Here is a 127,858-nt window from a genome sequence, read left to right as displayed (position 1 = left end):
ATTAAAAACATCATACAGTCATTGCATATAAAGGAGGTGATGAGGGGTATCACAAGACAGAAAACAGAGCACTGCAAGCCACATTTTCTGGTGCACATCTGGGAAGGTGTGGTATGGGAATTCTGGGAAATCTCTACTCTGGATTCCCTGCTAATTAACAAGAGCTACCTGAAACCAATGAGTGACTACAATTCTTTAATTGCATTACATGTGCCTTCACAAACTTCTGTTTATAGCTTTCAGAACATTGTAAATTGAAGTCTTCACCAGTTGCAATGTAAGGTTCATATTGAATTGTATACTTAATCTTTTTTTATTTTGCTTTATCATTTGCTCTGGTTTGAAATGGCTGAGAGGTGACATGATGGTCAATTAAGACCTGGGACTTGATTAACCAAATGTTTCATTGACTTCAAATGCTTCAAGATATTAAACGAGCTTTAGTGGCAATTTTAGTCATGAATGAAAGTAGCCAGCCTGTGTTTACGAGACCCAAAAGATGACCCCTTAATAGGATTCCAGAGAAAATAATAGTGGAGGAATCCTAGACATGGTACCAGGCTAACATATTTTCCTTGCTTTGGCTCTGGAATGTTTATGAGTGAGTTGAAGTTGGAAGGTGGATAAACATGTTCAAACCAGGGATCATGGGACTCGGACATTGCCTGGGCAGATGGTTATGTGGACAGTTCAAATCATAGCAAAGTAATGATTGGATTAAAACACAATCTCTATCACAAGACTGGAAAGAGTGTAAAACATAACACCAAGCATTTAAGGTGTAAAGGGATTTGACTGGGTGCTTGAAACCATCCTTTGGACAAACTTCTCAAGAAGAGATTGAGAAGAGACTAGAAACATTGTATTGACTGAAAAGAATACATAGAACATAGCCAAGAGGGGTAGTCCCACAGAAATAGTCTTTCTAAGCAGAATATAATGGTATTATTGTAGTGCTTTAACACTGCTGCTCAGCTATTCGCATAATTCATGTCTTACTTATACTGAATAAAACCTAACCACCAATCCAGATGTCACTTCAAACAATTTTAAACAGGATTGTGAAGGGGTTAATTGAATCTGACCCACAAATTCTAACAGTACTTCATTTTCTTTTTATCCCTGCCATTTCAAACATCAATGTTGCATTTTCAATTTTTTTTTACTACAAATCACCTCTCATCTGCCATCCCCTCTCCTAATTGCTTTACCCCTACCCCTTCTGTTTGCTGCATCTAAGTCTGCCATTTCCTAGCTCCTGCCACATTTTAATTCCATATTCATTTTCTGTGACCTCTCCAGCAGTCTGCAATCTTTTTCCCTCAGGCCCACTCTAAAAGATGCAAAAAAAAGATTCAAAGTGAAGTTTGAGTGTCTTCATGGTACAGGCTGTTATTAACAGACTCTGGGCAGAATCATATAGGAATCTGAGCAGTGTAGGCTACAGCAAGTTGGATGGTAAAATCAAGCAACAAGTACAGTGAGGCCCATCTCAACAACGAGATCATCTCGCTCTATCTTTTATGCTTTTCATATGCAGCAGGGTGAAATTCTCGCTAGGTAACAGTGAAATGCCATCTGGCAGGGGTAATGCAGGTTAAATACCTTGTTGACGCCACAACATACATTAATATTCAGAATCCTAACTTACCAAACAAGCCAGACATTGGGAAAAATTGGCAAAGGAACCAGAATGAGCACCTCTGAACCACCGCCAGGTTGGACACTGGGCACTGAACACTTGCCCAAAATATCGATTCTCCTGCTCCTTTGCCCCACCATTGGGAGACTAGGCGTTCAGTTGTATAAGCCCCAGGCTCTGGAATTCCCTCCACTAACCTCTCACATTTCTACCTCATAAAACGTCTGTACCTAAGCCAATCCAGGTCAGTGAACACAATGGTGGTGAGTGAGCAAAGCTTAATGTAAGCTTGAATATGAATGGATGCCACCTGACCTGCTATGCTTTTCTAGCACCACACTCTCAACTGGGCAACAACATCTCAGGACATAATCCACTGGCCTTTGCCACATGCACCTTTTGTCCATGGATGTTGACATCTGGCATCTGCTAATCCAACATGACCATCCTGACTCTTCTACTGTTCACTGGTGTTGCTCTGGAAGCACAGACTTCCACTGCAGGGCACACCGTCAACTGGTATTGAAAGTCTTCAGTGAAACTCTTTGTACATAGGCACTACAGCTCGCATCGTGGACCAGTGCTTCTCAGGTCTGCCCACTTGGTCTGAAAGCATTAACTCACTTAGAAACTTCATGTGTGTTCATAGCAACCCTGCCTTGCCATGCCAGTTAGCACCGTCACAAAATCAGGCCTTGTTGGTAAGTAACTCAGTTTAGAGGATGTTGCGATAAGGCAATGTGCTACATCAATCTCATACCTGCTCCACATGCCAGTAGCTTACTTAGCAAATGCACTGCATGCAAGTTAAGAAGACAACAACGTCTTAGGAGCGTGGTCCTCAATGAAGTTCTCGCTGGCAGCCATCAGTCAGGAGGTCCCAACTTTGTAAGTCTAGGTCAGCCTCCCATACAAGTACAGAGAATCTTTCTCTTCTTTGCCATGATCTGACACTGTCAGTCAACAAACAGGACAGCTTCAGAATGCCAGTGCTTGGCTGGGTACACAGTAGCCTTTTAAATTTGGTGCAGGATGCCAGCATTTCAGCAGGTATCTGTTGAGTGGCGGGTTGTTGTGGGAAAGGCACATGGTTAGATAGGGTGGAAAATCAGATGTAAGAGACCCCATGAGGATGGGGTAGGTAATTAATGCATGAACTTAGCAAAATAACAGCACCCATGAAAAACGCTAGGCCTCATGACAAAAAGCCCTCCAGAAGATTGATACAACTTAGACTTAGTCCAAAAAAAAGCTTCAACCTTCTGATTTTAAAATAGTATTTTGCTGCACTATTGCTGAATATTGTAGCCAGTGCTAAGTAGCTTGTGCTGTACCAAATGCTGAAAGTAGGTCAAAGCAACTTGGTGCTGGCCCCATTATAAGGCTAACCTCTAATCACAGTGCAGTCACTCTATGCAGCACTAGCCATAGCCTGGGCAGACTGGCTCCACAGTATTTCCACTGACTTGACACAAACACAGCAAATGCACCAATTGCCTCCTCCCTGAAAATGGTTACAGCATATTCACTGGTTGAGAAATCTACTGAAATTAGTTTTCAAATTCTTCCATAATCTGCTTTAAGATCTCTGTATTACTGCAAGTCTGCAACCTGTGCATCTTCAATTTCCTTTGCCCCACCATTGGGAGACTAGGCCTTCCAGAGCCTGGGGAGATAAGCCCCAGGCTCTGGAATTCCCTCCACTAAACTCTCACCTTTCTACCTCATAAAATGTCTGTACCTAGACCAATCCAGGTCAGTGGGTATAGGGGTAGTGGGTGAGCAGAGCTTAATGAAAGCTTGAATATGATTGGCAGATAATTCAGACTTTATGGAAGATAGGAGGCTGATCAGGCAGCCATTGGTACAATCAATATTGTAAACATTTCTTTCATTTAAGTGGACACCCTTTGGTCAACGATACTTTGGCATGCCTTCTCCATTGAGGTAATCTTTTCTTTATTTGCTCCTGTCTGTGGTTATCCCTCTGACTCAGAAAATCAGGGAATAATTAGGATAATGTCGTTAATACTTTGGAAGATGTGGACTTGAAGTGGTGACTGGCTTACCCTCATTCATTGGTGTGACAACGTTAGCCCTTAACCACACTTGCATTACAAACAGACACCAATGGACCTATTTAGTTCTCTTCTTCACCAAAAACTCTTGGTGAGATCTGAGTTGATTGGTACATTTGTGATGTAGATCAATGCTGATTTGCACTCAGGACTTTAACTCGATCAATCTTCCTATTATATTTGGGAGACAATGATGGCTTCTTGTGTCCAGTAATCGAAAATTGGTTCCACTCAGTTACTTATGTACAGGGTTTAGCCTCACTAAGACCTTATAAGTCGATAGAATAAACCAGTTAGTGCGCTAGCATTTCCCACCAGAGATTTGGATTCAAACTATAAAAAGGTAAATTTAGAGCTAATATCAGGAAATACTGCTTCACATAGTGAGTGTTCAGTATTATGTATATTTCAATGACCAGTGGAGTGCCACAAGGATCAGTGCTGGGTCCTCTATTTTTGTCATTTACATAAATGATTTGGATGTGAGCATAAGAGGTACAGTTAGTAAGTTTGCAGATGACACCAAAATTGGAGGTGTAGTGGACAGCAAAGAGGGTTACCTCAGAGTACAACAGGATCTGGACCAGATGGGCCAGTGGGTTGAGAAGTGGCAGATGGAGCTTAATTCAGATAAATGCGAGGTGCTGCATTTTGGGAAAGCAAATCTTAGCAGGACTTATACACTTAATGGTAAGGTCCTAGGGAGTGTTGCTGAACAAAGAGACCTTGGAGTGTAGGTTCATAGTTCCTTGAAAGTGGAGTCGCAGGTAGATAGGATAGTGAAGAAGGCGTTTGGTATGCTTTCCTTTATTTGTCAGAGTATTGAGTACAGGAGTTGGGAGATCATGTTGTGGCTGTACAGGACATTGGTTAGGCCACTGTTGGAATATTGCATGCAATTCTGGTCTCCTTCCTATCGGAAAGATGTTGTGAAACCTGAAAGGGTTCAGAAAAGATTTACAAGGATGCTGCCAGGGTTGGAGGATTTGAGCTACAGGAAGAGGCTGAACAGGCTGGGGCTGTTTTCCCTGGAGCGTCGGAGGCTGAGGGGTGACCTTACAGAGGTTTACAAAATTATGAGGGGCATGGATAGGATAAATAGACAAAGTCTTTTCCCTGAGGTTGGAGAGTCCACAACTAGAGGGCATAGGTTTAGGGTGAGAGGGGAAAGATATAAAAGAGACCTAAGGGGCAACATTTTCACGGAGAGGGTGGTACGTGTATGGAATGAGCTGCCAGAGGATGTGGTGGAGGCTGATACAATTGCAACATTTAAGAGGCATTTAGATGGGTATATGAATAGGAAGGGTTTGGAGGGATATGGGCTGGATGCTGGCAGGTGGGACTAGATTGGTTGGGATATCTGTTTGGCATAGACAGGTTGGACCGAAGGGTCTGTTTCCATACTGTACATCTCTACGACAATATATAATATTCAATGGACTCCCAGTTACAACAGTGAAATCAAAAACCCTGGAATTCCTTAGATTTCTTACAGTGTGGAAACAGGCCCTTCGGCCCAACAAGTCACACCGACCCTCCGAACAGCAACCTACCCAGACCCATTCCCCTACATTTACTCCTTCACCTAACACTATGGGCAATTTAGCCTGGTCTATTCACCTAACCTACACATTTTTGGACAGTGGGAGGAAACTGGAGCACCCGGAGGAAACCCACGCAGACACGGGGAGAATGTGCAAACTCCACACAGACAGTTGCCTGAGGCGGGAAATGAACCTGGGTCTCTGGCGCTGTGAGGCAGCAGTGCTAACCACTGAGCCACCGTGCCACCCACTAACAAAAAGAGTTCAAATATTCTTGCTCAAACAGATGCAGTAGTAGGAAGCTTTATATACTTAATGGTAAGGTCCTAGTGTGGGGCCTTGCTGGATCTTGACTCCCCATCATAATTAACTTGTAATACCCGCTGTAAATTTTACGCTCTACGTCTCTATCTTTCACAGTCTGTATCTGTATTTCTTTACATTTCTTTCTGCGTATGTCTTTCTCTCATAGTGTAACTCTCAATTTTCCTATGTGTGCATGTTATTTCAGTTCTATTCTCATATCTCTTTCTGTCTCTTTCTTCATATTTTTGTCTTCTTGTTCTCTCTCTGTCTGTACTTCTGTCCATTTTGTTTCATGTGGATAAGTACAATGTGACATGGAAGGATGAACAGCAAGGATTATACACCAATTCGCAGAGTAAAACAAATACAGAAATTGTTAAATATGGGAATATAGTTGGTAAAGAAAAAGGCATATGGTATTCTAGGTTTCTAAACAGCTGTGACAATTGTTCCAGTATTCTCCGGAAATGAAATCTGCTGGAGGAGAGAAATTACAGAGGAAATTTAACAAAGGTATCTCATAACCTGAGAGATTTGGTGAAAAGGGCAATCTATTTCCCTGGCTGAAGAGGCAGTGCTGATAAGGACTACATTTTAAAATTGTCACAAAGGGACTGTCATTAGAAATGGGAAAAATGTCTGTAGGAAGAGAGTATTAGATTGAATGGCTTTGCTGTAAACAGTGTTTTACTGGGTAATTGGATAAAATTGGATAAATAACTGAAGCCATTGACTGAGACAGTGCCGTAGAAAATGGAATTTACATCAATGGAATTTATTTGGATCACTCTAGTTCAGTTCTGACAAGGATATGATGTCCTCCTTTTGTGTATTTAATACCCATATTTCTTGGAGACAGGTAGATACATTGTTTGAGAGGTACCCACTTAGAAGTGGCAGGGAAAGTGGCGGGTAGGTCAAATAATCAGGGGAGTTGCTCCCTTCCCTCCACCTGGAGGATTAAGTTCTGGATGGGATGGCTCCTCGTCAGTCTTCCTGACCTATAGCTAATTAAGATCCTTAAGTGGTCAATTAATGATCAGTTAAGGGCTTCATTCTGTACTAGTGCAATTAACTGTGGTCCATATAGATAAACAAAGTAACCATCTTCTCAACTGCTACAATGGGGTGGCCTGTCTTCTGGGTTGAGGACAACCTAATTTGCCTCAGTCTGTGATTGTGGTGGCAGGGGGGGATGGGGATCGGATGGTTGCTGAATGCCATTCCCTGCCCTTACCTCCAAATCTAAATACCCCTCCGCGTACTTTCCTCCCACAAAGTGAGTTACCTTCTGCCGCATCTGGTCTTCAGCACTGTTCAGTGATACAAAGTGGTGCTGGTCCTCACAGGGCCTGCCACCTCCCAAAGCATTAATTTAAAGAAAGAGAAGATCTCAGGTATTGTATCATATTCAAAAGCATCTCAGTGTATGCACTGCTCCTGAGAAGGATTTCCTGAACCCTTTCTGCTTAAGTGTTGTTCTGCTCACTTTAGAAAATTTGACTCTTCAATCAGAAATGGAAGATGTCCCAGGTACATCCTGGCTACAAACATTAGGACAATTCCAAACCAGTTGATATCAATCTATTGTCAATCAAAGTGATGAAGTCTTGTTGACAGTTCTATCAAGTGACACCTTCTGAACAATAACCTGCTCACCAATACACAGTCTGGGTTCTGTCAGTATCATTCAGCTCCAGACCTCATTATGTTCTTCGTCCAAACACAGACAAAATAAGTAAATCTCAGAGCAATGTGAGTGTGGCTGCCTTTGACATCAGGCAGCATTTGACTTGAGTCAGACGTCAATTAACTCAGCTTCAGGATGCAACTTCAGAAGTTCTTCAGGTCAGTGTCTTCGACTCAAACAACTTTAGCTGCCTCAACGACCCGATTATAAAGCTGGAATTAATGATGTTCATTGATTTAACTTGTTTGGATTGAAATAAAATGCTTAAGTTGGTGAAGGTACATGCAACAAGACCTGGACAACAATCATGCTTACTCTGACAAGCGCCAACCCATGACCATCTCCATCCAAGAGAAAGTCTAATCACCACTGCTTGAGTTTCAACAACATGACAATTGCTGAATTTATTACTATCTGATTCCTAGATGTGACCATTGACCAGAAAATTAACTGGACCAGCTACATGCAAAAAGTGAATACAAGAGGTTAGAGGCTGAGTGTTCTACAACAATTAACTTATCTCCTAACTCTCCAATGACATCCCATCACTGATAAGACATAAGTCCAGAATGACATGGAACCACCCAGCCGCCTGGAAGACTGCAGCTCCAACACAGAAAAAACTTGACTCCATTCACAAAAAAGAAGCAATCTGCTGGATTGGCAATCCATCTACCACATTACACATTCATAGCCTCCACCACTGGCACTCATGGGCTGTACTGATTGTACAAGATGCACTGCATCACCTCCTCAAGGATTCTTTGACAGTACCTCTCAAAGTTCTGTGCCTGCCTGGAAGAACAAAGATGCATGGAAACACCACCTGTTACATGTTTTCCTTCAAGTTATGCACCATCCTGACTTGTAAATATATGCTGGTTTTGCAAGTGAAATGTATGTCCCAGAAAGAGACCTTGGAGTGCAGGTTCACAGTTCCTTGAAAGTAGAGTCGCAGGTAGATAGGATAGTGAAGAAGGCGTTTGGGATGCTTTCCTTAATTGGTCAGAGCATTGAGTATAGAATTGGAAGGTCATGTTGTGACTGTACAGGACATTGGTTAGGCCATTTGGAATATTATGTGCAATTCTGGTCTCCTTCCGGTCAAAAGAATGTTGTGAAACTTGAAAGCGTTCAGAAAAGATTTACAAGGGTATTGCCAGGGTTGGAGGATTTGAGTTATAGGGAGAGACTGAAAGGGCTGGGACTGTTTTCACTGGAGCACCAGAGGCTGAGGGGTGACCTTATAAAAGTTTATAAAATTATGAGGGGCATGGATAGGATAAATATACAAGGTCTTTTGCCTGGGTGGGGGAGTCCAGAGCTAGAGGGCATAGGTTTAGGGTGAGGGGGAAAGATATAAAAGAGACCTTAACAGAGGGTGGTGCATGTATAGAATGAGCTGGCAGAGGAACTGGTGGAGGCTGGTACAATTACAGCATTTAAGAAGCATCTGGATGGGTATGTAAATAGAAAGGGTTTAGAGGGATATGGACCAAAAGCTGGAAAATGGGACGATATTTATTTAGGATATCTAATTGGCATGGACAGGTTGGACTGAAGTGTCTGTTTCTGTGCTGTACATCTCTATGACTCTAAATTAATAGAAACTCTTATAAGACTAAGATATGTCTTGGAAAAGATGTGCAGACATTCTTATATAATTTTTGAATGGCTGCTGACTTTATGTAGTTGTGAGAAAAGCAATTTTAATGTGTTTTATTCAGTACATCTTCAAATAAAAAGGTTTAAATAGTATATCTGAGACAGAGATTACCCAAGTCACTCAGCTCAGCTGACTGTTCTTGTGAAATAAATGACAGATTTCAAGGATTACATTTATGAGAGTTGATGGAGTAAAATTCTCTTCAATATTTAGACCATTTGAGAATAATGATGTTTGTGAATGATTGTAATGTTGACAGTTTAATGACATAACATATGTAAATATGCAGTTTTGTGCATTTACTAGTTCACTAGTGTTTAGTGAATTTGACCATTGGTTGATAGCCTTCCCTCAACCTCTGCACTATGGTTGTAACACACTTTCGCATCATTTTATCAACTCAAGGGTTTTATATATTTGATATTTGCACTTTAATTTCTGAGAGAAAAATCAAGGAGGTCCCCTCAGTTGAAACAAAAAATTGAAGGCTCTGTTAGGAAATGTTGGATAATGACGTGTTTCCAAAGCTTACTTAGGATTTGGGGAGTATTGACAGCCTATTCTTGAGTTAGATCAATGTACAGAAGATGTCAACATTATTTTCATGTCAGTCACATTGTGATGATCCACTTCCCTAATTTTTCTGAGTCCATAATGTTCTTTTCCTATATAATCCATGTTAGAAGTCTCCTGACTCTAATTCCATTTACAGCTGAATATCCCCAGCTGCTCCTTTTAAAGCAGCAATTAAGAGCAGAATGATTGGTGATCCTGCACTTCACGTGTGTGTCTGTTTTCTGGACACTGTGCAGCTCCTCCTGCATCAGCTGCTGTTGGGATGAATTCAAAGGGAAACGTGTTCTCATTCTGCAAGAGGCAGGACTTCCTCTTGTATATCAGAGATACTGTAAAAGACAACGTATGCATCTGGTGCATAGGAGTCGACTGTACGGGAAGGACAGCGGTGACAGTAACTCATGGCCGACAGGATTCTTTGCTTTGAAAAATGATGGTGTAAAGTTTTTGTTTTAAAAGCACTTAAGGAGAAGTTGAATCCAGGACTTCTGTTTTATCCTATGTCCAGTACGGCCATAGTTACAAATCTACAACCATGGCTAAACGAGAAAGTATTGTGAGCCGAATGAAGAGGTTGCTGAGAAGCCGAAAGTCCAGACATGGCTTGAGTCAGGGCCCAGGTGACTTACCTTCTTCGCCCAAAGATTTCTGTAAGTGTCTCGCTGCTGTGAGCTCTTTCACAAATGGCTTTTAATCTGTTGATTTACATCTCCATAGCAACCATGCCTAATGACAGTGAATCCTTCTGTGGTGCAAACCTTGTGGTTTCAACAAGTAATGTGAAGAATCAGCTGATTAAGGATTTGGGGGAGGTGTGTTTTGTGGGTTATGAAGCTAGGACGTAATATGTAATCTACAACAAATACGAGCAGCAGACTTAAATTTTAAAAGTAGAGGAAATTCTCCAGTGTGTTAGGCTTCAGGGGATAGGATTTGGGTCTGTGACTTGCTAGATTAGAGTTCTTCATCTCTTCCAGGCTATTAAGAACATTTGCCAGTGGGTCACCTTTGTAGGATGTGGATCATAGATAGTGATAAAGCAATGTTAAATCTGAAACTTTGTTTAGTATGATGAAAAGTGTTAGGTGTTGTCAAGGAAACCTGCCCACCAACTGTTAGATATTAAAGCTCAGACTTGTTTAGCTATTACATTGCTTGCCACCTATCTTTTGTAATGAACATTCCAAGGCAGTTTATTAAGCTGAAACAGTACTGCATAGGTTTATTCAGAGACTAAACATGACTTCAAGTTACAACATTTCTGTCTTTTATTTTAAGTTTACTGCCATGTTTGGAAATGAACTTAAATGCTTTTTATTGAAAACATGTGGGTTTTAAGCAACAACATTTTAAATTATCCATGGGGCATTTCACATTGGTGGAAGATGAGAATAAGAATTATGAGCAAGTGAAGATGGATTCTGGTTCACATCTATCTTTAAGAGAATGACACATGAAAATAGGTCACATTTTGAATCCAAATGAGTAAGTGTAGGCAGCTTATTTTATTTGCTTTCATAAATATTGTGTAAAATTATGATACAAAATAAATTCTGAGCATGTAGTATCATTCTGAAGATGGTTTTGGTCCAGTTTTTCTCTTTTTGTACCATTCAATGACTTTAAATGTTTCTTACATCCTGTCCGTTTAACTGTGCTTCTATTGTCTTTAGGTTATCTTATCTGCCAGAACAGGAACCCCAGAATTTCATAAAATGATTTCTTATTAAATGGCTTGCACTTAGATTATGTAACATGCAAGAGTGAAATTTCAGGTACAGAAAGGAAAGGCACATTAATTAAAATACTGTCAAATAAACCTCTGGGAGGATTCTTCTTGCTCTTGATATATTTGGCTTTCCTTTTTTGGCAGTTAAAGCACAAAGGATAAAAATGCGAAGCATTATACCATCTTAAGATTCTAGATGTTATATATATTAACCCAGATACTGAGTGTGTGCCTTTACCATGAATGGACCTGACCCAATATTTATCAGGAAAGGCCCAAATTGAATTTTTGCAAAATAAAACTCACCCATTATTTTGAATAAGCTACAGCCACAGGTCACTGGAAAGGTTCTACTGTAGCATACATTACTAAACACTAGAAAGTCCAGTGAGAATTAAGCTCTCAAAGGACCTTTGCTTGCTATAAAAATGAAATATGTACTGGACTGAAGGATATCTAATTGTCCACACAGCGTACCAAATAAAAGTAGATACTGTACACATCATCTTTCATCTGCCATAAAGTTAAACTCATCCAGAATCCTGTATGTTTCCAAACTCACAGCAAATCTCTTTCACTTATCACCCCTTAGTTGACTCACCTACACTGAGGTGTTACTTAAAATGGGATTAGTTTTAAACTTTTCATCCTTGTTTTCAAATCCTTTGATGACCTTGGTCTGCCCTATTCCTGTAACCTTCTCCAACTCCATAATCCCCTAAAACACACATAGGCTACAGTCCTCCAATATTGGTTCCTTTAATATTCATCCCATTGTTCCACTGGCAACCATGTCTTCAGCAATTTGCTCCTTTGAAAACCTCTCCAGCTCTACCTTCTTTGAGACTTTATTTGTCCTTCTCCTATGTCATTGATCAAACTTTTGATCATCTGTTTTATCTCCCCCAATGAGACATGGTGTTAGATTTTGCTTGATAATAAAGGCCCTTCACACGATTGGGATGTTTTACTGTGCACATGTTCCTATGTAAATATAAGTTGCAGTCGTTGGAGGTGCCACACAGGAAAATGGCGCTATATGAAGCTAAGTCCACCTTCTTGTAAAAGTACAGGTGTCTACTTGCATGTAGAGAAAATCAATGACGTTGCCCAATTCCCTAGCACCTAGTTACAAAACAAGTTTTAAAGAAGTACCACAATAAGGAACTGCATGTAACCATCTTCAGCCTTGTGCTCATATTCCTGTAGGACTCATGAAGAATGGAAAGACATCTTTGGGGAGATTGATTCCAACTGAGAATGCCTATTTCAAGTACAGTATTGTGAACAATCATCAACTTTTTGAACATTCCCTTGCATTGTACCCAAGTTGTATTACATCTTTTTTGTTGATCAGTGATGGATCATATGATTGACTGCTGATGTAGCCAGACAAGGTGTCTTTTTACTATTCGATAGAGTCAGTGGTGGTGGATACAAAATATACCTCTGGTCTTGTTTATTCTCCTTATGTAAATTGGACATCATGGATTATTGTGCAATTAATTTATCATGGCAGCTTCCTGGATAATGGCCTCTGATTTGCATAGCAGCATTTCTGTGGTCAGACACCATTCATGGCCTGTAAACCATCCTCTTTCATTTCTTCTCATCCTGACTTTGTTGATCCTGCAAAATTGGTGTAAGAAGTCAAGGGCTCAATTTTGCAACTTTGACCTCCTGAAAACAAAGTTCCAAAGGTGCCATGAAATTTACCTTTACTTTTCAAGATGAAGGAGGAAAATGGTCCCTTTCTTGATTAACTTGATAAAGTGAACATGCATATTGCATTTATCAGTAGAAGTTATTACCTCTTCCCAGCATGACTGATCCCACTATTCTCTTCCACCTCATATGTGCATCAAGGTTTCTCTTAAATGTGGTCTTGCTAGCTCCTTTAACCAGTCTATGTGTCCATAGATGCCAAATTGTTGGGTTGTGGTCTGGTTTGTGCTGTATGCAAATCAAAAATGGGACTCTTGAACTATAAATTCAATGAAATATAATTATTTGATTATAAAACAATTGGAAATGAAGTGTAAAAAAAAAGTTTAAAGTGGGGTTGTTAGGTTTTAGGTTGCATAAAGAAATGTGTGATTGGATTGTTTGTAATGGGATTGTTGAATTAAACGTGCAGATAACCTGAAATGGAATTGTTCACCTAATATTGCATTAGAATTAAACTGTTGGACTACAAATTAATCTGAAGTGGGATTGAGTATTTTATCATTGAAATCCAATTATTTATGGAACAGTAGATTGATACAGCAGAGATGGAGGCCATTTGGCTTATTGCGTCTGTGTTAGGTCTTCGAAAGAGCTAACCAATTATTCCATTCCCCTGTTCTTTCTCTTTAATTCAGCAATGTATTTTCCAGTTCCTTTTTGAAAGTTATTATTGTCTTTGCTTCAACTATCCTCTCAAACATTGCAATTATGATTATTGTAACTCACCACATGTTGCCTCTGGTTCTTCTGCCAATCACCTTAAACCTTTGTCTTGTAATTACTGATACCTCACCCCTTGGAAAAAGTGCCTCTTTTTAAAAAAAATATTATTATTCATGAGATGTGGCTGTTGTTGGCAAGGAAAGTATTTATTGCCTTAGTATCCGAGCAGTAACCTTTGAGTTCCAAAAACACCTTCCTAGTTTGACATTATACCTCTCACGGCATTTTCTATTTCCTGTTTCTTAAACAGTTTCTCATAACATTGCTTTCTATATTCTGGATTCCAGAATTTTTGCAATAGGCTTAATTCTTTTGGAATCTAAAATGCCCCCTTTTGTTTCACTCTAGTTCCCACGATGTCAAGCAACAATCAAGGATGGCCAGAAGAGTTTGGATTTCATATCAGCGGGAATGGCCCATGCTACATCCTTTCTGTGCAAGAGGGCAGTAGTGCCCATGTTGCAGGTCTGCAGCCTGGAGATCAGATTCTGGAAATTGAGGGACAGGATGTGTCATCCCTGAGCAGTGACACTATAATCAATTTAGCCAGACATTGTAAAACTGTTCCTCCTAGTATTGGTGTGGTGTCTCGTATTGAGCAGATAGACCTCCTGCCTGCAGCAGATGGAAGATTTGGTTTTAACCTGAGTGGTGACAGTCCTTTGCAGATTGAGGATTGTCTCCCAGATTCGCCTGCAGCCGAACTTGGACTCAAGAGTGGTGACTATATTATGGAGGTTAATGGGATCCCAGTGAAAAACTATGAAGTTGCAGCTGCAATGATAAAGGCCAATCATGGGAAACCATTGAAACTGGGAATCCTATGTTTGGGGAAGAGACAAAAACGGATCAGCAGCAGTATTCGCGAATATGTTCAAAATGCTGATGCGATACATCAGGAGAGGAAGTCTCAAGCTTTGGAATTTAATAAAAAGGTAGGAGACTACCAGCCAAGCAGAAAGGACATGTTTGTGGGAACAGGTGATTGCAAAGTTTCTGGAGCTTTGGGATCTGTGGATAAATAGGACTCACCTACCCAGTGAAAGAAAATGCTTTAGTTCAGTCTTGAAAACATCAAAGAGGCTTTCCTTTACTGCTTGTCCATATTTAAATTGTAAACACCTCATGTAGGCTTACATTTAAGCTTTTTGCTGCAATTACAAACTTTGAAACAAACATTTTTCCCTGGGTTCTGTTTTCCATGTGTGTAAAATAGCACTGGGGAAGGATACAAAAGCTGCTCATGAGAGTAGGCTCTTGAATGTGTGGTATTTACAATAAGATATTGTAAACAAAAAACAGTTCCTTTCATTGACAGCATTGTAATGAATCAACTACCTCTGAGTCATCTGAAGTCAGTTTGAGTCATTGAGGTTTATTGATTTTGTGTCTGGCCCTTAAAACAGCAACTAGCTCCACATGTTTAATGGGATTTGGAGTTGTTCATCCTCCCAAGAAATAATTTGTCAGGCTCATTATTATTATCTCATTGGCCAATTAAAGTAAATACTTTTCCTCAAACAGTCCTCTTAAATATCGTTGACAGGGTAAAATGTGAGAAAAAGTTTCAGCAAGTGATGTTATTGAAATTCTTGAAGTCACCTATATAAATACCATGACTTGGAGATACCAGTGTTGGACTGGGGTGTTACAAAGTTTAAAAGCACACAACACCAGGTTATAGTCCAACTGGTTTAATTGGAAGCACTAGCTTTCGAAACACTGCTCTGTCATCGGATGGTTGACGAAGAAACAGCGCTCTGAAAGCCATTGCTTCCAATTAAACCTGTTGGACTATAACCTGGTGCTGTGTGATTTTTAACTGTATAAATACCAGATTTCTTAACTTTATTCGACTGATACTTACTCTTGAGGGACATAAATTCAAACAAAACCAAACCGTTAGATTTAGAAATAAACTGAATTTTAAAGCTGGGCACGTGGGTAGAAAGGTGAAATGGAGACTTGCCAACTCCTCCATAACTTACTTCCAAAGCACTGTTTTGAAGAAGTCATACCAGCCTCAAAACATTAACTTTGTTTCCCACTCCACTGATGCTACCAGACTTACTGAGCTTGTTTGACATCCTCTGTGTTATTCCAAGTACAACTTTGGGTCAAAAACTTATGTATTCCAGAGGCTAAAAGCTGAATCTGATAGGTGACAGATCTGGTCCCCAGACCCTTTTTGCTTCTCCTGTCTCCACAAGAACTTTTTCCAAAACTGGTTCCTCTTCCTGAATGTCTTCCCACACAATGACCCATTGCAGTTGAATCCCAATGACAGCATATAAAGGTGGTTTTTGTAGGTTTTGTATGAGTATATTCCTCCTCGCTCAATAGAACAAGTTAAATTCAAGGATAATCACTTCCTCACAGCTCCAATGTGGTCAAATAACCTGGGTGATTGAAAACAAAAGTGGAAACTGAAATCGAAACCCTTTGACTGATAAATTTGGAGACGTTTGAGCACTGGAGACACTTGTTTCATTACTCTGGGCATTACAACTGCAACAGAGTTGCTATTGTGTTGAATTTGTGGGGAATGAGCATCACTTGTTGCAGATTTGTTAGTCACAGCGTCAGAGACCAGTTCACACAAACCTGACAATCTATGCTCCCAACAGTATTTTATTCCCGCTTTTATTTGCATCCCCTGCAATCTCTTATTTGTTTGTTGGCCAACATGACTTGTTCAGAAATGATAACCAGACATTAACCAGGACTGGGGAAATGACCACTTCCTCTGTATGCTAGGTCAGATGTTTGGAACTGACTAAAGTTTGCTGGGGCCTGGGGTCAATTCTGATATAATTCAGTATACTCTATATCTCTACATCCAGTGTAGCACTCTGATATTGCTACACCTCTCACTTTCAAACTCTGATATACTCTGCACCATCACCTCCCAAACTATTTTCAAATTCAATCCCATTTTAACACTTGAAAATTAATTCCACCCAGACTTAAAGAAACAAAAATATGGCTCATTGGTTCGCACTGCTGCCTCATAGTGCCAGGGACTTAGGTTCGATTCCAGCCTTTGGGCGACTGTCTGTGTGGAGTTTGCATATTCTCCCCTTGTCTGCGTGGGTTTCCTCCGGGTGCTTCAGTTTCCTTCTACAGTCCAAAGATGTACAGGTTAGGTGAACTGGCCATGCCAAATTGCCCAGGGATGTTCAGGGATGTGTAGATTAGGTGTATTAGTCAGGCGTAAATATGGAGGGAATGGGTCTGGGGTGGGTCATTCTTTGGAGGGACGGTGTGGACTTGTTGGGCCGAAAGTCTTGTTTCCACACTGTAGAGACTCTATGATTCTTCAGAAACAGCAACAAATCACACTAACATTCTGTATATAAAGTTTAAATATATAATGTATTATATAAATACACAAATCCGTGTATTTGAAGTGTTCTGTAATAACTATTGTGTTCACCAGGCCTAATGAGACACAATCACAACCTGCAAGTCTTTTTTACACCAGTTATGTCACTGTAGGTTTTGAAAGGCATTCATCTGACTGCAGACATAATCAGGAAAAATCTGCATTCTCCAGAAATCAGTAAATTGACCAGTTGGGTATGTCATATCAGTAAAAGACAGCAAATGGAAGTCTGATTGGAGCTTGATTTCAACTTTAAATGCAAAATGTCATCCTATTTTGCACTTTGCCTTGCAATTAATTATTTTATTTTGAAGATTAATTAGCATACACTCAAAGAAGCCTTTGATATCTGCCTTATATTAATATATTGTAGGAATCTAAATGTGCCATTTGTGTCTACATCTGTTTTCATCCAACTCTGAACTTAACAACTTGTGCATTGAATTCAGTTTCAGTGATGACGCTATATCCAAATAGATGGTGTTGTCATGAGATCCCCTCAATGCCCAGCTCTGGCTAACATCAATCTCAGTTTCCATGAGGTGCACATCTTCAATGGAATGACCACTAACCTCCAACTCTTTGCACATTTCTGATATGTAGATGAAATGTTTGTGATATTTGAATCAAGAGCCACATCAGTGCATTTCTTACTCCATCTAATGCTAAAATCTACCATTGAAATGAAGCAATCTTCCCAGCTCCCTTTCTTTGATGAATTAGTTGATAAGCTCAACAATTAGTTCTTAACTACTACCTATTGAAAGGGTCTGTTCACTGGGCAATATGGGTGCGTCAAATCAGTAAAACACATCACTGGGTAGTTTACATGTCAATATACTTACTACAGTCTCACGTGGACAAGATCAATCGTATTTGAAAGCTAATGAATAGGATTCTAGCCACCTATTTTCTATGTAAGCTTGATGGGGGGGGGATAGGTTTTATATACCCCATCATACATACTAATGGATACCCTGATCAAATCAGCACTCGCTGTAGAATTGTAACCCATGTATTGGAAACTGCTGACCCATAATCTTCACCGTAATAAACTAATGTGTCATAGATAATCAGAGGGTTACTTAGGATGGACAGTGAGACCCTTTTTCCTCTGGTGATGGCTATCACAAGGGAACATAGCTTTAAACTGAAGAGCGATAGATATAAGACAGATGTCAGAGGTAATTTCTGAGTAGTAGTAGGGGCATGGAACGCCCTGCCTGCAACAGTAGTAGACTCGCCGAATTTTAAGGGTATTTAAATAGTCTTTGGATAAACATGTGGATAAAAATGGAATAATGTAGAATAGATTGGCTTCAGATTGGTTCCACAGATCGATGCAACATTGAGGGCCGAAAGGCCTGTACTGCGCTGTAGTGTTCTATGCTCTATGTCTAACTGGAACGTTCCATAATAAACCCCACTGTAATGCTCTGTGATCCATTCCATATTGCAACACTATGATGTATCTCACACCAACAAATTGCTTCTGACTCTAATATCCTTTACTTTTTATAACTTATTTTTGCATTAGAGTCATAGAGTCATAGAGATGTACAGCACGGAAACACACCCTTCAGTCCAACTCATCCATGCTGACCAGATATCCCAAAGTACTTAATCAATTTTTAAAAACAAGATTGGTTAGGCATGGTTTTGGGTGGTTTTTTAATGGAGATAGTGCAGGTCTTGCCCACAGCTGCAGGTCAGTTAGAATCCTACTTTCTTTCATGAAAACCCGCTGAAGAAACAATCAGGCACTTAACTGGGCAGCACCAGGTTTCAAATAAAGGTCCTGAGATCAAACCCACAGCAAATAGCTTCCCTTTCAAATAGGCATAGAAAAACTCCTTTGTTGCAATTGAAAATCAGAAGTGGGTCTTCCTGCCCACTAATTGTCACAACTTGCCATAGGAGTGCTCGAAAAAAGTACACTTCTCTTTCTTTTTCACCTCTGGCAAAGAAGGAGAGTGTCAGTTTGGTGACAGGGTGAATGTGAAATAAGATAGAATCTGATATCTTTGAAGCCATTTCCTTGCATCTAGATGTTTCTCACTGCTCCTATGTTGCTCTTAGCTCTGCCAGCTTGCTAACCAAAATTTCTGTTTTGAATGCAGATTGAAGCTATGCTTGGGGAACAGCCTGAAGTGAAAGAGAAGCTATACACCCTCCTAAAGCAGTATGCAGCTGAACGCAAGGTTGATTACTTGGCCTATGCACTCCCTATGATATTGTGTAGCGAAGAGCAGCAGCAGCTCATTGATGACATCAGGTAGGACCTACAGAGGGAACATAACAGAACAGGAGTCTACTCAAATCAAACTAGTTTCTTACAACATTATTATACTGCAACATAGGTACACAAAACTCGAAGTTAACTCAGACCTCAAAACAAAAGCATCCTCTGTGCCCTGTCCATCCATTGGTGTTTCCACTGAATCTCACAATGAGCAATGGAAAGCCAAATTGATCAATTCCCATAGCCAAGGTTACACTATACTTCTATGCTGGACTAAACTTGCCCCACCAGGCCCACTTGTCACATATCAACTCACTAGCTGACAAGCAGAGCGAAGAATAAAGATCAGTGAAAAGGAGGAGAAAATTGCAAAGATTTTTAAAAAGGCACAAGTATCTGGCTAAGAACCATTGGAGGCTGGTCACTTCTTAGGTTGGTGCAGCACTCATTGAACTCCCACTCCACCACCTGAAATTAACCCACTATCCTCAAACTGAAATTAACATGTGAACCCTCACACTTTGTAATTACTTTGTCATCCCCTGTACTCCAATCAATGCAACACAGTTGCCCTCTGGAATTAATGTACTCTTCCATTTCTTTTACTTTCCTTTACCTTTTTATTCCTCTATTTTTTTTCATTCTTTATACTCCTATCTCTGTGTAAGAAAGGGTTTGTTTTTCTGAAGCTCAATATTTGTATTATGTTTATTCATCTGTATTCTTTCAGACTGCTTCTGACTGTTCTGTCTCTTTGTATTGCTTCTGCTGTCTCTCTCTTTCCTCTGATTATTTTAGTTCTCAGTTGTCAATTTGTCTTTCTTCATTTCTTTTTTCTTGCCTTCTATTTATCTTTGTTTCTCTCTCTCTCCCTGTTCTACAGTAAGTGACAAAAAACAAATCTCAGTTCTGACCTCATTGGATCTCAGGCTATCTGTCTTTCTCCACACTGTCCAACTTCATTTTCTGGGACACTGCAGATTTATATCCAACTTGTGAACTAGATTTTCTTTTCTATTTTTCATTGTGCTATCTTTGGAAAAAATCCTCAGGCTCATCCTGTGGATCAGTGTCCGCTCCTCCCACTTGCTTGGCCAATATTCAGCTTTCTTCATCTCTCTATTTTATGAATCTTATTTAATTTCTTTTGGATTTCCTAACATTTCCTTACCTAATTTACGCAGAAATAGGTCATTGGAAGATTAGGAAGAGAAGGGTGTTAGTCAGTCTGTTCATACTGAACAGAGTGAGCTACTTACATATTTAGAATATTACTAATGGTTGCAGATGTGTGCAGAGCATGAAACACTGTTATCTTGTGTGATGTGCTTCCTCAGGTAAGTGAAATTATTGAGTTCTAACCTTCCTCCTTCTCCCCACGTCAGATGCCGATATGCAACCTTTAGCTTTTGTTGCCAATCTGAGGTCCCCTACCAACTGAAGTTAATGCTTTGCTCAGCTGATTTCCATTCTGGTGAGCTCAGGGTTGCAATTGATTCAATACTTCTTAGTGAAGCTTAACGTTTACAACAGTTGAGCTTAAAACATCCTCTGTAATATTCTTACACTGCCCCACAGACTATTCACTATTAGTTGATTAAACACTTGCTCTGTCGTTTGATCAAGTTTCCAATGGCTGTTAATTGATCACTCCACTGCCATTACTGGCCAGTCCTGTACTATAATTAATATAGCCCTAATCCTGAGAGCAGAGCCACCATCTTCAGCAAATATCCCGTTGATATTAGTTCCACAATGGCTTCCTTCAGAGAGGTCTGCTTGGGTTGTAAAAGAAAGGAAAAGCTAATCAGTTAAGGAGTACCCTTTCAGAGAGTGAGTTTGATTAGTACACTGGTATTGCTATCTACCTTGGAGGTGGATTCACCTGGGAGTTTTCTCCCTCAATACAGGAAACCCTTGAACCATTCCATTTAATCTGAGCAGTTTCTCAGTTGAACTAATTATCAAAAGCTGTACACTTTGCCAGACAAATTGATAGAGGAATATGATATTCAGCGGGGACCTTCTGCTTTCTCAGTTTGATCTCTCAGATATACTGCCTGTACTTATAAGATCAAGCTAATTCAACTGCTAGACACATTCCAACACAGCTCGTTCTCTAACCAGCACTCTGTGAGCCAACGTGCTACTTACTGTTCCTGTGAAAACTGGGTCTGCGAGAGAGAGAGAGAGAGAGAGAGAGAGAGAGACAGAGAGAGAAAATCACCAAGTGTGGCAGCAGAGCTAGTTTGTGTTCTGATGCTCAGTGAGAAGGAACTGGGCACTCTATCCAGCAGACCGGTGAGACACAACTGACCTGTACTTTGAAGCTTCCTCCCCTCTGGCCGTGTGGTGCACTTATTGGGATGAAATGTTTGCCCGACTGCTGTGCAAGGTGTGTGCTGCATACTGAAGACTTTTGAGAAATGGGGAAAGACAGAAATTTGTCACGGCACTTTCGGTATGAATCTTAAGTTCTTATAGTATTCAAGCCTCAGCTGGGTTCTCCTTTAAAATATGGATGGATGTAGAAATAAATTGTCAAAAATGATAATGAAGCATAGATTAATTGTAATTAATTTTAGTGTCTCATGTGCAGTGAAATAGATTTTAAAAATGCTTAAAGATTATATTAGACGCTGCTTATAGGAAGGACTATAGAAGCTGTATTCCTTCATTTTAAAGATTTATATTAACAGAGCAGTCTGATGAAAAGTTATGGTTGAATAACTCCCTATTTTGCTTTTTTAAATTCGGAGGCTTTTGTTGATTTTCAACATATGACTCTGGTTTTGAGCTGTCTATTAGCAGCAAGACCTATGAGCATTGATTTATGTTAAAGAATGCATCATTGGAATATTATTTCTGACGCCTCTTTCTTGGAAATCCACAAACTTATTGCAAATATTAGTTTGTTAATTTAGTCACTGGTTATTCAAGCCCCTCTTATTCAGTTAGACAAATGGGGAAAGCGACTTGTTCATCATCTGGTGTGTATTTTAACCCTTATTTTACTGGGCTGCTGTACAGGAGCCCAATATATCACAACTAAACTTTGCCTGGCCTAACCAGTGTCCAATAGGATTTGGCCAGATGAGTACAGATGAGTTCACTATTCTTGCCACACATTCAAAACATAGCAAAGGATAGGTCGAACCCTGAGTCAAATCTTCCAAGGGAGAATTGCTGATATTTTAAATTATTTTGTTTGATGTGGGCATTGCTGGCTGGCCAGCATTTATTGCTCATCCATAGTTGCCCAGGAGAAGGTGGTGGTGAGCTGCCTTCTTGAACTACTGCAGTCCACCTGCTGTAGATTGACCCACAACGCCATTAGGGAGGCAATTCCAGGGCATTGACCCAGTGACAGTGAGGAACGGTGATATATTTCCAAGTCAGGATTTGGAAGGATACTTGCAGATGATGGTGTTCCCAAATATCTGCTGCCCTTATCCTTCGAGATAGAAATGTTTGCGGGGTTTGGAAAGTACTGTCTGAGGATCTTTGGTGATTTTCTGAAGTGCATCTTGTAGATAGTACACACTGCTGCTACTGAACGTCAGTGGTGAATGGAGTGGATGCTTGTGGATATAATACCAATCATGCAGCAGATTTATCCTGGATGGCGTCAAGGTTCGGGTGTTATTGGCAAATGGGGAGTATTCCATCACACTCCTGACTTATGCCTTGAAGATGATGGATTGGCTTTGGGGGATCAGGAGGTAAGTTAATTGCTGCAGTAATCCTAGCCTCTGACCTGCTCTTGTAGCCACTATGTTTATGTGGCAAGTCCAGTTGAGTTTCTGGTCAATGGTAACCCTGAGATGTTGGTAGTGGGGGATTCAGTGAAGGTAACACCATTGAATGTCAAGGAACCACGGTTAGATTATCTCTAATTAGTGATGATCATTGCCTGGCATTTGTGTGACATGAATGTTACTTGCCACTTGTCAGTCTAAGCCTGAATATTGTTCAGATCTTGTTGCACTTGAACATGAACTGCTTCAGTATCTGAAATGTTGTGAATGGTGCTGAGCATTATGCAATCATTGGCAAATATCCGCACTTTTGACCTTATGAAGGAGGGAAGGTCATTGATGGAACAAGTTGAAGATGGTTGGGCCTAGAATACTACCCTGAGGAACTCCTGGAGCTGAGATGACTGACCTCCAACAACCACGACTGTCTTCTTATGTGCCAGATAAGACTCTAACCGCAGTGGGTTTGTCCCCTGATACCCATTGATTCCAGTTTTGCTAGGGCTCCATGATGCCACACTTGGTCAAATGCAGCCTTGATGTCAAAGGCTGTCACTTTCACCTCACCTCTGGAATTCAGTTCTTTTGTCCATATTTGGACCAAGCCTATAATGAGGTCCAGAGCTGAGTTCCCCTGGCGGAACCCAAAATGGGCATCACTGAGCAGATTAAAGCTGAGCAGGTGCTGCTTGACAGCACTGTTGATGACACCTTCCATCACTTTACTGATGATCAAGAGGAGACTGACGGGGCAGTAATTTGCCAGATACAATTTGTCCTGTCTTTTATTTACAGGACATACCTGGTTAATTAACCACATTGTCGGGTAGATGCCAGTGTTGTAACTGTACTGAAACGGCTTGGCTTGGGGAGCAGAATGTTCTGGAGCACAAGTCTCCAGTACAATTGCCAGAATGTTGTCAGGGCCTGTAGCCTTTGTATTCTAGTGCCTCCAATCATTTCTTGATGTTACATGGAGTGAATTGAATTGGCTGAAGACTGGTATCTGTAATACTGGGCACCACTGGAGGAGGCTGAGATGGATCATCCACTTGGCACTTCTGCCTGAAGATTGCTGTGAAAGCTTCAGCTTTATCTTTTGCAATGATATGCTGGGCTCCTCCATCATTGAAGATGGGGATATTTGTGGAGCTTGTTCCTCCAGTCAGTTGTTTCCACCACCATTCAAGATCGGATGTGGCAGGACTATAGAGCTTAGGTCTGATCCATTGGTTGTGAGATTGCTTAACTCTGTCCATCACTTGCTGCTTGTGCTGTTTGGTATGCAAGTATTCCTGTTTGGTAGCTTCACCAGGTTGACACCTCATTTTTAGATATGCCTGGTACGATTCCTGGCATGCCCTCTTGCACTCTCCATTGAACCCAGGTTGATCTCCTAGCTTGATGGTAATGATTGAGTGGGGGATATGCTGGATCATGAGGTTGCAGATTATGCTGATATACTATTCTGGTGCTGTTGATGGCTCACAGTGCCTCATGCATGTCCAATTCCTAAATTGAGGGACAGTAGTTTTCCCTGTGACAGTAGCTTTCACCTAGGAATATTTTTAGGTGCAGTACGTCGGTACATAACACTCAGTTGTAGTCTAGCAACTAAATTATTTCAACTACATTTTCAGTTCCTTCAATGTAGGCCTCATTTACCACATACCTTAAATGTAGCTTCGCCTCATTAATGTTAAGGATTGCTTGTTCTGTTGGATTTTCTACTTCTGATGTGGCAATGGATTGTGCCAGTCAATCAATCATTCATGCCCTACAAGGCACACAAGTTTGTCAAAATTATAATAAAATTATAGGCAAATGTCCCAGGGAAACTTCCTATTGTACCATAATATTTTGGTAAAAATTTTATATGCATGAGAACAGAGTTACCCACTGAAATCAATGGTAATGATCTCAGTAAATTTACCTCCCACCTTTAGTGCTTTAAGGGTTAATCACATAACATGTTAATGATAAATGCAATGTGGATCATTATCAAGTGTGGGATATGAGGGGCTTTATTTGGGTTAGTTCCAGTGGTGTAATTTATAGCTTTAATTCTTATCCTTCTGGTTGATTGAAATGTTGGAAGTGATCAGCTAATTAAGGGCAGGTTATAATGTTAATGAACTGGGGATTTAAATGAAATTAACAGAGAAGCTTGTTGAAATTTGTCCAATTTAGTAATATCAGATTGCTCATTTCTGTAAATTTAAGAAGATATTCCATTACAATAGGCAAAAATTTGGGAGCTTGGTGTGTTATGCTCACAATTCTCCACTCTTCCTTCTGGCTTAAAGTGTTTCTGATTTAAATTCATGTTTGGTGTCCTAGCAGTGGAAGAGGACTGTGCTGTTGATTTTTCAAAAATATAAAGAAGGTCACATTTCAAGGAAAATAAGAATCTAAATGAATTGAAGGAACAAAAGGATCTGAAAATACAAATGTACAAATCACAAAGTTGCAATGCAGCTACTTTACCTCTGCTATACTTGCCTGGAATGGTTTGTGACTATAATGCAATAGTCTTACTGTACATCTAACCTTTGCCATTCCTGTCACACCCTTATTTGATAGGAAGAGTAGCAGAAGCTTTACTGAGCTTTTCATAGAATTATATGAATTTAAATAAAGTACACAGCATAGAAATAGGCTATTTAGCCAAATCATTCCTTCTTCTCAATGCTTGTACTCAATTCAGGTGTCCGCTCACCCTTCCTCAGCTGACTCTATGACGTTGACCCTTTATCATCATCTTCCTTAGATTCTTACCTATTCTCCTGTTAAATACTTTCACAATCCCAGCTGATGTTCTTACGGGGTAAGTCAGATACCAAGTTGAACCTGACTCGATTGGTCAGGCTTTGGTTTTAACAAGGTAGTCTTTCACTAAAACATAAGCATGCAATGTTGCAGATTTTGTTTTAAAAATAAAATAAGTTTATTAAGCAAAATAAATTAAGATAAGATTGAATAAACCAAACTATTTATTTATCACACAAGTTCAAAGATTTTTTTTAACAGGCAGTGCAAGTATAATTCCATTAATTTAAAAACGCTCCTTTACAAGTTCCAAAAAAACCCCAACATTTCTTTGTATGTATCCAAAAGTGTTCGTTGAACAAAACTCTCACTGGAGGTAGAAAATGTTTTCCTTGTATGAGAAGGTTTAAGCTGTGGAAAGCAGTGACTTTAAATCATAGAGTGGAAATGCTGTTAGGTTATGATAGCACCAGAAAGAAGTGAAGTTTAAATTACTCAGCTTCAAGTAAAATCTTCAGGGGTTTATCTCAGAGCTCTTAAGGAGAGTGGAATCGAGGGTTATGGAGATAAGACAGGAACAGAATACTGATTGAAGATGATCAGCCATGATCATAATGAATGGTAGTGCTGGCTCAAAGGGCAGAATGGCCTACTCCTGAACCTATTGTCTATTGCCTATTATCCCAACATTTCTGGTTTGGGACTATCACTACCTCATTGCTCTCTTTCCCCCTTAATATTCTCCCCTTATCAAGAACACTGGTCCATATAGCCATCTTCATCCAAGGATGTCGGGTAAACTGAAATAAAAATCTCTCCCTCTGAGATATGGACTTTTTCCCCTAAGCTTAAAGAAAACTTACTTTAGACATTTCTAATAGAAATTAGAGCACAATAGTCAACCTTGCTAGGTTGTTAAAAATCCTAAAGTAAACATGAACCAATTGGGCTGATAAAGTAGCTCTCTTAAAACATTAAAAAAATCACCATGACTACAGAAATACACATTAATTATTAACTTTAGATACACAGAAAAAGAAACAAATGCTACTAACTCAAAAGCCAAAAGCCAAATTTAATAAATAAATTGCATAGCTTGTGTCATTTACGTGTGTATATTTAATATCACAGTACATCTAACACTTCTTTGGCACTGAGTTAAATCTTCTCAGCACTCCTTAATTAAGTTTCACCCAAATTTGATCTAATATAAATACTGTCTAGTTTTTATGCCTTTCCTAGTATCAATATATCTCTGTTTTTCAAGTTTGAAGAAAGTCAAGATTTTGACTTCAGCAAAACATCTGCTGTTGTGTCCTATCCCTTGAGAAATAAATATCAGTCCATTTTTTCTTTTATTGATGATTTTATTAATCTGCATTGCAACTTAGTGATTTGTATGTTAGTATTTTCATATCCCTTTGTTCCATTTAGATTCTTTATTTTGTTGTGGTTCTGTTCGCTGAGCTGGGAATTTGTGTTGCAGACATTTCATCCCCTGTCTAGGTGACATCCTCAGTGTTTGGGAGCCTCCTGTGAAGCGCTTCTGTGATCTTTCCTCTGGCATTTGTAGTGGTTTGAATCTACCGCTTCCGGTTGTCAGTTCCAGCTGTCCGTTGCAGTATATTGGGTCCAGGTCGATGTGCTTATGATTGAATCTGTGGATGAGTGCCATGCCTTTAGGAATTCCCTGGCTGTTCTCTGTTTGGCTTGCCCTATAATAGTAGTGTTGTCCTAGTCAAACTCATGTTGCTTATCATCTGCGTGTGTGGCTACTAAGGACAGCTGGTCGTGTCGTTTCGTGGCTAGTTGGTGTTCATGGATGCGGATCGTTAGCTGTCTTCCTGTTTGTCCTATGTAGTGTTTTGTGCAGTCCTTGCATGGGATTTTGTACACTACGTTGGTTTTGCTCATGCTGGGTATCGGTCCGTGGTCCTGGTGAGTTGTCTGAGCGTGGCTGTTGATTTGTGTGCTGTTATGAGTCCTAGTGGTCGTAGTAGTCTGGCTGTCCGTTCAGAAATGTTCTTGGGAAAGACAACAGAATGAGGACATGCCACAACCCAAAGGACTAGCCACTTTATCATACATCAAGAACATTTCTGAACTGCACAAAACATTACGTAGGACAAACAGGAAGACAGCTAACGATCCACATCCATGAACACCAACTAGCCACGAAACGACACGACCAGCTGTCCTTAGTAGCCACACACGCAGATGATAAGCAACATGAGTTTGACTAGGACAACACTACTATTATAGGATAAGCCAAACAGAGAATAGCCAGGGAATTCCTAGAGGCATGGCACTCATCCACTGATTCAATCAATAAGCACATCGACCTGGACCCAATATACCGACCACTGCAATGGACAGCTGGAACTGACAACCGGAAGCGGCAGATTCAAACCATTACAAATGCCGAAGAAAAGATCACAGAAGCGCTTCACAGGAGGCTCTCAAGCACTGAGGATGTCACCTAGATAGGGACGAAACGTCTGCAACACAAATTCCCAGCTCGGTGAACAGAATCACAACAACGAGCACCGGAGCTACAAATCTTCTCACAAAGTTTGAAGATTCTTATTTTCCTTGATATGTGACCTCCTTTATGTTTATCAAAAATTTACCTACTGAAATATGTTTGCTAATTATCTGCCAATTCAGTCAGTTTATTAATGTCTTCTAATTAATTGCAGCTCCGTCAATGTTGATCATTCAACAATATTCACAAAGCTAGATATAAGTGAGTTGCATTTAATCAGCTACCCATGGATTTGTGAAAGGTAAGTGGGCCTGTAAATCAAGACACACTGCTATTGACAATGTGTGTGCTGCCCACTCACCTGTCCGTGCCATGATTCTAATAGTTATCCACTCACTGAAGACCTTAATTAGGAAATTAATTTCTATTCCTCAGTTTTTCTCTCTGTCCTTTCACCGCTTTCCCTAACCCAGCATATTCTCTACAATTTTGCCAGTGCTACCAGCTTGACCTTCGCAAGATCTTGAACTTACCTGGATTTGGGGAACTTGTAGTTCCCCTTTTTCCTGGGTTTCCTGAAATCCTGTATTACTGGCCACCAATTCTGGAGTAGCATGGAGCTACTAGCCTCTGACTGGCCTACAGTTTTGAGGCACTTTTCCTTCTGGAAATAGATGGAAGTCCCACTTCATTCTAATTTAAAAAAACCCATTGCCCATAAGTTTAATTCAGGATGAACTGGCCAAACATAGAGAGGGTGTTTACCCTGACATTTACTGAGGTTTGGTCAGCCGACCCCAATATATAATTCAGTCCTAATCCCAAAGACTACATTATTAATAAAAATTCAGAACACAATGATACCGGTACTGATCCTTGTGAGTCCCCACCTTTCAGACTCTGAATAGCTACCTTTATTCTTGCTTAATCTTATAGCCAGGATTTCCTGATGAAGGGCTTATGCCCGAAACGTCGAATTTCCTGTTCCTTGGATGCTGCCTAACCTGCTGTGCTTTAACCAGCAACACATTTTCAGCTGTGATCTCCAGCATCTGCAGACCTCATTTTTTACCCGATAATCTTATAGCCAACCAACTATTCATTCTGCTGCTTCCCTCTTGACTCCATATACTCTGACATGATTCTTTAGTACATTGTGTAATACCTTTAAAGAAAGTCTTTTGAAAACTGGATTAATTGTATCTTGTGCTTTCATTTGCCTACATTTTTGTGTTAGCTTTTCAATGAATTCTAGGAGGTTGGTCAAACAAGACTTATCAATTTGAAATCCATCCTGACTATTGATTTAGTATCTTTGCAGTTTCTCAACTTGCTCTGTTATTTTCTTATTTATTGGGTATTCCATTATTTTTTCAATCTCTGATGTCCAGGGAGTTATCAACCAATTAGCTTTATATTGATAAACTACCTTCTCGTACTCAGGAATGATGCTCTTTTCTGACGAACTCGTAAATCTGTGTAATAATATCTCAGCAATCTCTCCTTTAGATTTCTAAGATGCACCATTATTTGAACCAAGAGTTTTATCATCTCTTGAGACTGATTATTTAAAATATATCCTCTTCTGATTAAACATAATATAACTGCATTTAAAGTTATATTTAGGATGGCATATCCACCTGAACTGTCTTCCTGGCAAAACAGTAAAGCAAAGTAATTACTGTGTCTAAAATTTCTACCATTTGCTGCCTGTGATTTTATCCTGGGTGCCCTTTTTAAATTTATGCACATATAGAATTTTTTCCTGTTTTATATTCCTTCTTAATATTAATTTCATCATTCTTCTGTCATTCTAATTTGTTTTGATTTCTACTCTTCCTGCATTCTCCCTGGTCACGCTCACCTCAGTGGTCCATATATTTAGTCTCCGCTTGGGTTACTGTCGCCTAGACACTCTGCTGCTTTTACTTCTTTTACCTGCTCTGGTTTATTGAGTGAGTAGTAAATCCCCCCTTGTTGAGCTTTTCACATTTTGAGTTAGAAATTAGTTCTACACACATGGCAAAAGCTCCATTCCCTTAATACCTATACATAGTTCTTCTGGCCAATTAATTCTGGGGTAATTGAAATCCTCCATGATTTTTTAAACTCATTTTTCTAATTAGTTTTCCTAGTTCTTTCTTCACCTTCCTTTTGTTATGAGGTATCTTTAGAATATCCCTTAATTATCTTTTGTAACTATACACATGGATTCTTTTTCTGTCTTTTTGATGGGTGTGTCACTTTTATCTCCAATAAATATAGTTTGTTCACTTTCCCTTTTTTTTCTCACTTTTTTTTACTTTTCTAATTATGTTATACCCTATGATGTTTAATTTGCAGATGGACATTTCTGCAGTCAGAGCTCAGATGTCCCTATGGTATTTGGTTCCTTGCAATGTACTTATTCAACCCTTATGTATCTGTTTCATTCTGGACACTATAGGCAGTTTAATTTATTTTATTAGCTTTTAATAATCATTTTATTTTTAACTATTGACATACTAGCCTGTTTGATAACCTTATATATTCTTTGACCATTTATTCCTCCCCCAGTTTAATCTATCCTATGTCTTTTTTTCCACTTTTATTTACATTTTGGCTTATTTCAGCTCTTGCATCTGTGTTACCAGTTTAAGGTCTTTGCTACTTCCCTATTTAAGAACTTGGAACAGGAGTAAGCTATTTGGCCTATCAAGCCTGCTCTGCCATTTAATCTATTCATAGTGATCAATCACTTCAATGTCTTTTACCCACACTATATGTATAATCCCTTAGGCCACCAATAAACAAAAAATTGTCAGTCTCTCCTTTAATGTTACTCAAATACTTCTACAGCCTCTGGGCTAGAGAATTCCAAAGATTCACCATCCTCTGAGTAAAAGCATTCCTCATCTTGGTCCTGAATGACATCACATTATTTTTACATTGTGCCTTCTGGTTCTAGATTCAGCAACCAGGGAGACATTTTACCTGCATCCACTATGGTTATCCATTTGAGTATATTATTAATTTCATTGTGATCACCTCTTTTTCTTCAAATTTGTTTGCTCAGTCTTGCTTCATACAAAGGTACCGCAATCCTAGGATCACATCTGGTAAACCTCTATTGCTCATTGTCTACAGCATTAATAGCTTTCCTGATATAAGGAAACCAGTACTCTAGTGCTGTAGGTGTAGTCTATTCAAACTCTTATGTAATTGAAGCAAGATTTCACTACTCATGTCCTCAAATTCTCTTGCAATAAAGGCTAACAGTCCATTAGCCTTTCTAATTGCGCTTACACCTGCATTTTAGTTTAATTGACCTATTGACAAGGACTCCCAATACCCTTTGCAATTTCTACACTTTCCTCTCTCCATTTAAGAAATATTATGCACAACCATTTCTCCTTCCAAAGTGGATAACTTCATATCTTTCTACATTACATTCCAGTTACCATGTTCTTGCCCCCTCATCAAACGTGTCCAAATCCTCGTGAAAAACTTTCATATCTTCTTCTCAATACAAAGTCATACTTAGCTCTGTATCTTCTCTAAATTAGAAGAATTACATTTGGACCCACTGATAAATATTGTGAATAGCTTGGGCCCAAGTACTGATCCTGTGGAACCCCACTAGTCATGTCTGCCAATGTGAGAATGATCTATTTATTCACACTTTGTTTTCTGTCAGTTACTCAATCCTTAATCATGCCAGTATATTATCTCTATTCTTTAATTTTGTTAACCAACCTCTTGTGCCAGAGTTTAGCAAAAGCCTTCTAAAAATCCAAATATGCTACATACATTCCATATATCAATTTTATTAGTTAACATCCTCAAAAAACTCCATGTTTGTGAAACATAATTTTCCATCTCCAAATCTATTCTGATTATGCCTAATCAATTTGTTTCAATCAAAGTGTCCTTTTATCAGATCCTTGATGTTAAATTCTAGCGTTTTCCTTACTACTAATGTAAGGCTGATTGTGTCTGTAGTTCCTTGTTTTTTTTTTCTCTTGCTCCTTTCTTAAATCATGGGGTGAAATTCCAATCTGCAGAAATCATTCCAGATTCTGTGGAAGTTTGGAAGATGACTACCAACGATTGAGTATAACCATTTCCTTCAATATTCTAGGATGTAGAATATCATGCCCCAGGGACTAAACAACTTTCAACTCCATAACTTTATCCAAACAAGCTTCTTATCATTGCTCATATCGTTCAACTCCCTATTCTCCCTAGTTACTTAGATCACTAGTTCTGGGAGATTTTTTTGTACTTCCTTCAGTGAAAACTGACGCAAAGTAATAATTGAGCTTCTTTGTCATTTCTCCATTCATCATCACAAATTCTTCTGACTCTAATTTTAATGTGCCAACATTTATCTTTTCTATATATTTCCTTTTTATGCAGCTGTAGAAACTTTTACTGCCCATTTTTATGTAATTTTATGGATTGTATTTGTATTTAATTTTTTTCATCATCAGTTTCTTGGTCCTCCTTTGCTATATTCTCAAATACTCCCAATCCTGAGATTTGTTACTATTTCTGACCCTTTTAAAAGCCTTCCTTTTAATCTTATACAATCCTCAACTTACTTTGTCATCCATTGTTGACTGGTTCTTTTTGAGTTTTTGCAGCTTGAAGGAACCTATTTACTGTAAACTAAGTAATAGTTCTTTTAAAGGCTGTACATTGCCTATGTGCATTTTTGTTGTTTCATATCTGTTCCCAATCCAACTCTGCCAATCTGTGTGTTAGGCTTCCATAATTTTGCTTATTCTGATTTAATGCCATTGCTTCAGATTGAACGACTTTACTTGCAGACATAATGTGGCATTCGATTATGTTGTGATCATTCATTCTGAAAGGGTCTATGACAACAAATGATTGAAAAAGCCCTTTTTCATTACATAAAATTGAATCATTAGTTGGCGCCTCAATGTGTCGCTTTCGTAAACCATTCCTGAGACACTCAGAAATATATAGTCAATAGGTTTGGAGTAGGCAATTTGGCTCATTGAGCCTTCTGTGCCATTCAGTATGATCATGGCTAATCATACACCTCAGTAACCTGTTCCCACTTTCTCCCCATACCCTTTGACCCCTTTAGTCCTAAGGGGTATATCATAGAATCCGCACAGTGTGGAAGCAGGCTATTTGGTCCATTGAGCCCACACCAACCCTCCGAAGAGTACCCCAACCAGGCCCCCCTGCACTAATACCCTGCATTCCTCATGGCTAATCCACCTAACCTGTTCATCTTTGGATTATGGGAGGAAACCAGAACACTTGGAGCAAACCCACATGGAAATGTAGAGAATGTGCAAACTCCACACAGACAGTTACCTGAGGCTGGAATCGAAGCCAGGTCTCTGGTGCTGTGAGGCAACAGTACTAACCACTGAGTCACTGTGCCACCCTGTATCCATTGCTTTTTCAAAAATATTCAATGTTTTGGCCTCAAGCACTTTCTGTGGCTGAGAATTCCATGGGTTCACCGTTCTCTGGGTGAAGACATTACTCTTTACCTTAGTCCTAAAAGTGCTACACTGTATCCTTAGACTGTAACCCCTGGGTCTGCACTCTCCAATCATCAGGAATGCCCTCCTGCATTATCCCTGTATTGTAGTGTTAGAATTTTGTAGCTATTGCTGAGATACCTCACATTCTTCTAAACTCCAGTGAATATAGTTCTAACTAATCCAATCTCTATTTGTACGTCAGTCTCTGGAATCAGTCTGGTAAACCTTTGTTGCACTCTCTCCATAACCAAAATATCCTTCTTTATGTAAAGAGACCAAAACTGCACACTGGTGTGGTCTCACTAAGACCATTGGCTTCCACAGCTTTGGTGCTCAATTTGTTTACCCAGATTGAAGTCGCTCATGATCACTGTGTTGCACATGCTTCAAGCTTTTTTCATCTTCTGATGTATACACGACTGGACCACCATTGCTATTTGGTGACCTATTAATAACTTCTCCCAATGTTTGCTGCCTCTTGCTGTTTCTTAGTTCCATTCAAATAAATTCCACACATTGTTCTTCTAAACTGAGGTTCTGTCTTTCCTAATAAACTGATCCCATCTTGTTTTAGTAGTGCAACTCCACATCCTTTATCTTCTTGTCTGTCCTTCCTAATTGGTGAATATTCAGTTCCCAGTCCTGGTCACCATGCAGCCATGTTTCTGTAACGTCAGTTCAATCATAACCATTTACCTCTATTTATGCTTTTACATCACCTGTCTTGTTAGGATTGCTGCGTGTACTTGTGTAGCGTGATCTTAACTTTATCTTGTTGATATTATTCTGCATGTGAGGTATACTCTGCTTGGATTTATTTCTCCTGTCTTCTAGTCTCCCTCTTAGTTTTTCTATTTTCAGTTACCAGCTTAGCTCCCTTTCATGATATCCTTCACTCTGGTACAAGGAGGCAGCACACCAACCTGTGGAAATTCCTGTCTTACCCCCTAACTATGGAATCTCTGATCACTAGTGACCTTCCATTCTTCTCTTTCCCATCACTGAGACATCTTTCGCACATGAACCTGTCTGTGACTGCATTTAGCTGAGAAACCATCACCTTCAATAGTCTCTAAAATTGAATACAGGTTGACAAGCATGAAAGACTCGGGGTCCTGCACTATCTGCCTTGCTGGTGATTATCCATTCCCTTTCTGTCTGTACACTTTTAACCTGCATTTCTAACCACCTGCCTGTATGTACTATCCACATAGTCCTCTGCCTCAGGGATAAATGACAGCAATTCTAGCCACAGTTCAAGTTCCTAAACTCAGATCTCAAACTGGTGCAGCTGGTGATATTTCTGGCAGATGGGACACAAGGTATGTTCATGACTGTACATGTACCACAGGACCATCCATAACTCTGAAAGGTGTTTTCAGCTTTTGCTTTACTTGTTAGAAAAACTTATGTGCAATTTCTTTGCTGAAAGAACATTTGACGAGGACTCATTTACTGAGGTGGTATGGGCTGAGGTTAGAAACAGGAGAGGAGAGGTCCCACTGCTGGGAGTTTTTTATAGGCCTCCGCAATGTTCCAGGGATGTGGAGGAGAGGATTGGCAAATCGATTCTGGGCAGGAGTAAAAGAAACAGGGTGGTCAAAATTGGGGACTTTAACTTTCCCAACATTGGCTGGAAATGCTATAACTCGAGTGTGTTGGATCGATCAGTTTTTGTCCAATGTGTGCAGGAAGGTTTCCTGATACAGTATATCGAGGGGCCGACAAAAGGGGAGGCCACACTGGATCTGGTACTTGGTAGTGAACCAGGCCTGGTGTTTGATTTAGTGATAGGTGAGCACTTTGGAGAGAGTGACCATAATTCAGTTACGTTTAGTTGAGCGATGGAAAGGAATAGGTACATGCTACAGGGTAAGAGTTATCGAGGGGGGAAGGGCAATTATAATGCGATTAGGCAAGACTTAAGAGGCATAGAATGAGGCAGCAAAATGCAAGGGATGGGGTCAATCGAAATGTGGAGCTGGTTTAAGGAACAGATACTGAGTATTCTTGACAGGTACCTCCCTGTGGGGCAGGGAGGAAGTGATAAGGTAAGGGAACCGTGCTTTACTAAAGAAATTGTATCTCTTGTTAAGTGGAAGAGGGAAGCTTATGTGACGTTGAGGCAAGATGGTTCAGATAAGGTGATGGAGAGTTACAGAGTAGCTTGGAAGGATTTAAAGAGAGAGTTAAGAAGAGCAAGGAGGGGACATGAGCAGCCTTTATCAGGTAAAATAAAGGAGAACCCTAAAGGATTGTGAGGAGTAAAAGGATGATTAGGGTAGGAAAAGGGCCTGTCAAAGACATACGTGGGAAGTTGTGTGTAGACCCTGTGGAGATTGGAGAGGTGTTAAATGAATATTTCTCGTCTGTTTTTACTCAGGAAGAGGAGAATACTTTAAGGGAGAAGACTGAGATACGGGCTATTAGACTTGAAAGGATTGAGGTTAATAAGGAGGAGGTGTTATCAATTCTGGAAGGTGTGAAAATAGATAAGTCCCCTCGGCTGGATGGGATTTTTCCGAGAATTCTCTGGGAAGCTAGGGAGGAGATGGTCGAGCCTAAGGCCTTGATCTTTGAGTTGTCATTGTCTACAGGGTTAGTACCAGAGGACTAGAGGATTGCAAATGTTGTACCCTTGTTCAAGAAGGGCAGTAAAGATGACCCAGGTAATAGACCAGTGAGCCTTACGTCTGTTGCAGGAAAAGTTTTGGAAAGGATTATAAGGATAGGATTTATAATCATCTAGCAAGCAGCAATTTGATTGGAAATAGTCAACATGGATTCATCAAGGGCAGGTCGGGTCTCACAAACCGCACTGAGTTTTTTGAGAAGGTGACCAAGCATATGGGTGAGAGTAGGGCAGTTGACGTGGTGTACATGGACTTCAGTAAAATCTTTGATAAGGTTCCACATGGTAGGCTATTGGAGAAAATGAAGAGGCATGGGATTGAAGGTGATTTAACAGTTTGGATTAGAAACTGGCTTTCTGTAAAAAGCCAACAAGTCGTGGTTGATGAAAAGTATTCAACCTGGATTCCGGTTACCACAAGGGTCTGTTTTGGGACAATTGCTGTTTGTCATTTTTATAAACAACTTGGATGCAGGCATAGGTGGATGGGTTAATGAGTTTGCAGATGATAGTAAAGTCGTTGGAGTGGAGGACAGTATGGAAGACTGTTGCAGGTTGCAGGGAGACTTGGATAAACTGCAGAATTGGGCTGAGAGGTGGCAAATGGAGCTCAATGCAGTCAAAAGATGTGCAGGTCAGGTGAATTGGCCATGCTAAATTGCCCATAGTATTGGGTGCATTAGTCAGAGGGAAATGTGTCTGGGTGGGTGTGGATTTGTTGGGCCAAAAGGCCTGTTTCCACACTGTAGGGAATCTAATCTAATCTAAATGTGAGGTGATTCACTTTGGGAAGAATAACAGGAAGGCAGAATACTGGGTCAATGGAAAGATTCTTGGTTGTGTGGATGTACAAGTGGATCTTGGTGTCCATGTACATAGATCCCTGAAAGTTGCCACCCAGGTTGATAGTGCTGTTAAGAAGTCCTACAGTGTGTTAGGTTTTATTGGTAGAGGGATTGAGTTCTGGAGCCGTGATGTCATGCTGCAACTGTGCAAAGCATTAATTCAGCCTCACTTGGAATATTGTGTGCAGTTCTGGTCGCCTCATTACAGGAAGGATGTGGAAGCATTGGAAAAGGTGCACAGGAGATCTACTAGGATGTTGCCTGGTTCGGACCATAGGTCTTATGAGGAAAGGCTGAGGGACTTGGGTCTGTTCTCATTGGAGAGAAAAAGGCTAAGAGGGGTTTTAATAGAGAAATACAAGATGATCAGAGGATTAGATAAGGTGGACAGTGAGAGTCTTTTTCCTAGGATGATGGCATCTGCTTGTGAGGGGGGCATAGCTGCAAATTGAGGGGTGACAGATTTAAGACAGATGTCAGAGAGTGGTAAAGGCATGGAATGCTCTGTCTGCCAATGTAGTTAACTCAGCCACATTAGGGGCATTTAAACAGTCCTTGGATAAGCACATGGATGATGATGGGATAGTGTAGGGGGATGGGCTTAGATAAGATTAGATTACTTACAGTGTGGAAACAGGCCCTTCGGCCCAACAAGTCCACACCGACCCGCAGAAGCGCAACCCACCCATACCCCTACATTTACCCCTTACCTAACACTACGGGCAATTTAGCATGGCCAATTCACCTGACGCGCACATCTTTGGACTGTGGGAGGAAACTGGAGCACCCGGAGGAAACCCACGCAGACACGGGGAGAACGTGCAAACTCCACACAGTCAGTCGCCTGAGTCGGGAATTGAACCCGGGTCTCAGGCGCTGTGAGACAGCAGTGCTAACCACTGTGCCACCCATAAGTTCACAGGTTGGTGCAACATCGAGGGCCGAAGGGCCTGTTCTGCTCTGTATTGTTCTATGTTCTATATTCTATTTAACTTGGCTTGCATTAACTTTATTTTACTTTTAGTTTTACTTAATTATTTTATTTTGGCTTGATTTGATTTTATCTGCCTTTGCAAGTGTTCCTTCCTGAAATCCGAGTAACTGATGTTTCTTGTGCTCTGATATTTCATTGTTCTGAAGAAGGGTCACTAGGACCCGAAACATTAACTCTGATTTCTCTCCACTGATGCTGTGAGACTTGCTGAGCTTTTCCAGTAATTGTTTTTGTTCCTTCATTGTTATATTTACTGACTAATGTGGAAGCAGAGTGTTGCTGGGTCTGGTCCTTCAGAATTAAATAGATAAGGTGGAGTATGTCACAAGTGGGGAACATTTGGCAATTTGTAATTAAGGTTTTGATTAGTTATGGAGAAGCAAAAGGGGCAACCATGAATAAAATTACTTAAAACTAGAGGAGAGCTAATTTTAATAAGTTTCAGAGGCATCTGACTGGATAAGTTAGAGTCAAGGACTGACAGGCAGAAATATAGAAGAGAAATGGGTGGCCTTTAAAAAGGAAATCGTTTGGTTGTAGTCTATTTATGTTTCCATGAGGAAAAAAAAGGAAACTAAAGTTAAAGTTCCGTGAATACCTGAGGACCTGGAGATTAAGATGATACAGATTAAGGTAGCCTCTGATAATGCCACCTTAATAATACAAAGTGAATCAGGGGTGGAAATCATAAGTTAGAGGAGAAATGGACAAGAAACTAACAATGCAACAATACAAGAATAAATTAGCAGCTAATGCAAAAGAGAACCCAAAATAGAGGAAAAGAATTATCAGAGTTTTGATGGAGCTGATAAGGAGCTAACATGGAGAAATATGTGGAGGCAGAAGATGTAACTGAGATGCTATATTTTGTTATCAATGTACATCAGGGAAGAAGATGTAACAAAAATTACAGTAACTGGGTTTGCTAGGAGATTAAAAACAGGAAAAGCAGTTGGGAACTTTGCTGCATTCTAGGTTGCTAAAGGAAGCAAAGATAGAAATCACAGAGATACTGTAACCACAATTTCCAAACCCTGTTTGGTTATAGGATGGTGCCATACAACTTTGGATGTGAACATAGAAAGCATGGTTAGATGATGCCAAACTAGCTGGTGTCCCAGATAGTGAAGAAGATAATCACAGAGTACAATGGAACCTTGATCAGATGGGCCCAGAGACAGAGGAGTGGCAGATGGAGTTTAATTTAGATAAATATGAGTATTGCATTTTTGTAAGGTAAATCAGGGCAGGACTTATACAGTTAATGGTAGAGCCTTAGAGAATGTTCCCAAACAAAAACGCCCTAGCTATGTAGGTGCATATTTTTTTGAAAGTGGAACTGCAAGTAGACAGGATGGTGAAGAAGGCATTTGGCACACTTGCCTTAATTGCTCATAACATTGAGTATCGGAGTTGGGATATATGTTGTGGCTGTACAGGGCATTGGTGAAGCCACTTTTAGAATACTGCACACAATTCTGGTCACCCTTCTATAGGAATGTTGTTAGACTTGAAAGGGTGCAGAAATGATTTACAAGGATGTTGCCAGGAATGAAAGGTTTGAACTATAGGGAGAGGCTGAATAGGCTGAGGCTGTTTTCAGTAGAGGGTTGCAGACTGATGGGTGACCTTATAGAGATTTATAAAATCATGAGGGTTTTGGATAGGATGAACAGCCAAGGTCTTTTTCCTAGAGGGGGGGGATTCAAAAACTAGAGGGCATAGGTTTAAGGTAAGGAGGAAAGATTTAAAAGGGACGTAGTGATGACTTTTTCACACAGAGGCTGGTGCATTTATGGAATGAGCTACCAGAGGAAGTGGTGGAGGCTAGTACAATTACAACATTTAAAAGGCACTCTGAATGGGTATATGAATAGAAAGGGTTTAGAGGGATATGGGCCAAATGCTGGAAAATGGGACTATGTCAGTTTGGGATGTCTGGTTGGCATGGATGAGTTGGACTAAAGGTTCTGTTACCATGCTGTTTGACTCTGACTTTAAAAAAGAATTCTAAAAGCCCTTTCCTTTCCTTCTTATTCTTTTCTTTCTTCCTTTGTGTGTATGTGAAGTGACAATTATCCCCCGATTTGATTGCTTGGAAACAATATTTCTATTTTAACCGTAAGGAGTTTGCTGGGAGTCATTTTAAAATGGATTTCACAAATATACAGTTTTAGGGGAAGCACATTCCTGCAATTTCAAAACGAACATAGATTTTTTTTAAAAAATCTCAGCTTATGAATGGACAAGAAGAGCAATAAAATAATTAAATTCCCCTCTCAACCTGTTCGTGACACTCCTACAAAAATATTTAGGATAAAGAAAGCCGGGTGAGATAGTGCAACCTTTGAAGGCGCCAATGAGAAGCTGGTGTTGAACAATCTGAAAATGATGCAGTTCAATAGTGTGATTTGTATATTTTAAAACCCCTAATGGGCCTAATGCTTTTCCTGGGTATCATTTTGCCCTTAATATAATTACAAAATGCCTTTCCATTTTTCTTTTATTTTACCCACCACTGATTTTTCATGCCTCTCTTCACTTTCCTAACTTCCTTTTTCTCAGCAACCCTCTGTACTTTCTTTATATTTCTAGGGCTTTCAGTATTTTTAGCCCTCAATGTCTACCTTAAGCTTTTGTGAAGAAGAGTTACACTTGAAACATTGACTTCTCCATCTCCGGATTCCACCTGGCTTGCTGTGTTCTTCCAGCCTCCTGTCTGTCTACCTTGGATTCTAGCATCTGTAGTTTTTTTTGTTTCTTTCCTTTTTTCCTGCCATCCAACTGTCTCTGTTCATCAACACCCAGTTTTCTCTGAATTTGTTGTCCCATCCTTTACTGGAATATGTTGGCCCTGCACTTGCACTATTTCGTTTTTGAAAGACTCCCACTGTTCTTGAGATTTTCCTACAAGTAGCTACTTTCAGTCCAGTCAAAGTACATCCTGCATTGTCATGCTAAAACTCACCTTCAAATTCAAAATCTGTGCTCTGGCCCATCTTTGTCCTTTTTATGACTACTACAAATTGTAATGAATTATGATCACTATCACTGAAATGGCCTTCCATACAAAACTTCTACCATTTGACTGGTTCATTTCCTAAAATTAGGTCTAGTACCATCCTTCCTCTTGTAATATTTTCTATGTGCTGGCTTAAAAACTCTCCTGCATATACTTTTAAAATTCCACCCTGTCTAAGCCTTTTACACTTTGTCTCTCCCAGTTAAGTTGAAATCCTCGACCATTAGTACTCTATTAATTTTACACTTCTGTGACTTGCTTAAATATCTGACCTTCTATCTCTATCTGACTGTTTGTTTGGGGTCTAATATACATTCACAACAATGTGATTTCCCTTTTTGATTTTAAGTTCTACCCACGTGGCCTCAATTGAGGAGCCATTCCTTCTTATTGTAGTAGTTGATTCCTTGATGATTATCGCAATACCACCTCCTGTTCAACACCCTTCCTTTGGCTTGCCAGAAAATTCTACACCCTGGGAGTCCTGTCCCTCCCTCAGCCATGTCTTCGTGATAACATCAATATTATAATCCCCATGTGCTAATCAGCATTCTCAATTCGTTTACTTTACTCTCAAGACTCCTTGATTGACATACATGTCATCAAGCCTTGCTATGCATTCTCATGCCTTGACTTTGTCTTCTTCTATATTTGTCTGTGCGTCACCCTCTATTGTATCTCCACTCTGTCTCCCATCTCCCTGTCAAGTTAGTTTAAACACCCACCAACAATGCTAGCAAACAGATACATGCATATGTCCAGGAATTTAAAGAGCTCCCTCTGGCATCAATTTTCCAGCCGTGCACTCAGCTGCTACCTTCTGCCTATTTTGTTTTCACTCACTAGCATGTGGCACTGAGTATTCCAGAAATAAGAACCCTCAAGTCCTACTTTTCATTCTGCTACTTAGCTCCCTAAATTCCTATTGCCCAACCTCTTTCTATCTTTCATCCCTCTTTGTCATTGATACTAGTGTGAACCATAATCTCTGACTGCTTGCGCTTCCTCTTCTGAATGCCCTGGAGAAGTTTACTTACACCCTTGGCTCTGGCCCCAGGGAGACAATAGACTATCCTAGAGTTACAGGAAATGCAGTACCCCTCACTAGTGAGTCTCTTACCACTATTGCTCTTCCTCACTTTCTGCCTCCCTCTTATGTAGTTGGGTTCTGGCTGCACTCCCCACAGCAACCATCATTCTCACCATTTTCCAACACAAAACTGTTCATGAGTGAGATGCAATCTGGAGCTTTTCTGGCTATCTGCTTTCTTCCCTTTTTCTGACTGGTCATCACTCATTCTGTTCCTCAATGCATTTCTTGAAGCTAAAATAATACTCCTATCCACGTAACTACTAGCTTTACATTACCCTGATGTTGTTTCGCTTCTAGGAGAAAGTGAGGTCTGCAGATGCTGGAGATCAGAGCTGAAAATGTGTTGCTGGAAAAGCACAGCAGGTCAGGCAGCATCCAAGGAACAGGAAATTCGATGTTTCGGACATAAGCCCTTCTTCAGGAATGAAGAATTCTTCAGCCCTTCTTCTTCCTCATTCCTAAAGAAGGGCTTATGTCCGAAACATTGAATCTCCTGTTCCTTGGATGCTGCCTGACCTGCTGCACTTTTCCAGCAACACATTTTCAGTTGTTTCGCTTCTACTCAAGCTCGCCAAACTAGTCGCACTTCCTGTGTTTATAGCCACTCAGGTACCCTGGAGCATTTAAAACTTTCTGTACCCTCAGGGTGTGCAATGCACAGGACCTTATTGAGAAGCTGTTTATCAAAAACCTGAGAATAATCTTGAGGAGTCATTGGTTCCAGCTGAGAAACAGGAAGTTGAACAGCCATATTAGATATAATTACATGGAAACTGATGAATCTTTTGAAATGGTCTCACACTGAGACTGATAACATCACTAATCTTAAAAGGGCATTGAACAGATATTTGAAGACAGTTTCAATATGTAGTGAATACAGGTCACTTTCTGAACTCTGGTATTGGCCATTTTACATTTCTATCCCGAGTATAGAGGGATGGCTTCCTGCCAGCAGCTACTATTTCAATTAATGTGGGTGTTCCCCTAACCTACTGTTTTCTGTGCTCTAAGAATAATACAGACAGCCACCCTCCAGAGTCCCTGTTATAGTCATTAAATATGAAAAAGCAATATTGAAAAGCATCCTCCCTTTAATAGTAGCACAGTTTGCTCTTGCATGAACCCTATCTTACTTGCTCAATTTAATAAGGAAATAATGCACTCAGGTACTCAACTCCCTTTTTCAAGGGCAGTGCATTTCCTGGTCCAAGCAGGAGAGGAAAGGCTTGTGGTGTAGTGTGTTTGATCCTCCATGCTTTTCTATATAACCTTCAATTTATTCCATAAAGGATAATTATGCAGCTCTTTATAATTTGGCACAGTTTCAGCTGCCTTTGCTTTGTGTTTGTTCCACATTTTCAGGTCTCTGTGGGAAAATAAATGCTAAATTCTGTTTTCACCTTGTCAATTTGAGCTGCTGATTTCTAAATTAATGATTCTTCATAGCATCATAAAGATCTTTATTTCAATGCAAACAAGTAGAGTTCTGTGAATCCTCTTGATTTAGAATCACACAAGGAAATACTTTACTCACTGAACCTTTCTGATAGAGACTAGTTTCTCTTTCCTGAAGCCTTCCTACAACAACAATCCCTTCTTGAACATGCATTCCAGATGTCGTTCCCAATATTTGATGGGAATTATTTCGGGCAAAGAGTGAAAACAGGGATAAATGCCTTGGCCAATCAGGATTGACTTCGGAAAGCACCCTTTTTTCCTGCGCTATGAATTGTTTGAAATTTGGCATTCTTGCTTTTGTCCTGATGAGTGCAAAATGAAAAGTTGTGTCAATCTGTCTATCCTTTTAGTAACTATTGGTGAAGTCTTCACTAAATGTTTAAGTGAGTCTCTGACATTTTCCTGAAGTTTGCTTCCGAAATCCAGCAGCAATGAGCATGACTAATGACTATCACTTTGACTTTGATTTAAATCACTAAGTCTAAGTTCAAACAAATGGTTGCTGTTAGGAGAGGATGTTAATTGCAACAGTGTGCAGCCTGTTTAATAAGCATGAAAAGTGACAGTTTTTTAATAAGCCTCTGAGCAATCATTTCTAGTATAGACTTCAACTCTTTCAACAAAATGGCATCTTGCTTAGCCAGCTTTTCAGCTTGAGACCCCACCTCGGTTACCTCAGGGTCCTTAGTGTCCGTGTTGCAAAGTTCTCTATGGTTTTGATTAATCTGAGATAGGACCTAGGATGTAGTTGTATCTGAATACGTCATTAGCCTAATTTATATTAGTATCTCACAAGTTTTTTGTCATTGAGTAAATCACTCTATAATTCTTAATCATGTCCAGTTTTGTTCGCCAAGGCTGGCCTACCAATGTACCAAGCATCTTGCTGTGCATGCCCATCATCATTCTCTTGAGCATTTTGGTTTGAACCTCTGATCTGAGCCTCTGCAGTAGATCTCATTTGTGGCCTTGCCCACTGATATATCAGCATGCAAAGCATCCTTTCCTCTTGGTCCAGCTGCCCCTCCTCACAACTGTTGACTTGTCACATGCTGCTCCTTTAAGACAGGGTCAGTATGTCACCTGGTGGCTACAATTGTCATGGCAAGTGATAGTGTTTTTCACAAAAGGTGTAGCTGCCACCCTTTATGATGAGACTGCAGCAATCAGCAAGGAGGTATGTTTCTGGAAGCATAAAGGAGTAGGGTTAGAGGAAGGAAAGGAGGAGGGGAGCACATGAAAACAAGAGATTCACGATCATAACTATCTGCAGCTGTCTCCTCATGGGTGAGGATACATTTCAGTTTGGGAAGGGGCATATGACAGGCTGTGCATGCCATCATGTTCAACTGATTGGACCGAAGGGTCTGTTTCCATGCTGTATGACTTTGACTCTATCTAGAACATACTTGATGTCAGGTGTAGCTACTTGTCACAGCTGGCCTTATGATGCAGAGCACTGTCTCCTCCAGGGGGCAAAGGTGATCAGGTATGCCTGCTGCTATCACTTCTGTTTGGTGCCTTGTGTTTATGTTACCATCCTGCCCTGTAAAAGAGATAAAAATGTCAGCAAGTATTGCAGAATGTTTAGAAGATAAGCTTGCTGTGGCTGAATAGTTGAAAGAATTTTGAGATACGTAAAAGTTAGGCGTGAGGCTGGTAGCATTAATGCGTAAATAAGCTGAATGACGTATCTCAAAGTTAAACATATGTCCTGATTGCGAGAAATTTTGAATGGGGATTTAATGCATTTTACAAACAAAAGGATGGGGGTAGGAGAAATCATGTGAAGATGGATTCACTACTCTTGATCAGCTATGTGAGGTCACTGATCTTCTTGTAGCACCCCAGGCAGGAACTCTGGGCCAGACAACAGGAATTGATCACCTGAAGAAACATGGTGTCTCCCCTGTCCAGTATTGAACTATTGTCAGCCACACCCCATCAGAAAACTCAGAATTCCTTTCTTCTGCTCTGTTTTTGCACTCTTCTTTCTTTCTGTCCCTATTGAGAAAGTAGACAGTTTCTGTGTAATGAGTATCGCTCATCTAGAAAGGATGCAAAGTGCCTTTTAATGAGTGCAGGGTAGCTTCGTGTCATGCTGGATCATGTTGAGTATGTAGCATGCCCCACAGTGTTGCACAGGATATATGTGCACTGTATTAATTATCCAGTCGTCAGTAGTATAGTGGTTAGTATCCCCACCTGTAAGGCGGGAGACCCTGGTTCAAAAAGTGATTCCCTAGTGGTCTAGTGGTTAGGATTTGGTGCTTTCACCACCCCTGCCCGCATTCGATTCCAAGTCAGGGAACAGTCACTTTCACCACAATTGGCATGGTGGCTCAGTGGTTAGCACTGCTGCCTCAAAGCACCAGGGTCCCAGGTTTGATTCCAGCCTTGGGCAACTGTCTGTGTGGAGTTTGCACATTCTTCCCGTGTCTGCACGTGGGTTTCCTTAGGGTGCTCCAGTTTCCTCCCACAGTCCAAAGATGTGCAGACCAGGTGAATTACCATGCTAAATTGCCCATAGTGTTAGGTGCATTAGTCAGAGGGGGAGGGTTGCTCTTCGGAGGGTCAGTGTGGACTTGTTGGGCCAAAGGGCCTGTTTCCACACTGTAGAATCCACACAATGTAATGTTAATACTGAAAAGGGCTGGGTGCAGCACAATCACACATTATGATCCCTGTGCCTGGAAAAGAGCCTAAATGAATTTCCGCCCCCTTGTGTTTAATCTCTTTGCATGTAGCTTTAAATTTGTGAAGGATCTTCTCACAGTTTAGCAACAGTGTTGGCTGCACTCTTTGAGTAGAAGCGACTCCATGGTGTCAGACAATAACTCTCTGCACTGGGAGCCTTTGATAACTGGCAGTTACTAGGATTGTGAATGGAAATGAGGTGGACTTTTCTACATGCACCCACCAATTATCTACAAGCTCCAAGAAGAAATGGAATTGGATTTTAATAGAATAGGCAATTGTGAAAGCAGCAAGTAATGGAAATAAGTGGATGTAATCTTCAAATAAAACAAAGAACTGTAAATGTTGAAGATCTGAAACAACAACAGAAATTGCTGGAGAAACCCAGCAGGTCTGACCGTACCTGTGGACAGGAAGCAGAGTTAACGCTTCAAGTTCAGTGATGCTCCTTCTGAACTGGTACAATCTTACCTGTTCTTCTGTATCTTCATTTGATTTTACAAAGGTTTAGTACTGTCTCATCTCAGCAAGTATTTGCTTTCTTTCTCTCTGATACAATTAACAATCATGAGGGGCATGGATAGTTTGAATAGCCAAGGTTTTTTTCCTGGGGTGGGAAATGTAAAACTAGATGGCATAGGTTTAAGTGGGAAGGGAAAGATTTAAAAAAGGACTGAGGGGTAACTTTTTCGCGCAGAGGGTGGTGCGTGTAAGGAATGAGCTGCCAGAAGTGGGAGAGCTGGGTACAATTACATTTAAAAGGCCTCTGGATAGGTATATGAATAGGCTTAGAGAGATATGGGCCAAATGCTGGCAAATGGGACTAGGTCAGATTGGGATGTCTGGTCAGCACAGATGAGATGGACGGAAGTATCTGTTTCCTTGCTGTATAACTCTATGACTCTGAATATGTAAGTGTGTTGAAGGCCTGGATCTAATTAAGTCAAAGAAGTTCACATTGAAGAAAAAAACAGATTCTGCAGGATGGGTGCAAGCACTGTGGAGGATAGTGACAAGTCTTTATAGAATGCTGGCCTCTATCCTTTTAGGTCAGACATGAGTGATGCATCTGATCGTGGACAGGATCTAGTTAAGCTCAATTTGTCACCCTGATATATATTTAGAAGGATAGAGTATATCTTTTTGACAGTTTTCCCAACTCCCTTTCTCCTACATAGTTACAACTGAGTGACATATTCCACATGGACAGAAAAACTGTTAATTCCAATAGATTGGAGATTCTTTCAATTCCACATCAATGTTAAAAGGAAATCATGTACTTTGAAGGAAGTGTGAAAAGTGAAACATTTTCATTAATATAGTATCTTTTATGACTGTGAGATGTCACAGATGCTTTACAGTAATTTTGAAACCCTGTTGCTGTTGTAACGTAGGAAACGACCAATCTGTGCACAGCTTGGTCACATGAAGAGGTGATTAGCTTTTTAGTGAAATTGGTTAAGGGATAAATATTGGTTATGACATAGGGAGAACTCCACTGCTCTTTCAAATAGTGCTATTGGATCTTTACATCCAGCTGAGAGAGCAGATGGGACCATGGGTCTATCATATCCAAAGGATGGAATTAAATAAATATTTAATATTGGTGTTTTGTGAACGATGGTGAATGTAGGTGTCCCATTGAAATCAACCACACAAATGTTACAGATAACTGTGGGACCCAGATTTTCCAATGGCTTGACCGTCGTTATTCCAGTCTAGTTGGGAGTTGTGTTTGGGGGCTCTGTAGAATCCCAATCTTACATATCAAAGGAATTGCCTGTGAGTTTAGTGATACCTTTGGGCAATTCCTTTATGCCTGGAACTCTCTGAAAGTCTCCAATGAAGTGAGAGAATTTGAAGAATTTTGATGAAATTAAGTGAAACAGTTAACTATTGATGGAATTTAGAAGGTTAAAGATAATATAATTGAAGTTTTTAAGGTATTAAAGAGATCTGATAGAGATAAACTATTTCTGTTGGTTAAGGAAACTGAAGCTAGAGGAAAATGCTTTAAAATTACAGAAATATTTTTCAGTACTGAAGTTAATTCTACAAATAATCAGTGACAGAAACATAGAAAATAGGAACAGGAGTAGGCCATTTGGCTTTTTGATTCTGCTCTGCCAAACACTATGGTCATGACTAACCGTCCAATTCAGTTCCTACTTTCTCCCCATACCCTTTCATCATTTTAGCCCTAAGAACTATAAGCCCTAATATCTAACTCCTCCTTGAACCATCTCAATGTTTTGACCTCCATAGCAGAGAATTCCACAGGCTCACTACTCCTTGTGAAAATATTTCTCCATATCTCAGTCCTAAATGAGATACCTTGTATCCTTAATCGTTGACTCTTGGTTCTGGACTTCTTGGTCATTGGGAATATTTTTCCTGTGTTTACCCTGTCAAGAGATTTGGAACTCCCCAAAAAGTAGCATTCATGCTAGGTTAATGTTTTGAATTTTATATCTGAGGTTCATAGATTTATTAATTAAAGACATTGGGGGATTTGGAACAGAAACAAATATATTGAATTAAGTTGTAGACCATCCATAAGTTTATTGAATGGCAGAATGGGCTCATGGGAAAAATGTTCTGCTGCTGTTCTATGTTCCTGAAAGTGTATGTTTCCTAGGTACTTTCAGACTGAAAGCATTTTTTGAGCTGCTTTTGAAAGATCAATGATTTCTCAAAACATTCAAGAAAGGACCCTGCCTGGTAGCTGACAACCGAACCTCAGTCACCTCAATTGGTGACAAAAATTCCAGCTAACTGGTTGGATTGCCACTGAAGAAGAGGGTGAATTAGAACTTAGTGGCTTTATGTCAACTAAATACCCTTGAACGTTGTTGTCTTGCTAAGCTCTTTACACTTAGTTGAGGATTAATAGGTAACCACATCTGCTACATGTCTGCAAAGTATCATGTTGGCTTTGTAATAGTACATGCTATTTTAATGCTTGTTCCTTTGTTTTCTTGTCACCCAAGATGAAGCTAATACCAAGGTGAAGCTGGAAGTAGCCCCACTACAAACACTTGACAAATATGCCTTGTTTGTAAAGGTTTTCTAACAAATAAACTTTGAGGCAGAATATAAAGGGCTGTCTTTACCTCCATCACAGGTCTAGTGATTTGAAGACTGCACCCATATGGCAATCAACACACCATTGATACAGCCAAGCATTTTTATCACTCTTTGGAGTGTGCTGCTGGTATGTGATCACTGTAAGAGGATACAAAAATGTGTCCTAAGTATTGGGAAGCTGGTATGAAGTATTCATTCTTCAGCAATCTCAGGAGCTGCAGATCTTCCGTCCATCCATAGTCTCATTGAATGGCTCTTGGAGAGGTTGGGGAGGGGCACTGGGAGGTACCTTTTAGAGCAAAAGGTAAATAGCCAAATTTGTAAATAGTCAGCCTATAGTAGTAATGTTAGCAGTCTAGCTTCAGCAGTCTCTCTCTGTCTCCCCATTTCCTACTCCAGACAATCTCTTCCAAGGCTCATCATTATCATAAGGGTATCTACTCAAGACCTGGTTGAGGACAGAGGCACTACAGAAGTATAACTGATGACATCTCACCACAAAGGTCACAGTACAGCGAACCTCTGACTTGCTTAAAGTGGAAGTCAGTTGCCTTGAGCAAATGAGGTAGTGAGGTTAGGGCACCCTTCAATATTGCCTGGCAAAGGTGCTTGGTGTTTTGCTGCACCCTGTACAATGCAGCCATGCAGAGAACACTGAAAATGGTATCAGTGAGTGTTGGAGAATGCCTGCCTGGTATTCTCAGAAGGAAAGAATCATCCTGAATAATTCTTACTATCTGCAGCCAATGATGTACATGCTCAGGATTCTCGCAATGACCTCCTCCAGCTTCAGCTGCGAACTATGCTTGCAGTATTGCAATTGTCCCTGTGCCAATTCCTATCGAACCGTGCCAACAGTCAATAGCCTCACTGTCCTGCCCCACACAGTGAAGTAGCTTCCTAATAGATGGATGTAGACTTGTTACATTCAGAGCTTTAAATTCACAACAATACTTCTCAGGCCAGTTAACAGCATTTACATGCCCACGGTTAATGTGGTGTGATACAAAACAAATTGCTGGAGGAAGTTGGCAGGTCTGTGAAGAGAAAGCAGAGTTAACACTCAAGTACAGTGACCCTTCTTCAGAACTTTTTCAATGTGGTGTGATGTTTTCCCTGGCTGGATTTAGAACTAGGGCACATGAGGAGCAGGCTATTCAGGACTGAGAGGAGGAAATTTTTCTTCTCAGAAATGAGAACGAACAGTTCAGTCACATTAATGCATACCTTCATTACATTAAACATTGTTCATGTGACTGTAACAGCATAATAATCACTCAGGTTTCTCTCTCTGTGTAACTAAAATTGTTTCAAAGTCTGTTTTTTCTTGCTCCTAGGTGCCTCTATTCCTGTGCTTTCAGTAAATGCAATTTGCTCATTCTCCTGCTCTGACAAATGGGATGCATATGCCAATACCCGTTCAGTACTGGAGCCTGTGATGTTCCCTCCCATGATTGTCCTACCTGCATCCATAGAGGAGTAGACTTGGTCTTGGGCAGAACACATCATGTGCCACTCTGTCAGGGTTCAGTGGAGAGGGGCTGTTGCTGGTGCTGAGGGCAGGGGCTGTGAAGTGGAGCTTGTTCGTTGCACTGCCACTGTCCCTTTCTCCCTCTTCCCACTTCGGGCTAACCAAGAGTGGGAAAGCATTAAAGTATCTTTGATCAAGGCTTTGAAAAGTGGCAGCTAAAGTGTGCAAGCCATTATTGTGGCTTCAGCATCTGTGCCCAGCTGCCTTTAAATGCAGACCCTTCACAGTTGTCCCTTTCTCCAGTACTGCTTCCTGCTCATGTGTAATATGGTCGACACTGTGTTCAACCACATCTAGCTGTGAATCTGAATCCAATGATTTGTGTCCTTCGATGCTGTGGAATGTGAGCATGCGACCCTTGATGATGCTTCTCCTCCTCTAGGGACTTCTCCCTCCCTGGCAGAATACCACGTTCGGTTCCAAGACAAAGTATGGCCCTCTGTGGGTGCAGGTAGGACAACCATTGGAGGGAACTCCACAGGGTAAAAAGTGAGGTCTGCAGATGCTGGAGATCAGAGCTGAAAATGTGTTGCTGGTTAAAGCACAGCAGGTCAGGCAGCATCCAAGGAACAGGAAATTCGACGTTTCAGGCCAGAGCCCTTCATCAGGAAAGTCCTTCCTGATGAAGGGCTCTGGCTCGAAACGTCAAATTTCCTGTTCCTTAGATGCTGCCTGACCTGCTGTGCTTTAACCAGCAACACATTTTCAGCAGGAAACTCCACAGGCACTAGTACTGAAAGGATATTGCCATCTCTATCCTATATATGTCTCCAGCATTTGCAGGATATGAAAATTGCAATTTATTTTTAGTTTATCCATGAGATGTGGGTGTTGCTGGCCAGACCAGCATTTATTGTCCATCCCTAATTGCCCAGAGGGTTGTTAAGAGTCACTCACATTGCTGTGGGTCTGGAGTCACATGTAGGCCAGACCAGGCAAAGATGGCAGATTTCCTTCCCTAAAGGACATTAGTAAACCAGTTAAGTTTTTTGAACAATTAACAACAGTTTCACGGTCATCATTAAGCTCTTAATTCCAGATTTTTGTCGAATTCAAATTATATTTCTTGGAACTCGAACCTGGGTACTCAGACCATTATTTCAGATTAATAGTCCAGTGATTATACCATGAGGCTATTGCCCCCTCCGATCTTGCCTAGATCTCGGGAATAGGGCTCCAAGTCACCAAGATCATAACCATTAATATTGATGACATTGTGTACACTCATTGAATGCAGTCCAATGTTTCCTCTCCTAGGCTGGCAGCTCCAGCAGTTCAGGCAGTACCAGAGCTCAGTCCTGGGTGCCACTGTGGCTTCAAGAGTGAGCGTGAAGGAGAGTGGTAGCTGTCTCAGAAAGAAAAGCCCATAGACTTTTGGCCAGGAGGACTTGGGGACTTGCAGGGGTGGAGGACTGGGTTTTGCAGGGAATGTGGCAAAGAAACAAGGGGAGGTAATGTTTTTGTGGTGGCAGTGGGGTGTGCCCTCACTGTACACAGGGCAAGCTCCAAATGTTGTCCCCTGCTTTCCTTCCCACATTTCTCATCTAAGTAACCAAACAATGGCTTCCAACTCAGCATCACAGTCAATGGGCTAGCTATCAAATCTAATCGAGTTTTAATTATTTATTTAAATATCCCAAATAGGTTGCTGTTTCAGTACCCACCCATTTGGCAAATTATAGAGAACCACTTGGAATGGTCCAGAGGATGGTTGTATTCCGATGTATTTTACATGGCCTGGCTGCTGAGAGTACATGCACTAGGAGCTGTAAAACCCAATCCATTGATTCATGATAAATGGTAGTGTCATATATAATGTAAGGCTTCAGGACTTACTCTAACCCTCCATCAGCAATGACCTGAACTGTCAACCCATTGGTATCCACAACTTGCTCTCCCATTCTAGTCAAATTGACAATGTTTTCAGAACCATTTGCAAGCTCTCTTCCTCTCCCATAGCTGTGTGCACTCACCCTGCAATGAGGGAAGGCATTGAGGGATTAAGTGATGACTGAGCACAGCAGGAAGAAATTTGAGACAGTTGTTTGTGAGGAGAAAAGAAATGAGAGGGCACCAGGTTATGGGTAATTGTGAATGAATGTCTGTTGAGATGGAGATTTCAGAAGAGGTCATTAGAGAGTGTTATATCAATTGGAAGATTGTTGAGGAAGTGTGAGAATGATACTGGCTAACTCTTATTGGACATCAGGAAATTATTAGACCATTCAGGCACTGGATGCAGTTCTCTGCATCATAGTCCAACTGTTTACAACCTAAACAGCCTCACAACAAGCCAGTTTACTGAGTCTGGTTGTCTAGCTGACCAACTCTTGGAACTGTCCAAAAAGGCAACTTTGACCTTTTCCCTACATCAACTCAAGGACTGTGGTGTTATCTTTTGAATCCTTTTCCATGGGGAAACTGAACCAAAATAGCTAAATTTAATAAACAACCCCCAAATGAAGTAATTATCACTTTTTCTAACTTTACTACTAGTTGAATTAGAATCAATGCAAATTAAACCAGAATTAACAAATTATAATCAGTAGTAACTATAAATCATACATGGACTAGCAGATGTAAACAAGATTTTCTCATAAGATTACAAGCAATTGTATCACTCCCTGTACATATGTGGCACTACATGTTATTTCTTAGTCTTTCCAACTAAATCTTGACATGTCAGATCTTTCACTTTTCCCACTCAATGAATTTGGTGCTCAAGTCTCCTGCCAACAGTTGTTGCACTCCTGAGTTCCCCAAAGATGGTCAGCATCACACAAATGGCATACACCTACAGAACCTCCTTAGCTAGGTTCATGGTGGTCTTGATAGAAATAGATTCTCCAATGACTCCTTTATCTGACCCTTTAATAAATCTCATTCAATCGTCTGGTCAGTTCTTGCTAAACTGAAGCATGTTAGTTAAATTGCCTAATTCACAATCCCTGCTGAAACCCTGCCTTCAACTTCCTGTATCTTTTAATGGTACGATACACAGCCCCCTGTAAATATGCCTCCTCCATTCCCCTTCTCCTGTAGCTTCATTGTCTCTGGTCACACAGTGTCCATACCTTAAGTTTATTTTGGTTGATTCTGCTTCTAGGTCAGTGGTTGTCACATCATAAGGATCAGCAATTCTTGTTATCTTAATTACAATTGATCCTTTTGCAATTGACGCACACTGTTAAGTCCCTTTCAAACATTCTTAAAAATTACTGATTTACTAGATATTTTAATGAAATTAAAAGATTTCTTTATTTATTGGTTTTGGGTCAATGTTTACCCATTTTTCCTGACATTGTCTTCCTTTTTCCTGCTTTTCGCTGATTAAATCACATCATACACTGCTACCAATGCCTTTTAAGTAGCATACCTTTTTTGCTTCACTAAATGCACTAGCTTCTCTTCCCTCACAATTTTTTCACCCAGAGGTGGGCTGTTAATTAGTTTGTTCTGGAAAAGAGTAATCACAAGTCCTGTTCCAAATAAAATTGTTCCTGTTATTCCTCCAGGGACTAAGGTGATAAGATTTTGCCTGTTGTTCACGTAAACAAGGCTCAGTGACCTGCTTTATGAATTGATGGGTCAACATTAAAAAGATTGTTACAATGGTGGCATAAATGACATAAGTTGTCACTATTGTGTTTACTTTCATTGTAATTGGAGTGACTGTACATTTTGGTGGATCTAGTGCGACCAGCTTCCAGAAAGTAACAAATCTCACTGATGGCTACTCTGCTGATGTGTAGGTAGCGACTGCAGCCGTGAAATAGCTTTGATGACATGGGATGAAACAGTTCCTGGATTCCCTCCAGTCACATGAGCTGCAAGTTCTACCACCTTCCTTCTCTTTGGCAGAAATGCTGTTCCCAACTTCTGTCAGGACTCGGAACAGTCATGGGCAGAGCCCAGTGGTAAGATCATGGTGAAGCAGTAGAAGTGCTGCAATTTTGAGGAAAAGCTGAGGGACTTGAGGCTATTGTCACTAGAGAGAAAAAAGTTCAGAGGTGACTTAATAGAGGTATACTAGATGATCAGATAATTAGATCGGGTGGACAGTGAGAGCCTTTTCCTGCGAATGGTGATGGCTAGCATGAGGGGACATAGCTTTAAATTGAGGGGTGATAGATATAGGACAGATGTCAGAGGTAGGTTTTTTACTCAGAGAATAGTAAGGGCATGGAACGCCCTGCCTGCAACAGTAGTGGACTCGCTAACATTAAGGGCATTTAAATGGTCATTGGATAGACATATGGATGATAATGCAATAGTGTAGGTTAGCTGGGCTTTAGATTGGTTTCACAGGTCAGCGCAACATTGAGTGCCAAAGGCCCTGTACTGCTCTGTTATGTTCTATGTTCTATGGTCTAATTGGCTGTGACTTTTGTAAGAGAGCTGAATAGCACGAAACAGCAATGTGGAAGTTCGTTAATCGCCTTTTCAAAGACAATTAGATGGCCAACAAGGGCTAATCTTGCCAGCCATTCTCACAGGATTTAAGAAAAAACACACCTTTAGTTACTTGATTCAAGTTCAGCATTATTAAGTTAGAAACAATAACATGCAATAATCACAGATCAGACACTTGCATAGCAATCAGCATGGAAGCTCTTTGATCACCACTTCATGCAGGTGCTCAGAGAATATGCTGCAAACAGCCACTGGGGCATTTGTCAGAAGGGCTTGGCTAATTTGCCATGCAGTCATTGGGCTTGAACGATCGGGCTTTAAAAATCGTAGAATTTCCAGTCCCACAAAATCAATTTAACAAGTGCAACTGAGTTTTCCCGTCCAGTTTCACTGCATGTCCTTCCTTTTTGTGGGGTCTTAGTCACTAAGTAAAAAATGAGGTCTGCAGATGCTGGAGATCACAGCTGCAAATGTGTTGCTGGTCAAAGCACAGCAGGTTAGGCAGCATCTCAGGAATAGAGAATTCGACGTTTCGAGCATAAGCCCTTCATCAGGGCCACATCAGGAATGAGTCTTTGTATTTCCAGACCATCTGTTGCATTTAGCTTTTGGCTTCTCAGCTGGTGAAATGCTTGTGTAAAAACGTCTATTCATCTCGACCAGCAGAAGCTAAATGCATCATTATGTTGTGTGCGTAGATTGCCCTGCAGTCAGTTTTGCTTAGAAGCTGCTCTCTTATGCCTTAAAACCATCACGGGGTGAAATCATCATCAAGTGGTGGCAGACTTTAGACAGGAAGGGTCTCTAATTAGGGGTTGTCATGCATTCAAACTGATCTCTTTTTACCTCCACCAGAATGAAGCTATGTTGGAAGGTCCATTGTTCATCTTCCTACCCACCAAGTGAAGACCTTAAATGGTCAATTAAAGACCACTTGAGAGCATCAGACCACTTGAGAGGTCTCAGGATTATCCAACCTTTAGGTGTTCCTGTTGTCATAAGGTATCACCAATAGCTGCACTCCTGCAGGTTTGTCACCTTGGGGATGGGCGCCCTGGATCAAAGGTGCTCAGTGTCTGTCTGAGGGACTGGACACTGGAAGACAGGTGACTCAAGGTATCTCCTGGGACCCACTCTTGCCTTTTCTTCTGAAGCACTTGGCCCCTGTTCCCTGTCAATTGGAATCTGAGAACCCCACTCTTCCATTTCATTTATCTTTGATCTGGGCCTTGTATGATCTGGGGTTGCTGGAGGTATCAATCTACCTACAGTCCCAATCTCCTCTGCAGTGATGCAGTGCACAAGAGCTGTTGACCTCTGTCTTCATTCTAGGAAAAGACTGTCTGCTGGTCTGACCGCAGCTTGATTGGCTTATGAATTTGTGGGCTTTCTCTCAAAGAGGCCAAATGTGTCTCTCACTGACCGATCAACTGGCTCATGAGACCCATAGTGCCTCAACAAAGTTCCATCTATCCTTTCAGACAATGCTTGGAACAGCTTAAAGAGGCAGGCTGGCTTGAGGGCTGTGATTCCAGTAAATTTGTACAATGTGTAGATCCTCATACGAAAACATATTTGACTAGCACAGAGACCATTTGTGCCCTTGGCATTGTAAGTTTCAAACCTCAGCTGCCTCTACTGTAGAAAATACTCAGCCAGGGCAGCTAAAGCAATCTCAATCTAGCCTTTTTACTCTGAATTTATTAAACTGCCAATCTGAGTGCTAAACCAGTATTAATACACCGCCAATGCAGGTGCCTTGTGTATTAGAATAGCTGCCTGTGTAAGTGAGTAAATAAAATGTCAACTTTGCAAGATTGTCAGCTTAAACCAAAAGCCTGGCACTACCCACGGTTTCAGAAAATAGATCCTCACGTGGGCAAGGTAAATGACTGCAGATGAAGCAATGTTAACCGGAGGAGGTGATTAGCTCAATCCTCCCTGACTGTTTGTTCACACCTGCTCAGAGTCAGTCAGCTGTGCCTTGTGCTGAAGGCTTGATGTGTCCTTTCTCTCTTGTCTATCATGTTTGTCAGGATTTTTATTCCAAAGAAGCACCGGCAGCGGTTCGATGAGGTGGTTTCACAGAGTCTTATCAGCAAGATTCGCAGCAGCAAGAACAGGATTGACAGCAGCAGCCGGCTACGTAGAAGCAGGAGCGAAGACCACCAGGAACGCCTGCTTGTCTCCACCCGTGCCAGCTCAACTCCTCGGAATCCGGAGGAACCAGGGCAGAGCATCCGAAAGACAGGCTCTATCTTAGGAGGAAGCGTGAGGGCAGGAACCTCCCGCAGGTAAGGAGACAGATTGCCTCTTTCAAACTTGCAGTCAGTCACATATTGTAATATGGATGCTCAGAGCTCTGTACTGACACTATAACTATGACTGTCATGAAAAACAACCCTTGTAATCACACATTAGTTAGATTTCATTAAATTGTTAAGGTAGCAACAGCTGTATCTTTACTGTGCTTTATCTGAACTTAAAAGTCTTTATAGGATGAGGCTTTATTATGCCCCTTGAAGACTGCTAGTGTCTTTACGTCTCTCAGATGTACGAATAACATATTTTGTTTGAGTTGGTACATGTTTGTGCAGTATGTTTTGAGCTGTTATCCAATGTTTCCATTGATGTGCGCTCAACTTCAATTTTCTTTCTTGACTTATCCTTGTTTTGAATTGTTTTTGTATCATGTTTACATTTGTACATCATCATGTCATTAACATAGCCTTATGACATGCCATGCTTGCATCTGTGAACTTTAGAGTCTTTTTTTTCTCTTTTTGTTGTGCTTTATCTATATTGGTTCCCTGTTGTTGTATTATGCTTATAATGGGAAACTGTGGTAGTGACTGGATTGGTGCTCTCTCGCATTGCGAGTGTGTCTTGAGCTCCCTTGTGAATGGGTTGGTGCTCTTTCTATGAATTACTTCCAATGTATTTACATCCTTCTTTAAGCAAATGAACAACACTGCAAAATATTCCAGATGTGATCTCATCAGTGCCCTGTATAAGTGAAGCATAACATCCTTATGTTTGTATTCAATTCTCCTTATGATAAATAATAGCATTTTATTAGCTTTCCTAATTACTTACTTTATCTACATGTTAATATTTGTGATTCATGCAGTAGGAGCACTAGGATTTCTCCTCATTTAGATAATATGCTTCACTTTTATTCCTCCTGCCAAAATTTTAACATTTCCACGCATTATATTGTAATTGCCAGATCTTTACCCAGTCTACCTATATCTTTTTGGAACCGCCCTATGTCCTTTTCACAACTTGCTTTCAGGCATGTCTTGCAACAGCAGCAAATTTAGTGACCATACCTTCCACCCTTTCATCCAAGTCATTGATACAAATTGTAAACATTTAAGGGCCCTGCACCAATTCCTTTGGTACACCACTCATTGCATCTTGCAAACCTGAACAAAGACTCATTTACATCTCCTGTCTGCTTGCTGTGTGCCAGCAGCAAATGCATAGGAACACTCAGCAGCAAGTTTTCCTTCAAATCATACACCAACTTGACTTGGAGGTACGTTGCTGTTTCTTCAGTGTTCCCAGGTAAAAGTCCTGGAGCTCCCTACTTAATAGTAAATATGTGGTATAGGGTCGTAGGTTCGGAAGGTGCTGTCTAAGGATCCTTGGTGAAATGCAACAGTGCATATTGTAGATAGTGGATTTTAAGTCCGTAGATCTTTGAAGGTAACAGGAAAGATAGTTATGTTGATTAAGAAAGTATATGGGATACTTAGCCTTATTATTCAAGGCATTGAATACAAGAACAGGGAGGTTATAATGAGCTGTATGTAATACTAGTGAGGCCATAGCTGGAGTATTGTGTGTAGCTTTGGTTGCCATACTAAAGGAAGGATATGATTGCAGCAGTGAGAGTACAGAGGAGATTCAGCAGGATGTTGTCTGGGTTGAGCATTTTAGGTATAAAGAGAAATTAGGAAGGTTGAGCTTGTTTTCCTTAGAACAGAGAAGGCTGAAGCAGGTACCTGATTGAGGTGTACAGAGAACGTGTGAAGAAATTGAAACTTTTTCCCTTATAGAGGGGACAGTAACTGGGGGCACAGATTTAAGGCAAGGAGCAGGATGTTTAGAGAAATAAAAAATCACCCAGAAAGTTGTAGGTTTTTTGACTGACTACCTAAAAGTGTGCTAGAGGTGGAAGCCCTTAAGACGTTTAAGAACTATTTAGATGAGTATTTGAAACTCCATAGCATTAAATGCTACAGGCAATTGCTGTAAAATGGGATTTTTGATGACTGACACCAATGCGATGGGCTGAAGAGCCTTTTTCTGTGTTGCAATAACTCTCATACTCCATGACACTCACCCTGCTGCCACTGTGAATTAATAATGAAGGGTGCCCATGATGAATGTGGTAGTTGGGGGTCCTATGTCCTAGATGATGTTGAGCCTCTTGAGTGTCACCATAACTGTTCTCATTCAGGCAAATGCAGAGTATTCCATCACACCCCTGCCTTGTCATGGTGGACAGGCATTGGGGCGACAGCAGATGAGTTACTTCCCACAGAATACTTTGTGTCTGACTTGTTTTTGTGGCCACAATGTTAAGCAGTGAGTCCAGTTCAGTTTCTGGTCAATTGTGCACTCAGGGTGTTGGTAGTGAAGGATTCTTCTTGGAAATGGTCATTGCTTGGTACTAATCTGGCATGAATGTTACTTGTAACTTATTAACCAAACCTGGACTTGTCCAAGACTTGCTGCTTATGAACATAGACTACTTCAGGGTTTGAGGAGTTGCGAATGGAGCTGAATTTTGAACAATCATCAGAACATCCCCATTTTGGACCTTATGACCAAAAGATAATTGATGAAGAACCTGAATATAGCTGGGTCGAGGACAAAAGTCTGTGGAACTTGAAGCAATTTGCTGGACCTTGAGATAGTTGATCTCCTTTGTGTTAGTATGACTACAAACGAGAAACTTTACCTCCCAACACCCAGAAATTTCAAGTTCTCCAAGGCCCTTTGATGCCATACTCTGCCAAATGTTACCTTGGTGCCAAAAACAGTCACTCTCATCTCATCTCTGGAGTTCATCTCTTTTAGCCATGGTTGAACCAAGGATGCAACGGGGTCAGGAGCTGAGTTGCTCTAGTGGAACCCAAACTGAATGTCAGCGAAGAGGTTATTACTGACCAAGTGCTGCTCGATAGTATTAGTAATGACACTTTCCAACAATTTGCTGATGATTGAAAGTAGACTGACAAAACAGTAAATGGCTGGAATAGACTGAACCCTGTTTTCTTGTGTGCAGGTCATGCCTAGACCAGTTGCCCACATTGCTAAGAAGATTCTAGTATTGTTTCTTTAATGGAACACCTTGTCCAGGGTTACTGTTTATTCTGGAGCGTGAATCTTTAGTACTGCTGCTGAAAAATGTCAGGGTTCCTAATGGTATCCAGTTCCTAATGGTATCTTACTTCATATCAGCCGGAATAGATGGAATTGGCTGAAGATTGGTAACTGTGGTAGCGGGGACCTCAGGAGGAGGGGAGAGATCAATCTTCCAATCGGTACTTCTGGCTGATGCTAGACAAAAATGCTTCAGCCTTGTCTTTTGCACTGATGTGCCAGGCCCTCCCATCACTGAGGGTTAGGATATTTGCGAATCCTTCTCTTCCTGTTACTAGTTTAGTTGTCCACCACCATTTACAGCTGGACACAGCAGGACTGCTGCGCTTTAGGTCTGATACCTTGACTATGGAATTGCTTCGCCTGTCTGTCACATGATGCATTCGCTATTTGATATGCAAGTATTCCTGTTTGGAGCTTCACCAGGTTGAAACCTCACTTTCACGTAAACCTTTATACTCTTCATTGAGCCTGGTTCATCCCCTGGCTTTATAAGAATGGGTAAAGTGGAAATATACTGGGCCAAGAGGTTACAGAGTATTTTTGAATAACCTACTGCTGTTGGCCCAGAGTGTCTCTTGGCTGCTAAACTTTGAATTGCTAGGTCTGTTTTAAATCTATCCATTTAGCACAGTAATAGTGCCACACAATGTTTTGTCCCCAAAATGCCTGTGTGGTCGTCACTCCTACTAATAATATCATGGGCAGATACATCTCTAATTGGTACGTCGGTGAGGACAATGCAGTCAATTGGTTTTTTCCCTCCTGTTTGTTCCAACACCACGTGCAGCAGCTCCAGTTTAGCAGCTATGTCCCCCAGGTCTCCACAGCTTCGTCCTTGGTTGTGCTACCAAACCACTCATAGTGATGTACTTTGAAGTCCCCCACACACAACACATTCTGTGCTCAGAGCTTCTACTAATTAGTGTTTCACATGGTGGAAGCTGAGGGAAGCATTGGGGGTAGGGGAGTGATTCTAGCAGAGCAGCACCCATATTAGTCCTGATGTTCTAATATTTCAAGGAGTCCAGAACTGATGTTAAGCACTTGTAGGGCAACTTCTTCCATCTGCATACCACTGTGTCAACACCTCTGGTGGACTTAGCTAAGGATGGTGATAATGGTGTCTGAGACGTTGTCTGTAAGGTAAAATTTCCTGAGTATGACTATGTCAGGCCTATGGGACGACTCTCCCAATTTTAATACATGTTAGTAAATCAAATTTTGCAGGAGGTTCACGAGGTCAATTCCTGGAATGGCGGGATTACGTTACACTGAAAGACTGGAGCGACTGGGCTTGTATAACCTTGAGTTTAGAAGACTGAGAGGGGATCTGATTGAGACATATAAGATTTTTAAAGGATTGGACACTCTGGAGGCAGGAAACATGTTTCCGCTGATGGGTGAGTGCCGAACCAGAGGACATAGCTTAAAAATACGGGGTAGACCATTTAGGACAGAGATGAGGAGAAACTTCTTCACCCAGAGAGTGGTGGCTGTATGGAATGCTCTGGCCCAGAGGGCAGTGGAGGCCCAGTCTCTGGATTCATTTCAGAAAGAGTTGGATAGAGCTCTCAAGGATTGTGGAATCAGGGTTATGGAGATAAGGCAGGAACAGGATACTGATTAAGGATGATCAGCCATGATCATATTGAATGGTAGTGCAGGCTCGAAGGGCAGAATGGCTTACTCCAGCACCTATTGTCTATTGATTGAGAGGGCTGTGTTTGCTGGTGTTGTTTCTAATGCCTGATTCTGCATAGTCCACCTACTTGTGTTCCTTTTCTTTGATATCATAGCAATTTGATGCACTTTTGAGATCATATAAGAGTCACTCAAGTTGTAGGTTTGGTATCACATGCAGACCTGACCAGGAAAAGAAGCTTCTGGAAAGGTCATTTGATGTATGAACTTGTTCTGTACAACAATGGTTTTATAGTTACCATTAGATTTCCTTTATTATTCCAAACTTATTAATTCAATTTGAATTTCACCATCAGCCATGAATCTCTGGATAACTAGTCCAATGACTTACACCTCCCAATTGTACCAATGTGTGTGAGATAAAAAGTTAGTTCCAACACAGTCTCTTACCTGTTTTCATCTCTTGTGTCAGTGTTCTGCCTCTCTTGTCATCTGTGTAGGACCACTCTATTCAGTTTGATTTCTCCCTGTCCTAAAATCATACAATGATGCAGCACAGAAGAAGGTCATTTGGCCTATCATAACTCTAATTTCTTCCACTGCTGCACTGACTGCCAAGGTCCATGCTTGGCAGTGTCTGGAGAAATTGAAAGTGAATATATTGGCACAGTGTCAGCATGCTGACTGGCATGCATGGATTCTTGTGGCTCCACAGTGTGGAGGGAACATGAACAGTACTTACACCAGTTCTTTGGTGGAGTTATCCAATTACTCCCTCTGCTGTCTTCTCATAAACTTGTTTATTTTCCCCCTTCAGGTTTATATCCAATTCATTTGAACATTACTATCACATCTGCTTACATCAATCTTTCCACATTAACCATTGTTTGAGGAAATAGTTTCCCCGTGTAACTTTTGCTTTTTTTCTTAAACCGATCATTATAAACCTGTATCTTCTGGTTCCTGAGCTCTTTGCCACTACAAATAGCTTCTCCTCATTTATTCTGTCAGAACCATTCATAATTTGCTCTCTTGTCTGTGCATTGTCCATCTCATTCTTACTTTTCACTGTGTATTTCCTCTTCACTTCACATGCCAAATCTGAATTTTAAAGAAGAGGCAGATTTTCAAATTTGCCTCCTCAGCCATGTCCTTAAATGTGGTTGTTCATTCAGTTACTTCACGCAGGTGACTTGGAGAGAACTGGACGCAAACAAAATGATAATCAGTGACTGCCTTCTAAAGGCAATGTGACCAAAGGAATACAAAGGCATTTCATTATTGTCTCTCTGTTCTGAATGGATGCTTGTTGTATGACAACTCTGGTGTGGAGACAAAACTATGATAACTAACCCCACATACTGAGGGTGTAGGTGGGGAGTTATTTCTGAAATACTGGCAACTGAAGCTGGGGTGGCAAAGTAAACAGGCCAGAGCTGTTTCATTGATTATTTATCAATGATGTGCTGGTGTGTTATTTACAGTAAGGTTCTGAAATAAAACTCCACAGAGGCCAGTATCCCATCACCAAGTCTCACATTATTTACACATGGAGCATCCTTGACACTGATCCAGTTTCCTCAGAGCCAGCTCTCAGTGAACAGAATGTTTGACATTCCTGTTTTTAAATGCCAGTCGGAGATCCCTGATTGGGTCTGTTAGCCTGCTCCAATCAGGGATCCCTGATCAGCCGATATAAACAGGAATGTTCGCAGTTATGTCAGAGCCTGGGTGTCTCTGGGGAAGGAGCACACAGTGTCCACCAACACCCTTGAGATTTTCAGGGAAAGGTGGGCACTGCAGGAGTGGAGTGTATTATTTACCCCTCTAACTCTATTTTGATTTAATCCCTACCCTCCCCTTCACTGTTTGTTCACGCAGCATTGCCCTCTGAAAAGGGCACTGCTTGTCACTGGCCACTCGGGTTTTTCCTCTCTTCCTGGTGGTGGAATATAAATAAAGGTTTACACACTTGTTGTTTTTCTCTGTGTCCGACACCTGAAAAAGAAAAAAAGAAAAATTTTTTTAAATTAAAGAAGGAGTCTTAGACATTCTGTTCACTCTGAGAGCTGGCTCTGAGAGAGCTGGATCAGTGAGGGAAGGACTCTCCATTTTTCAGTGTTAAAGAGGAGACTAAGAAAAAAAAACAGGAGTGTCTGAGTTCTGCTCACCCTGAGAGCTGGTTCTGAGGGGGCTGGATCAGTGTCAATGACTCTGCCCGTGTAAATGAAGGGTGACTTGGTGACGGGATACTGACCTCTATGGGGTTTTTCAGAGACTATTTCATCATTGGCAGAAAATCCCTCATAGACGAGGGTGAATAGAAAGAAAAATAAACAGGAATGTCAAACACCCTGTTCATCGAGAGGTGCCTCTGAGTAAACTGGATCAGTGTCAAGGAGTCATCACATGGGGCTATTAGCCTGGTCCAGTCAGGGAACTCATATTCTATTGTGTCCACCAGGCTGATCTTATTAAAATTACGACAGATTAGATCTTCATGGAGTGAAGGAAGAAGATGGAAGAACACTGTTTGAAAAGGACCTAATAATTCACATCCTCATTGGCTGAGGAGGGGTGTAGTTCCTGTCCAGCCTACACTTTAAGCCTGAGGATGGGAAAGAAAAAGAAAGCCCTACCCATAAAACCAGCCAGAAATCCATATTGAGGCTGCTCTGTCAGATTTTAATCCACTTTTTGGAGCAGATGCCAAGGACATTGCCTGCAGCTAGTGGGGCCATGCAGTAAATACTAATCAAAGCCAAAGTTGGTTTCTGATTATATTTTAATGTATGCCTGATCCAGGTAATGATTATCAGAGCAAAACTCTGCACCTTCTGCTTATACTTCTTACCAATGTCCACCTTCCAATTCCAACAGACAGCAGAAATGCTGGCTTTAATTGCTCTGGCTAAGAATGTATCTAATAGCACAAATCACCTTGGATAAAATGTACCTATAGTCATTCCCCAGTGTTTCTGAAGCCATGGTAAAATGCATAAAATCCTAATTAGGTGACCAGTATGACCAATTTGCCTGACTATCATTCAGGACAAAAGCAATTCATGCCATGTTTTATCATTAATTGGAAATAGCTCATTTTAAAATATTTAACTTAAACAACAGCAGAGGAGAGAAAGGATTCTAAATCTGCTCCAATATAACTTAAAACTATTCCCCTTCAATAATCCCAATGCATTTTCACTCCATCACAATTAATGCATATAAAAAACAAATGGTTTAATGCAGATGCAATAGTTGGAAAAAGAAAATGGACAAGTAAACAAAATTCTGAAGATCGATTACCCAAGCCACAAGATACAAGTTATTTTGCTTACAATCCTTTTGATTTTAACAATGTCGTGCTGTTGTCTATAGGGTAATGGTTGTTCATTGATTTGATAACTGATCAGTTGTATCTAGGCCTTTTCCTATTTTAGAATGTTTTATTTTAAGCTTTTTTGATTTTTCTTTCTCTCACATGGAAAGAAAGGGGGTTATGGATGCTTTCTGTTTCCAGGCTCTAGATGTTTCTCAAGTCTACTACCCTACACCTTTGGCTTTTTAGTACTGTGCACATCAACCAACCGGAGGGCTGTTGTCAGACAGGATTTCCTCAAAAGACTCTTGGTGCCACTCTATCTTGAATTCTCCCTCTCACTGTTTCAAGAAGAAACATTGTATCACAAAGCTCAAAACATACAGCACTTGGTATTTTTCAAGTTATAAATCACTTATTGGTAGTCCAACTTCCGTTTCAGTTTATAGTCCCAAAAAGGAAAATATGTGGTCTGTTACACTGGATAATGGCACATTGCATGCTGGGTAATTTGATGAAAATATAGTTGTCCATTCATAACATAGCTACGAAGGAGCATACACTGTAGGAGCACCCCTGCTTAACTTAAGTCCTGAACATCGAGACACAGACTGGCAAAAATCACAGCTCCAAGCTCAACTACGTCCAGAAACTAATGTGCATTCTTAGCATCCCCTCTCACTTCTGGGACATTTTCAGAACAAGAATTTTCCCAAAGAAATGTTCCTCTTGTATTAAGTTGTTTAAATTTTAAATAAATTGTAATTATTAATTTCTTTTCAATAGAACGATCCGAGTGTACAAAGGCCACAAAAGCTTTGGCTTTACCCTGCGAGGCCATGGCCCTGTATGGCTTGAGTCCGTTATCCCTGGTGAGTTTCAATTGGCGTCAGTGAATCGATGGCTTCTCAGTGCATACAGTCACTAAAGAATTTGTGAGTGAGCAGTTGTAGAGAATCAGCTGCAGATTTTATATTTCTGCATTGACTGATTCTTTCTTCACTGTGATCAACTTGGCAAAGTTTATCATGAATGAGGCGGATGCTGCTAGCTGCCTTATCCTTGCTCTGCTTTGATAATAAGATCAGATTCAGAGAATGCACAATCTTGCATTTGGGGTGGCCAGGAGGGATCCTGAGAGGCACAGCAAGCACTGTGGCATTGTGTATATGGGGATGGAGTGCTGTAGTAGTAATGGCTGAAGAACTGCTGGAATCCATTGTCCAGAGCCAGGCTCCTGCCCAATCGGAATGCTGTTTCAATAATATATCTCTCAGGCACGGGTAAACTAGGGTAGAGAGACAGGCAATAGCAAAGAAAAAGTTTGAAAGTATACTTGTCTAAAGTTTCCAGCAATAGTGACAGTTAACACAAGTTTGCTGGATCTCCGTGTTGCTCATTCATGTGTCCCTTTCAGGAAGTCCTGCTGAAAAATCCGGATTGAAGGCAGGTGATCGAATTTTGTTTCTCAATGGGCTGGATATGAGGTGAGTTCAGAACATTTACTGCATGTTTTGTACGTATTAACACACACTAATACCTTACCAGTGGGCTGCGGCATGAGATGCATTGAGGAAAAATATTTCACATTGCCAGATTCCACATTCCCAGGACAGGTATGATCCAGAGTACATATAGGGTAAACATTCCTCTACATTGCTACATGAACCATTTTCAGGTCAAGTATAGTGTTAAGTGTGTAGAATAAAGCTCCCTCTATATTCTCCTATCAAATGCTCCCAGGTCAGGTATGATACCTGTGAGACAGAGGAAAAGTCTCTCTTTTGTCTCAGTGGGGTGTTTTAAGTTCAACTATAGAACAGCATCTCCTTCTGCGTCAGTGCAGTGTTTCCATCCCAGAGCTTCTCAGTCTGAGATTGACAGATACAGGCAAGAAGGAGCTGTACCTCCCTGGAATGGTGTAGACACTACCAAATGAAAGGGGTTCATCAAATCCATCTTGGCTGGATCCAGTTGTAGGCCTGAGTGCAATGTCCACTAGTTTTCAGCTGCTCTGAATGTACACAGTTTGTTTCAGTTGTGTGCAATGACATGATCACTGATTTGTTTGCATGTGTTTTAGAAACTGCTCCCATGAGAAGGTGGTGGCAATGTTACAGGGCAGTGGAGCAATGCCCACGCTTGTGGTGGAAGATGGACCTTTTAATTACCCCCTTGGTAAGTGGAATTATTGTTGGACAGCAATAACATGTGCCATTGGATTCTCTTGGTCTTTGGCAGGATCCCCATATAAATTGCGTAAATTGGCTCTGTTCTGGTGGTAGAACACAGTTTGCAGTTAACTTGGAAGCAGTTGCCTGAGAACAATAACAGAAAAAGCATCTTCTGGGAGCAGGGCATTAGCTGTGGGACCTGCAACTGTACTGAAGTTATGAGAGAATAGAAGGCTAATAAGAACTAGGGGAACTCCTGATATTAAAAGCTTTAAACAAAAATGTAACAAAAAGCCTAGGTTTGAGCTAAGGCATCTACTGTTGTGTGACCTTTAAGGTAATTTGGAAGGATGCTTAACCAATATCTAATAGAAGGGTCACTTTGAAATTTCATACATCTCCGAGAATAGCTGGAGCACTGAAGAGAAACCAACCTGACTTCTGGAAGGCTAAGGCTTACTTCTTAAGTTGGTCCTTAAAGAAAAATGAATGGACCTTCGAGTCTAAATTATTTTTTCAATAGTGAGACTCTTGAGTGTAAGAAACAAGTAGATCTAAGTTTATAAAGTATTGTATGAAAGTGTCCCTACTTCTGGGCCAGGGGCCTGTATTCAAGTCCCACCTGCTCCAGAGATGTGTAATAACAACTGATTAGAAAATATCTTTAAACTTTAGCATTAAGTTAGAGGTACTAGTTTTGTTTAGTTTCTATTTGGATACAGTAAAGTTTGTTCAAAAAGCTGAAATCTTGTCAGTTAGTTAAGGGAGTGTAGATTTCTCCTTAAACATTGGTAGCTACTAATATGTTTGACACAATTTAAAGATGGCTGGAAACAGAATTTTACTTGATGCTTGAATGTCCTCTTTCCAAGTATCAATACACCAAGACAAAGGATATGCAGTGTAATGTTTATACTATGTGCTGCCTGATAGCACATTCTGCTAGACAATATTTGTCTATCATCCACATTTTTACAAATGCTGATCACCATATTGTTTAAACAGCCCATTAGGTTAGACAAGTGGATTTGGTTCTTTTTTTCCAGGCAGACTTTTCTCCCATTTAACCACAGTGGGGCGCCGAGATGGGTAAAGGAAGGGCGAGTATTTTTCAATATGTTTGTGTTTAGCACTTAGGTGGATATATGAATTCTGCTTTCCCCGGTTGTAAATGATTCTACAAATCCCAGTTGCACATACACATGGACAGTTCCAAAAGATGGCAGAGTGTAGCTCTTGACTCCTATTTGGCCTATTATTGATTTACTTCCAGATTATCTACGTGGGTTGCTCCAAGCAATCTCAGTGACCCAGGTCAACCAGAATATAGTCAGTAGCTACAAACTACAGACATGGGATGAAGAATAATGGTATGGGATTAAGCACAACTATTCTTTCAAAGAGCCAACACAGGCTGGGTACATTATTTCCTCTGTGCTGCGATGCTTCTATGATTCCATGTTTATATGAAAGGCGGATCAAGTATTGTGCACTATATCTGTACCTGACTGTCCCTCCATGTATTTGTGCATGTGTGGTTGGGCAAAAGTTCCTAGTTGCATAGATATATGTGTGTTTCTGATAGTGTATTAAAACTTATCGCTCTTTCATTCATTGTGTCACAATACTCAGAGCCAGACCCTGCGGAATCGTCCACATACTCCTCATCACTGACATCTCTACAGTGGGTGTCTGAAATCCTGCCACCCAGTATAAAGGTTCAAGGAAGAACCTTCACCCAGCAACTGGAGCACCTCCTAACACCCAATGAGCGGTACAGTGTCTGTAAGGCACTTGAGGGCTTCTTCCAGCACAGGTTCGTGTCTCTTCTACTGTTAGATGAGAGGTTTGGCCTGCTTGAAGCTCACTGTATGGACTTATCCAAGAAGAATGGTGATTTCATCTCACATAACAATCTATAGTTGATTGCAGCATGAGAATCTTGTATATAGAGATAAACTCACATAGACTAGAGTGTGTAAGGGATCATCTGAGACACTATGGGCCTGTTCAGATATCAGGAGCAGGAATTTTGACCCTTGTGAAAATTGACTATTGTGAGGCACCTGGTGGGTAGAGGAAGGGCTTTAATATGTTTGTATTCAGCAGTTTCGTATATGTATGAATTCGGTTTCTGCCAGTTCTATGGTTGTTCATTATTCTACAAGTCTCATTGTATGGATACAAGTTTGCACCATGTGCTGAAAGTTTGGCTTGTTGGAACCATCCCCAATGGATTGGTTACCTGGGGGTGGAGTTGGAAGTACTGTTATCCATACAGTGTGGTCTGTGATTTCCAATGTCAGGGTCATGATCCAGAATCGTACTCAGTGTATACATTGAGGAGAGATTGCACAGAGATCAACTCAAACACTGTCAGGTCTATGCCAATGTTGTGCAGGTGCGCCATTCATACAGTTTCTTCGGGAGTTCCAACATCTTTCACCAAAGTTATGACAAGAAGTCAGGAAAATCAGAACCCAGATTTCTTTTTCCTCTTGTGTAACTCTTGATCTGTTAACATTTTCTGACCTTCTGCTGAAAGTTCCAAAGGCAGAGCTGTTTTTCTGTGCTTTACAAGGGGTTGGCCAAGCTTTGGGCTGAAGCTGTGTTTCTGTTCCCACAGGAACATTGATACTTTGATTGTTGACATCTACCCTGTATTGGATACGCCTGCAAAGCAGGTAATCTGGCAGTTCATCTACCAGCTACTGACATATGAGGAGCAGGAACACTGTCATCAGAAGATTGCCAGATTCCTGGGATACAAGGCAGCTGCAGGTGAGATGTGTTGATCAGAAAAGGGAGGTTTGTGAAGCTGTCCAAGGAGTGTGATCTGTGGAATCTGAGAGAGAAGTGATTGAGCGTGACCTTTATTGGAATAGAAAGAGATAGGAGTCTTTTGTGTTACGGGCTGCACTGAATAAAGTAACTGTCAAAAATATCAACTCACACAGGAGCTCCATCAGAACTTTCTGGCAGTTCTCCCATTGGCATTTTAGCATAAGCACCTGCACCACAGTGCAGTATTTAGCAAAGGTCAGGTACTATAATTAAACACCTGAATTGACTCTGTGTCATGGTTCTTCATTCCTGTTCACACTGAACTGATGATTTCTCACTCACACTGACCCGTCCCTGTGATTTCTCACTCACATTGACCCGTCCCAGGGATTTCTCACTCACACTGACCCACCCCTGTAAATTTTCACTCAGTGAACCATCTCTGTAATTTCTCATCCACTGATCCCTGATCTGACTCATGCAGTTCAATCCTGATTTCACACTCACACTGACTGACCCCCGGATTTTTCATTCACCCTAACCAGTCTGTGATTTGTCTCTCATGCTAATTGATCACTGGGAATTACTGTGACCTCACCCGTTTGAGGGATCACTGTGATATCTCACATTTGAGGAATCACTGTGACCTCTCATATTTGAGGGATCACTGTGACCTCTCACATTTAAGGGATCACTGTGACCTCTCACGTATAAGGGATCACTGTGACCTCTCACGTTTGAGGGATCACTGTGACCTCTCACGTTTGAGGGATCACTGTGACCTCTCTCGTTTGAGGGATCACTGTGACCTCTCACGTTTGAGGGATCACTGTGACCTCTCACGTTTGAGGGATCACTGTGACCTCTCACATTTGAGGGATCACTGTGACCTCTCTCGTTTGAGGGATCACTGTGACCTCTCAGATTTAAGGGATCACTGTGACCTCTCACATTTGAGGGATCACTGTGACCTCTCATCTTTAAGGGATCGCTGTGACCTCTCATCTTTAAGGGATCGCTGTGACCTCGCACGTTTGCGGGATCACTGTTACCTCTCTCGTTTGAGGGATCACTGTGACCTCTCTCGTTTGAGGGGTCACTGTGACCTCTCTCGTTTGAGGGGTCACTGTGACCTCTCACATTTGAGGGATCACTGTGACCTCTCAGATTTAAGGGATCACTGTGACCTCTCACATTTGAGGGATCACTGTGACCTCTCATGTTTAAGGGATCGCTGTGACCTCTCATGTTTGAGGAATCGCTGTGACCTCTCTCGTTTGAGGGATCACTGTGACCTCTCATGTTTAAGGGATCGCTGTGACCTCTCATGTTTGAGGAATCGCTGTGACCTCTCTCGTTTGAGGGATCACTGTGACCTCTCTCGTTTGAGGGATCACTGTGATACCTCATGTTTGCGGGATCACTGTGATATCTCACGTTTGAGGAATCACTGTGATATCTCACGTTTGAGGAATCACTGTGACCTCTCACGTTTGAGGGATCACTGTGACCTCTCACGTTTAAGGGATCACTGTGACCTCTCACGTTTGAGGAATCACTGTGACCTCTCACGTTTGAGGGATCACTGTGACCTCTCACGTTTAAGGGATCACTGTGACCTCTCACGTTTGAGGGATCACTGTGACCTCTCTCGTTTGAGGGATCACTGTGACCTCTCTCGTTTGAGGGGTCACTGTGGCCTCTCTCGTTTGAGGGGTCACTGTGGCCTCTCTCGTTTGAGGGGTCACTGTGACCTCTCTCGTTTGAGGGGTCACTGTGACCTCTCTCGTTTGAGGGGTCACTGTGACCTCTCTCGTTTGAGGGGTCACTGTGATACCTCACGTTTGTGGGATCACTGTGATATCTCACATTTAAGGGATCACTGTGACCTCTCACATTTGAGGGATCACTATGACATCTCACGTTTAAGGGATCACTGTGACCTCTCACATTTGAGGGATCACTATGACATCTCACGTTTAAGGGATCACTGTGACCTCTCACGTTTGAGGGATCACTGTGACCTCTCATGTTTGAGGAATCACTGTGATATCTCATGTTTGTGGGATCACTGTGACCTCTCACGTTTGAGGAATCACTGTGATATCTCACGTTTGAGGGATCACTGTGACCTCTCACGTTTAAGGGATCACTGTGACCTCTCATGTTTGAGGAATCACTGTGACCTCTCACGTTTGAGGGATCACTGTGACCTCTCACGTTTAAGGGATCACTGTGACCTCTCTCGTTTGAGGGATCACTGTGACCTCTCTCGTTTGAGGGATCACTGTGACCTCTCTCGTTTGAGGGGTCACTGTGACCTCTCTCGTTTGAGGGGTCACTGTGACCTCTCTCGTTTGAGGGATCACTGTGACCTCTCACATTTGAGGGATCACTGTGACCTCTCTCGTTTGAGGGATCACTGTGACCTCTCTCGTTTGAGGGATCACTGTGACCTCTCAGATTTAAGGGATCACTGTGACCTCTCTCGTTTGAGGAATCACTGTGACCTCTCTCGTTTGAGGGGTCACTGTGATACCTCATGTTTGTGGGATCACTGTGATATCTCACATTTAAGGGATCACTGTGACCTCTCACATTTGAGGGATTACTATGACATCTCACGTTTAAGGGATCACTGTGACCTCTCACGTTTGAGGGATCACTGTGACCTCTCTCGTTTGAGGGATCACTGTGACCTCTCTCGTTTGAGGGATCACTGTGACCTCTCACATTTGAGGGATCACTGTGACCTCTCTCGTTTGAGGGATCACTGTGACCTCTCACATTTGAGGGATCACTGTGACCTCTCATGTTTAAGGGATTGCTGTGACCTCTCATGTTTGAGGAATCGCTGTGACCTCTCTCGTTTGAGGGATCACTGTGACCTCTCTCGTTTGAGGGATCACTGTGATACCTCATGTTTGCGGGATGACTGTGATATCTCACGTTTGAGGAATCACTGTGATATCTCATGTTTGAGGAATCACTGTGACCTCTCACGTTTGAGGGATCACTGTGACCTCTCACGTTTAAGGGATCACTGTGACCTCTCACGTTTAAGGGATCACTGTGACCTCTCATGTTTGAGGAATCACTGTGACCTCTCACGTTTGAGGGATCACTGTGACCTCTCACGTTTGAGGGATCACTGTGACCTCTCACGTTTGAGGGATCACTGTGACCTCTCACGTTTGAGGGATCACTGTGACCTCTCTCGTTTGAGGGATTACTGTGACCTCTCTCGTTTGAGGGGTCACTGTGACCTCTCTCGTTTGAGGGATCACTGTGACCTCTCACATTTGAGGGATCACTGTGACATCTCACGTTTAAGGGATCACTGTGACCTCTCACGTTTAAGGGATCACTGTGACCTCTCACGTTTGAGGAATTACTGTGACCTCTCACGTTTGAGGGATCACTGTGACCTCTCACGTTTAAGGGATCACTGTGACCTCTCACGTTTGAGGGATCACTGTGACCTCTCTCGTTTGAGGGGTCACTGTGACCTCTCTCGTTTGAGGGGTCACTGTGACCTCTCTCGTTTGAGGGGTCACTGTGACCTCTCTCGTTTGAGGGGTCACTGTGACCTCTCTCGTTTGAGGGGTCACTGTGATACCTCATGTTTGTGGGATCACTGTGATATCTCACATTTAAGGGATCACTGTGACCTATCACATTTGAGGGATCACTATGACATCTCACGTTTAAGGGATCACTGTGACCTCTCACGTTTGAGGAATCACTGTGATATCTCATGTTTGAGGAATCACTGTGACCTCTCACGTTTGAGGAATCACTGTGATATCTCATGTTTGAGGAATCACTGTGACCTCTCACGTTTGAGGGATCACTGTGACCTCTCACGTTTGAGGGATCACTGTGACCTCTCACGTTTAAGGGATCACTGTGACCTCTCACGTTTGAGGGATCACTGTGACATCTCACGTTTAAGGGATCACTGTGACCTCTCACGTTTGAGGGATCACTGTGACCTCTCACGTTTGAGGGATCACTGTGACCTCTCATGTTTGAGGAATCACTGTGACCTCTCACGTTTGAGGAATCACTGTGACCTCTCACGTTTGAGGGATCACTGTGACCTCTCACATTTAAGGGATCACTGTGACCTCTCACGTTTGAGGAATCACTGTGACCTCTCACGTTTGAGGAATCACTGTGACCTCTCACGTTTGAGGGATCACTGTGACCTCTCACATTTAAGGGATCACTGTGACCTCTCACGTTTGAGGAATCACTGTGACCTCTCAGGTTTGAGGGATCACTGTGACCTCTCACGTTTGAGGGATCACTGTGACCTCTCAGATTTAAGGGATCACTGTGACCTCTCACATTTGAGGGATCACTGTGACCTCTCTTGTTTGAGGGATCACTGTGACCTCTCTTGTTTGAGGGATCACTGTGACCTCTCTTATTTGAGGGATCACTGTGACCTCTCAGATTTAAGGGATCACTGTGACCTCTCACGTTTGAGGAATCACTGTGACCGCTCACGTTTGAGGAATCACTGTGACCTCTCTTGTTTGACGAATCACTGTGACCTCTCACGTTTGAGGGATCACTGTGACCTCTCACATTTAAGGGATCACTGTGACCTCTCACGTTTGAGGAATCACTGTGACCTCTCAGGTTTGAGGGATCACTGTGACCTCTCAGGTTTGAGGGATCACTGTGACCTCTCAGGTTTGAGGGATCACTGTGACCTCTCACGTTTGAGGGATCACTGTGACCTCTCAGATTTAAGGGATCACTGTGACCTCTCACATTTGAGGGATCACTGTGACCTCTCACGTATAAGGGATCACTGTGACCTCTCTTGTTTGAGGGATCACTGTGACCTCTCTTATTTGAGGGATCACTGTGACCTCTCAGATTTAAGGGATCACTGTGACCTCTCACGTTTGAGGAATCACTGTGACCTCTCACGTTTGAGGGATCACTGTGACCTCTCTTATTTGAGGGATCACTGTGACCTCTCTTATTTGAGGGATCGCTGTGACCTCTCACGTTTGAGGGATCGCTGTGACCTCTCACGTCTGAGGGATCACTGTGACCTCTCACGTCTGAGGGATCGCTGTGACCTCTCACGTCTGAGGGATCGCTGTGACCTCTCACGTCTGAGGGATCACTGTGACCTCTCACGTGTGAGGGATCACTGTGACATCTCATACTGGCTGATGGATCCTGGTGATATTTCTCTCGTGCTGACCACTCTTGGTACTTAATTTATATACACAGTGCAATCTATGATATTTAATTTCAAATTCTGCATGGAATTATGGTGTGTTTTTGACTTTTACAATCACAATGTTTAAAGTGCGTTTGTTATGTTAATCACAGCACATGACCACTTTTGACCCTCTCTGCAGAGTCCGGAGAAGGTGAGCTGATATCTGAAGGGCCTCGACGTAACTCTGTCAGAACCTCATCGGTTTATCACGGCAGTGTGCGTGTCCGTGCTTCCAAAGAATCCACAGCAGGTAGCAGTATTAAATGCGCATGTTTTAGTGTAAAGCTTGGTGATCTAATTCATGTAACGACTTGGTCAGAGGTATCTGTTTTTGTTTTCTGTCCAATGAGCTATGCTGAAAAGGTTCTGTACAGACATTAGATGAGGACAGAAACAGACCTGTCTATCATTTCTCCTGTCACCAGGCAGCATCCGAGGAGCAGGAAAATCAACGTCTCGGGCAAAAGCCTTTCATCAGGAATGAGGCTGGGAGCCTCGGGGTGGATAGATAGTTGAGAGGGCGATGGGGATGGAGGGAAAGTAACTGAGAGTGCGATAGGTAGATGGAGGTGGGAGTAATGGTGACAGGTTGGAGGGGAGGTGGAGCGGATAGGTGGGAAGGAAGATGGACAGGTAGGACAGTTCATGAGGGCAGTGCCGAGTTGGAAGGTTGGAACTGGTATAAGGTGGGGGGAGGGGAAATGAGGAAACTGATGCAATCCACATTGATACCATGGGGTTGGAGGCTCCCGAGACAGAAGATGAGGTGTTCTTCTTCCAGGCATCAGGTAGTTAGGGTGTGGTGATGGAGGAGCCCCAGGACCTGCATGTCCTCGGCGGAGTGGGAGGGGGAGTTAAAATGTTCGACCACGGAGTGGTGGGGTTGGTTGGTGCAGGTGTTCCGGAGATGTTCTCTGAAGCGCTCTGCGAGTAGGCCTCCTGTCTCCCCAATGTAGAGGAGACCGCATCGGGAACAACGGATATAGTAAATGACATGTGTGGAAGCGGGGGTGAAACTTTGATGGATGTGGAAAGCTCCTTTGGGGCCTTGAATGGAGGTGAGGGGAGAGGTGTGGGTGCAGGTTTTGCAATTCCTGCAGTGGCAGGGGAAGGTGCTGGGAAGGGAGGGTGGATTGTTGGGGGGCATGGATCTGACCAGGTAGTTGTGGAGGGAACAATCTTCATGGAAAGTGGAAAGGAGTGGGGAGGGAAATGTATCTCTGCTGGTGGTGTCCACTTGTAGGTACAGAAATGGCGGAGGATGATGTGATGTATATGGAGGTTGGTGGGATGGACCGGGGGTGGTGGTGGGGTTCTGTCCTTGTTGTGGTTGGAGGGATAGGGTTCAAGGGCAAGGTGCAGGACATGGATGAGATGCACTGGAGGGCGTCATCGATCATGGGAGGGGAAATTGTGGTCGTTAAAGAAATGTGTTCTAGTAGTGGAACTGGTCCTCTTGGGACAGATGTGGTGGAGGTGGAGGAATTGGGAATAAGAGAGGGCATTTTTACGAGTGGCAGGGTGGGCGGAGGTGTAATCTAGGTAGCTGTGGGAGTCGATGAGTTTGCACAAAATGTTAGTGTTGAGTGGGTCACCACTGACGGAGATGGAGAGGTCCAGGAAGGGGAGGGAGGTGCCTGAGATAATCCAGATGAATTTAAGGTCGGGGTGGAATGTGTTGGTGAAGTTAATGAATTGTTCAACCTCCTTGTGCGAGCACGAGGTGGCACCAATACAGTCATCAATGTAGCGGAGGAAAAGTTGGGGAGTGGTGCTGGTGTAACTGCGGAAGATGGACTGTTCTATGTAGCCAACAAAGAGATAGGCATAGCTGGGGCCCATGTGGGTGCCCATGCCTATCCCCTTCTGGGGTCTGGAGGAAGTTGAAGGATTCAAAGGAGAGATTTGAAGGCTGAATATTTCAAATCCTCCTCCCTCTCTATTGAGGACATGCAGGGCTGGGTCTCCTCCATCACCATTCCCTAACCACCCGATGCCTGGAGGCAGAAAGCCTCATCTTCCACCTCGGGACCCTCCAACTTCATGGCAACAATATGGATTTCACTAGTTTCCTCATTTCCCCTCCCTCCAACTTATCCCAGTTCCAACCTTCCAGCTCAGCACCGCCCTCATGACCTGTCCCATCTGTCCATCTTCCTTCCCACCTATCCGCTCCATCCTGCCCTCTGACCTACCACCTTTACCCCCACCTCCATCCACTTATTGCACTCTCAGCTACCTCCCCACCAGTCCCACCCCCCCTCCCATCTATCTCTCCACCCCAGAGGCTCCCAGCACCATTACTGATGAAGGGCTTTTGCTCGAAATGTTGATTTTCCTGCTCCTCAGGTGCTGCCTGACCTGCTGTGCTTTTCCAACACCACACTCCCAAAACTAATTTGCAGTATTGCCTTTCGCCTATGATTTCTCCTGTGTCTATATTTTCCAAATGGTACTGCATTCACACACTAAACATTTTCTGAGGTACAGAGTCAGTGCACAAGAATTGTATCTCAGCATGAATCAGCACAATCATGAAATGGAGAAAGCTGTTTTGCTAAAATTTGATTAAACTAATTATACACATGGCAGTCAGTGGCTGTGGCAGAATGCATGTCCACAACTGCACCATGGGTATGTTTAATGCATTTCATTCTCATCAGTTACTCTCTCCTACTACTTTTAGTTTTAGGTTTCTTGATTGACTCCTATTGCTTTCTATTATAATATCTCCTTTAATCAGATTAATCATTGCTGGTTATCAAGACCTGTTTAGCTCACTGTGTGTAGGATAATTCCATTTCATATCTTTATATGAACATAATTTTTCTTTTCACACGCCACACTGTAATCTGCTGACTGCCTGCTTCAAATCATCAGTCTGGCCAGATGGCATCAATAGAGTGAACAGTTGAACATTAAAAAGGCAGACCTTGAAATTTCTGATGGCTTATGTTCAGCAAATATAAGACCATAAGATGCAGGAGCAGAATTAGGCCATTTGGCCCATTGGGTTCCCTCTGCCATTTGATCATGGCTGATATGTTTCTCAATCCCATTCTCCTGCCTTCTCCCCATAACCCTTGATCCCCTTCCTAATCAAGAATCTATCTATCTCATCTTAAATACACTCAATGACCTGTCCTCTGTGAAAATGAACTGAACTGTTAATCCAGAGACCCAAGTAATGTTCTGGGGATTTGGATTCGAATCCTGCTACAGCAGATGGTGGAATTTGAATTCAATAAAAATCTTGAATTCAGAGTCTAATGATGACCATCTGGTTCACTATTATCCTTTAGGGAAGGAATCTGCCAACCTTACCTGGTCTGGCCTACATGTGATTCCTGACCCACAGCAATGTGGTTGGCTCTTAGGGAGGGGTAATAAATGGTGGCCTAGCCAGCAACACTCTCATCGCATGAATGAATAAGAAGAAACATTCTCTTACTGAAAAAAAATCACCTCATATCAGTTCTAAAGGGTTGTCCCTTCATGCTAAGGCTGGGTCCTCACTCCTACTAGCAGAAACATCTTCTCCACCTCAACTCTATTCAGGTGTCTCAGTATTCTGGAAGTTTCAATGAGATCCCCCTTCATCCTTCTAAACTCCCTCAAGCACAGACTCAGAGTTCTCAACCGCTCCCCATATAACAAACCCTTCATCCCCAGGATCATACTTATAAACCCTCTCTAGACCCCCTCCAACACCAGCACATCCTTCCTTACATACAAAGCCCACACTGCTCACAATATTTCAAATATAGTCTGACCAGAGCCTTATACAGCTTCAACAGTAAATGTCTGCTTTTGCATTCTGGCTCCCTTGCAATGAATGCAAAAATTACAATGCGTTCCTAACTGCCAGCTGAACCCTACATGTTGACCTTAACAACATCCTGATTTAAGACTCCTAAGTCCCTTTGTGCTTCATATTGCCAAAGCCTTTCCCTGTTTAGAAGATAATCTATACATCCTACCAAAGTGCACAACCTCACACCTTCCCACATTGTATTCCACCTGCCACTTCTTTATGCTCTGTAGGCCCAGGAGTTTCAGATTTATTCCAGTCGGGAGTCTCGCAGAATTTTGCTTCAGTTTCATGTTGTGCTGGAATGTCAGTGTTTACAGCCACATCAGGTTTGTAAAGTACACCTTCAGGGGTGACAGGGTGAGACCAATACTTTCCCAGGCATGGGCATCAGTTGAAGGAATAAGATAGCACCTTCCCTCTGCTCTCTTTAGCGTTACCTACCCATTAGCTTCAACTATTCATGAGTTTCCAAATGGTGCAGAAAACAGGATGAAGGTAACCGTTGCTGATGGCTATATTGTTCATCAACTCTGACAAGGCTCTATTGATATTAATGCAAAATGCTGAAATTTTTACTTTTGTATAAATATTTTCATAACCTCAGGGTGTCCCATGTCTGATTGATGTTTCTGTTGTAATATAGGAAGGCTGTGTTTATTACCACTGCAGCTGTAGGGGGGTGCTCTCACTGCCCATCTAGTCACAGATCCTTTAAGGTCACTTCCAGTGGCAACACAGAATTTGTGTAAAGACTTAATATTTAAAATGTATCTCATGTAGCAGCCCGGTACCCCTGAAAGGGGCTAGGAAGAGGATCACACAGAAAGAGGCCTTGGTACTTCACTCACTCTCCCACCTGTGAGTGAGTGATGAGCAGGGTATTGAGGGGACACAGCTAACAGCAAGGCTGGTGAGCAATGGGGTGGGCCAGCTGGACAGTCAGAGAGGTGCAAAGTCAGGGGCAAACAACCACGAGGGGAGTCGCCAATGGGACTGCCAGTGATGAGGGGCCAGGTCAATGTGGTGGCCAGTGATGAGAGAAGTGGCCAAGAGGTGGTCAGCCATGAGGGGAGTGGTCAATATTGAGAGTGATGACCAAGGGAGCAGCCAGTGATCAGTCAGTGATGAGGGGAGGGGCCAGTGAGTAGTCAGTGATGAGGGGAGGGGCCAGTGATCAGCCAGTGATGAGGGGAGAGGCCAGTGAGCAGTCAGTGATGAGGGGAGAGGCCAGTGATGAGGGGAGTGAGTAGTCGTGAATAGGAGTATAACCAGTGGCTAGAGTAGTGGCCAATGGGGTGCTCAGTAATGATGGGAGTGACCAGCAATTTAGGAGCAGGCAGTAGGGCAGTAAAGGAGAGCCAACAGTTAGGGCATACTTCTTTCAGTTCTAGCTCCAGTGCAGTGTGGCTGTACAATAATAACATTAGTGTCACAGATTTCATGCTAAAGTGCTTCTGCAGGAGATACACTCATGGAGAGACAGGATCCAATCTGTACATAGCAAGGTCTGCAAACAGCAATGTGATAATGATCAGATCATCTGGTTTAGTAATGATAGTTCAGGGAGAAATATGCTTTGAAATACAGTCAAGAAATCTTTCATGTCTGTCTGAGATTAGAAAGCGCTTTGGTTTAACCTCTTTTTGGGAAGATTATAACTTCATGCAATGTTAATGAAGGAAGCCTAATTTCTCAGTCTTCACACATTTTTTTTCTCCCAAACTAACTCTGATGTGCGCTTCTTCAGTGCTACACTGAAAACATTGTCCTGGATTATTGTGTTCAAATCTCTGGAATGGGATTCTGGCAAAAATGCTATATGTTGAACCACAACAAGCACATTATTGAGTCATAGAGTTGTACAGCACAGAAACAGACATCAAAGTACTACTACTTAAAGAGTCATAACAGTCTTCCCCTGATCCTTGCACCAGTGTCATCATTGCAAAATGTTCCATTTTATATTCAAGAAAAGTAGCTTGCCTGTGCTGCCATTATACAGGGAAAGAGGAAAGCCTTTCTGCCCATTCCCTCAAGTACAGGATGTCACACATGGAAAACATGTTGAATCACTAAAGGAAGAGCAACAGACAGCAGCATTGAATTTATAAGGTGGCTATGCTTGTAAGATAATCTTTACAGTAAACAATGAGGAATAAAGGAAGCAGCTGGAAATCTAAAAGATCAACAGAAGTGATGAAATATGAACAGCAACGCTGTCTCCATCTGTTAAGGCAAAAGGTGCATTTGCTTAGAAGCGTCCAACTGATAATGTTAATCTAGCTGTCTCTTGCCAAGTGGCTGTCCTTCCAAAGCAGGATGGTTATTTAACAAAGGCACAGTGTTGCTACTGCCTCTATGTGAGTCAACCTCACTTTGCATTCTCCAGTTACAGACAGTGATTAAAGTGGCTGCTGGAACTTAACCCAAGATCTTTTGTTCCACGGCTGCCATTCCTCAGAGGATCAATGTTGGATAAACGAGAACCTGAGTCCAACGCACATTCCTCCATCTCTCAGCCATTTAGACAGCTATCTGGGTTATATGGGATTTAAGTGCAATAGGACAGGCTGATGTAACCAGGTCCAAACTTGCCAAGCAACAATACCATCTCCAAAATCCTCTTGTCTTTTGAACCCAAAATAAAAAGAATTGAAAGAATCAGCAGCTATTAGGAAAACTAGCAAGAAAATGAATAAACAACATTCCACAACCAAGACTTAATCTTATTTGAAACCTTGTCTTTTCATTTTCATTTTGTCACTCACCAAACACTCCAAAACATTTTGCTGCTGTGTTCCCCACCTTTTGTATTACATTTTTTCCAATAGTCATTACAAACATTCTTCCCATTCTTTGTCTTAATTAACTTATGACTATGGCCAACAGAAATTAGATTAAAAATAGGACCTGAAAATGCTTGAAATACATGGTAACATTCTCAAGAACAACGAGGAAGAAAACAAGTTAATGTTTTGCATTAGAGACTTTCTGAACGAATGTCTCAATCCTCATTCAAATCCTGTGATTTCCAGTATATCATCACATTGAACATACTGTTTACAATGACTGGCTACACTTTCCTCAGGCATAGCTGCTCACTTGGACTATCTGCTTCTTGGTGTTACTTTCAGTTTGGAGTTTTATCACATTGTCTCTGAATCTAAATTCATTGTATGAGATTGTTTCTTGATTTGCAGTTGGGTTTGTTTTTCTATGCAATATACACAAGGTGACAAAAGGAGACCAAGCAATTATGTTTCATCTCCTTTTGTAACCTTTTGTCAGTTTCTTTTGGACTCACCCTCTATCTCTATCCTCCCAGGTGCAAATAGACTGAGAATCAATGAGTCATACACTACAAGAAGTTGTTCAGCCCAATATGTCTGTGCTGCTTCCATGAAAAAGCTATACCATTTATCTTAATCAAGATCTACCTAACACCATGTTGAATTAGCTTTGGGAAGCAGTGAGGTGGTAGTAATGTCACTAGACAAGTAAAAGCCCCAAGCTAATGTTCTGAGGGTTTGAATCCCACCATCACGGATGGTGAAATTTAAATTCAGCAGAACAGAAATGCTGCAATTAGAAAAAGTTAAAAACCATCTGGTTCACAATTTCCTTTAGGGAAAGAAATCTGCAGTCAATAACTGGTCTGACATACATTTGACTCTAGAACCATAGCAACATGACTGATCTTTAATTAGGGATGGACAATAAATGCTGGTCTATCCAATGACACCTGTATCCTGTGAATGAATTTCAAATAAAAGCTGCACAAAATCTATCCAACTGCAGCCAGTTCAGGAAACCTTGATCAAAACATCCTCTCAGGCTGTCAGGCAAATGGAAGACAAACTGCACTCTTAGTTTCCCTTAGCATAATCTCCAATAGATTAACAAAACATGTCTAACACTTTTTTGAAGGGTTGCAAGGAGTGAGTTCACTCAGTCATTCCCAAGTTTATGTTTCATGATTGTTCTCTGTAAATAAACCTTTGTCAAAGCCATCTTTGTTCTCTGCTTTCTCGATTTAATTGATGGCCGATGTTTTGTACAACCTATCACATTGGTTTCCACAATTAGTTAAGCTGTTAATAATTTTGATTGTATTCCTTTTAAGTCTGTGCCTTTCCAGCAAATGCAGAAATGAAGCATGCTGTTTATTTCAGTACCCATAGACCAGGTATCATTTTGTTACACATAGATGAAGTCTCACCAGTGAGGCTTTATTTAGTGCTACTTTTGATCATAATAAACAAACTAGGTCATGTAACCCAAGGCCCTTTCCATTTAGGTCTTACTGCCATGTAACTGCTTGTGTTTTATTTGGTACTCAGAGTGGAGTTTCCAGGAATTAAACGCCATCTGCAGATCACTGCAGCGAATAATGCTTGACAGAGGGCAAAAACAGGGGCATTAACAGCGTTTATTTGAATAGTTGTAATTGTTAGTTCTAAAAACGTTGACATGTGGGAGAAAAGATTGTTTGACTGCTGTTTGTCAGGAATCATTAGAAAAAAAGCAGTCAATTTGTTTGCACATGGCTGTTGTGAGGTAAGGTCTTGCTAAGGTGGACCAGCACCAGGAATGGATAAAGTGGTTGGAAGTAGGGGGTTATGCTTTGATATCTCCAAGATATGTCCAGCCAGAGTGACAATCCCATCAAAGTTTGGAGTCGGGCTTTTTACTTACCCTGTACTTGAGGTTTACTTCATTGCATTGAGTCTAGATTGCTCTTTTGTAGGTTGAATTTGTTTTTTGTAAGTTAGATTTTAGCTATGTTGTTTGCAACAAGGTGTATGTGTGTCTGTGTGTGTGTGTAAATGAACATACATATAGATTTGTTATTGCTAAGGTTGTCACTACATCTTTGTAATTCAGTATAGTACTCTCCTTTTGAAAATGGTTACTGTCCATGTTTGAGGTTGGGTTTAGAGTTGAATTGCAGAATTCCAGCGTATTTGATAAAAGGCAGATTGTCTGATGGAAATGAGGAAATTGGATCCTGTCAGCGTCTTTCAGATTTGGTAATTAAAGTGATTTGTGTTAAGAGAAGAATGTAACACTGCTCATTTTAAGGAGAAAAAATACCTTGATGCTCAGCCAGAAAAGCAATTTATGGAGGAATTTAAGAGATCTTGTGAATCATCAGTTCTTGTTATCTGACAGGACAGATCTAGGTCTCTAGAGACATTTGAAGAAATACTGAGAGCTCTATTCAAGGTTTAGATGTTATCCTCAGAGCCTCACTTAGAATTGTGACTACAAAACTAGGCTTGTACCTTGCCCCACAGCCTATTCTCTGTCTTGATTAGTACAATGGAATATTCATATCCAGCTGATGGCTAACAGGGCAAAGATCTAATGCTGTCTTTGAAGATGATACCTCTGACAGTGCAGCAATCGCTCAGTACTATACTGGACTCACAGCCTAGATCTAATGTGAGCCCTTGGCCCATGACCTTCTGATTCAGACGCAACATTGTGTCCACTGAATCAAGCCAATGTTTGGTTACTCAGGTTTATCCAGCCAATGTGAAGCTGTTTGCAGCATTTATTCAACTCTAATTCTCTCTTGATCGACCAAAGTAGCTTATGGCATTGTGTACTTGCTCTATCAGGTCATTTCTGTAACACTGTACTACTTTGAGAAATCACTGACTTATTTCAGACCCATCAATATATTAAATGTTCTAATATACCCCACATCTCTCACAGTAACAATGTCAAAATACCAGAATATGATGATTGCAAATCTACATGTTATTTGCAGGAGGTCCTGGGGATGCTGGAGATACGTATATCCGCCTCACTCCTGGAGAGCGACAATCAGGAGATGGTACATCTCTCCCTGAGACACCCAACCTGAGAAAGGTGAGTACTACATTTCAATGTATTTCCAGTCACTCTCCCTGTGACATAACTTGAGTGAATAATTTTCACATGTACGTTGGCGTTGAGTTGCGAGAGCTGTGCCTCACCACCAGTTCTTGCAATTCCTCCATTGATGCTAAGTCATTAGACTGCTTACCCGACAACCACTTACCAGGCAAATAAAATCCTCTAATTAAATACAGTGAAGGATAAAGTCAATATTTTTGGTCCCTGCTTCAAACCCCTAGCTACAGACTTGCTTCCTTCCTGGCAACAATCTGAGCTTAAAAATATCCTTTCACAGTCTCGGTGGTATTAAATTGGACCCCATAGTGAGTTTCTGACCATATATATGCGCTATCATAATATTTGCCTATTTTCATTTCCAAAACGTGTCCATTTTTGCCAATGCTTTAGGTTATTTTGCTGTTAATTAAACCTTTGTTTGTGCCTTTCATATCTCTGGACTTGATTATTTCAATGTATTGCTTGCTGGTCTCCCATACTCTATACTGTGTAATCTTGAGGTAATTCAAACTCCTGCTGCCCTTGTCTTAACTCACACAAGTCCCTTTATTATATCAACACAGTGCTTGCTGAATGGCTCATGATCAAACAAAATCTTAACTTCCAAACTGTAATGATTGTTTTCCAACCTCTCCATGGCCTTGACCTACACCCTCCACCAACCCCCCCCCACCCCCCCCCCGCCTCTCCCCACCTCTATCTTTGTAATGTCCTCCATCCCTGCAGACTTCCAAAATATTTGTGGTCATTTAATCCCAGCCTCTTGTGCATCTCCGGTTTTAATCACTCCAGCGTTTGTGGCTGGGCCTTCATTAGCTAGTTCCTCTGCTTTGGAATTCCCTTCCTACTACCTCGTGTCCATACATCAATCACCTGCCTCCATTAAAGCACTCTTTAAAACCTAGCCTTTAGACCAAACATTTGACCATATAGTCTGATACAGATAGAACATAGAACAAAACAGCACAGAACAGGCCCTTCGGCCCACGATGTTGTGCCGAACATTTGTCCTAGCTTAAGCACTTATCCATGTACCTATCCAATTGCCACTTAAAGGTCACAAATGATTCTGACTCTGCCACTCCCACAGGCAGCACATTCCATGCCCCTACCACTCTCTGGGTAAAGAACCTACCCCTGACATCCCCCCTATACCTTCCACCCTTCACCTTAAATTTATGTCCCCTTGTAACACTCTGTTGTACCTGGGGAAAAAATCTCTGACTGTCTACTCTATCTATTCCCCTGATCATCTTATAAACCACTATCATGTCACCCCTCATCCTTCACCTTTCCAATGAGAAAAGGCCTAGCACTCTCAACCTATCCTTGTACGACCTATTTTCCATTCCAGGCAACATCCTGGTAAATCTCCTCTGCACCCTCTCCAAAGCTTCCACATCTTTCCTAAAGTGAGGCGACCAGAACTGCACGCAGTATTCCAAATGTGGCCTTACCAAGGTCCTGTACAGCTGCAACATCACCTCACGACTCTTGAATTCAATCCCTCTGCTAATGAACGCAAATATACCATAGGCCTTCTTACAAGCTCTATCTACATGAATGGCAACTTTCAAAGAGCTATGAACATTGACCCCAAGATCCCTCTGGTCCTCCACTTACTAAGAACCCTATTGTTAACCCTGTATTCCGCATTCTTATTTGTCCTTCCAAAATGGCCAACCACATACTTGACAGGGTTGAATTCCATCTGCCACTCCTCAGCCCAGCTCTGCATCATATCTAAGTCCCTTTGCAGCCAACAACAGCCCTCCTCACTATCCACAACTCCATCAAACTTTGTATCATCTGCAAATTTACTGACCCACCCTTTGACTACCTCTTCCAAATCATTAATAAAAATTACAAACAGCAGAGGACCCAGAACTGATCCCTGCGGAACTCCACTTGCCACTGGGCTCCAGGCTGAATATTTACCATTTACCACCACTCTCTGATTTCGACCGGTTAGCCAGTTCTCTATCCAACTGGCCATATTTCCCACTATCCCATGCCTCCTGACTTTCCGCATCAGCCTACCATGGGGAACCTTATCAAATGCCTTACTAAAATCTATGTACACTACATCCACTGCTCTACCCTCATCCACATGCTTGGTCACCTCCTCAAAGAATTCAATAAGACTTGTAAGGCAAGACCTACCCCTCACAAATCCGTGCTGGCTGTACCTAATCAAGCATTGTCTTTCCAGATACTCATAAATCCTATCCCTCAGTACCCTTTCCATTACTTTGCCTACCACCGAAGTAAGACTAACTGGCCTATAATTCCCGGGGTTATCCCTATTCCCTTTTTTGAACAGGGGCACAACATTCGCCACTCTCCAGTCCCCTGGTACCACCCCCGTTGACAGTGAAGACGAAAAGATCATTGCCAACGGCTCTGCAATTTCCTCTCTTGCTTCCTACATAATCCTAGGATATATCCCATCAGGCCCGGGAGACTTGTCTATCCTCAAGTTTTTCAAAATGCCCAACACATCTTCCTTCCTAACAAGTATCTCCTCTAGCTTACCAGTCCGTTTCATACTCTCCTCTTCAACAATATGGTCCCTCTCATTTGTAAATACTGAAGAAAAGTACTCATTCAAAACCTCTCCTATCTCTTCCGACTCAATACACAGTCTCCCACTACTGTTCTTGATCGGACCTACCCTCGTTCTTGTCATTCTCATGTTTCTCACATACGCATAAAAGGCCTTGGCGGGTAGGATCAGGGATAACCCCAAAGATTTTTCATGCCCTCTCTTAGCTCTCCTAATCCCTTTCTTCAGCTCCCTCCTGGCTATCCTGTATCCCTCCCCAGCTCTGTCTGAACCTTGTTTTGGATATTGTTGGGGGAGGGGGGGAGGAGGCTAGCAGGGGTAAGCTGCAGTGACCGGGTCTCTGGCACAAGGTCCGGCTCTGAGGCTCAGAAGGGAAAGGGGGAGAGGAGGAGAGCGCTAATTATCGGAGACTCTGTAGTTAGAGATACAGACAGGCAGTTCTGTGGACATGGACGAGACTCTCGAATGGTTTGTTGCCTCCCAAGTGCCAGGATCCGAGACATCTCGGACCGTGTCTTCAGAATCCTTAAGGGGGAGGGTGTGCAGCCAGAGGTCATGGTGCACATTGGCACCAATGACATAGGTAGGAAGAGGGGTGTGGAGGTCATTCAGGAGCTCAGGGAGTTAGGCTGGAAGCTAAAAGCTAGGACGGACAGAGTCGTCATCTCTGGGCTGTTGCCAGTGCCACGTGACTGTGAGGCCAGGAATAGGGAGAGGGTGCAGTTGAACACTTGGCTGCAAGGATGGTGTAGGAGGGAGGGCTTCAGGAATTTGGACAATTGGATTGCATTCTGGGGAAGGTCGGACCTGTACAAGCAGGACGGGTTGCACCTGAACCAGAAGGGCACCAATATCCTGGGAGGTAGGTTTGCTAGCACTCTTCGGGGAGGTTTAAACTAATTTCGCAGGGGGATGGGATCCGGATTTGTAGTCCAGCAAGTAGGTTAGCTGTTTTTCAGGATGTCCAAGAATGTAGGGAGGCTGTGGAGAAGGTAGCACTGACAGGGAATACTTGCGGACACAGAGATGGGTTCAAGTGTGTATACTTCAACGCAAGGAGTATCAGAAATAAGGTGGGTGAACTTAAGGCATGGATTGGTACTTGGGACTACGATGCTGTGGCCATCATGGAAACGTGGATAGAAGAGGGACAGGAATGGTTGTTGGAGGTTCCTTGGTACAGATCTTTCAGTAAGATTAGGGAGGGTGGTAAAAAAGGAGGGGGTGTGGCGTTGCTAATTAGAAATAGTATAATGGCTGCAGAAAGGCAGTTCGAGGGGGATCTGCCTTTGGAGGTATATGGGCTGAAGTCAGAAATAGGAAAGGAGCAGTCACCTTGTTGGGTGTTTACTATAGGCCCCCCAATAGCAGCAGAGATGTGGAGAAACAGATTGGGAAACAGATTTTGGAAAGGTGCAGGAGCCACAGGGTAGTAGTCATGGGCGATTTCAACTTCCCAAATATTGATTGGAAGCTCTTTAGATCAAGTAGATTGGACGGGGCGGTGTTTGTGCAGTGTGTCCAGGAAGCTTTTCTAACTCAGTATGTAGATTGTCTGACCAGAGGGGAGGCCATATTGGATTTGGTACTCGGTAATGAACCGGGACAAGTGATGGGCTTGTTAGTGGGTGAGCATTTTGGTGATGGTGACCACAATTCTGTGACTTTCACCTTGGTTATGGAGAGAGATAGGTGCGTGCAACAGGGTAGGTTTTACAATTGGGGAAAGGGTAAATACGATGCTGCAAGACAGGATCTGAGGAGCATAAGTTGGGAGCATAGGTTGTCAGGGAAGGATGTCATTGAAATGTGGAACTTTTTCAAGGATCAGATATGACGTGTCCTTGATATGTGTGTACCTGTCAGGCAGGAAAGAGATGGTCGTGTGAGGGAACCTATCTGCTTATGTGGCTTGATTTCATTTTATAATGTTCCTGGGAAGCAACTTGGCAGGTTTTATTATATTAATGGCACTGTAAATATAAGACTTTATTGTTACTGTTGTCTTCTTTCTCTATGATGCTGACTGGAGTGGGACTTTGTTCTCAGATATCTCCTGTCTATGCTGAAATAGAAACCCGTGGAGGGTCTGGCTATGCAGGAAAAATGATGAAACCGCCACTGCCCAGAACATCTCCGGTACCTGAACAACTGAGCCATTCAGGTAGAGTGATGCAACCTCCAGCCTATAACTTCTTTCATCCATACCATCCAGCAATGAAGTGGCTTTCAATCAGGACCTGACCCAACTGCTGTTACATGGCAGTATCTATAATGGAGACCATAATCCATGACAGTAGCTCCATAAGCACGTGTGTCTTTAACTTCTGCCTCACCTGATCATAGAGCTGGTGTAGGCATAAAGTGCTAAATGGCTTCTGCACCCTAAAAATTATGTGATTCTATGATTTTCCAGTTCTGACTTTTCTTAATGAGTAAAGGAATGCCCTCGAGATCTACTTTTGATTTTTGGGGGCTACTTTATTATTCTTGCTAACTCCTTTATAAGCAGGTGATAGAGTTAGATAGTACCACTGCCTTCTGTGTTTCTATTGGACTGACGTAGCAACAGAATTAGAAGAATTTATCATTTGCCTCATTTATTATCAATGCAGTTAAACTTTAATGTTGCAACTTTGAAGAGCATTTATCTCTTAGATATGACAATACTGATATCCCCCGCTTTTCAAATGTTCACTTTATACCACTTCGCTTTTACAAAAGACCTACATTAATACCTGTTTTCGCAAATCTGAAGAGGATTTTTCACTTTTATGAAAAACAGCAAAATTTTTCCCATATAAATCATGCTCCTTCGCTTTACGCCATTTTCCGCGTACAAAAGGTTTCCTGGGAAGGCTCTACCTGCAGATAGCAGGGGATACCTGTATTTAAATTGGAACAAGATAACAGGCAGAAATTAGCAAGAACATTTTTTCCAAAGAATTGATACATATTTCTACACACAAAAAGCCATTTTCTTAAAAAAATATTTCTACAGACCGGTGAGGTCACAGCTTTCCATTGTATTTTCACAAAACTGGAATATGATAAGTAGGCCACACTACCCTTTGTACTGCATCTCAGATCGCAATCTCAGGTTTACATTTAATCATTGACACAGTGTTCTTTACAACAGCATCCATGAAAACTTTCCTTGAATGTATACTGTACAGCCTTAAATAGAAATAACATATTCGTTTGCAAGTAATTCATTATCTCAGTGATATTGCACTTTCTGGTTTCCCTTTAGCTGCATACTCCTTCATCGACTGCTTTGAACTTTTTTTTCTTTGCAGCCTCTTTATCTCTTTCCCTTCCTTACAGCCTGCCTCTCTCTTCCAACCCCCTAATAGCTTCTGCCTCTTCGCCATTCACAGTGCACCCTCCTTGTCTGTCCCACTGCCCTAATAGCCTCTTTCTCTCTTTACTATTATCCTTCTAGCATCTGTTCACAAGAAGCCTCACTCTCTTTTCTCAGCTTTTCTCTGGCCTCTTTGTCAATTCCCATTTCCCTTGCAGCTTCCCCATCTCCCTGCAGCCATAGCCCCCCCTCTGCCCCCCCTCCTCCTCCATTTCACTACAGCTCCTTTGTGGCCTCCCATCTTCCCTAATCTCTAATCCACCCAATACTCTGCTTGTGACCTTTATTGTTTGCACCTGACCTCATTCCCCTCCCACTGTCCACCCCCACATTCATAACATTCCCTCTCCCACCACCCAGACTTTGCAGTTCTACAGCTCCATTTTGAACCTTGTAGCCCCATATCTCTTTCTGGGCCTTCCTCTCCCAGTTTTCTACAATCCCCAATCTCTCCCCAGAATACTTGCAGCCTCCATGTCCGCTCAAACATCCCACACCCTTGCAGAGGGCGAGTAGGTAGTCCTCCATTCCCTCTCCCAGCATCAACATTGTTCCTGGCCGTGCCTCCTGCCATCTTTTCTTGGTCTTTGCAAAACAATGGCAGCCCCCCTGGTCCTTGGACTTCCAGAACACATTGCTGTGATTGAAGGAGCAGCTCTTCACTCTTTTCTTCTGTTCAGCTTGAAGGGATGACTATTCTTTGATTAGTCACCCCCCTGGGTGGATTTTCCCAGATGATTTAGGGACCTTTGGAGATGCATCCACTTGTCACCTGGTATACTTTGAGCACCCGTATGCCACACACTGGATCTGTGTTTTCCTTCAATATGTCACATGTGGCCAGAAATGATCTGTGGTTACCTGGCTGACTCTACTCTCTGTAGTGACTCCTATCTTTAAGGCATGAAGGCCTGGTTTATTTGTAAAACATTGTTGGTGGAAACACTGCAGAAGAAAACAGCAGACTTTAGAGGAGATTTAGCAGAATGAGCATTGAAAGCATTGCTGCAGGATCACATCAGAAGACCTTGTATTCATAGAATCCCTATGAGTTAGAAGCACATCATTTGGCCCATCGATTCCACACTGACAAGCATCCCACCCAGACCCACCATGTGCCTGTAACACTGCATTTTCCATGTCCAAACCACCTAACCTACATATCTTTGGATTGTAAGAGAAAACCAGACCACTTAGGGGGAACCCACATGACATGGGGAGAACATGCAAATTCCACATTGACAGTCGGCCAAGGCTGGGATGAACCCAGGTCCCCAGCGCTACAGGGAGACAACAGTGCTAACCACTGAGCCGCCCTACAGTACCTTCACCACCACAGGTTATTTTAAAACACCTTACAGCTGATTAAGTTTTGAGCTGTAGTTTCTGTTATAATGTGGCAAAATGGGACAGCTCCCTCCTAGCCTGTGGAACTGAGTCAATTGCAGCTTCCCACCATTAGTTGTTATATTGGTCTTTTCATAAACGGTCCAACACAGTAGAAAGACAATAGACCCACTGACGTCTGCCTTGCAAAAAGTGGTGTTTTCATCAAAGAGGGGTCTCCATATTTTTGCCCAATATCTATACATTTGAAGAAAGCGCATTCTTGAAGTGATGTGTTTTTGTTAATATTGCAGGCAGTAAAAAGTTGGGGATGTCTCTGTCATGGCAGACAGAGCCTCATCCCATGCACTCCTGTCGTTGTCAAGCTCCTAATGATCCCTCCCCGACTAATTCGGACCCACACCCCTATGTCAGCCTAGACGGCAGCCCTAGCCCCTCACCCCAGAACGTGGAAGTCATGAACAGTCCCCCACACCGTCGCAAGAAGCTCTTCACCTTCTCCCGCCCTCCTCGCAGCCGTGATACAGACCGATTTCTGGATGCCCTGAGTGAGCAGCTAGGACAGAAGGTGACCATCATGGACGAGTTCATGAACCCAGAGAACGATTATGAAGAAGTAAGTTTTTCAAACCTAATAGAGTTGCTGACTATTAGCAAGCATTTAGATTGGCGGTGACAGCATGTTCACGTTGAAAATCGAACCAGGGATTTTCCTGGGTGTTAAATACTTAAAAGGTCAGTGGGTCACTGGGGGATGAAGTCATTGAAGAAGAGTCTTTGAGAGAGGAAAGAGTGTTGGGAAGGGGGGAGAAGTTATTTGGATGAAGAGGCTCATTGAGGGGATAATGAGGGGGGGAATGTGGGGTGATGGTTTGTAGTGGTCACACCATGCCCGCTACACCTTCTCCTGTCCAATTTTGTACATTTGTAAGATTTTAAATTTATTTCAAATAAATAACTTTTATATATTCAGACCTGAATTATTGACAGGATTCTGAAGAAGACAGTTATTTCAGAAATGTGCCTCTAAGCTGGAATTTAATTGTAAATTGGAGTGGTTTATACATAGAATAATAGCTAACCAGGAATAATGGAAAGGTTCAAACCGAAGTGAATGGTCTCTATATAACCTGAAAAGTGCTTCTGAGAAGGGTATGTATATATACATGGGTAGGAGACATGACGATGGAGTTTTATGGGAAGGATTTGTGAGATGGGCAGCACAGAGGCCCATTGGTTGGCACTGCTGCCACACTGTGCCAGGGAACTAGGTTCAATTCCAGCCTTGGGCAACTGTCTGTGGAGTTTGCACATTCACCCTGTGCCTGTGTGAGTTTTCTCCCACAGTCCAAAGATTTACAGGTTAGGTGGATTGGCCATGCTAAATAACCCATAGCATCCAGGGATGTGCAAGCAAGGTGGATTAGCCATGGAATATGCAGAGTTACAAGGACAGGGTATTGGGGTGGGTCTGGACAGTCTCTCTTTGAAGGGTTGGTATGGACCTGATGGAGTGCAGGGATTCTGTGAGGCTTTTACTGTTTTACTTTTTGCTGAACTTGCTCTTTTCTTTCCCAAGATGACCTTTCCAGAGGAGCAAGGAATCTATAGCATAAATGACCCAAGCAGCCCCAGTGAATATGCCAGTAGCAGTGACGATGGAAGCTCCTTAACGTATTCATCATGTTCGGATCCTATCCCACCTCCTCCTCAAAGTCCCCCTCCTCCACCACCCATACAGTTCAATGACCCAAAACCTGCCGCCTTAATCTCTGAGTTGAAAAGGGTCATCCCACCTCCACCTCCATTACCTCCACCCCCCTCTTACTCCTCTAGCCACCATCAGTCTATTCCTCTCCCACCCCCTCCTCCTCCTCCTCCATTACCACCCTCGTCTGGTCCCCCTCCACTGCACCGTGGCTTTCACCGTAGAAGTGAATCCAGTCACATGAGTGTGAAGAGGCTGCGATGGGAACAAGTGGAGAATTCTGAAGGCACCATTTGGGGTCAGGTATGTGAAGTTGCTACTTTACAGTCCAGGCTGCTTTCCTATGCTGGCCTTCCAAGTTTGACTCTTCAAGCACTCATAAGACAGGAAGAGGATGAACTCTGACCGCGATATGAGTGTAGTGGACACAAACTCGGAAAATATTCCTGACTTCAGGAAGGGTAAGGTATTTGGGATAGGTTGGGAAATATCTGGAGAAGGGAGGTCTTTACAATCGATTCATTAGTTACATATGCGTTCAGTAGCTTGAGCAATCAGTGGCTCCAGCTTTTATACTCAGCGGGCCCACGACTTATTTCAAGTCATTGGCAATGCAGGTATTCAACCTGCAAGCTTAGGGGTACAAATGCTCCATCCATATCATCAGTGCCTCCAACAATCAGGCCATAAATGCTGCAACAAAATTTGATGGTCACTGACACCTTGGCCTGGATTTCTTGCCTGTGTTGGAACAGAGACGAAAGGACTATAAATCTGGTGAACAGAACCCAGTTCTGGAATTCCTGTTTCATTATCACTGAAAGCCAGATCGCCCTCTGGACTCTTTACTGACTCCACTGTAGGTGGGCATTTCACATCCTCTACCAACTTGATGCGGTCAAGCTGGCTTTGGGAGGAAATATTGTTCACTGTTCCACAAAGGTGTCGTGAACCATCGGGGGAGCCCTAATCTGGAGTTGGGAACTAAAGCAGGCACTCAGCATTCCCTTTGGAAAAATAATCTCCCCCACATGTAAAACAACTAGTTAAACGATATGTGTGTTACTGGGAGAGTGGGTGCACTGCAGGGTGAAGGTTATTGAAGAGTGAGTGACAGGGAGAGCGAAGACACTTGGGTGTGTTTTCAGAAGGCAGAAAGCAGAAGCGTTCATTGGAAAAAAGATCATGAGGGCAACAGAGTTGAAAGAAAAACTGTTGTAATACTTGATCATTCTTTTCAAGGAATAAACTGTCAGTGAAATACATCCAGTGGACCCTTTTGCAACTTCATACAAACTGTGTATATTTGTGTGTGTGAAAGAGAGAGAGATAGAAAGAGAATGGGGACATCAGATATGAGGGGGAGAAGGACTTATGGATTAGAGAGTTTGGCAACTGTGTGTACACATGAATCAATTTCCGAGTAAGCATCTAACTGTTGACATCACCATTTGCACACCTCCCATCATGCCCTGAGGCCTGTCTCTAGGCCCAGCAGGCTTGTCTCCAGCCCAAGCCTATCTCCCTGCGATGTAAGTGGGGTGATAGGACTTGGATAGAGACAAGAGAAAATTCCTGATTCCCAGTATTCATCTTGTCCATGAAAATCTGGCCTTCTGTTTTCATGAGGGAGTTGGGGCCCTTTTCTGAAGAGGGAAGGGATCACATCTTGCTGAGGTAAATGGGCTAGTCAATAACATTTGGTCCATGTTTGATCATTCAGGAGGAGATTCTCTGCTTATTATGAGATGAGGGATCTTCGTAATGAGTTAAAGGAGTTTGATCTTTTCCTGCCTATCAATGTTACTGTGTTGGAAAAAAAGTTGTTTTAAACTGGAAACTGCAGCAAAACAAGAAAAGAAGATAGTTGTTGAGACATTGAATACAGAACCAGCATTGAGTATAAAACAAATAAAAATCAGATTCCATTTTATTTTGCAGTTATCTGTTCTTAGTCACAGTGGGATCAGTAGGACTTTTTTTTAATATGTTGGAATATTTTGGAGGGTTTTTGCTCCTGCTCACTAATCAGTGACCTAGTTGAAAATATACATGTCCAGATCAACCCTAATCTATGGTATGTCTTGTAGTCAAATAGCCACTAGGTAGCAACGTGAAAAGTGGTTGATTGGCTGAGAGACAACTGGTGCTTTTTGAATCTTATGCCAATGAGATTCAGGAAAAGGAATGAGTGAGCACATTATGCCCAGAAGTTGAGCTAAATGTGTGGTTTATTTTCAGAATTTGCTGTCGCTGTCCTTTTGCTCGCCCTATTGTCCATGTGGTAGGTTTCCAATTGTTAACCAGGCTCAGTTATACTGAGTCTAGATTAGAGTGGTGCTGGAAAAGCACAGCAGTTCAGGCAGCATCAGAAGAGCAGTAAAATTGACGTTTTGGGTAAAAGCCTTTCATCAGATATTCCTGATGAAGGGCTTTTGCCTGAAATGTCGATTTTCCTGCTCCTCGGATGCTGGCTGAACTGCTGTGCTTTTCCAGCACCACTCTAATCTAGACTCTGGTTTCCAACATCTGCAGTCATTTGTTTTTACCTTTACTCAGTCATACTGAGCATTTCCCTTGTACTAAAAATCTGTAGGAGCTTGGTCATCATGTAAGAGCATGGATTCAGTGCTGCATTGTGTTTATTTGAAGCCATCATCTGATACTCAGTTCTTTCCACTTCATTTTTCTCAGTTTGGAGAGGACTCGGATTATGACAAGCTGAGCGATATGGTCAAGTATCTAGATCTGGAGCTGCACTTTGGGACCCAGAGACCAAACAGTAAGTTGCAGCTAGGCTTTGCACAGCACCTAACAGAACACGACACACCATCTGAGTGCACTTGTCAGTCTACACAGTGTGAACCAGACTTTGTGTCAGTTAGTGATTACACACATTATGTGCCGAACAGCGATTATGTACCATGTGTGGATAGTCTGCATCAAACTGCAGCACTTTCTCGAAGTATTTTTGTCACTTTTTATGTTGGTGAAGCCAGTGGTGGATTAATGCACTACAGTCCAGTTATTCCCCTTCAGAGATAAGGTCCATATGGTGTGATCTACATGGACTTTTTTGTCACATTGCCCAGCCATGGACTGTTGCCAACTGGTGATCGGATGCTCATAGAAGCCTGGTTCGAATATTCCTCTTTACACTCTCATTTTCTTTTTTACAGAAGCAAGTTTTGCACCTGAAACCTTTAAGAAGAAGGATGTGGTGGAAATACTATCTCGTAAGAAGGCCTACAATATATGTAAGTTGCCTGCCTCTTTCCACCTTGTGCTATGGGAACAGAATGCCTCTTTCAATGATAAACTCAACTGGAATTGCTCATTGACAAGTATTTAAGTTAATATTTGAATGGCAACTTGATAGTACAGAGCTTGAATATTACTGAAAAGAGACATCCAGTCATAACATTGTGTTGCTTTCATTAGGATAGATATAAGAAAGCCAAATTCAAAGGAAGCAATAAATTACATGCATGAGGCAAGAGTGCTGATTGGTTGATAACATGACTCTGTGAGCCAAGTGTCGCCATGAAGAATGCACCAGGAACTGCTATTGAATTTAATACTTCATCCTCTGCTGAACAATCCTGAGTTTGCTAAGAATTGTTCTTACAGCCAATTTAGAATTATCAGCTGAGCTAACAATGTAGCTCACTTTACTCATGCTTTATGTTGCGTGTATTTGTACTTAGTACCTATCCTTTGCAAGCATAAATAACATGTCCAGGTATTGCTCCACTTTTGAACTAAAAAAAACATAGGATCAATGTTTCCCTGGCAATTCTACATGACAATGCCTTAACCAATCAGAGTTGACTCATTTTTTTGTCTTTTTGTCAATATACCTGTTGGGATTGCTGTAGACTCTCAGGCTACAAATCAATTCCATGGGCAACCTTGTGAATAGGGCCCTATTCTCACTTCTCCTAAGCATGTGAGTTTGATGCTGAAATAGTGCATATAAAAATCTATCCTGCATCACGATGGATACCAGCATGATCAAATTATCACTTGCTGTATATCATGAAAATTCAAGAAAGAGCCAATGTCTGTCACGTTTGGTTCTGAGTAGTGCCCAGTCTACCTGGGGTTGCCCTGGAAGGGGAAAGTGTCTCAAATATTTGAGCAGTAGATGAACTAGCTGTTGCACTCTGCTCTATGCAGTAAATCTATCAGCAATTTTTCTCCACTAACTGGATGCTGTTGTCAAGTCAAAAAGACAATTTTGCCTGCCTCACAAATGAGTAAGGTGATATTTGAGTTTCAGTGCTGATGTGATGTCACGTATGTGAGGTCATACATCCCAGTGACTGGTGAACTGTATCAATTAACATGTCCCCTTGACTATTCACAGTGGGCAGTCCACCAATCATGCTCAACCAGCCCATGCTTGCAAGCCTCACCAAGAGTCTATCCACCAATAGATGTGACTCTACAATTGGAAACCATTTGTTGAATAATCCAGACTGTGCTATGAGTTACACCAGAAGCAATTTAAGATTATCAGTCAATCTCAGTGAGATGTTTGTGCTAGAAGCTCTGTACATAAATAATCAGGATGTTGTTTTATGCAGGTAAAGGAACTTGTACATTGCAACGTTTCATAAAGCAAGGGTCATGGAAACAGCCAATTGATAGGTGCATCCCTATGGCAATGTGCTGATGATTCAGAGTCTACCTGCTTGGTCTTAGAATTAAGATTGACAATTAACTATTATTTTTGCATCTCCATGTCAATAATAGCCCAACCGATCAGCACCTGTTTCTCATGCTGTCTAAAATGGTGTTCCTTTCTCAAATCTGTTTCTGACATCCTAGCTTTGACAAGTTCAAAGTGAAAAGCTTCAACTTCTTGTCTTTTAACAATGTTTAAGAACTTTTGTTCCAGGGGCCTGTATTGAGAAGGATTGAGCAAGAGAAAGAGTGGTATGTTGTGTAATGATGGTGGAGAAAGGAAGTAAATAAGGACATAGAAAACAGGAGTAGGATTAGGACATTCAGCCCTTCAGGTGCATTCTACCATTTAATGAGGTCATGGCTAATTCTACCTTCAGCATTGTTTCCCTGCAGTAGACCATAACCTTTGATATTTATAATATTCTTTTCTCATGTTATGTAAATTAATGCTTCCTTTCAAATTTTGTGTTTTTGCAATGTTTTGATGAATGCAAAATGAAAAGCTTTGACTGTATGTCCCTTTTCAGCAGTGTCCAAGTTCTATGCTATCAATTGATTATTCATAAGCTAAGTATTTTGTCATGAGCATTTCTAGTTGAATGTATAATTGAAACAGGCATCCTGTATCCAGATACTATAAATCTTTCAATCTCAATCTTGGGTATGCTCAATCACTGATCCTCCACAGTCCTCTGGGCAGCACAGTGATTAGCACTGATGTCTCACAGCACCAAGGACCAGATTCAATTCCAGCCTTGAGTGACTCTCTGTGTGGTGTAAGCATGTTCTCCCCATGTCTGCATGGGTTTCTTCTGGGTTCTCTGGTTTCCTTTCAAAGATGTACAGGTTAGGTGGATTGGCAATGCTACATTTCCACATTGTGTTCAGGGATGCGAAGGTCAGACAGATTAGCCATGGTAAATGCAGGATTATGAGGATAGAGCAGGGTTGGGATGTTCTTCAGAAAGTTGGTGCTGTCTTGATGGGTCAGACAGCCTGTATCTACACTATAGGGATTCCATGACAATTCCAAAGATTCCGCATCCTAAGTTGTCTGCGTGTTATTCAGAGACACTGCCCAATAGCTCTGGATACCCCTGAGCAGGGTTGACATAATTTCTACATTTACCCTTGAGAACCCTCACAGAATTCTGTTTGTTTGAATGGGATCACCTCCTGTTCTTTTAAACTCCAAAGAACAAAGATCCAGTCTATTTAATCTTTCTTCACAGGACACTTCCTCTTTCCGAGGAATTAGTTTAAGTATTAGAAATTATTGCACTCCATCTATGGTAAGTATATTTTGCCTTGGGTAAGGAAACAAAAACTGCACAACTCCAGGTGTGGTTTCATCAAGACTCAAAATAATTGCAGGAGAAAGTGAGGTCTGCAGATGCTGGAGATCAGAGCTGAAAATGTGTTGCTGGAAAAGCACAGCAGGTCAGGCAGCATCCATGGAACAGGAGATTCGACGTTTCGGGCATAAGCCCTTCTTCAGGAATGAGGAGGAAGAGAGCTTCTTCAAGGAAGGCATCCTTGCAAGAGGATTCGCAGTAGGTTAAAATCTTCGAGGAAAAAGTGAGGTCTGCAGATGCTGGAGATCAGAACTGAAAATGTGTTGCTGGAAAAGCGCAGCAGGTCAGGCAGCATCCAAGGAACAGGAGATTCATCAGAGCTGAAAATGTGTTGCTGGAAAAGATCAGAACTGAAAATGTGTTGCTGGAAAAAGGGCTTATGCCCGAAACGTCGAATCTCTTGTTCCTTGGATGCTGCTGACCTGCTGCGCTTTTCCAGCAACACATTTTCAGCTCTGATCTCCAGCATCTGCAGACCTCACTTTCTCCTTGAAGATTTTAACCTACTGCGAATCCTCTTGCAAGGATACCTTCCTTGAAGAAGCTCTCTTCCTCCCTCTACAAGGATTTCAGTGAGTCCCTCTCTCACTGCACACCCCAGGTCATCTCCTCTGCACAGAAGCTCTTCAGCCTCATTCCTGAAGAAGGGCTTATGCCCGAAACGTCGAATCTCCTTTTCCTTGGATGCTGCCTGACCTGCTGCGCTTTTCCAGCAACACATTTTCGGCTCAAAATAATTGCAGTAAGACATTTTTTTCCAGTACTCAAATTCCTTTGTAATAAAGACTTAAAATAGCATTTCCTTTCTTAATTGCTTGCTGTACCTGCATGTTAACTTTCAGTGATTCCTAAACAAAGGCATCCAAAACCCTTTTGAAAGTAAACACTTCAGTTTAGAAATGCTTGGTAATTTTGTTTTTCCTCTAACAAAACATATCACCTGACATTTCTCTATATTATTTTCCATCTGCTAAGTGCTTGCCCACTCACTCACTTAGCATTTCCAAGTTCCCTTGAAGTATATTTGCATCCATGTTCCCTATAATTTTCCCTGCTGCTGTGTGGACCTCCGAGGTCAGTTTAGAGGGCACATTGAGTTGCTCCTCTTCATAACTCGCACTTCCACCTAGTTTTGCATAATCTGTAAATTTTCGGATATCATGTTTAATTTCCACATCTAACTTGTTGATGTGAATTGTGAATAGTTGGGGCCCAAGTACTGAACCTTGACATAGTTCACTAGTCACAGAGAATCAACTTGAAAGTAACTCGTACACCCCTACTTTCTGTTTCCTGACCCATTGACCTGCTCTCAATTCATGTCACTACATTTCCCCTGTACCCTTTTTCAAATTTTGTTTATGGATCTCTTGCATGGAGTTCTATGGAAAACCTTCTGAAAATCTAAAAAAATCACACTCCCTGGTTTGTCCTTTCCTATTCTGTTAGTTATATCCTCAAAAAACTCTAACAGGCTTGTCAAACGTGATTTCCTTTCATAAACTCATGTGAACTCTTTCCAATCCGACCGTATTTTCTAAGTTATCGTATTACCACATCCTTTATTGTAGACTTTAGCAATTTCCCTCAGGCAACCGTTCCGCTAACAGATCATAGTTCACAGTGTGTTCTTGCTCTCATTTTTTAAATAGTAGTGTTACTTTTGCCAATATGCTAGGACCGTTACAGAATCTAACAAATTTTGAAAGAAAACACTCTAGGCAAAAAGGTAATTAGGTTATGGAGTTAAATCATTAAGTCCCATTAATTTCTCTATTACATTTTTATTGACATTAGTATCTTGTAGTTCCTAATTCACACTAATGCCTAGATCTTCCATTATTTCTGGGAGGATTTTAGTATTTTCCTCCCTCCGTGCAGACAGAAAATGTTGTCTCGTTTCTTTATCATTTCCTTTTTGCCCATTTAAATTCTCCTGACACTGCTTGTAATGGGTCTGCATTTCTTTTGCTAATCTTTTTCCTTTTTATATACCTATAAAACAGAATTGTTGAACCTTTACACATGGGTGAGGGGGTCACATGTCATTTTATCTTTGACTCGGAGGGCCAGTGAGCACATTTCAGAAAGTTGATCTTTACACAACAGTAAATTAGAAAAAAAAATCCAAAGCCATAAGTTGATAAGGGATCAGAGGATATGGGGAGAAACTGATAACAGGATACTGGGATGAATGATTAGATATGATAATATTGAATAGTCTACTCCTATTTTCTATATTTCTGTTAAATTGTCTCAAATAGTTGCCCTTGATCTTTCACACTGATGACACACTGTTTTCTGTATAACAATAGTCTCTAGTCAACAAACTCCTCTGTCTGAGGCCTGGTGTATAGATCGGCACAAAATGCCTTGGCAGGAAATGGGAGGCAAACCTGCCAGGTTTAGCTGGGCAGCCTTCTGAGGGCATGAGGTTCCTTGCAGCTTGACTTTAATCTCTCAACCACCACGAGATTGCAGTAGCCTCAGAATAATGGGTGTAGTTGGCTCAGTAATGACCTTAGTCGATATCCCATCAGAAGCGGCTGGCAGTTCCGGGTCAGTCCCTTGTGTTTATCTGACTCACTTGGCAGTGGCAATATGTCTACTCCACCTCTCACTGCCTTGTGATAACAGATTCTCGTGCTGGTTTTATCTCTGTTAGCTATTCTCATCGCCCACCTGAAACTCTCTGCACCAGAGCTCCGCCGGATCCTTGTGACAATGGAGAATGATCGTCTGGAACCTTCTCATATTAAACAATTGCTGCTGTATGCTCCTGATGAGGAAGAGTTGAAGAATTTCAGGCGGCACATGGCTGATCCCAGTAAGCTGAGTGAGCCGGACCAATTCGCGCTGGAGGTGGGTTCCTTTTAAACTGTCACAGCTCTTGCTCTATGTCAAAGGCACTTAAGCCAACTTTCATCAACCTCTCTTACACTTTGGAGTTAATGAGGCAAATATAGAGAGACTGTACTCTAAATGGGTTTCACCAGTGCTCTGTATAACCGAGGCATAATTTCTCCACTTTTGTATTCAGTTACCCTCATGATAAAGGATAACACTCGGATTTTCAGAATTACTTGCTGTACCTGCATACTAACTATTTTTTGTGATTCATGCATTGGAACACCCAGATCCTTTTGCGTCTCAAAGCTCTACAGATTCTCACTATTGAGATAATATGTTCCCTTCATTATTCTTCCTGTCAAAACAGATGATTTCACATTACATTATTTATTTAGCTATCTGTCTATGTTTATTTATTTTTAATTATTCATTCATTGGACACCTGTTTCATTGACTGGGCCAGCATTTATTGGCCATCCCTAGTTGTCCTCGAGAAGGTGGTGATGAGCTCTCTTGTTGAACTGCTATTGTCCATTTGGTGTAGGTGCGCCCACAATGCTGTTCGAGAGGGAGTGCCAGGATTTTGACCTATTGATGCTGACAGAACAGCAGTATATTTCTAAGTCAGAATGGTCAGTGGTTTGGACAGGAACTTGCACGTGGTGGTGATCCCATGTATCTGCTACCTCTATCTTTCTCAATGGTTGTGGTTATGGGCTTGCAAGGTGCTCTCTAAGGAGAATGTTTGCAGTGCATCCCATAGATAGTGCTACTGAGCATCACTGATGGAGAGCATGAATGTGAATATAATTTCAACTAAGCAGCTACTTTATCCTCGGTGGTGTCAGAACCTTTGAGTACACACATCCAGGTAAGTAGTGATTATTTCCTCACTTTTTCCTAACTTGTGCCTTGTAAGTGGTGGACAGGTTTTAGGGAGTTAGGAGGTAAGATGCTCACTGTAGGATTCCTCGTCTCTGACCTGCTCTTGTAGCCATGGTATTTCTGTGTCTCGTTCAGTTCAGTTTTTGGTCAGTGGTAGCCATTTCCCGATATTGATAGTGATGGATTCAACAATGGCAATGCCACCGAATGTCAAGACTGATGGCTAGATTCTGTGTTGTTGGAAGAGGTCACTGCCTGGCATTTGTACGCTACAGCTATTAGTTGCTTTTTGTCAGCCTAAACCTAGATATTTTCCGAGTCTTGATGAATTTCCTCAGATTGTTATCCACAGTCTCATATCTGCAGCCTTCTTCAGTTCTGTTAACAACTTACTTTCTTACTTATTCTTGTATCATTAGCCAACTTTGTAACCATATCTTTTAACCCTTCATCTAAATGATTTGTACAAATTAGAAACTGTTGAGATCCCAGCACTGATCCCTGTGGTACATTATTCAATGCAGTTTACCAATCTGAAAAAGGTCCATTTATGCCTGCCTCTACTTTCTGCGAAAAATGTGTTGCTGGTTAAAGCACAGCAGGTTAGGCAGCATCCAAGGAACAGGAAATTCGACGTTTCGGGCCAGAGCCCTTCATCCTGTTCCTTGGATGCTGCCTAACCTGCTGTGCTTTAACCAGCAACACATTTTCAGCTCTGATCTCCAGCATCTGCAGACCTCACTTTTTACTCTACTTTCTGCTAACCAGCCAATCTTCTATCCATGCCATAATACACTGTGAGCTTTTTATTTTCTGCAATAGCCACTGATGTGGCACCTTATCAACTGCATTCTGTAAATCTCAGAACAATGTATCCACCAGCTCCCCTTTACCCAAAGTACAAAGATCAATGATTAGTCATGCATGATTTTCATTTCACAAAATCACATTGCTCATGCCATAAATACTTTAATAAAAGCTTCCAGCATTTTCTAACTGGCCTGTTGTTTTCTGTCTCTCTCCCTTTTTGAATATAAGGAGTTACATTCAATATCTTCCAGAGTAATAGCTCCAACCCCAAATCAAGGAAGCTTTGAGAAATAAAATCCGATACATTCATTAAATTGCTAGCCACTCCTATAAGAGCCTAGAATGAAATCCATCAGTGTGCCTTATTGCCTCATCATGTAATAATTAGGTATATTTATATAGCATCTTTTGGAGGAAAAACTTAAGGCATTTCATACAGGATGATCTAAAGGGTAAAAGGTAGGTTCTGAGAAGATTTGTATTAGAGCGGTGAGAGGTAGTGAGGCAGACAACTACTGGCCTCCTGTGTTTGTTCTTACTAAAACACAGATAACATGAATTAGTAGCTTCGCAAAAATAAGAAACCTATCCCTATGCGATTTATTTTGCACAAAGCTTCTTTTCTCAGCACAGATTCATGAAAAAGTATTCCTTCTATATCCCTGTACATGTGTAGATGCTGTCAGTAAAGGAATATAAAATCAGACTGAAGAGCTTGCATTTCAAGATCACGTTGCAAGAGAAGACAGAGGAGATAAAGTCTGGACTGCAGTGTATCTACAAGGCCTCAGTCGAACTGAAAAGTGGCAAGAAACTGGCAAAGATTCTTGAGGTAACAGTATAGGGTTTCTAGTGGATTTAATAAGCTGCTGTTCACATTTCACTAAATCAGTCTGTGAGACAAGGTAATAGCAACTGGGGTTGAAAGTAAGATCTCATTGCTGCAGAATACTGAGAGGCTTATTTTGCATACTGTGCAGTTAGTAAGCCTTCAAACAGAAGCTTGTTCATTCTTGTCTCATTCCGAGATTTGAGTCTGTAATCCTGGCAGACACTGTAGTGCAGTGCCAAAGGAATGCTGCACCATTGGAGGTACACTAACTTTCAGATGTGATATCAAATGGAGATCCTATCTGCCCTCTGAGGTGATATGAAAGATCCCATGATACTCGAGGAGATGAATACCCTGATCTCATGTAAACATACAGACAAAAACATGGATTAGGGGCAGGAGGCCACTCAGCCACTCGAGCCTGCTCCAAAATTCAGTAAGGTCATGAGTAATCTGATCAGTCCATATCTCCCAAATAACCTTTCACTCCCTTGATTACCAAGAATCTTTCTATCTCTACCTTAAAATATTCAAAGTTTCTGCTTCTATTACCTTTTAAGGTAGAGGGTTCCAACATCTTATGACCCTCTGTGAGAAAATGTTTCCCTTCATCCTTTTATGTCTAAATGGGCAACTCCTTATTTTTAAACAGTGACCCCTAATTCTAGACTCTCACCCACATGGAATCATTCTTTCCACATCCGCCCATCAAAATCCATGAGGATCTTGTATGTTTCAATCAATTGGTATCTTAATCTTCTAAACTCCAGCAAATACAAGCCTAGATTGCTGAATCACTGTTCTTAAGACAATCCACACATTCCAGGTATTACTGTAGTATGAACTGTATCCAATGCATTTATATCTTTCCTTAAATAAGGAGACCACAACTGTACTTTATGTGTGATCTTACCAGTGCCCTGTATCTCTGAAGCATAACCTGCCATGGCCAATATATTCCTCATCCAACACTATCAAAATAGATTCATTTGTCACTTGTTTGCGGGACCTTAGAATGTGCAAATTGGTTGCCTTGTTTGTCATTATCACAACATTGACTCTCTCATTGGTTGTGATATATTTGGCATGTCACGAGGACACTAAAGGTGAGTTATTTTTCTTTATTTCTCTAAATTCATGTGCAATTCTGAATGTCTGTCTTTATGGGTCAGATGTAATGGTTTCTTGTGGGTGAGAAATGTGGAACAGGATGGATGTGGTTCATCCACTCACACCCTCTCAGCATAGCAACTCAAGTAGACATCTGGCAGAAAGAAAACCCATTAGTGTTGGGTAGGGGAACCCAGCATGAAACTGGGAGTCAAGAGTGGGACATCAAGTGGGAGAGAGTTCGGGCTGTGAATCAGAAGTCAGCCACAGCTAACAATTTAAAGGAATGCTGGCAGTAGATTTCTAGCGAAATCCACAAGTAATGATCCACATTGTTTGAAAGAAATATAGGAAGTGGGCTCCTTCCATACCTGACACAGATCAGCCGAAAAGGAGAGCATTTTTTTTTCCCCTTTTCTGGTGACTATTGTGGCAGAGAAGAATCATTCAGAACCTTTCCCAGAGAAGAAGTAACACCTGAGCACACACTTCTTGTCCCGTTCCCTGTGAGGATAAGAAATGTTCAGAAAAAAAGAGCTCTGTTCTATCCTTTCAATTTGTTTATCTTTCACAGACACTGAAGGTCAACTTGACGCTTTGCAGCAGTATCAGGTGTAAGTCTGTTAGGAGAACGTGAGGACTGCAGATGCTGGAGATCAGAGCTGAAAAATGTGTTGCTGGAAAAGCGCAGCAGGTCAGGCAGCCTCCAAGGAGCAGGAGCATCAACGTTTTGGGCATGAGCCCTTCAGGAATGATTCCTGAAGAAGGGCTCATACCTGAAATGTCGATTCTGCCTGACCTGTTGTGCTTTTCCAGCTACACATTTTTCAGCTCAGGTGTAAGTCTTCCTTGCAGTTGTCTGATGAAGTGGAAGAGCTGAAACCACAGCCCTTGCAGTTTGTCAGTGACTTTCTATGAGTGCTCCTTCAGTCTGAGAATGATCAGTGAGAGTTCCTAACCAGACTAAAAAAGCCCCCGAATGGACATCATAGCAGAAGTGGTTTGCGGTGCTGTGAGAGACAGAATGACCTTTTACATTTAACAAGGGTGAATGTCAGAAATGTTTGTAGGCAGTGAGGAGTGAAGGTGTGAGGAATGAATGCATGACAAGTGAGGGATTGTCCCAGTGTCTGTTCCATATATAGAAGGGATGGAAGCAGACATACTATACTGCATGACACCCAGGGTTTCTCCACGATGTCTAAAATCAATGACCTGTTACTTTGCAAGGTACATTAAGAAGTGTCCACAGTTACAGATTGGGCACACAGACGCCGGCATGATTTCTCCACAGAAGAACCATGACAATGTTCCTTTTCCTTTGCAGGAAAAGAGGGCTCACAAAACCTGTGAGAGGCCACGCACCGTGGTAGAGCACCGAACCTGACAGTTTTAGCTCCATTGGAGGATGTTTTGGAGTTGTCCAGCAACAATAATGCAGGGTCATTGGTTGTAGAGAGACTGGAGAATGGCCTAAGGGCTTTGAGATTCTTAGGAGCTGGAATTTATAGTATTCTGCAAAGGTGCATTGAAGACCCTGATGCATAAAAGTTCAAGGCCATTCTCATCTTGAGAATGATGGGCTTAGAGTGTCAACCAACACAATTAAAATTGATCTCTGCTGCCAGTAATTCACAAACAGAGGTCACTATCCTCCTGGGGAGATGCAGTCTGTGAAAACATTGATGATCTCAGAGTTCAAAGTAATCCATTCTTTTGCCTGTAGACTCTCTGTGCAGGGTAATTGTCTCCCAGAATGGACTGCTTGCTTTTGTTATCTGTCGAGTGCTGGCCCTTGTTGGGTTGTTGAGTCTACCTCTTCTTAGGCAGTTGGCTTCCTCTGTCTCCTTACTCATATATTTCCTCCTCAGTGTAAAAAGTTTCCTTACAGAGTGCAAAATCTTCCAGGGGACAGGGAACTCTGGATTCCTCGGTAGAATCCTACTCTCTGTTTCCAGGCCTGCTTCCATCTCACTGTCTCCTTATTTGTAATGTTAGCTTTTAAAAACTGAAAAAATAAAGTCAAACAGGTAGATGCTGCCACCATCAGCAGCAAATTTGGCAGTTGCATGCGGGTAATTGCTCCTGTGTTGCTTCCTCTTACCTAACATAAATCGCTCACAATGTTTTGCCCATGCAATTACTGAGAATTGGGGTGAATGAATTCGGTAATGAGTTCAAAATATTGGATAGGTTTCTGGTTTTGGTATCTACTTGTTTTCAACAAAGACAAAATCCAGCAGAATGATTTCATAATGCTGGTCCATTATCATCACGCAGTGTTTTACCTAAGGGTGGGAGGTGGTCCATCCAATGTGCATCCTTACAATATGGCCTGTGTTATTGTGTGAGTGTCTTTTTCTCTTCATCGTCTCTTTCTGTATGGATCTATATATATTTGTTGGTCCCTTTGTTTCATCAATAAGGTGTCATGCTGCAGTTGAAATCTCATGTGTCTAAATGGAGATAAATTGGGGTTTACTTCAGTGGGAGAGTCTGTATAGACAGGAAATCCAGAGCAGAACCTGTCAGCTGATACATCATTGTTACCTGCACTCTTATTTCTCCTCCATAATTGTTTCTTTATCTTTCTTCTGACAGTTTGTTCTTGCAATGGGAAACTATCTCAACAATGGACAGCCTAAGAGCCCCAAAACCACAGGATTTAAAATTAATTTTCTGACAGAGGTGAGCAACTGACAGTAAGAGCAGCTGGAATCAAATATAACTAAGTAATGTTAAAGGAGTTGCTTTCATTGTTGGTTGCCTGTATGAGAGGGAAGGTGAGTTATTAAGTAAATTGGCAACCCTGGGGTGGCATGGGGAGAAGTCGTGATTAATGATGGCAGCATTTCTACAAGAAACGGGAGTGGCTAATTGTGTAGGTACTCCTAGGCAAAGGGTAATTAGCAATATCTTTGCCTACTGGGAATGGAAATGGAGTGAATGATTACCAATGATGACACTTCCTGGAAGAGGTATGGCCATGGTAATTGTTCTGGTGTTCCTTAGGAAACACTTGCATTCTAAATGTTAACTGTGTTGGGACATTTTCTAATTTGAGTTGGGGAAGTATCCCCTTACTGCATTTCTCATTTGACATGTATCTTTCTCCCAGCTTGACACCACAAAGACTGTAGATGGGAAATCTACCTTTTTGCACATTCTTGCCAAATCATTGAGCCAACATTTTCCTGAGCTGCTGGACTTTGCCAAGGAGATTCCAACTGTGGCCCTTGCTGCAAAAGGTCAGTTTAAAACATTAAGCAGTGACTGCCTGAAAGAGAATGGAGTGTTTGTGCTTAGGTTATACAACAAAAAGTTATTGATATGGAGAAGTATTGCCCTTTGCTAAAAGCCCATGAGATGGAACTTTGAGACTGTCCACTATTGGCAATGTTGTCTGGATGTTTGACTATTGTTTGGCTGCTCCCATCTAGCTGACAGGTAAGTATGCTATTACACTGCTGACTTGAGGCTTGTAGAATGCTGAGAAGATCTGAGAGTTCAACAGTTGAGGCTCTTATCATGAAACAGCCAAGCTCAAACTAAAAGGTTGATATAGTTAGTCCAGTTAACCTTCAGGTGAGTGGAAATCCCTAGAGTATTGAAGGTTGGGGTGTTAGGCTGTTGGCAGTGATAATGAGGCGACATGGTGGCTCAGTGCCTTACAATGCCAGGGACCCGGGTTTGATTCCACCCTTAGAGTTTGCACATTCTCTCTCTCTGTGGGTTTCCTCCAGGTGCTCTGGTTTCCTCCGACAGTCCAAAGATGTGCAAGTTACGTGGATTGGTCATGCTAAATTGCCTTGTAGTGTTTAGGGATGTGCAGGCTAGGTGGATTAGTCATGAGAAATGCAGGGTTATAGGAATCGGGTATGGGGGGTGTGGGTAGGATGCTTTTCGAAGGACCGGTGTGGACTCACAGGGCCATATGCCCTGCTTCCACACTGTAAGGAGCTATGAATCTATAGGGAGGTGACAGCCTGGTGGTATTTTCACTGGACTTTTAATCCAGAGCCCAAGGTAAAGCTCTAGAGACCTGAGTTCAAATCCCCCCATGGCAGGTGCTGAAATTTGAATTAAATAAAAAAAGTCTGGATTTAAGATCTAATAATGACCACAAATCCGCTGTTGATGGTCCTAAAACCCCATCTGGTTCACACACATCCTTTAGGGTAGGAAACTGCAATCTTTACTCAGTCTAGCCTACATGTGACCCCAGACCCACAGCAATGTGGTTGACTCTTAACTGCCTTCTGGGCAATAAGGGATGAGCAATAACAGCTGGCATTGACTGATGATGCCCTCATCCTGCGGATGAATAAAAAAAAGACTTTAACGCTGATGCTGATCTGGAAAAACTATATTTGAGACGGTTATTGCCTGTGATTAGAAAACAGAATGAAATGCAAGACTGTTAGCTGGAAATCTCTACCTGTAGAGTGTGATTGTTATGAATGTGTGTTTTATTATTTTTGTTAAAATAAATTTTCTTGATATTTCTACCTTATCAGTAAGTTTAATAACAAGATTCTCCTCTTTTCAAAGGCAGGAGTGAGACTGTGAAGGTGTCTTCCAGTCATTTAAAAACAATTACAAAACACAGTTTGCTGTTCACTTCCTAGCTACGTTATCAAAAACTTATCTTGATCTCAAGGCAGTGTCCTGCTTCTCAACCAAGAGACCTGGTTTCAAGTCCCACCTACTCCTGTGCAATCACATTCTCTGAACATGTTGATTTGGTTTAAGGGTTCTTGTGATACAGTGGTAGTGTCTCTTCCTCTGAGTCCTAGAGGCCTGTGTTCAAGTCCCATCTATTCCCGAGGCATGTGATGACACAACTGAAAAGGTTGATTAGAAAGTAACTGTCAAAATTGTAGTGAAGCGTGACTTGCCCACAATTAAAGATATAAGATTTGCAACCATTCTGGGTAGATAAATGATGCAGAAGATTGTGGAATTCTTCCTCTTTTCCAGTTAATCAGAGAACGATAACTTCTGAAATTAATGACATCCACACAATCAGGAAGGACATACAGACAGTCTGTGAGAACATGGCAGTCACCGATGAGGACCGATTTGCTGCAGTCATGACCGTATCCTTTCTGACAGAAAACTCTGAGCCTCTCACTCTTGGTTCATATCATCTTTGTTTATATAGAACATAGAACATTACAACGCAGTACAGGCCCTTCAGCCCTCGATGTTGCACCAACCTGTGAAACCAATTTGGAGCCCATCTAACCTACACTATTCCATTCTCGTCCATATGCCTATATTATGCGTCCCTTTGCATGATAGCTTGAGCTGGTTTTTATTGCCTGAGATAGGAGTTGGAGAGCTACTGCTCAGGGCATGTTTTCCTTCTTGCCCCTTGCTTTTCATATTTTTTGCCACTGTTAGAAGAATTGTCCAGCCATTAGTGTATTGGAGATTTGATGGACCTGCTGATATTCTCTTATCTAATAATTTTATAAATTAGAATAAATAGTTACCTTGGCACTACTTTCCTGTCCAGCATTTTCGGGTCAGCATGGTTTTAGTTTAGAGTAATGCTTCATCTCCACTACCACATCAACCACTCACAGGTGTAATACAGGCAATGGGCCTTAAAAAAAATTCCTTAATTCTTTAAATACATGTTGTTATTTACATTTTAAATGAGGGGGTTTAAAATTCGGTGTTCCTGAAAATTGCAACTTTAAGTAAAATATTAAGTAAATTATTATTAACCCAAGGAATTAATATTAGAACTAGAGTTAAATTCATGAAGACAGCATGGTGGCTCGATGGTTAGCACTGCTGCCTCACAGCGCCAGGGACCCAAGTTCAATTCCAGCCTCGGGTAACTGTCTGTGTGAAGTTTGCACATTCTCCCTGTGTAAGTGCAGGTTTCCTCCCATAATCCAAAAATATGCAGGTTGGGTGAATTGGCCATGCTGAATTGCCCATAGTCTAGGTTATTAGTTAGGGATAAATATAGGATAGGGGAATGGGTCTGGATGGATTACTCTTCGGAGGGTTGGTATTGACTTGTTGGACTGAAGGTCCTGTTTCCACACTGTGGGGCTTCTAATTCTTTAAAGAAAAGGCATTTTTTGCCTAGTAAAGCCCATGTAAATGTCTTTGTCAGATATATGCAGCCCTGTGTTCCCAGCTGAAATAGCTTGTAAAACAAAATAAGAAAAGCTTCAGTGAAGAGTGCAGACTTCTTGCTTATTTTAAAGAAAAGTACATGTCTTCAACTATTTTACTTGTACAGTATAACAGAGAATTCCTTTTTTCAGAGTCTAAATCGTAGGTGTTCCTCCACAGGTTTGAGTAAAACAGCAAAGAAATTTAAAAAAGATTACAAATGAAGTTTACTTCAGTACCTGAGGAGACAACTATTTAAAACAATGATGATCTTCAATTCCAGGGTGAAGAGCACAATAGTGTCAACGTTAGCAGCACAGTCAGGCAGTCAGGGGCCTTCTGATAATGCGATGACATAACTTGCAATGATATGAGAAGCACAATAATTCAAAATGCAACCAGGAGGCGAGGGATGTGAAAATGGTGAATGACACTTTTAAATAAAGGAGGTGGACATTAAAATAAAACAAACAATTTTAAAATGATAAACTTTAAAAGGGAAACTTAAATGAGAGTTTGTTGTAATGTAATTTGTACAAGTAGCTCAGAGGGGGATTGCTAAAATCCAGAGTCATAAGAAATGTCTAGGGAACAGGAGCTTGTCACATGAGACAAAGTGTTTCCAGTGTTAGATACTAAATAGTTCAAATTTTTAAGAGAAAGCCAATTGATAACATGCTTCCTGTAATGAATGAGAATGGGACCCTGTCTATATCACACGCACTGCAAGATCGAAAAAGTTCCCTAAGTTCTCAAGACTGAGAGTGCACTGCTGTTACTGTCTTAACTGGTGTATCAGGCATTTCTTGGAGATGCCCAGCCTGTTATTGCTTCCCTCGACTCCCTGCAGAATCGAGCCATTGAGGAATTCCACAAAGTCTCAACGTTTTTTGGGGAAGATTCAAAGATGACCACAACTGAAGCTTTTTTTGGGATATTTGCAGAATTTATCACAAAGTTTGAGGTAAGGTTTAGTCTGCAGCAAATTTGTGCTGTTATTGGCCACCAATCACACTGGACAATTCCAAAATGTTCTGGCTCAGTAAAATCCTATAGCTTTCAATTCTTTGAGTTGTCTCTAATGAGTAACATTAGTCTCTCAGCTTGCCTTTTGATTTTAAGAAAGTTTATTATATGATGACTGCGTGATGTGTGCAGGGAAAGATATGAAAGATACCTAATATATAAAAGACATGTCGAGCAGATATGTGACATGCACAATTTAAGATGAACAGAAACTAACTGAGATTGGAGGGTAAGATGTCAGCTCAGGAAGCATTATAGTATCTGGACTGGAGTTGATGAAGACAAGGGCGCACAGCAGTTAGCACTGCTACCTCACAGCGCCAGAGACCCGGGTTCAATTCCTGCCTCAGGCAACTGTGTGGAGTTTGCTCCGGGTGCTCCGGTTTCATCCCATAGTCCAAAGATGTGCAGGTTAGGTGAATTGGAAATTGCCAGGAGTGTTAGGTGTAGGGGAATGGGTCTGGATGGGTTGTGCTTTGGCGGGTAGGTGTGGACTTGTTGGGCTGAAAGGCCTGTTTCCACACTGTAAGTAATCTAATCATATCTAAGGGCTTCAGTAGTAGATGAGGGATAAGGAATGGAGGAGAGCACTTGAGAGGGTGATGTTATAGCTGTGGGAGTAGGTGGAGTTCTAATGAAGTGGAATGGATTGGAAGCAAAGACTGGGATTGAAAAGAATTCCACGATCTAAGCAGTTTCCATCAGTTGGAGCCATAATTCAAATTGATGACAAGGACATGAAGGTTGTGATGAAGGTTGAAGACTAAACTTTCCCACTTGAGAAAGGTAAGGATTATGTGAATGCTAATAACACTCAGAAGAGGTAATGAAGAAATGGAGCAGAGTGTCATTGTCAGGCATGTACGTTGAGCCCATGCCTGTGGATGATGTGAAGCTGCAGTATGAAAATGAGGGAGACAATGGGGCTCAGGGTGGACCTTTGGAGGGTCTGGAGGCAATGTACTTTGCATCACCCACAGGTGGCAGCATAGCAGTAATGTCACTGCACTAGTAATACACCACCACTTCATAATTTCTGGTGACTGAACCACATCGTGGCAGATGAATGCAATACAATTTGTAATCAAAGGCTAGCCTATTATTACAACAAATGTTAATTGCTGTAAAACCCATCTGGTTGAATAATGTTGTTTAAGGATTACATCAGCTATTCTTACCTGGTCTGACCTGCATGTGACTCTAGACCCACAGTAATGCGGTTGACTCTTAACTGTCCTCTGAAGTGGCGTAGCAAGCCAATCGGCTGTGGGGGCAATTAGAGATGGGCAATAAATGTTGTTTTAGCTAGTGATGCACATATCCCATGAACAAATAACAAGTTACCTGATTTGTAGTGTACTGTATACATGGTAAGAATATATGACCAGGAAGTACAAAATGTGCTATTAAAGAATAGGTTATTTGGCCATGCGGTGGACACCAAAGGAAAACGTGAATTATATGAGAAGAGTTATCTTATCGTGTATATGATATTGTGCCAAGTATATTTGTGTCAGATGAATATGCTAGAAATGGGAGTTAATATATAATTAACCATGCAACATACATAGAGGGAAATATGACAGTTACCTTAAGTAACAAAAGACAGATCGTCCAGGGAACAAAAATTTGGAATGAAATAAGTTTACAGCATAATTGGGACCATTGTATCATATCTGAATGGAGAAGGAAGATGGGGTGGATTTGGAAATGTGTGTAACATTTAGAGTAATAGAGTCATAGAGATATACAGCATGGAAATAGACCTTTCGGTCCAACCCGTCCATGCCGACCAGATATCCCAACCCAATCTAGTTCCACCTGCCAGCACCCGGCCCATATCCCTCCAAACCCTTCCTATTCATATACCCATCCAGATGCCTCTTAAATGTTACAATTGTACCAGCCTTCACCATTTCCTCTGACAGCTCATTCCATACACGTACCACCCTCTGCGAGAAAAAGTTGCCCCTTAGATCTCTTTTATATCTTTCCCTTCTCACTCTAAACCTATGTCCTCTAGTTATGAACTCCCCGACCCCAGGGAAAAGACTTTGTCTATTTGCCCTATTAATGCCGTTCATAATTTTATAAACCTCTATAAAGTCACCCCTCAGCCTCCAACGCTCTGGGAAAACAGCCCTAGCCTGTTCAGCCTCTCCCTATAGCTCAGATCCTCCAACCCTGGCAACATCCTTGTAAATCTTTTCAAAACCCTTTCAAGTTTCACAACATCTTTCTGATAGGAAGGAGACCAGAATTGCATGCAATATTCTAACAGTGACCTAACCAATTTCTCAAAGAAAGCTGTTGAAAACAAAGAAAAAAATTGTTCAAAATGAATAATGTAGTAAAATAAATAGGGTATAATTATGACTGGAATTTAGTGGTGAGAAGGGTAATAAAGTTGATCAACTGTTCAAGGTGAATAGATTAGATAGTGAACAGGAACGGTCGAAAGGGAATGGTGTTTGATGATCACAGGGTGAATCAAGAAGGTAAAAGTACAACTTGTTTATGGAGGTAAATGCTTTACAAACGTCAGTTGCTTCTTCACTGATGGCAGAGTTAGGTAAGATCAACAATGATATATATTGGGGCTCCTGGGGTGTTCAGGTCTAGTCTGTGCTGAGCTAGGTCACTGTTGATCTTCATGCTCCCCCCCCCCCCCCCCAATTTGGCTTTCGCTGTTCTGAAAAGTTATGATAGGATAGAGTTGGACTAACATTTGAAGAATTCCACCAAAATCCATTTTTTTCTGTATCTAGAAAATCACCTGTCTGTTCCAATTGATTGATTAATATGCGACACCCGTTAAGGGCAATCCAGATTATCAAAGGTGAGGAAGAGGTAGGGGTAAGGGGAGGGGGTTAAATCAAAATGGAGTTGGAACATCTGTTTCAAGTATACGGACTCCCACAAAATTCTTGATTACACATCATTCCAGTCTACTTCCCATAAGAACTCTTTTTTTCTCCCAGTATAGCAGGTCTGTTGGTGGGAGATTCCAGTAGGGCTTTTGATTGGTTCCAGGCAGGGCTATTGGTGAGGGTTCCCAGCAGGGTATTTGGATGAAGTCCACAGAAAGGCTAATGGGGGCTTCCCAGCAGGACTGTTGGAGGGAGTCCCATCAGACAGTTGCTGGGGGCTCCCATCAGCGCTAGTAAAGGTCTTGTAGAGGCTTCTGCAGGGCTACTGGTGGTTGGGGGTTGTGGGTAGGGGTGCCTGCAGGGCTGCTGTTGGAGGTTCCCAGCAGGGCTATTGGTTGAGGTTCTTGTGGGGCTTCCCAGCAGAATTGTTGATGGGGCTTCCCAGCAGGACTGTTGATGGGGTTTCCCAGCAGGGCTGTTGGCAGGGGTCTCCAGTAGGACTATTTTTGGAGGATCCCAGCAGAGCTGCTGGTAAAGCTTGCCAGCATTATGAGTTTCCAAGCAGTTTTTCAAATCAAATCAAATCAACATTTCTTTCTATTTAGATCTTACTTGATTTTTAAGGTGAGTTTCTGTATGTCTATGTAGCCTCAGTGTGCAATGCCATGGATCATACTCTGGCACTAGAGTACCAAAGAATTGCCAATGGTGAATGATGACAACATATTTCAATAGCTGTAACACTCAGCCACATAGCCTGCAGTCACTACTGGAATTCAACAGGAATCCCGGGAGGAGCAAGCCTTGAAGCTGATAAATTACTTTTAATAGTAAAGACAGGAGAGAGTGAGCATCCTGCTGAAAAGCTTGAGGACAATGACCCATTGTGGGGCCTTGTCTACAAATCTATTTCTATCTGCCAAGCCTGTAGCCCAGAGTGTGATCAACCTAAGATGGCGCAGGCCACCGCAGCTGTTGAGGGTAGAATGCTGCAACTGCTTCCATATGATAATGTCAACTTTACAAAATATAAAAGACATTTGGATAGTTAGATGAATAGAAAAGGTTTGGAGGGATATAGGCCAGGAGCAGGCAGGTGGGACTAGTTTAGTTTGGGATTATGTTCAGCCTCGACTGGTTGGACCAAAGGGTCTGTTTCAGTGCTGTTTGATTCTATGACAAACCTGTGGAGCGGGTAGCTGTGGGATGTGTGGAGATTACAACAGTTGCTATATTACTTACTTCTGGTACAGAGGAATTATTGGTCAGTGTGGAATTCCTGATATCAATCAAATCCAATCTTTTAGATTAGATGACATGAAGTGAGCCATAATCTTTTGCTAACTCATGTATTGATATTTTGTGAATTACAGAAAGCATACAGCGATATACAGGCCTCTGTGAACCTGCAGAACCTGAAGGTGGTTTCCCCACTTGCCTGGTGACATAAATGACGCTTCTCCATTTACAGCAGTTTTGCCAAAAAGTGCAGTGTTGTTGGACTGTCACGTGAGTAAGATGATAGATAGCCCCAACATTGGGTGTTCTCTGTGTAATGACAGCGATGGAAAGAGGAATGGCTAATTGGAAGGGGCAGTTCTGAGATCAACTTGGCAGCAACTTAACCGCATTGACAGAATCAGCATCTGTCTTCTGCCTGTCCCATAGCTCCCCCTAACCACCCCACCTTCACTCTCATTTTATTTCAGTTATAATGGACACCAACAATAGGCAGATTATATAGTCAACTGTTGGAAACTTGGACTTGAGACCAAATCTTCAATGTGAGGCTTTCTGTATCAGTCTTCTTCACTATGGTCGGGCTGAGAGGCAGTGGAACCTCCTCTGGTCTCCTTATATTTTTATACCCCTGGTCACCATCAATTGAGTTCATTCGCTAATATCCCAGTAGTGTTTGATCGCCTATGAATTACTCAACTTAAGAAGAATGGGGTGGGGGGATCTCATAGAACCATACAAATTCCTGGTGGGACTAGACAGTTTAGATACAGGAAGGATGTTCCTGATGTTGGGGAAGTTCAGAATTAGGGGTCACACTCTAAGAATAAGGGATAAGCCATTCAGAACTGAGATGAGGAAGAATTTCTTCATTCAGAGAGTTGTGAACCTGTGGAATTCTCTACCACGAAATCTGTTGGGGCTAGTTTGTTAGAAATATTCAAGAGGGAGCTGGACATAGCCCTTGTAGCTAAAGGGATCAAGGGGTATGGAGAGAAAATAGGAATGGGATACTGAGATTGCACAATCAGCCATGATTGTACTGAATGGTGGTGCAGGCTCGAAGGGCCAAATGGCCTACTCCTGCACCTATTTTCTATGTTTAAGGCCAAAATCCAACTGATAGGCTGATGGGTAAGGGCACTTAGCAATGTGAGCAAAACATGTGCCCTCTACCCTGTGTGAGTTAGTTGATGTGATGTTAGCAGCAGGTTGGTGATTACACTCGGTATCAGCACCACTGGGGTTGGAAAGGAAACAACCAATCAGGATTCCCATTCACTCTTGCCTGAAATGGAGATGCTTCCAATACAATACTTCCTTTGAACACCCTGCTAACATTCACTGTCTTCATTCACACACCAGAGTAATACCCGACTGAAGGAATTATGGGAGGCTGTCTGAAACCATCCCCAGTTCAGAGTTAATGGCTTCAGAAGAGGAAGAAACAAAAACTGAAATTCCTAAGAATTTTGAGAGTCTCTCAGTAACCAACATCCAGAAAGTTGGACTTTGGGCCCATAGTTCCTGACACCCCAGAAACAGGAGAAGTTATTTTCCACCACCAAGGACTCTGAAAATTCCACTCGTGTTCATAGTTTTAAAAGTAAATGTTCTTCCCTCCTACCCCACCCCTGTCCCCTTTATTGCTGATGCTGGAGAGATTATTTAATTTTTCTTTGTTAAATCTTCATCATGGGCATCCACCATTTCTGAAGCTGTGGTTCCAACCCTTCCCCACCCTTGTCTGAAATGGAAAGGGTCCTATTCTGAGAGTTTGCTTGAAGATTTGCTCTTTTACTGTTTTGTACAAGTGTTTTGGCCCAAGTCTTTGGTTATCATGTTTCCTGCTTATTTAGACAATCCTTGCTGGATTTTACAACCTGTGCTTTCTACCTAAACCCCTGTAAAAGTGCCAGCTGGTCTGTGTGATGTATGCTTTGTGATTTAGAGAGAACGAATATTCGGTCTGAAGCCACTATTTATTCAAATAATGTCATTTTTATAAAATGTAAAACTGTCATCCCATCTGGCTGGGTCATTGTGCTGAATAAATCTGAGTCCAGCCCTTTTAGCTTGTGCTGCCTTTGATGCTGGGTCAGGTGGTCCATCGACAGGATCTATTTCAGTAGAGCTCAGTTATGGGTCTTAAAACTCATTACTGTTTTTATTGTGTGAGCATGATTTCTGGGGTCCAGATTAAGAAACCTTCACAGAAATAATACACCAGTTGGTTTGAATTCAGAGTTAGCTATGATCTAGACAATGCCTCATGGTGTTCATCTGGCAAGAAGATTTACAACACTTCTGGTAAGTATTGTCTCCCTTACATTGCACCGTTCAGTTTCATTACATCTGCATCCTCATGTTAAAGGGATATCCTCCCAGATGGGAACAGAATAATTCACCACTTGCAGTCATGACCTTTCTGTGCAAGAATGTTGCATTGATTTCAGGTGAATCTAAAGGAAGCTTCCCAAACACAGGGACCTTCATCCTGACATATTCATTGGTTAACTTTAAAGAAAAACTTTTTTGCTATTTGTTTGATTCTGAATTTGCTGATTATTCCAGGGCTACAGTTTTGAGTACAAGCTGTTATTCTAATACTTTAGCCACTGTTTATGTGAATCCACACATTGGTCTTCAGCAGCATTTCCACCTGATACTTGCACACTTGAACTTGCAAGCACGACCTGCCAGGCAGCGAGCAGGTTCAAGCAGCCTGCCTGGTTTTCCGATCTTGTGGTGCAGGTTTGCTGAGCCATTGCCTCGCACTCTCTATCCAGCAGTAATCCACTGGAAACAGAAGCTGGGTCGTCTACACACCAAATGGTGCATTCACTTTAGAGACCCCTCTGGAGAGAGGTTTCACACTTCCAAACGACTTTGTTCTTTGAGACATTAATGAAACACAATAAATAGGTATGACTTCACCAGGCTTGTTCAGTCTGAGGAATATAAACCTAGCTTAAATGTGATGGACTTGAACCCTACACTGTTCCAATCACGAGGTAGCCTCTGAACTAATTGCTTTATTAAATTGCTCTTAGGACCATTTGGAGCTTTTTTTTCACCCTTCTCTCTCTCCCTCTCCACTGGAGACACACACAGGCAGACATTTTGTCTGATTGAGAAGGGAAACAGGCCTTAATTAAATCTAAAAATTACACAACACCAGGTTATAGTCCAACAGGTTTATTTGGAAGCACTAGCTTTCAAGGTGCTGTCTCTTCATCAAGACAGCCATCTGCTAAAGAGGCAGCGCCTCACAAGCTTGTACTTGCAAATAAATCTGTTGGACTATAACCTGGTGTTGTGTGATTTTTAACTTTGCCCATCCCAGTCCAACACCGGCACATCCAAATCTTAATTAAATCTGACCTCATTCCCTTTTCCAATTGTCTCTGTAGTGACATGAAGATTTTGATACTTTGAGTCATTGCATCATAACTTAGGCCCAACTGCTACATAGATGGTAAATTACTCACCTGAAAAATAAATATAATCCAACTCAGTGAATGTGAAAACAAAAATGTATGAAAGTAATGAAATGTCTTTGAGCTTCACAGAGCAGAAATGAGTGGCACTTAAATCTGAGATATCCAGTGAGTGATTCTCTGGCACCTAACCAAGTGTCAGATGGTGTGTTTGTATTGTGAATATTATTTATTAATAATATTTTATTTATAAAACTGCTGCAGCTGGAGATTAGGTTCATGCTTCCTAATGTGCAGAATTAATCTTATTTTTCATTTTGTATTGTACACATCAGTAATTAAAGCTGGCAATAAAAATGTTAGTTAATCAGAATTTGGATGCTTTTGTGTGTTTCTGGAATTGACGTTGAATTTCAACCACACCTTCATCCCCTTTGATTTAGTAAATTGTGCCGCTGTGCTTCTTGAGAAACAGAATGAGTTTGGACAATGCACAGAGGGCCCAGAGTATAGATGATCTCCAACAGTACTGTCCTAACACCCTATATGCACTATTAGAGAGACAAAGTGAAATCCTAAAGCAAATGAGCTTGAATAAGACCAGGAATGTTTGTAAATGAGTATCATAATATTAAAATTAACAAAAGGGTGAGTGGAAGAATTATGGAAACACTGCGGGAAATGACAAAGAAGCAGAAAAGCCCTCCTGATATTCAACTATCTGCTAAATTATTACAGCAGAAAAGATGAAAATTTGCATTTTGGAAATTAACAAAGCATCTGTCTGGTAATGTGGTTCAAAGGAATTGGTTAGCAGAATTTTGATCGTGTAGCTCTAAATCCCACATGAGACAAGCAGGAAGCTGGAAGAACTCAGCAATCTGGGCAGCATCAGGAGGTGAAGTCAACATTTCAGCTATAATGTTTCTTTCTACACTGCCTTGCATATCTGTTTCAGCTGCAAACCTGCCAAGTGGTGATGTGTCATAAGCAGGGAACTCACTGCGGACATTGTCTTTTTTGTTTTCAAAATCAGTACATTCATTCTTTTGTTCTTTAATGGGGTGTGATTATTATTCACAAAGCCATGATTTAGAGTCATTGGGATGTACAGCCATTCGGTCTCCTTCCTATCAGAAGCATGTTGTGAAACTTGAAGGGGTTCAGAAAAGATTTACAAGGATGTTGCCCGAGTTGGAGGATTTACAGTCATAGAGTCATACAGATGTACAGCATGGAAACAGACCCTTCGGTCCAACCTGTCCATGCCGAACCAGATATCCCAACCCAATCTAGTCCCACCTGCCAGCACCCAGCCCATATCCCTCCAAACCCTTCCTATTCATATTCCCATCCAGATGCCTTTAAAATGTTACAATTGTACCAGCCTCCACCACTTCATCTGGCAGCTCATTCCATACACGTACCACCCTCTGCATGAAAAAGTTGCCCCTTAGATCTCTTTTATATCTTTTCCCTCTCACCCTAAACTTATACCCTCTAGTTCTGGACTCCCCCACCCCAGGAAAAGGTCTTTTCCCTGGGGTGGGGGAGTCCAGAACTAGAGGGCATAGGTTTAGGGTGAGAGGGGAAAAATATAAAAGACACATAAGGGGCAACTTTTTCACGTAGGGGGTGGTACGTGTATGGAATGAGCTGCCAGACGAAGTGGTGGAGGCTGGTACAATTGCAACATTTTAAGAGGCATTTGGATGGGAATATGGTTTGGAGGGATAGAGGCCAGGTGCTAGCAGATGGGACTAGATTGGGTTGGGATATCTGGTCGGTATGGACGGGTTGGACTGAAGGGTCTTTATCCATGCTGTACATCCGTATGACTCTATGACTGTAAATCCTCCAACTCGGGCAACATCCTTGTAAATCTTTTCTGAACCCCTTCAAGTTTCACAACATGCTTCTGATAGGAAGGAGACCAGAATTGTACACAAAATTCCAAAAGTGGCCAAACCAATTTCCTGCACAGCTGTAACATGACATCCCAACTCCTATACTCAATACTCTGACCAATAAAGGAAAGCATACCAAATGCCTTCTTCACTATCCTATCTACCTGCGACTCTACTTTCAAGGAGCTATGAACCTGAACTCCAAGGTCTCTTTGTTCAGCAAAACTCCTTAGGATCTTACCATTAAGTGTACAAGTCCTGCTAAGATTTACTTTCCCAAAATGCAACTTTCTTACTCTCTCCTAATTGTACAGATGGTAACTGTACATGTCCCTATTATGCACTGCTCCCTGTACAAATAGTGACTGTAAATGTCCCGAGACACATTGCTGCCTGTACAAATACTGATTGTACATGTTCCCACTACACACTGCTCCCTGTACAGATGGTGACTGTACATGTCCCCATAACACACTGCTCCCTGTACAGATGGTGACTGTACGTGTCCCCATTATTGACTGCTGCCTGTACAGATCGTTACTGTATATATGCCCAATACACACTACTCCCTGTACAGATGGTGACTGTACATGTCCCCATTACGGATTTCTCCCTGTACAGATAGTGACTGTAAATGTCCCCAATACACACTGCTCCCTGTACTGATAGTGACTGGACACGTCTCCATTACACACTGCTTCCTGTACAGATAGTGACTGTACATGTCCCCATTACACACTGCTCACTGTAGAGATAGTGACTGTACATGTCCCCAGTATATGCTGCTTCCTGTACCAATAGTGACTGGACATGTCCCCATTGCACACTGCTCTCTGTACCGAAAGTGACTGTACCTGTTCCCATTACAGGCTGCTCCCTGTACCGATAGTGACTGTACTAGTCACCGTTTCAAACTCCTCCCAGTACAGATGGTGGCTGTGCATGTCCCCATTACACACTGCTCCCTGTATAGATAGTGACTGTGCGTCTCCCCATTTCACAGTGCTTCCTGTACAGATGGTGACTGTATATGTATTCAATACACAATGTTCCTTGTACAGGTAGTGGCAGTATATGTTCCCAATACACTCTGCTTCCTGTACCAATAGTGACTGTACCTGTCCCCAATACACTCTGCTCCCTGTACAGGTAGTGACTGTAATGTCTCCATTACACACTGCTCCCTGTGCAGATAGTGACTGTACATGTCCCAGTTGAACTGAATGGTTTGCTAGTGGGCAATTAAACAAGCTTCAACTAAAGGACCTTTCTGCTTAGGTGGAATGTGAATTACTTTGATAATAGTTCTATGCTCTACACCTGTATATTCATAGAATCCCTACAATGTGGAAACCAGCCATTTGGCCCAGCAAATCCGTACCGACCTGCCAAAGAGTAACCCACCCAGACCCATTCCCCTACCCTATTATCTTATATTTGCCTCTGACTAATGCACCTATGCCACACACCCTGAACACTCTGGGCAATTTAGCGTGGCCCAGTCACCTAACCTGCTCATCTTTGGAAGGAAACCAAAACACCCAGAGAAAACCCATACAGGCACAGGGAGAATGTGCAAACTCCACACAAGCAGTCACCCAAGGCTGGAATTGAACTAGAGTCCCTCGTGCTGTCAGGCAGCAGTGCTAACCACTGAACTACAAATGTTTGTATGGTTTTCTTCCACCTTGCCACCTCCTTTTCAATAGCTTCTTCCAAATACATTACAGTCCTCTGCAGTTATCCAATTATTGGCAATGAGGTGCATTTGAGATACTTTCTTCCATGTTGAAAAGGAAATATCTGCTGGAATTGAAAGAAAAAAAAAATGACCATCAGTCGTCAAAATGGAAGTTCACAGATTGGGCTGGACCACCAGCACGAACTAGAAGTCTTAAGTCTCCACTTGTTATTTTAGAACAGCAAACTGATCAACAATTAATGAAAGGTTAATAATCTTCATATTAAGCAAAACTTAATTAGGGCTGCACATTTTAAAGTAGCCACAGTAGACCCTGACACATCATCATAACACCGAGGTTCTCTAGCCTAGCCAAATTGGTATCCACGCCCTGATTTCTGCAGTCCCATCCCCAAACCCAACACTCACTTGTTCTGTCAAATTGGGAATGTTCAAGTGCGGCTACCTTCAAACAAAACCAATATTTGATTGTGAGGTGTCCTTGTGGATTTTCCTCTTTTCAAGAGAAGATCTAATACTGCAGGAGTTATTTACAGAGCTAGATTACACTTTTGGAAAAGTCCAAAGATATTTTTAGTAGAGATCAAATATTTTTTGGGTTTGTTAAAGGTAGACGTGAGTGTATGTTAAAAGTGAATAAACTGATTGGAACTGTACAGCTGTCAAGGAACTTAAATCTCTCAGTCTCTAACTGTTTGGAAAAATATACAGTGTAAACATATTCGGTACTTGCTATTTTGCAGTCTGTTTACTTAAGGGGCCTATGGGGTTACTATTTGTGTTGCATATTGACTTCACAACCTATCATTGTGAGAGAAAGGTGCTTGTTCACATTTTGATTGCCAGGTCCAATTGCTTATGAAGGTTTTGGAGTATGTCAATGATTGTAAATGCTTGTTTTTTTTTATTAGGGTTTAAGAAATTGAAGGATATTAAATGGAATGAATGAGTTTTTAAATATTCAGTGTCTTTAAAAAATGTGAATTCATCAATGGGCATTTAGAATGTAATTTTACTTCATCTCAGCATAGCCTTGAGTGATCTGCCCACGCTGGGTACTGGATGCATTGTATAAATGCAATGGGTGATAGATGGAGAGCTTGGTTTAGCATGAGTTGCACTATTTGTATTGGAGCCAAACAGTGCCATGAGTAGAGGGGCATAGGTTGGCATGGAGGTATGAAGGGGTCCATGAGTTAGAGGGCCTAAAGAGATATGGATGGAACACAGGAAGAGAGTATGTGGGATGAGGGCTGCAACAAACTCCTATATCACTGAGCTTAATCTTTCCCAAAGTTTGGCTACCTCTGAACAGGTTCTGGGGTCAGTGAACCTGATTCCCAATAAGACTTGCAACCTCCCACCTACCATCATGAATATTATGCCTCCTAGGAGATTGGGTTTGCAGAGTCAAGAATTTTCCCAAATCTGAATTGGATGTGAAATTTCAGGCTGAGGTCTCAGACTCTGATTTACTAAAGGGTTACTGCAGGACAAATCAGAACAGGAAATCAAGGCTCTCAGCTCTATGAAAGCAAAGCATCGTTAAAAACGAGCAAAGTAGCAGATCATTTTTAGATCGTTGTTCATGGAATATTGCGGTGCATAAATTCCCTGCCTATTTAGGGCAGCACAGTGGTTCAGTGGTTAGCACTACACCCTTACAGTGCCAACAATCCAAGTTCCATTCCAACCTCAGGCAACTTTCTGTGTGGAGTTTGCACATTGTCCCCATGTCTGTGTGGGTTTCCTTTTGTGTTCCAGTTTCCTCCCAAAGTCTGAAGATGTGCAGGTTAGGCAGATTAGCTATGCTAAATTGCCTATAGTGTCCAGGAATGTACAGGCTAGGTGGGTTAGCCATGAGAAACTCAGGGATTGGGTAGTGAGCTGGGCTTAGGTGGGATGTTCTTTGGAGGGTCAGTGTGGATTTGATGGGTGGAATGGCCTGCTTCCACACTGTAGGGATTCTATGATACAATGATTTTTTTTTCTACATTGTTAATGTGGCTACATTTCAAAACTCTTACATTGGCTGGAAAGCACTTCCACATGTTCTGAGCTTGTGAATGGTGCAATGGAAATTGAAGGTTTCTTTCATTTTATGTGATTCTCAATTGTGCTGGA

The 127,858-nt window shown here is 41.8% G+C and overlaps 1 protein-coding gene across 1 annotated transcript; it reads left to right on the top strand.

Annotated features, from left to right (window-relative positions):
* The first annotated feature begins 57,631 nt into the window (after positions 1-57,631).
* On the top strand, positions 57,632-118,891 carry LOC132825218 (delphilin-like). The gene is made up of 18 exons (XM_060840280.1): positions 57,632-57,900; positions 66,753-66,838; positions 67,384-67,453; positions 68,050-68,148; positions 69,438-69,454; positions 69,773-69,956; positions 70,767-70,921; positions 93,464-93,786; positions 94,750-95,181; positions 97,573-97,660; positions 98,058-98,135; positions 103,591-103,787; positions 106,147-106,302; positions 110,014-110,100; positions 110,531-110,660; positions 112,393-112,511; positions 114,350-114,514; positions 118,820-118,891. The coding sequence occupies exons 1-18, from the start codon at positions 57,632-57,634 to the stop codon at positions 118,889-118,891; spliced, it is 2,727 nt and encodes a 908-aa protein (XP_060696263.1).
* The last annotated feature ends 8,967 nt before the right edge of the window (positions 118,892-127,858 follow it).

This window comes from Hemiscyllium ocellatum, chromosome 20 (genome assembly GCF_020745735.1).
Source record: "Hemiscyllium ocellatum isolate sHemOce1 chromosome 20, sHemOce1.pat.X.cur, whole genome shotgun sequence".
Lineage (NCBI taxonomy): Eukaryota > Metazoa > Chordata > Chondrichthyes > Orectolobiformes > Hemiscylliidae > Hemiscyllium > Hemiscyllium ocellatum.
This window is presented reverse-complemented; position numbering and strand designations above follow the sequence as displayed.

Coding starts and splice junctions, on each gene's coding strand:
- LOC132825218 (XM_060840280.1), top strand. CDS start 57,632: ATGTTTGTCAGGATTTTTATTCCAAAGAAGCACCGGCAGCGGTTCGAT. Junction 67,454..68,049: donor CTCAATGGGCTGGATATGAG/GTGAGTTCAGAA, acceptor CATGTGTTTTAG/AAACTGCTCCCATGAGAAGG. Junction 112,512..114,349: donor GATTTGCTGCAGTCATGACC/GTATCCTTTCTG, acceptor CTGGTGTATCAG/GCATTTCTTGGAGATGCCCA.